Source organism: Phocoena phocoena, chromosome 2 (genome assembly GCF_963924675.1).
Source record: "Phocoena phocoena chromosome 2, mPhoPho1.1, whole genome shotgun sequence".
Taxonomy (NCBI): domain Eukaryota; kingdom Metazoa; phylum Chordata; class Mammalia; order Artiodactyla; family Phocoenidae; genus Phocoena; species Phocoena phocoena.
The window spans coordinates 1,284,749-1,428,927 of NC_089220.1; the positions used below are offsets into that span (position 1 = coordinate 1,284,749).

General features: G+C 46.1%; 2 protein-coding genes and 1 pseudogene across 2 annotated transcripts; 1 reads left to right on the forward strand and 2 right to left on the reverse strand.

Moving 5' to 3' along the window:
• Nucleotides 1–8,602: 8,602 nt before the first annotated feature.
• TDRD9 (tudor domain containing 9) lies at nucleotides 8,603–115,769 on the reverse strand. Its single transcript, XM_065871485.1, is given in 37 exon segments — nucleotides 8,603–8,704; nucleotides 9,973–10,045; nucleotides 17,078–17,196; nucleotides 23,086–23,224; nucleotides 24,425–24,521; nucleotides 25,074–25,183; nucleotides 26,924–26,994; nucleotides 28,465–28,620; nucleotides 29,764–30,024; nucleotides 30,524–30,613; nucleotides 30,896–31,108; nucleotides 32,194–32,305; nucleotides 33,733–33,906; nucleotides 37,583–37,683; nucleotides 39,639–39,746; nucleotides 41,283–41,399; nucleotides 43,629–43,682; nucleotides 44,363–44,407; nucleotides 44,816–44,879; nucleotides 45,193–45,256; nucleotides 45,345–45,510; nucleotides 46,463–46,594; nucleotides 47,378–47,475; nucleotides 52,511–52,615; nucleotides 55,722–55,779; nucleotides 57,146–57,230; nucleotides 57,381–57,435; nucleotides 59,188–59,252; nucleotides 75,777–75,880; nucleotides 82,973–83,137; nucleotides 86,241–86,321; nucleotides 90,226–90,348; nucleotides 91,045–91,266; nucleotides 92,530–92,627; nucleotides 99,800–99,906; nucleotides 101,491–101,507; nucleotides 115,584–115,769. Coding segments are annotated over 37 exon segments (4,137 nt in total).
• LOC136118882 (large ribosomal subunit protein eL6 pseudogene) lies at nucleotides 19,844–20,716 on the reverse strand (annotated as a pseudogene).
• Nucleotides 106,104–107,070, forward strand: RD3L (RD3 like). Its single transcript, XM_065871486.1, has 2 exons — nucleotides 106,104–106,402; nucleotides 106,773–107,070. The coding sequence occupies exons 1-2, from the start codon at nucleotides 106,104–106,106 to the stop codon at nucleotides 107,068–107,070; spliced, it is 597 nt and encodes a 198-aa protein (XP_065727558.1).
• Nucleotides 115,770–144,179: the final 28,410 nt, after the last annotated feature.

The window sequence follows — 144,179 nt, forward strand, 5'->3', positions numbered from 1 at the left end:
AAAGTTAGACGGTGAAAAGAGGGAAGCGCTGTTCAAACCACTGTTTTTTCACTTTAATTCTCAGTGTTTCCAATCTTTTAAATTACAGTGTACGATATGCACTAGATTGGCTATTCTTTTCATTATTCTCTGTATTTGAAGCGGACAGTGTTCTACTGTTCTGACCAAGCATCTCACAGGACAGCTTCGCAGACTGTCTGCATTTTCGCCGCCCCGCCTGCTGTGCAAGCAAGAACTGCCTGCAACTCTCTACTGTGTCTGCTTTACTTCATTTTTTTCTTTTGACTTAGCAATTGATGCTAAATTTCATGAAATGCCTTTTCAGCATCCATTGAAGAGAACCACACACTTTTCCTCCTGCATTTATGTGGGACTTGACTGATGGCTCTTGACATGAAACTGCTCTTACGTTCCTGGAATAGGCCCTGCTTTGTCAGTTTTTTTTCTTTTTTTTAACATCACTGGATTCGGTTTGGTGATAATTTAGTTTTTTCTGCCTGTATTCCTAAGTGGGCTCTGTGTAGTGACATGAAAGTCACGCGCCAGCTTCTTCTGATGAACTGAAGGTGGCTTGAGAGAGATTAGTCAGCATTTGGGTCATCTGTTCTCTGCAGGCTGCGAGCCAAGCTGATGCCAGACCCTTTTTTAGTGGAATTTTACTCCATTTAGCCTGTTTTGCTCCCGTTCTTATTTTTTCTCTTAGTCAGACTTGTGACCGGCTTATCTATTTTTATGAAACCAGCTTTTGGACTTATTTATCCTGATTAATTTCTATTTCCTGATTTTATATCTTTATTTCTCTTCCGAGCAATTAAAAAAAATTTTTTTTAATATTTTATTTATTTTGGCTGCAACGGGTCTTCATTGTGGCATGCAGGATCTTTAGTTGTGGCATGCGAACTCTTAGGTGCAGCATGTGGGATCTAGTTCCCCGATCAGGGATCAAACCCAGGCCCCCTGCACTGGGAGCACAGAGTCTTACCCACTGGACCACCGGGGAAGTCCCAGCAATTGCTTTTCTTTGTCTAATTTCTTAAGAATACTTAGTTCCTTTTTCTTTTAGCCTGAGAATCGTACACATTTCAGCACAGAGCATCTTTTCATTGCATTCTTGGCAGTTTGTGATTTTTCTTTTAATTTCTTCTTTTGATCCGAGTTATATATGTGCATCTTCTTTTTCTAATTTCCAAGCAGTTAAAATTCGGAAAGGAGGGGGACACCTTTTTATTATTTATGTCCAACTTTAATGGATTATAACCAAAAAAATGTGGCCTTTAAATTCTCTGATTTAAAAAAAGTGTTTCTTTGTCGTCACGTACATGATCTATTTTTGTAAACATTTCACAAACCTAAGGGAAAGGATACTTGAAATGTGAGGGATGCTGGATTCTACATACATATTATATCAGCTTTATTGACTGTATGATTTAACTTCTGTATCCTAATTGGTCAATTAGAATGCTCAGGAGTGAACCCAGGTGTTCCGAGATCACCCATTAGCATGTATTTGCGTGAAATTCTCCCAGCATTTCCAGGAACTTTCTGTTCAGGCTCTCCATCACTGTGCTGCTTGGTGCACACGTGTTCCTGACACACCATTAACTGTGCCTTTGACATTACATAACATTCCTCTTAATTCAACACACTTGACCTTAAACATCACCTCGTCAGATGTTAACTGTACATTCTGCTTTTTGTTCTCATTTATCTGGTATCTTTGCCCTCGTCTTTATTTTCAACTTTCACCACTTTAAGTGTGTTCTCTTAAAACACTTGAAGCTGTGTTAGCTGTGTAGTGTAGAGCTGGGTTTTGTTTATTTCTCAGCTCTATTTAGGTACCTGTCCTTTGGTGGGAAAATTCAGTCCACGTAATAACTAACACTTGATTCTGTTCCCTTCACCTTCATGTTTATTACTCATCATGAAGGGACTGCCTCTGACCACTCCCTCCCCAGTTTCCTGGTCTGCCCAGGTTGCAGCCACTGCATCTCTCCCCTTGCTTGTTTGTAAGTCCCCATTCAGGGCTCCCCGCCTTCCACGGCCCTTGTGACCATGGCCATCACGTGAAGACTAGTGTCCAAGTACTTCCCACGCCAAGATGTTTTCTTCCCCCATCTCCCCAACACACTAACCATGGCCCAGGAGGCCTGTGGAACACTGAATTTTATGATCGGATCCCTACTTCTAAAAGGAAGAATGGGCAGAAGCGGAGGAAAACAGAAGCCACGGAGAGACTGGGTCAGGAAGTTACTGGATCAGAGATGCTGGTGGCCACCAAGATGGTGACACATGATGGAACTGCAGACGTGTTTTGGAAATTAAATTCTAAGAGAAAAAATAAAATAGTTCAGTGACCACCTGTAAATTGCTCCATCCAAGACCCTTCCCTCCACCCAGATGCCTCTCCTGACCTCCAGACACCTCACGGCTTCTTATACATCTTTGTTCAACTACCCATGGGTGATTCAAGCTCAAATCCATAATCTTCCCCATTCCACCAAAACTGTTATTTTCCTGGCAAAAGATGTCACCATTGACCCAATTATCTAAATTAAACCCTAAAGGCCACCCCAGAAGACTGTTCATCACTCAGTTATACATCAAGCCTACCTCCTTCAGGGGTCTGAAAATCCATTCTTCTCTCTCTCCCCAGCTCCTGCCTGCCTCGGCCCTGGAAGGTCCCCTCCTCCTGCCCGAGCAGCTGTTCTCCCAGTCGTTGGTCTCATCATTTTCTGCTGCTATTCATCCCATCTATTCATCACCCTGAAGCCGGAATTATCTGTAGTTCAGACGTTATCACGTCACTGCTCTGCTCAACACCCCTCGCTGGCAGGCACTGCCTCCATCGTAAAACCCCACACTCCATTGTCTGCTGGCATTCTCTCAGACAAAACCCCAACCTGAACCAGCCTACCTGTCAAGCAGAGTTTATTATTAGACTTCTGGACGGTGTCACGGACCCCAGGGGCGGGACTGAGGCCAGAACAAAGGACTCAAATGTCCTTCAAGCTCCCCTGCCCCTCCCATCCTTGCTTCTCTGGACATGATGGCTTCAGCCATCACTCAGGCAGCAGGCTGGCCTTCTCCCCACGGAAGAGAACTCCAGAGCTTCAGGCCTTCTTGTTTCAGCCACTCGAGAGTGGCCTGACGCCCTGATCTCCAATTTAAAAACCTGACGGGCACAGTGGTCCAGTGAAGGCAGGTGCCCACTTCTGGATCAATATGGGGCCCACCACACAGATGGCCTGGGAGGAGAAGCAATACTCAGAAGGGGGTGTCCAGTGTCCAGAGTTCTCAGGACAGGGTCGGGGAGGTACTGCAGGGCAGACAGAAAAACAGCTGCTCCCCACCCCTTCAGTCTCCCCTCGGGCTGGTTTCCCTGTCTTCGATCCTACACCTGAGCCTTCCGGAACCTTCCAGAACCGCTCAGTCTCCCAACCGTGCAGGCATTCCAGCGTCTTCACACAGCTGCCCCTCCGGGCCCCAACCAGTTTCCTCATCAGACTCTCCACCTGCCCTCAAAGCTCAGCAGAAACGCCAAGTTCGGGGAGACTCCCCCCACGCCCACCTGCACCAGGCTAAGGCCCGCCCTCGACAAGAGCCCCCTGCGGCCCCGGCTGCCCCGTGACAACACAGACCGCGCTCCTCCTGAACACTGTCTCCTCACTGAACCATAAGCTCTTGCGGGCGGGAAGCCTCCTTCACTTCTACCTCCAGCGCCCTGTGCCTGGTGCCAGCAGGTATTCACCTGTCCAGAAAGCTGCCTCTTCCTGAAACTACTTATGTTGATAATCTCCTTCTGCACTTCTAAGTCAGAACTGCTGGGATTCACTAATCCACTTCACATTTAGCAAGTCGCTCTTAACATCTGAACACAGCACTTTGACATCTCCATGGCAATAAGCCCTGTGACAGGAGGTGGCTTTGCCAGCTGCCTCGAGGCACATGCACTGGCCAGTGCCATCGGGTTTCCCTGCCGGAGAAGCCTGGACAGGCAGGAGCACCGTCTGGGTGTATGCCCGTGGCTTTCACCCCGCCCGCGGCCCTCCTGCTCCTCTCAACACAGGGCCACCCCTCAGCCCCTCCCCTCCTGACACTATGCCGATGCCTCCCTCCCTCCCCAGGCTGTGGTGGGTTCTATTCAAACCGTATTTGAATACCAAGTAGGTGTCAGGTATTTCAGATTCAGAAATTAATACAGATTCTACCCTTAAGAGACATATAATGTGAAACCCCTCTCTTAGCATTTACTAAGGGGCGGGGTCATTTAACCCTAACCTCTCAAAAGGCAATCCAAAAATGCTTGTGGAATAAACGAACCACTTAATTCTGGGAGCATAAGCAGATGCTTGGACCACCCAGGAAACGGGATACTTAATTCTGTCCAGAGACTTATGGACAGCTTTGCAGTACAAGGGGCATCGCTGGGGGTGTACAGAGGCAGAGGAGGAATTCACCAGGGGCAAGCAGGGGCAGAAGTCAGTCCAAGCGGAAGGAACACTGTGTGCACGGACAGAATACCCAAGTACATGCAATGCTCAGGAAATGATGAGAAATAGCCCCGTGGCACTGGGACCCAGGCTGCAAGGTTGTGTGGTGACACGACAGCCAAAGGCGTGTCCAGGCTGGACTAGAGGCATCTGAGCACTGAGGTGACGTGCATGCCACAGGGCGGAGGACGGGAGAAGGGGCAGCAACTAGACATCAGGCAGGAAGTTTCAGCTACAAGGCATTCGCCTGCCATTCTGACACCATTCTGACAAAGTGTTTGTGAATCTAAAACACATTAATTAGCATTATATCAACAATGAAAATTTTCACTGAAAAAAGTATTTTCTGGAATGAATTTCACTAAATCTGTATAATTCCCTGCTCAATTTTCTAAACAGAGAATGTTTGGGGAGGTGTGTCCTATCTAGAGTTGCATTAGTCAGAGCTTCTGTCACTGTGGGATTTCTTTGGAGCCATTTCTTCCCGTGTTAGATCTTAGAAAGATGACAGTTGTGTCCATTTTTTAGCTTTCTGTGACTGCTGTAACACACTGGGGGCTTGACACGACAGAAGTGGATTCTCTACAGCTCTGGAGGCCAGGAGTCTGAGAGCAAGGGGCCAGCAGGGCTCCACTCTTCCCACAGCTCTAGGGGAGGTTCCCCCTGCCTCTTCCAGCCTCTGGTGGCTCCGGGTGGTCCCTGCCTCAGGACCACATTGCTCCAATCTCTGCCTCCATCTTCACATGGCCTCTTCCCTCTGGGTCTCTATGTGTCTGTTATAAGGATGCTGATTAGCGGCTTTAGGGCCTACCCTAAATCCAGGATGATCTTCTCATCTCAGCATCCTTAACTTACCTAATCAGATCCTTTCTCCAAGTAAGATCACATTTACAGAGAGTCCCAGGGGTTAAGATGTGGACACAGCTTTGAGGGGAAGTTCAGCCCACTACACTGGTGTCCCGAGAACGCTCTTCCTCTCTGATTTTTCAAGACCCTCTGGAACACACCCCAGTCCGGCCACCTGCTCTCAGCACCAGTGTCTCTCCCTGGGCCCCATGCAGCAGCCAGGATGGTCTTTCTCAGAAAATCAGTTGAGGCACGATACTACTGCTCAAGCCCCTCTGTGAGCCTGCCACCTCACTCAGAATAAAAGCTGGACTCTGCCCCACGGTCCCAGACCTGGCTTCTGTCTAATGTCCCCTCCTAACCATCCTTGCCCCCAGCCTCCTGGCTGGCTCTCCAAATACACCAAGCATGTGCTCCCTCCTCAGGGCCTGGGCACATTTTCCTCTGCCCAGAACACCTTTTTCCCAGATATCCCCAGATGGCATCTCTACTTGCTGTCCCCCCATCACGAAGGCTTTCCCTGACTGCCGTCTACAGGACAGTGTCACTGCCCTGCACCTGCCCCTGCCCTCTACTGCAGGGTCAGCAAACCAACAACCATGGTCTGACACTTGTTTTTATAAATAAAGTTTTTCTGGAATGCAGCCCACTCATTTAAGTATCACCTACGACAACTTCTGAGCTACAACTGCAGAGCTGACGAGCAGCACAGACACCACGTGGCCCACAGAGCCTAGGACATTTACCACTGGGCCCTTTATAGACAGCAGGCACCTCCTGCCCCATCCCTTCAGTCCCTTCAACTGACTTCACAGCTCTTACCACTGCCTGCCTGGTTGCCCGTCCTTTGCCTATACACACTCTGAGGTCAGCTCAGGGTGTCAGTGTCCGTAAGCACCTGCCCCAGTGCCTGGGGCACAGTATGTGCTTAATAAACACCCGCTGAAGGACTGTGCAAATGAAGAGACCACAGCCGCCTCAGAGGAGAGCTCAGCGCTGGTGGGATGGGAAGACAGACTTTTCCTACCTGCCCTTTAAAACCTTTTCATTTCACATCACAGGTATGTATTACTAACTTTTTTTTTTTTTTTTTGGCGGTACACGGGCCTCTCACTGCCACGGCCTCTCCCACTGTGGAGCACAGGCTCCGGACGTGCAGGACCAGCGGCCATGGCCCACGGGCCCAGCCGCTCCGCGGCACGTGGGACCCTCCCAGACCGGGGCATGAACCCGTGCCCCCTGCATCAGCAGGTGGACTCTAAACCACTGTACCACCAGGGAAGCCCCTAAGTAACTTTTTAAATAAAGTTACTTACTTAGCAAGTAATACATAACTTTTTAAAAATAAACAACTGTTTAAAAGTATGTGACTAGAGAATTATGCACATGAAAAGCAAGGCAATTACCTTCTAAATTAAAGTGATGTGGAAGGAGATGCCATCAAATACACTACCTGGTTTTGCAGAAAATAATATTTACAAAGTTAATGTTATAAACACTGATGACTGATTTAACCAGCAATATTGACATGACTGTATGAGGGATGGGGAAAATAAGGTACAGAAAGATGGAAAGAGCTCAATCTTCAACTATTATAGCAGCAATTAATGACTAAAGCAGAAATCATGAAAAAGCATAATTTACTTAATAAAGTACTTATCAAGATGGAGGCAATTCCAAAAAACAAACCAGGTAAGAGTTAGAATGGTTTTCTTTGAGGGTGAGAACCAGAGAAATCAAAAAACTGTATTTTTTTTCTTTTTGTAAACAAGCCTTTTGGTACTATTTAATTTTTTAACCATTCACAGAACTTTTATTCAAAAGCTAACAAGCAGAACGGGTGCTCATCGGCTCAGGTCTGTCCTCCTGCACTGCTAACCCCACAATGTGCTCACTCTGCAGACATGGGCTAACTACTTCCACCTGGCAAAGCAAAAAGCAAACAGCAGGGTCAAAATATCCTGCTTCTTTTCACAAGGCAGGTGAAATCTTCACCTTAAAGTTGAACAAAGGATGGTGTGTTGCTAGCTTGGTAGCACCACCTCCTGCATAAAGGTGGGAAGCGCATTCCCCAGAAACCCCCCACTGGAATGCTTCTGCTCTGGGCTGCCTCAGAAGCAGCTGAGCAAGACTGGGGCACAGGTGAAGTGGGGGCCATGTGCTCAGACGGTCGTGTCGGGCGCAGCCGCTGCTGCCGGCACCCTCAGCAACCAGCGTGCTTCCCGGCTGCCGGCCCAGCACAGCCCTTGGCCAGGCCCCCAGTTTACAGAAGCTCCCCTAGACGGGGTGGTTTTCGAGTTCTCTACATGAGCTCCTGGTCATGACCCCACGTTGCTGACCAAATATGTGCGCTCTCACAAGCCTCAAACTGTCCGCCTGTAAGCAGCCGGCTCAGGTGGACCATTTCTCCGATCCGCCCACTGGCCCTTCCAGACCTTCACTCCAGCTCCTGTCACGCTCGTGTAAGAGCTAACTCAGATCTCATTTACTGCTGCATTTACAGTGGCTCTGCTTTTCTGGTGAAACCCTGACAAAAGTTGACTTTTAAAAAGAAGTCTATATTCCTTTATAAGTTTTAGAAATTTGGATTTTTTTCAGAATGAAATACCTTTTAATCTCCTCTAATAACCGTCAGAAACAAACTTAGTCTTTTATTAGCTTTTATTGTTTTAACATAGATATACTAGTGACCAGGTAATCTCTCTAATTTCCAAAATGTGGACTAAGAATTTAACTTAAGTAGAAACCTAAAATATACAAAACTGAAGTAGTTTTACCAAAATTAGGTATTTTCCTTCATGGAAAAAAAATCTGAAAATGGCACATGGTTTTGAAAAAAACACACAGCTTTCCCCCTGTGGTACACTGGGAGCCCTGGTTTCTCCTGTGCCCCAGGTTTAAATCCGTGTAACAGAATAGGACATACAAGCATGTTCTAGAACCTTACATGAAAAATTAGCCACTTATATTTACCTTAGTAAATTGAAAGCAAAATACAGCTCTTTTTCCAAATGAAGTCTTCTTTCAGAATAACTTTTCCCAAAGTGTTTATTAATACAGTGATCTTCTGTTTCTAGAAAAGACTAGACTTTTCCCAATCTTTCACTTGAACAGAAATACCACTTTCCAGCCACCATCCGAAGAGGAAAGGAACTGGGACCGAGAAGGCCTTTCAGACAGAGTGGACAGAGGGAGGCAGCCTGCGGGTGGAGCCTTTAACAGGCCTCCGTGGCCCCCAGGAGGGCTGGGTACAGCCTGCATCCCGTCTAGGAACTGAGGACGATCAGTTTGTGCAGCTGGTACAGAAAGGTGTTCTTCCCTCTGCTGCTCTCCCGGTCCGCCTGCTCCATCACCAGCTTCAGATCAACCTATCGGGGCAAAAGGACCAGTCAGGCTCTGCAATGGGACTTTTCTAGACATAAAGTAAAACAAATAAAATTATACACACACATATACATAGACACATAAGATGGCAGAAACTACTCTTTTAATTTTCCAAAAATATTTACAGAATGCTTCTCTATTCTCACAACAATAAATACTATATATCTGCTATTTCATCTTTAATTCATCCTAATAATATGGCAATGTTTACCCAGAAATCTGCCATACATTCCTTCCTATGTAATTGTGAACAGTAAACGTGAACAGAGGCATTAAAGCATGTAAGTTTTCTAAACCACATCAACCTCAGAATGAAATTCTGCTTTCAAATTAAGCCCTGCTATTAGCTTCAAACACCCCCGTGGAGGCTGCAGGAGAGGTGGCTGGGGCACAGCTCTGTGCACATGATGGAGCTGGCTCCAGGGACTGGTCCTCAGGGCTCTAACAGGGGAAACCAGTCAGGGAGCACATGGAGAGAAGGAACATTCTGCAGCAGAAGTAACTTCCAGACTCAGAGTGGGACAACACCATCTCCAGGGGTGGTAGCCTACTTCCACTGCCAAAGGGATGAGGAACTAGTGCCCCAGCTGGTTTATTTATAAAGACATCCTTGGCTCTAGGATTAAAGCTTCAAATTCCTCCCTGAGTTCCTTTCCTGAAGTTACATTTTACTCTAAATCTTACAGACAGGAAATGTCAAGGTGCCCCATGTGGGCCGTGCCCTACTTCACAACTGCTATGGACTGAATTGTGTCTTCCAAATCCCCAACGTGATGGTATTTGGAGATGAGGCCTTTGCGAGGTTATTCAGGTTAGATGAGGTCATGACGGTGGGGCTCCCATGATGGGATTAGGATGGGATTAATGCCCTTATAAGAAGAGACACCAGAGAGACACCACTCTCTCTGCCATATGAGGGCACAGTGAGAAGGTGGATGTCTCCAAGCCACTCCAACAACAACCAATGTACCCTATCCAAACACTCATACCTGTTTTATCCAAAATTAAAGGATAATTAGCCTGAGGTCTAATTTTTCACCAAGACATTACACAAAGTATACTATCCAGAAACAGCCTGTGTGGCCTGTGACCCTGCCCCATTAACCAAAGAACCACGCACTTTGCCGCCAGGCTCCCTCTGCTCCCCGGGCACCCTCCACCAACCCTGTTGGAGCCCCTGAATCCATCAAGAGTTCTGTTCCCATCAATCCTGATGGTAGGCTGCTCACATGGCCACCTATTTCTCACTCACCTGATTCCATTCATATGGCTTTTCATGCCACTTAGGAACAATCTTCTCTCTTGGTTTCAATGGACAGAACAAACTAAAATTTAAAAAAAGAGAGTTTAAGTCACCTTAATTATACGTTAGCAATTGAAAACACTACCGTGATTTTTAAAATGAAATTTAAATTCTATGTACTTTGTACTTAAATCCTATGTACTTTCCCTCAGAATTGTAACTCCAATAAGTTTCTGAAAGGTCAAAATTTATGTAATTATGATCAGAGAATATTTTAACCCCCTATACATTCAAAAACAAAAAAAAATGGAGCAACGTGGGTCCATAAGACTGACCCTTGTTTTCTGTGTTCCCCTAGTAACCAGTGGAGCTGCTCCGTTACCACACGTCGCCAGGGTTACCGAGTCAAGTTCTAGGAAATGTAAGAGGATCTTTTATACCATTTATTCTTAAGCAGCCATGACAAGTTGGAAATGTCATCAGCTTAAAAAGGCAGAGATAGAGAATTCTAGCAATAAGAATGTAAAGAAGTCTGCAAATCTTGCACCACCCCCCCAAACAACTATAAAACTAGACAAAATCGTCCAAAAAACATGCCTGAAGACTCTGGATATTAACCAAAAGCAAATTCAGAAGCATTCATTCACGAAAAACTGCTGAACTCCAGGTAACAACAGCGGAGTCTGTGGAATTCATGCCTGGGGCTACTCCCACCCACCACTCACATCCACCCCACCAGCTCCACCTGGCACCCTAGTGCTCCCAGGGTGAAAACAGGCATCTTCACTGCCAGACTGAATTTACTTGATTTGGAGCAGAGGGTAAAAACCCTCATGCCTGGCAGCACTGTCAGTAAAAATGGCAACCTCAGTAGGAAATAAATGGAGAAAGCCCACAGCTCTGGGAGCCTTCTGCCCTGGTCCTGCTTGGGGCCAGCAGCAGACCAGCTGACAATCCAGAAACGCAAGAGGGAGATCCTGGAAACGAGTGCCGCAGAGGCTAGTCGGGCTCACCACACACTCCCTAGCTGACGGAGAAGCTGCGCACACCAGTGCGGCAGAGACCTACGAAGGCCCCTGGCCTGCCACACAGCCCTGGCCGACTAGAAGGTGGCATACCCGCACAGGAAAGCCCTGGCAAGAAATAAAAGCCAGATTTCAAAACTGCCTGAACTTTGGATGTACTACCTGACCCACACAGAGACCCACCGGCAGCAGGCAGAAGCCTTAGTGACTTCGGTATTTGAGCACAACTTCTCACTAATCATTGGCTGAGCACTAGGTAATGCAGACACAAGGATGACCCCTAACAAGCCAGGCTGAAAAATAAAAAGGAGAATTAAAAAAACAGGCATTAGTGGCCTTACAACATGGTGGGGAAACTGATTCTGCAGAATTCTGCAGGGAGTAATCAAAACCCTACATTAATACACTACATGATCTAAAATGCCCAATTTTCAGCAAAAATCATGAGATATTTTGTGAAGAAACAGGAATGTGTGACCCATACTCAGGAATAAAAAAAAGGACAGCCAACAGAAGCTGACTGAGTGGACTCAGATGTGGTTTTAGCAGGTAAGACTTTAAAGCAAACTGTGTTTAAAGAAATAAAGGAAAATATGATGGCAATGACTCAAAGGTAATCTCAATAAAAATTTAAAACTATACACAGAACCAAAGAGAAATTTTAGAGTTGAAAGGTACAATAACTAAAATGGAAAATTCCTTATGTAGGAGACCAAAATCTGCAGGTGTGAGATGGACAAATAAAGAATCAGTAAACTTAAGGATAGATCAACAGAAGCCAACTAATCTGAACAACAGAGAGAAAAAGGACTGAAGAAAAATGACCAGAGCCTCAGAGATCAGTGGGACAACATCAATTGTACACAAACACATGTAAAATGGGAGTCCCAAAGGAGAGGAGAGCAGGAATAAGGCAGAAAAATCATTTACAAAAATTCAAAGATGCAAATAGGTTATAAGTAAAAGGATAGGAAAAGATATGCCATGCAAACAGTAACAAAACCAAGCCAGAGTAGCTATATTAATATCAGACAAAATAGACTTTAAAACAAGAAATATTACTAGAATAAAAAGATTTCATAATGACAAAAGGGCTAATACATCAGAAAGATACAAAAATTATAAACATAAACGTGTCTAACAGAGCCCCAAAGGACATAAAAGAAAAGCTGACAGACTTGAAAAAAGAAATAACTCAATAATTTGTTAGAAATTTTAATATCCCAGTTTCAACATTACGGAACTAGAGAGAAAACCAGCAAACACAGTGAGTCCTAGAACACCAACTCAATCCACCCAACATCTACAAAACACCCCACCCAACAACAGACGTGCATTCTTCTCAAGTGAACATGGACCATTTTCCAGGAAAGACTGTATGTCAGGCCATAAAACAAGTCTCAATAAATTTTAAAAGAAATTCTGAAAGACTGAAATCATTCCAAGTATGTATAATACCTACACAGAAATAAATTATATATCAACATTTTAAAAAGTTGAAAAATCCCAAAATACTTGAAAATTAAACAATATACTTCTAAATAACCCATCAAAGAAGAAATCACAAGGGAAACTAGAGAATATTTTACAAAGAATAAAAATCAAAATACAACAAATCAAGAAGTATGGGATGCAGCAAAAACAGTAACGGAGAGAAATGTATAGCTTTAAACGTCTGTAACAGAAAAGAAGGTCTCAAAACAATAATTAAGCTTGTAAGTTATGAAACTAGAAAAAGAGCATGCTAAACCCAAAGCAATCAGAAGTAAGGGGATAATCATTATGAGAGTGAACATCAATGAAACAGAAAAAAGTTAAACACTAGGGGGAAAAAAAATCAACAAAACCCAAAGTTAGTTCTTTAAAGGGGTCAACAGAATTAATAAACTTTAGCTAAGCTAAACTGACTTAAGAAGAAAGAAAATCTGAACAGACCTAAAACACAAGAAATTAGTAATTTAAAATCCCCCCACAAAGAGAAGTCCAAGCTCAAATGATTTCATTAGTAATTTCTATCAAATATTTAAAGAAATATCAATCTTATATAAACTCTTTCAGAAAATAGCAGGAAACACCTCCTAACTCATTCTATGAAGCCAGTGCTACTCTGATACCAAATCAGACAAAGATATCACAAGAAAACTTGTGGTATCTTGTGAAACCAATAACCCTCATGAACACGGATGAAAAATCTTTAGCAAAAACCTATTAAAAACCTTTAACTTGCTTGCTATAAAACAAGTTTATAGGGACTTCCCTCATGGCGCAGTGGTTAAGAATCCGCCTGCCAACGCAGGGGACACGGGTTTGAGCCCTGGTCCGGGAAGATCCCATATGCTGCAGAGCAACTAGGCTCGTGTGCCACAACTACTGAGCCTGCGAGCCACAGCTACTGAGCCTGCACGCCTAGAGCTCCGCAACAAGAGAAGCCACCGCAGTGAGAAGCCCGCGCACTGCAACAAAGAGTAGCCCCCACTTGCTGCAACCAGAGAAAGTCCGCATGCAACAACGAAGACTCAACACAGCCAAAAATAAAAATAAATTTTAAAAATAAATAAAAATAAAACAAGTTTATAAAAAGAATTACACAATATGTGGAATTCATCCCGGGAATGCAGGCTAGTTTTAACAACCAAAAAGCAATTAATGTAATATACCATACAAATCAAAGAAAAAAAACCATGATTATCTCACAGACACAGAAAAGGCATTTGGCAAAATGTGACATTCTTTCCTTATGAAAGCTCTCAGCAAACTAGGAATAGAAAGTAACTCCTTCAACCTGATAAAGAGCCTCTACAAAAACCCTGCAGCTAACCTGCAGCTAACATACTTAGTAGTGAAAAACGATGCTTTCTCCCCAAAGCTGGGAACAAGGCAAAGATGTATGTTCTCACCACTTCTATTCAGCTCAATACAGAGGGTTCTAGCCAGTATAATATAACAGGAAAAAGAAATTAAGAGCACACAGATTGGAAAGGAAGCAGTAAAACTGTCTTTATTCATAGATATGATCCTGTATGTAGGAAATCCTAAAGAACCTACAAAAACTACTGGCACTAACAGGTTTAACAAGGTCACAGGATAAAAGATCAATATATAAAAATCGAGCTTCCCTGGTGGCGCAGTGGTTGAGAGTCACCTGCCGATGCAGGGGACACGGGTTTGTGCCCTGATCCGGGAAGATCCCACATGCCGCGGAGCGGCTAGGCCCGTGAGCCATGGCCGCTGAGCCTGCACGTCCGGAGCCTGTGCTCCGCAATGGGAGAGGCCACAACATTTCTAGCAATGAACAATGCAAAAATAAAGAAAACAATTTAAATTCACAATAGCATCAAAAAGACTAAAATAGAAATAATTTAACAAAATACTGCACACTTGAAAACCATAAAAAGTGTTAAGAGAAATTAAAGGATATCTAACAGACATTCCAGCTCAGTGCATTGTACAACTCAATACTGTTAAGATGGCAGTTCTCCTCAAACTGATCTACAGATTCAATACAATCCCCATCACAACCCCTGCAAGGTTTGTTGTAGAAATGAACAAGACGATCTTAAATTTTATATGGAAAGTAAAAGGATCTAAAAGAGTAAAAAAAACAACTTTGAAAAAGAAGAACAAAATATGAGGACTAACACTACCCAATTTCTATTAAAGACAGACATGAATCAACAGAACAAAATAGGAAAGTTCAAAAATAAACCTTTACATTTATGGCCAATTGATTTTTGACAGGTGCCAAGGCAATTCAGAGGGGGAAAAGACAGTTCTTCAGCAAATGATGTTATAGCAACCGGATGTTCATATGTGAAAAAATGAACTTAAGACTCTTACACGTCACACCATATACAAATATCATCTCAAAATGGATCAAAGACCTCAGTACCATAAGTAAATATAAGAATTAGAGGAAAACAGAGGAGAAAGAAAACTCTTCTGTGAAGGTGGGTTTAGCAAAGATTTTTCAGATATAACACCAAAAGCATAAACCATAAAATTTTTTTTTAAAAAGCTAAAGTGGACACCATCAAAATTAATAACGTGTTCTTTAGGATACGCCATTAAGAAAATGAAAAGACAAGCTATGTGATGGGGAAAATATCTGCAAATGGCATATTCGGAAGAGACTTTTAGCTAGCATTTATAAAGAATTTCTACAACTCAATAAGACGACAATCAAACCAATTAAAAATCAGGGAAAAGATCTGAAGATACTTCACCAGAAAAGGTGTATGATTGGTTAATAAGGATATAAAAAGATCTTTTATATCATTAGTTATTAAGGAAATGCAAATTAAAACCATAATAAGATACTACCATAACTCCACTAGATTAAGTACAACAAAAAATACACTGACAATGCCAGGTGCAGGCAAGGATGTGAAGAGACTGGAACTGTCATATGTTGCTGGTGGGAATGTAATACGCAAGTCACTTTGGAAAACAGTTTGTCCATTTCTTAAAAAATTAACATAAACTTACTATACAACGTACCAATTCTACTCCTAGATATCTACCCGAGAGAGAAGAAAATATATGTTCCCTCAAAGACTTTACATGACTTTCCAGAGTAGCATTATTCATAACAGCCAAATACTGGAAACAATCCAACCATTTCATCACCTGGTGAATGGATGGATAAAGGAAATGTGGCAGACACAAACAGTGGAGTATTATTCCGTTGTTAAAAAGAACAAACATGTTACAACACGGATGAACCTCAAACATATTATGCTCAATGAAAGAAGCCAGATTTTTTTTTTAAAAAAACATTATGCCATTTATATAAAATTTTCAGAGAAGGCAAATCTATGGAGACCAAGAGCAGCTCAGTGGTTGCCCAGAGTGGGGGTAGGAATAGGAGTTGCTGACAAACGTAAGAACTTGTGTTTCTAAAAACAGCTTTATTGAGGTACGTACCATGAACTAATTAATTTAAGTACACAATTTAATAATTTTAGTAAATCTATAGATTTGTGTGACCACCACCACAGCTGTTCTAAGGTATTTATAAGCGGACCTTTGGGGGTGACAGAACTGTTGTAAAGCTGAGTTGTGGTGATGGTTAGCACAAGTCCGCAAACTTACTAAAACCACTGAACTGCTACCCTAACCCCCACCTACCCAGAGCACAGCAAGTCAGGAAACGGCCACCCTCGTCGGGGGTGGAGAGAGAGGGGATAAGGAGAGGCAAAGGAGCACCAGGTGACTTCCTTCCTGGCGAGAAGGCGTCCTGTGCTGTCGGGAGCAGAGCTGTGTAAGAACAGGGAGCATCTGCCAATTTGGTGACCTGCCGCTCCTTCCCATATGCATTTTGGGTGATTTCTTTTAGCTTTATGAGCACTTCGTATGTTTTATAACACGGTTTCCCTCAGCTGCTGGTCACGTGGCACATTCACTGCGTGCAAACACACTGAGCTGACCTGTGCGCTGTATGTATGTTAAACTTCAACACAAAGTTCACGTAAAAATATTTTCAGCCTTTATCACACTGGCTAAGGCAGCTCTGTTTATCTAACGCCTTTCTGAAAGGTGTCCACTGCTCCCTGTTCTCACGCAGGACTGGATGTGTCGGGAGCCTTCTGTTTGCTCCTCCCCCATGTCTGTCCTCCCTTCTCGGCCTCCTCTGAGCTGTCCAGGCTGACCTGGGCTCACGGGCTGCACCAACGAGAGCCCCTGTCCTAGGGATTCGGATTGGGTTTGGCCAACGGAGAGCCCAGCAAGCGTCGGAGGGGGAGGGGGAAGTGCGACAGCGGGGCCCACTCCTGTAAGTTGGTCCTCTCCACACAGCCTCTCAGCCTCCACAGCCCAGGCCCCTTCCCTCCCTTTGCCCCTGAGGTGCCCACTGTGGTTTCCCTCCGACCTGCCTGTGCCATTTGAAAGGGTCTCTTTATCACATTCTCAAGCCGCCCCTACTTGCTGCCTGGCTCCTGGCTGACGATCAGGACACAGGTGGCTGGTGCCTCCGTCTGGCACCTCTAGCTGCCGCCCCGCGTCAGAGGATCAGTCTATCACGTCTCATAAACAATTCAAGGCATTCACAATCTAGACAGCTAAGAAAGAAAACTTGTCATCACACAACTCACCCTAAAAGTTTCTGCCGAGCACTATCCTGCAACTGTGTGATCCTTTCTGGCCCAAGACACATCGATCCATTTGGTCCATCACACACTAGCTTGTTAATAGCAGCTCTGAGAATATTAATCTGTAAATAAAATGGCAACGTACTCATATGGTTCTTCTATAATTGAATTCCACTCCACATTTAAATAATTCATAAGCATTCAGATTTCATATTTTCATGATTACCATCAGTATCGTTTCTGGAAGAAATTATCAAAACGACACAAATAACACCAATAACCACTATCGATAATTTAAGAAGCAATAACAGAAAAAAAAACAGCAAGGAAGGTTCAGACTTTTCAGTGTAAGCACACTTTTTAAACTTCTACTAAAATTTAATGGTTTAACCCATGGGGTTACACTGTTCAAAATCTACTTGTATCACATACCCAGTAAGCCCTCTGTATCTGTGGATTCAACCAACCTTGGATCAAAAACATTCAGAAAACAAAAATTCCATGAAGTTCCAAAGATCAAAACCTGAATTTGCCATACACTGGCAACTATTTACACAGGGTTCACATTGTATTAGGTATTATAAGTAATCCAGAGATCATCTAAAGTGTATGGGTGGTGTGTACAGGTTATATGCAAATACTACACCATTTTATATAAGGGACTTGAGCTTCTGCAGATTTTGGTATCTGATGGGGGTCTTGGAACCAATCTCCCACAGATACCGAGGGAGGACCATACGTTCCTCTCACTTTGTGTGTGCTTTTCTTCCTTTATTTTTTTTAATATTTATCTATTTGGCAGCATCAGGTCTTAGTTGAGGCACGTGGGGCCTTTCGCTGCAGCACGAGCTTCTCTCTAGTTGTGGCACACGGGTTCCAGAGCATGTGGGCTTAGTAGTTGTGGCACGCAGGCTCTAGAGCACATGGGCTTAGTTGCCCCGCGGCATGTGGGATCTTAGTTCACCGACCAGGGATTGAACCCACGTCCCCTGCATTGGAAGGAGGATTCTTAACCACTGGACCACCAGGGAAGTCCCTTGTGTGTGTTTTTTCAATTGAGGTACAATTGGTACATGACAGTATGTTAGTTGCAGGGGTACAAAAGAATAATTCGGTGCTTGTATACACTGCACAGTTAAGTCCAGTTACCACCGGTCACCATGTACCTGACCCCTTCACCCTTTCCGCCCCTCTCGGCCCCTACTGTCGCCCTGTTTGCAACGTTCCCACAGAAGCCTGAGGAGTGCCCCCAGAGCAACAACGTGCCATATTTTGTTCCAGTCTGTGTCATAGTGTTTAATGAACTTTCTGCTTTGAGTAATCTGAAATTTAGGAAGAGCAGCGAAGACAGAACAGACGTTCCGTGCACCCCTCCCTGACGCGAACGCCTTCCACCCGCAGTCCATCTGTCACTACTCAGAGGCTGACCTGGGCACGTCACTATTAACTGGAGTCCAGGCTCCATGTGGATTTGACCACCTTTTCCACTCACGTCCTCTTTCTATCCCCGGACCCAATCCAGGGCACCACACTGCACCTGTTGTCACGTCTCCCCAGTCTCCTTTGGTCCAGGGCAGTTTCTTAGCCTTTTCCTGTTTTTTGAGACCTTGACAGTTCTGATTTCTGGTCAGGTATTTTGTGAGATGCCCCCTAGTCTGGGCTTATGTGACGCCTTTCTCATGATTAGGTTGGGGTGGTGAGTTCTGGGGAGAACCCCACAGAGGTGGGGGCCCTTCTCATCCCATCCCGTCAGGACATGTGCGCCATCGCCAGGACGGATCACTGGTGATGCTGGCCTTGGCCACTTAGCCGAGGCAGCGTCTGCCAGGCTCCGTGGAAGCCAGTCACTAAGTCTAGTCCACTCTCAAAGCGGGGAGGAGGGAACAGGGGAGGTGGAAGCTCCACCTCCTGGGCACTGCTGGGAATTCTCCTGAGTGGAAGATTTGTCTCCTCGTCCCCATTTGTTTATTCAAGCACTTGTTTACACCCTTTGGACACTGTGAGTTATAACCCAATACCCCATGATTTATTTTGTTGCTCTGTCCCAACCCTGGCCACTGGCCTCCCATGTCCCTGTGACAGGCTGCATACTTTTGTTTCTTGAGTGCTTCTTTACTTCCTGGCTCTACAAGAAGCTCCAGGCTCATCCTGTGTTTCCTCTGCCCATTTCTCCAAGGAGCCCTGGTTCCTTTTATTGGAAAATCCTATCAGAAACCGCAATCTGGGCCCTGGGTTTGTTCGTGGCTACTGGGGTGTCATCGTTTCTTGCGCTCAGAGAGCTAGGTTATTGGTGCGTGCGTACGAAATCATGTATACACACGTAACTTACCTGCATGAAGTTAAACGTGAATTCCTATTGAACCATGTCTCTCCGTCACCCTGTCCCACAGGGTGTGTTCTAGCCTTCCTTTCTAAGTCCACCTCTAGGTTTAGTAATAAGAAACCTGGCTCCTGCGTCCGTTTACTCGTGCTCAAGCCCAGTAGCACACAGTTTCAGAAACAACTTGCACTCCATGAGAAACAACTTTACCAAGTAGAAGACAGGAGCCTTACCATTTCCAGTTAAAAGTGGTTTCCAAAGCTCCTTTTCCCCTCACCCCCTTCAATGCAATTATCCCCCAAATCCTAGTCGGTGTTGGGTGTGTGTGTGTGTGTGTGTGTGTGTGGATTGCATATATCAGAGTTCCACTCTTTCATGGGGCACGGACTATATATATATATTTTTTTAATATTTATTTTTTTACTTATTTTTTTTTTGGACCCAATTATTTAATTAGGTTCTTTGTAAGAAGTTTGGAACACTACTTTGTGAGGATAAACTCTGTTTGTAAGAGCGAACACAGAGCGGAGGTAGCCCTGGAGCTGAGGAACAGCTTTGATTCTCTGCAGAATTTGAGTCCACAGCTTTCTGATCAACTTCCGCTGCTCTGTAATCTCGTATTTCTCCCTCTCTGTGTCGAAGATCTCACCTTCCTGGTGCCTGGGCTTATGCAGTTTCTTCTTCTTGAAGTAAGCATCAGTGAGATGTTCTGGGATTTTCACACCACTGATATCAATTTTGGTGGAAGTGGCAATGACAAATTTCTGGTGTGTTCTCCGCAGAGGAACTCGATTGAGGGACAGAGGCCCGGTCACAAGTAGCAAGCCGCTGCTCAGCTGCTTCAGGAAAATGACCCTCTTGCCTCCGTGGCGCCCAGTGAGGATAACCAGGATGGTCCCAGGGGTGATGCTGGCGCAGTTTTCTCGCATGCTTACTGAAGGGTTTTTTGCCGTGACTCAACAGCTTTCGAGGCACATCTTCAGTAGGATGATACCTAGGCACTTTGCGAAGTTTAACCACCCGGGTACCACCATTCTTGTCACCACCAACTGGTTTTGTGACAGTAGCAAGAAGCTTCACCTTCTTTTTCTTTTCAACCTTGGATTTAGCTGCTGAATACTTCCTCTCGTACGAGGCCTTTCTGGAATACATAGCCGATCGGGAATATCTGCCAATTCCTCTGACCAGGACAGGGTTTCGGCTGCAGTGGGGCTTCCCCTTCTTAACCTGCTTCACCTTTTTAACCTTGCCACCAGCATCAGCCTTCTTGGCTTCAGGTTTTTCTCCTTAGTATCTGGCTTCTCAGCCTTTTCACCCGCCATCTTGCAAGATGGGAAAAACTATTTTTTTACTTACTTATTTGGTTGCACCAGGTCTTAGCTGCAGCAGGTGGACTCCTTAGTTGCAGCACGTGGGCTCCTTAGTTGTGGCAGGCTAACTCTTAGCTGTGGCATGCATGTGGGATCTAATTCCCTGACCAAGGATCGAACCTGGGCCCCCTGCACTGGGAGCGTGGAGTCTTAACCACTACACCAACAGGGAAGCCCCAGACTATGGGATTTTTTGTTTTTTTGTTGTTGTTTTTTTTAACATCTTCATTGGAGTACAATTGCTTTACAATGTTGTGTTAGTTTCTGCTGTATAACAAAGTGATTCAGCTATATACATACATACAACCCTATATCCCCCCCTCTTGCGTCTCCCTCCCACCCTCCCTATCCTACCCCTCTAGGTGGTCACAAGTCACCGAGCTGATCTCCCTATGCTATGCGGCTGCTTCCCACTAGCCATCTATTTTACATTTGGTAGTCAGACTACGGGTTTTGACAAGCACACAGAGCCATGCATCTACCCCCCCGCAGCACACACAGGGCAGCTCCTTCACTCTCCAGTCCCTGTGGTATCCTTTGTGGTCCATCACTCCTCTGCCCCTAGGAACCACGGCCCGATAGTCTGGCCTTTTCCAGAATGTCATATGAATAGAATCATACCATCTGCAGCCCCCCACCCGAGTCCTGGCTTCTCTCACTTAATAACATGCGTTTAAAATTCGCTCACGTTGTTGCAGGAATCAACTGCTCACTCCCTTTATTACTGAGGAGTACTCCACTGTATACGGCTGTGCCACAGCTCGTCCATCCCCTGCTGAAGGACATCTTGACTGCTTCCAGTTGTTAGCTATTATGAATGCTGCAATCCATATTCACAAACAGGTCTTATGTGGATGTAAGTTTTCAAATCTCTTTGATAAATACTTAAAAGTAGGACTCCTGGGTCTTACGGTCGGTGTATGTTTAACTTTGAAGAACCTTATCCTCCACAAACACTAGCCCCGCTCTGCACTTCCACCAGCAGTAACAGTGTTCCTGTTGCTCCACATCCTTGCCAGCACTGGGTATTTTCAGTTTTTTGGATTTTAGCCATTCTAATAGGTCTGCAGAGGTACGTCACTGAGATCTTAACTTGCATTTTCCTAATGACATATGATGTTGAACACCTTTTCATTGGTTTATTGCCATCCATATTTAATTTAGTTGCTTATTTTATTGAGTTTTAAGAGTTCATTACACATTATGAACAAAAGTCCTTCCTTAGATACATATTTGCAAATATTTCCTCCCCGTGTGTAGCTTGTCTTTTCATCCTCTTAACAGGGTCTTCTGCAGAGCAGGTTTTAATTTGATAAAGTCCAAATTATCAATTTTTTCTTTCAGATTATGCTTCATTGCATCTACAAACTCACTGCCAAACCCAAGGTCATATCGATTTTCTCCTGTATTTACTTCTAGGAGTTTTACAGCTTCACATTTCATGACTAGGCCTATGATCTAAGGAGTACTTTTAAGCCCCGAAGCCCCTTTACATGAAAGGGCAGTCAAGTTCAATCAACAAAGCCACATGCCCCCTGGAGAAAGGACCAGACCGCAGGCCTCACCCGGCGCCCCTCCCCCACCCCACCCCCTCCTGCACAGCTATGCCAACCTCAGCGACTCCATGGAACTTCTAGCACTCTGGAGGACTGCTTCCAAACTAGCTGTCCTGAAAGACCAGCTTTGTTTCTCATTTTGTAAAATGCAACAGAACTGAGTTACTACAACAGTGAAATACAAAAACAAAAGCATACAAAACATAAGCCCAAATTTTTCATTATTAAATTCAAAAGCTATAAAATTACTTTGTCACCCAAGTCTCTAAACGGTCAGCCTTAACTTGTGCACCGATCTGGTCCCAGACCAGCATAGGTACTTCCGCCGCAGAGTCGAGTTTGCACCCAAGGGTCAGCCCAGCGAGCCCCCCACCGTGTGTGCGTGGAAAGGACCGAGTGGGGCAGGACTCTCCTCAGTCCCCAACAGGAACTAGCAAGGATGCCCAGCTGGTCCTGACGTGGGGTGAGGCCTGGGCAGACATGCACGGCAGTCTTGCTGCCTGCTGCTCAGTCCTACTGCCCAGGAAGGCTTACTGTGCCAGGAGGCACCTAATGAGAAATCCAGAGAGCACCACCTGTCGGGAAGCTACTTTGCACAGAAAAGCAAAACAGGCAGGTCAAGGGAGAGCGAGCACCTCCAGGACCGGAGGTGTGCGCCTGCATTTTAAGCACGGCCTCAGACACAGCTCCTGTTGCTGAACGGCTGTACCAGCAACACGAGCGCGAGCAGCAGCTCCCCCTCTATGGTGACCTCAGCAGCCTTACCTCTATGGCATCCTCCACGCTGAACCGCACGTCAAATGCGAGCTCCATGTCATGCCCCGGCAGGAGAGGGGCCCCTGTAGTCGGATTCCACCCCAAACCACAGAGGACTCCAGTATAGCATTTGCCATCTCGATCAACTCTAAATGAAAAGTTTTGAGAAAAGTTAATATTTCAAAATTGTTAAGCCACGGGGTTTTTTCTTTTTGTTTTTTTGAATGGGCAGCCTGAGTTTATTTTATATATACAGATAGTATATATATATTTATTTACTTATTGAAGTATAGTTGATTTACAATATTGTGTTAGTTTCAGGTATACAGCACAGCAATTTGGATATATATATGTATGTATGTGTATATATCCCTCTTCAGACTCTTTTCCCTTATAGGTTATTAGAAAATATTGAGGGGCTTCCCTGGTGGCACATTGGTTAAGAATCCGGCTGCCAATGCAGGGGACACAGGTTCGAGCCCTGGTCCGGGAAGATCCCACATGCTGTGGAGCAACTAAGCCCGTGTGTCACAACTACTGAGCTGGCACTCTAGAGCCCACAAGCCACAACAACTGAGCCCGTGTGTCACAACTACTGAAGCCAGCGCTCTAGAGCCCGTGAGCCACAACTACTGAGCCTACATGCCACAACTACTGAAGCCCACACGCCTAGAGCCCATGTTCCACAACGAGAAGCCACCGCGATGAGCAGCCCACGCACTGGAACGAAGAGTAGCCCCCGCTCGCCACAACTAGAGAAAGCCCGCACGCAGCAATGAAGACCCAATGCAGCCAAAAATAAATAAATTAATTAATTTAAAAAAAAAAAGCAAGCCCTGCTCACTGACACACTTCTCTCTACTAAAGCCTCTAGGAGTTCCTGTCTGATCCTGGCACGAGAAAGAGCCACCGCTGCAGTCTTACCTCGTGGCACCATCGCGAGTGGGACGGGCATGCTTTCCCACTGACAACCGGTGCCAGGAGACTTGGTGTCACAACCACAGCCCACTAACAACAGGACGTCCATCAGCGCGGTGCTGATGCTGGGCCTCAACCCCACCTCCACTCTGACCCCTTGCCCCACTTCAGGTCACGCTCCTGTGTGAGGCTGCAGGTCCTTGTCAGCTCTCTGAGCTTCCTTCTGAAGTGAGTCTCAGCGTAGCTCCGCAAATAACCCTAACCCTCCCTCAATCACACTGAAGCTGGGGGAGGTGCGGCCGGCCTCCAGACCTGCCAAGGACACTTTTCCATCAGCGCTTTCTCTCCAAAAGGAGGGAGGGGCCCCGTTTCTCCCACTGGGTTCGCATCTTACCAAAGCCTGGGGACAAGACAAGGGAGCACCCCATACCTGAGCTCCATGACTGGTGCAAAGAGCATGCTGAGAAGCGCAGGAAGGCCGGGGATGTGCGGCATCAGCGAGGTCTCCCTCAGCAGCATGGTGGACCCTGTGGACAGTCACGGCCAAGGGCAGCGCTGGGCGCATCGTAATGAGTGTGCCATCTTCCCTCCCCACAACTCCTCCTTGTCCTCAGGCCTCCCTCCCTGTGTTGAGTCTGTCCCCACAGATATGCCCCAGCAGAGAAATGCTCCCTGGTGTCGGTCCCCACAGCACCCCAAGAGGAACCCCTTATCCTAAGGCTCAAGCTTTGACCCCGTTTGGGGACCCGTCCTGTCTGGTTACTCTCGCCTTTCCTTTCTCCTCCTTAGGCTATCGGGTTTGTCCCTGGGCCAGGCTCTTGGATTTGCTCTCCTTCGTGGCCAAGCACAGTGGAATGAATGGATGATTAAGGAATCAATCCACGCACCCCTGCACAGCGGGAAAGGTGATGATGCTCCAGTTCTTAAACTCCCACCAGCCAACGTACTTAGGAAACAGTCTAAAACATGGCACACAGGCGTGAGGCTGTTCACTGATTATAAGACAAACTGTTCCGGGAACTGGAGTCAAGGGGAAGAAGCGAAGAGCAACACCACAGGGACAGCAGGCCTTCACTCACCGGTGGCGTCAACCGAAAGGGAAGCTGCAACCAGCATCCGCTGGTGGACGTCCTCGGGGCTGTCGCTGACGATGACAGAGTTGATGCTCTCCTTCTCAATCCGAACACGCCTGAAAGGAGAGCTGTCGGGAGACGGCTGCTCCTCCACCCGCGAGGCAGTGAGTGATGCCAAACCCACGAGGAACACATTTCAAAGACAGTCCAACATGCAAACACAGGCCCAACAAGCGCAATACACCACGGCCCAGTCTGCACTGAGCCTCCTCACGCTGGAGCCCTGGGGCTGGTCCTCCACCCCTTCCGCTCTTCCACCCCTCGTGTGATCCCAGCCATCCCTGGAGCCACGTGCTGACGCTGCCCGAACCTCTACCTGCACCCCAGACCTCTGTGCCGTGGCCACCCGCCCCCTTCCCCCTCTCAGCGGAGCCCAGCAGGGCGCCCTCCACTCCCACTCCTCCCCCCAGCACCAACTCTAATCAGGCACCGGCCTGCTGGGTCCACACCGAAAGCTCTCACAAAGCTGCCCACTTCTGCACCTCCTGTCGTGGACTCGGCACCGTCCACGGCGGTCCTGCTCTGGAGCACAGTGTGAGCAGCCTCAGAGGTCTGCGCCTACCCGAGCGTCCTTCATGCTGGAGCTCTGCACACTTTAAAGTGTTCACAGAGCACTTGAACACCTTGTGAAAATGCAGGTTCGAAAGGTCTGGGTGGGGCTGAGCCCTGCATCCCTAACAAGCTCTTGGGGACACATCTGCTGCTGGTCCTGGAGGAGACTTCGAGAAGCCAGGATCTACCCTGTAGCCGAAGTGACCATTTAAAGTGCACACAGGGCTTCCCTGGTGGCGCAGTGGTTGAGAGGCTGCCTGCCAATGCAGGGGACATGGGTTCGAGCCCTGGTCTGGGAAGATCCCACATGCTGCGGAACAACTAAGCCCATGCACCACAACTACTGAGCCTGCGCTCTAGAGCCCGCGAGCCACAACTACTGAGCCTGCGCGTCCGGAGCCTGTGCTCCGCAACAAGAGAGGCCGTGACAGTGAGAGGCCCGCGCACCGCGATGAAGAGTGGCCCCCACTCGCTGCAACTAGAGAAAGCCCTTACACAGAAACGAAGACCCAACACACCCAAAAATAAATAAATAAATTTATAAAAAATTAAAAAAATAAAGTACACACAGTGAGGCTTCCCACGTGGCTTGTGAGGCTCTGCAGCCCCCGCACTTTCCCTCCCCTTCCTCAGAGGTGACCCAAGGCCCATATGCCTGCTGCTGGGACCCTCCCCACCCAGCCCTCACCCTGCCTGCCCTGACAGCTGGACTTCTCCTGGTCTAACTCCTCTGCAAGCTTCAGGTTTCAGATTTCCCTGGAAAATCTCGACGGCCTTCCGACTGTGGACAGGGGCCCCTCTTAGATGCCTTTGTAATGTTCCATGGCCCCTAACAAGACCCTCATCAACCTATCTTGAAATAAGTGGCTTTCTCTGTCCTACCCTCTGCCCACTGGACCCATAATCTGGGGGAGGACACCAACTGTGTTTGTTCACTACTGTTCTCCCCAACTGTTCCCAGGACACAGGGGGCACTCACAGACCTGCTGAATGTATAACAATTACAGTAAGAACAGAAAAAATGAAGGCTTTGATGAAAGATACTCCAACATGTCTTATACAGAATGGCTTTCACATAAGAGAGAATGGGAACTGCAGATTTGGAGCTAGTGGAGAAGCTGGAAGGAGTCAGAAAAAGTAACACATTCCTACAGGTCAGGTATAAAAAAAAGATAGTTTCTGATGAGCTCTGTAAAAAGAGGACCAGAGAAAATAACTTCATTGGAAACTTAAGTTAATCATACCTGAACTTGGATATTCTGGTCAGACTATGACACCTCAGTTCATAAGGGTTAAAAGGCCCATGAAGTATTGCCTGTACACATAAAATATACAAGATGTTACCAGTAAGTAAAATGTCACTTCACATACATTTAAAAAATCCAAAAGCCAGCTCATAGTTTAAAAAAAGGAAAAAGCTACACCTTCGTCAGTCATAACATCTTTGAGATTTAATGGGAGAAAAATGCGTTAAAGGAGGTATTTTTCTGGCATGCAGCTGATTCCTTCCATGGTTTCGCTAACCTTCCTCTCTCTCTAAATATAAATACATACACATACTTTGGTCAAAAAAAGGAAACACTGCCAAATACTTCAGTGAAAGTATTCTTTTCATGGCAGCAGACTATTCCAGTTAAATAAGCAGGTCTATGACCACACAGCCAAAGGCTGGGGCAGTGTAAGAGTGAGTCCCTGTCAGCCCTCCTCCAAACGGGCCAAGTGACTAGAGCACCTCCACGGGATGAAGCTAAGCCTTGACGCTGGTTCTCAAAAGCCCACACACTGTGCTTCCCCTTGTTCTGATAGACAAGCACTGGTCGCTGTGACTGAAAAATGCTGCCTGCTGTCCGACTGCCTGGTTTTTGTTGCAAAATTCCTATACATCCTGGCTTCTCCTTCACCTCTTCGGAGCAGTCCCTCAGAACTACCTGAGAGACTGCCTCCCAGGCTTCAAGTCCTCAGAAAGTCTGCCAAATAAAATATAATCCTCAACTTTCAGGCTGTGTATTTTTTTCACTCAACATCGCCTTTGGAAAGGTTAGTTTTTAAAAAGAACTAGTCATGGGACTTCCCTGGTGGTCCACTGGCTAAGACTCTGCGCTCCCAATGCAGGGGGCCCAGGTTCGAGCCTGGTCAGGGAACTAGATCCCACATGCTGCAACTAAGACCCGGAATAGCTAGCTAGCTAATTAATTAATAAAGAAATAAAAAAATTTTTTTTGGAAGAAAAGAAGAACTAGTCAAAGCATTGCTCTATACTAAACCCTGGGTTTTGGTCTTATTAATATAGGCTCTATTGTGAGAAAAGTAACAGTTAAAAACCAGTAAAGAGGGACTTCCTGGTGGCACAGTGGTTAAGACTCCACCTGCCAATGCAGGGGACACAGGTTCGAGCCCTGGTCCGGGAAGACCCCACATGCCGCGGAACAACTAAGCTCGTACACCTCAACTACTGAGCCTGTGCTCTAGAGCCCATGAGCCACAACTACTGAAGCCCACGTGCCACAACTACTGAAGCCCACGTACCTAGAGCCCGTGCTCCACAACAAGAGAAGCCACAGCAATGAGAAGCCCGTGCACCGCAACGAAGAGCAGCCCCCGCTCACCACAACTAGAAAAAGCCCACGTGCAGCAACGAAAACCCAACACAGCCAAAAATAAATTAATTTAAAAAAAAAACAGTAAAGAAAAAACCACCATGACTACTAGCTACAATTCAGCTTATAAATGTAGAATGATTTTTTTTTAATTTTAACTGTATTTTAAAATAACTCCTATAAATTACCTTGCAGTTTGGGTTACCCAGTTTATTGGAAGAAAAGCTCTCTAACAAAATCCGGATCAGATACTTTTTGTCGTCTCTCAAGGCGGATGGCACGGACATGTCTGTCACATATTCTGCTGATTTGGAAAAGAGACCCTTGAGAACTTCATGGCTTTGCTGAACAAAATAAGAAAAGTTCGTTTTGCTAAAAGGAAAACCAGTACTAAAAGCACTTTATTCCAAGCTAATCAAAGTATTTCACAGGCATGACCTTATTCTTAGGTGATCTTTAGATTATTAAGGTATCAAAAGATAACCTTCTCAAGTACATTTTAAAATTCAAACAAAAGAAATAAAGCAGAATGCATTAAAGGTTCAATTCATTAGCCTTTACTACCTTCAGCCATCAAATAACTGAAAAGAGTGAGAAAAAGAATTTTTTGTATACAAAATGTCAGTTTCGGGCTTCCCCGGTGGCGCAGTGGTTGAGAGTCCGCCTGCCGATGCAGGGGACGCGGGTTCGTGTCCCGTTCCGGGAGGATCCCACGTGCCACGGAGCGGCTGGGCCTGTGAGCCATGGCCGCTGAGCCTGCGCATCCGGAGCCTGTGCTCCACAATGGGAGAGGCCACAACAGTGAGAGGCCCGCGTACCGCAAAAAAAAAAAAAAAAAAAAAAAAAAAAAAAAGTCAGTTTCATATTGGGAATATTACCAGGATCCCCGGAAGTGTTTTCCCACATGGAAACACAACCCAGCCAGCTCTAGAGTGACATTTTCCTGCTTGTTTGTCCCTTGCCCAACTCAGCACCTCATCCCCAGAAGAAATTACAGAAGGAAAAACAAACCACCTTCAACGTGAGCCTCAATGTGGCACCTCAAACCTTCAGATCAAGAAAAATAGCTTCAGAACTGATTTTGAAAGAAACAGCTGAAAGACATTTTGAAATGTTCAAAATACTTGAAACTAATATTTTATATGATTACTTTCCTTAGGGAGCTAAATCTTGGAATCCATTTTTTAAAAAATCCCCAAACAGAGAACATTTTCACATATAATCTTCATTCCAAGAAAAAAAAAACAGCTCCATAATCAGAAACCAACAAGAACAGCACTTGACCACCATTATTTGGTCTCAAAGAAACTAGAAGACATTTACGAGGGCACCACAGACCTCAACACACTGAACACTGTCCAGCTCTTCACCCCCCAATATCCTGAGAGAGGAAAAGGGCCCCCCTTCTCTCTCACTCCCCCGCCCTCTGCACACACACACTCAGACACACACACACACGCTCCTAAAAGGAGGACGGAAGCGCACACCTTGGACTCATAGGGCTCCTCGGCCAGCTCGGCATAGCCCTCCTTGACGAGGACGTCTCGCACGTTGACGGCGTCCTGCAGCGCCGAGGAGAGGTAGGCGTCCACATGTAGGACGCCATGCACCACGGAGAAGACCTTCACGAGGAGGGCGTGGCCACTGACCAGCGAGGAGAAGCGCCGGCTGGCCCTGCCGCTCCAGTGCTCGCCGCACACCAGACACCTCGCGGATGGGCGCATCTTGCAAATCTTAAACTCCAAAGCCTACGGGACAGAAGTGCACAGCTGAGCCAGTTTATAAATGTGCGAGACACTCACCCCAAATACCACTGAAAAGTGACCCTGGTGCTGGGATCCTCACCAGTGATCTCCTACAAATCCTACTGAAAACAGTTTCAGGGTAAGTGAGGATTTCATAGGTAAAAAAACCCTTGTTTTTCCTTTTCGAAAACCAAAAAAGTTTAGAATAACTTTTAGAAAGTTTATGTGGGAAAGCATTAGAAATTACTGCTGAATTAAAACTACCTTTTTTGCTAAGTGTGAAACACTCCATATATTTTAACTTGCTCCAAAAGCAGTACTAGCAAAAATATCTACAGCAATATATTTTTGGGAAAAAGCAGAAACCAAATTCGGAGAGCACGACAAAACGAATGCCAGCCCTCTGGGCCTTGGCCCTGTCCATAAGCTGAGGGGCAACCACATAGCCTCCAGAACCCTTCTAGCTTTACGCTCTCAGACCACAGGAGCGTCTCGACCTTACCTGAAAGGGAAGTTCAAGAAACTGACAGGGAATCTCCATTAAGACGTCCAGAGCTACATGCGCTCTGTTTCCGTAGTCTACAAAGAACACCTAGAGGATGAGGAAAGTGCCTCCGTTAGTACAGGCCCAGGCAAACGCTGTGCCACGCGCCACGGCCACGCGGCCGTCCATCCCAGCTCTGTCATCACAGGATTCCCAGGGACTGGGGCTTAAATCCTCACGTCACTGAGGGAAGTAACTTTGCTACTAGACCACTTTTCTAACTGTAATTAGTTTATATTTAATTTCCACTTGAGGTTAGAAAAGACTTTCTATCAACTGCTATAAGTCTGTTTCATTTCCCTTTCAGTGATTTGTTACAGAAAAACATACCTCAGCAGAATTTCCAGAAACATAAAGGATTTGTGCTCTAAAGTAGCTTTCTTTATCAAAATCAGCAAAAGGAGCCAGACAGACCAAGTCTGGATGTGGGTGAACGGGCAAGGGCACCAACTTCAGATGGCTGATTTCAGCAGTAAGCTTTTTCAGAATCTCTGAGCTTTTTTCATCAATCCTGTATCCCCAAAAGTGCCCCACTTCAACCACCTAAAAAGGAGGAGGAAGAGCAGAGATGAACTCTAGAGAGGATTTCCGTCAAGAGGCACAGACTCTCAAACTGCAGCCCTGGCATACCACCCTACTACATGCCACAAGCCAGATTCCCCGGTCCCTAAGTATTCTACGGGGGAGGGGGTGCCCGGGTTGAGCGAGGTGAGGAACGCTGTCTGGAGGCACAAGACTTGCGGGCACACAAGCACTGTAGGCTCTGGGGGGCACGTGAGAACAGGGATGTTCCATCCCTGACCAGACCCCAGGGGCCCCAGGGGCCCTCTGGGTGGCGAGGGCTGGGTGCCGGGTGAACGCACAGCCCCCTGGAAGAGCAGTGAGGGGACGGGAGAGTGGATGTCCTCGCCTGCTGCCGCTGCAAGATGGCCAGGGCCGCACTGCTGGAGCTCTCCAGTCTCCTGGCATCCAGGTTTCTATGGGAAGTCTCCCAGTGAAGGGTAACTACGGATTTACCAGGAAGCCCGATGCATTTTAACTGAAATTTTATTTTGAAGAAGTAAAAACTATACCCCAATGAATAATGGTGCCAATGCTAGTTTTGTGGATGTAAATTGAATTACACAAGCAAATAGCATGATGCCAATTAACATTTTTACATGTATCTTGTCGCCAAAACTGATTTTAAAATGTACTAACATTTTAAAAATTAAACTTTGACTCTAGAATGAATATTTGTGTTTACACATTTGTGTTACAGCCACATTTCAATTCAGCAAGTGAGAGTAATTCAAGCTCACCTAGATTTGCTACAGGTAACCCTTAAACAAGGCAGGTTTGCTCTGCGAGGGTCTGCTTACCCGGATACTTTTCAACAGTAAAGACTACAGGACTGCATGGTCCGTGGCTGGTCGAATCTGAGGATGCGGTGGGACCACGGATACGGAGGGCCGACAGTGAGTTACCCATGGATTAGCCCCACACTGTTTAAGGGTCCAGTGTAGATGACTAAGGTACACAGGCTGTGGGCGAGTGTCTCTATACATCCACTATCTCATGTATACAACATGACAGCTCTAGATTAAGAAGACAGAAAAGCTCTGATGATTGGACCACACCATTCTTACCTCTGTAACATCAATTGTTAAGAAGAGATCTGTAATCATCTGGGATCTGTCTAACGTGTTACATGAGACTTGCACAGGATCAACTGTCTGCTTCTGGAAGTCCACATTCACCCTATTTGACACAATTTATTTTAAAAGGCAATAAAAGTATTACAAAGAAAACATGTTTACATATATGAAGTTACTGCTTGAACTATTCCACTGTTTCTATAAGAAAAGAACATTTTAATAAAATACCTAAAGCCGAGATGACAAACGAAGTCGATCTTATCTGAAATGTGAGTTTCTGATGGCTTCCTGAGCTGCCCTGGGGGAGGGTGTGTACCCCAGTAGTTACATACTACCCTTCAGGAATATATTCTAAAGGTCAAGACTGTTACAGAATATCTACTTTTAAGGATATAAATTCTAAATCTAGGACCTGCAATGTTTCCTAACTTGTGGTTTCAGAGGTGACTGACTCTGACTTTTAGAAAACTACAAGAATCCAAGCCTATTTAATGCTCTTAGGAAACACATACATGATTTTCTAATAAACTGAAGAATTATCATTCATCCCTTGAAGCAATAATGTAATAGATGCTAAAATTCCAGGAGATGAAACATAAATTGATAAGAAGTTTCCTTTCCTAATAATTTTATTCTTAAATGAAGAGGAAGAATTATAAGAGATCTGATCCACCTCTCTTCCCAATTTTCCAACCCACTTATTAAACAAGAGTGACTCAGGCTAAGCTACCCAGCAAGACAGGCCTACTCCACGTTATTACAGACTGAACCCACTCAACTCCCAAACTCGCAGAATCAAACCATCCCACACTGGATGAAACTCGATGGAACATACTTCCCTACCTCAGCAATTCCTCAAATCCCTGTCAAATTCCTCATGGGGTTAAAAAGATTACAAGCAAGAAAAGATGCGGGAGAATTCCTACATACAGCACTGTGTGAATATGACTGAAAGGCAAAGTAACCTGTCAGAAACACTGAAGGGCGATTTAATTTGGTCCAAGAGAAGCCAGCCTACGAACTGCACAGCAGCTGCCTGGGGGCCAAGCAGACCCCTGCCGGCAGTCCGGCCCCCCAACCCTGCTCAACAGGGACGGGTGGCCTGTGCTGGCAAGTGGTGGGCTGCTCCCAACTGCGCCTGCGTCTTGTCCCACTGCTGGCTCTGCTAAGGGCAAGGGAGACTCTCCTCTGCTTAGGAAGAGAAAGGCAGTAACTGTAAGGAGGAAGAAAGGAAACTAACATTAGGGTCAATCCCTTCGATTTAAACTGAAAATGACACAAATGGTTCTACCCAATCCTCCAAACAGCCTTGTACAATCGGTATCATAGCTATTAAACAGATGAAAACACTGAGGTTCAGAGAGGTCAAGTAATGTGCCCAAGCACACACAGCTAGGAGATGATGAAACCAGGCTACCACGCCAGTGCTTTTAGTGTGAACTTAAGCAAGGTTAAACAGTTGTTTAAAAATAATATTGAGAATGTGAAAGCAGGTGGACAGAGTTGTGCCCGCCTCCCTTCTGAAAATACCTTGTATTCCTGAGCTTGGAAACAGCCCCTCCTTGCACCTTCCCTTCAATCTCCTCTGCAGAATGAACACTGAGTTCAAGGGAAACTTTCAGCTGAGACATCTTAATGGCCATATACACTGCAGGAAGAGTTTTAAACCTCTCTGTTGGATTGCGTGAAAACTCCACAAAGGCTCTGTTCCACAAATGTAAATAAAAAAAATAAGTTTATGAGGCATGTTAATTTCTCTCAAGTTTAGACAGAGATTTTCAGTAACACCTCTCTTCAAAATACCAGCAACTCTTCCTTCAATAATTAATCAAGAAGACGTATCTAAGGGAAAATTATTCACTTAAGAGAAATAAAAGTTACAATGACATACCATTAAATTAAAACCAAGTATCATCCTCATGTATTACTCAGTATAATGCAGAATAAAGATTAAGTTCAAAAGGAATTTTCGGCTAAGAAATCTTAATTCTCATCATTAGAACAAAGTGACAGATTCGGGTTTTTGTTTTCTTCTATTTTATTGTAAAATAAAAATCAGACAGAGAAAAGCACACAACTGAGTAGTTCAGTGATCTTTCTGATCTCCATCCAAAAAACCATCCAGTTTATCACCCAGTAATGTTGAGGCATGCCCCACCTTACGACCCAACCACATCGCAGCGCCCTATTATCACATTCCTCCCTCTGGGGGAATAAGAATCAAACATGCAGTAAGGGGACTTTCCTGGTGGCTCAGTGGTTAAGAATCTGCCTGCCAATGCAGGGGACACGGGTTTCAGCCCTGGTTCGGGAAGATTCCACATGCCGCGGAGCAACTAAGCCCGTGCACCACAACTACTGAGCCTGCGCTCTAGAGCCCGTGACCCACAACTACCGAGCCCGTGTGCCACAACTACTGAAACCCGCACACCTAGAGCCCGTGCTCTGCAACAGGAGAGGCCACGGCAATGGGAAGCCCACGCACCGCAATGAAGAGTAGCCCGCGCTCGCTGCAACTAGAGAAAGTCCGCGCACAGCAACGAAGACCCAACGCAGCCAAAAAATAAATTAATTAAAAAAAAGAAAAACATGCAGTAAGGGTGCCTGCCAGACACTTCCTTGCAAAAAGGGAAAAATCTTCAAGTTTACATTTGTTTGTATATGCATGTCAAAATCTCCCGGAGCAAAACATCATACTCAGAAAAATAGACTTACGACTGCTTCAACTACTGTCATGGAAACGTGTGATTTTGGGTGACCTGGAAGGACCCTGAGCTGATGAAGAGCAGCCTGTCGCGTCCCATCCCGCCCCGTCCTCTGGCCTCTCTGCAGCCTCCTGTCTGCACCGCACTGTCCCCCTGCCCTCGGCTCCCTTTCAAGCCTCCTCCACCGACCCTGGGTGAGCTTACAAGTGAGCACGTGCAGTCTCCTCCTGTCCTCAGCTCCCTTTATTCACTTCCGTTTCTGCCATCTTTCTCTAGAAGGAGCCTAAGTCTCTCCTTAGAAATAATTTCTTTCAAATACTCTAGAGCACATTTCCAAGACTCTCGTCTTCCCTGAGTTGTTTCAACTCAACACGTGGCGAGAGCCAAACCCGTGACATTCCCCGCGCCCCCCTCAGCCCCCAGCCCTGCCCTCCTGTCCACTCCCCCCGGCTGAAGTCCTGGCCCTCGCTGGCTCCTATCTCATCTTGGTCCTCCACGGGCCATCAACAGCCGAATCCAAGAGCTCTTCCCTCCCATCCGCTGCCCCCTTTTCATGTCAAAAGTCACCTGGGCTTGGACGACTGCCAAGTTTATGCTGGCCGGCTTCGTCTCCTCTTCATCACTCCCCAATTAAGTTCTACAAAACACAGTTCTAGTCAGAACACCCAGGGCTCTCTAAATACCCACTACTGGCGTTCATACTCGTCAGCTGGCTACAAATACCATCCGAAAGACAGCGCCTGACGCCCACTCTTCAGACTCAATCTGACACAAAACCAGCTCCCGGCAAGAGGGCTCTGGCTGCGCCTGGCACACACCCTACGCTTTCCCAAACCACAGCTCTGCTCACACTGGGCTCCTGCCCCACCTGCCAGGGCTGCCTCCCCTCCAGGCCCCTCCAACTCCTCCAGAGGAAGGCCCAGGTGAATGTCACTGCTCCTACTCCGAGCCTCAGATACGATATCTTCTTCCAACCCCCCAGGCCTCTCCCAGGACATTTCACGATGGGCAAACATCTGTGGAACTGATTTTACTCTCCACGCCGACCACTAATTTGAAAATGTCTCACAGGAGGAAACGTGTGCCCACGTACGGCCTGTGCTCCAGTGCCCTTGGTCCTGCACACAGCAGGCCCTGCTGGATCCCAAGGGGGAGGACAGTCTTGACTCAGCAACTATTTTATGTCATTCTCTGCCTTTAATATTTGATGCACAGGACTGGTATCACCAGAAGAACACTGTTACATCCCCAAGTAATTGGTATGACATTGGTATTATGACTAAACACCAGAAATCTATGAGGAATCGAGTAAAATATAATTAGAATACCTATATAGATAACCCTGACAGAAAGAAGAAGAAATGAACACCAAATGCAATCCAGCAGTAAGGATTAAGGAAAGAGGCCGCTGCAAGCTTAGCGAGAGCCCAGACTGCACCATCCAAATCAGTACGAAGAGCACCCACACACACGGAACTGGAGGCTCAGCAAGGCAAATGGACTTTCCATATTCAAGAAAGATGGTGTAGCTACGAGGATCCAATTTTTAAGTAAGTAATTTTGGATATGTGATTAAGAATTTGATTGCTAATTTATATAAGAATATTTAAGAAAACTTGAGACACTGTAAGTTTAATTAAATCTGTAACAGTTGTTAGAAGCACCTAGAAAGACTTTACTTATTAGGGTTATATAGTTGCCATGTGAGGCATTTACATGCTTACAAAGAAAATCAATATATTAGTCACAGGAACGGAACTTGAAATGTGTGAGGCAATTAATCCAAAAGTTAAGCAGAGTGAATATGCTCAACCTGAGTTACTGGACGTTAAGCAAAGAAAAACTAAAAGTATTTACTAGATTTACAAAACTTTGTAAATTAATAAAATGTGTAGGACACGAGAAAATTTTTTCCAATTTTTTTTTTTTTTGCGGTACGCGGGCCTCTCACTGCTGTGGCCTCTCCCGTTGCGGAGCACAGGCTCCAGACGCGCAGGCTCAGTGGCCGTGGCTCACGGGCCCAGCCGCTCCGCGGCATGTGGGATCTTCCCGGAGCGGGGCACGAACCCGCGTCCCCTGCATTGGCAGGCGGACTCATAACCACTGCACCACCAGGGAAGCCCCCAATTTTAAAAATTAAAAATCAATTAAAAAACCCTAATAGCTTTTTCTGTGCATAAGCATTCTCTCTTGGAAATGAAAACTCAAAGTGATACTCCAAAACACACCACTTACTCCTTATCTGCAATTAAAATAGGCCAAATGTAACTGAGTTTTGCAATATTTGTCTTCCAAAAATATTCAGAACAGCAGATAAACTCTCCTGCAGGCATCTCTGGCGGCTGGCAACTCACTGTGAAATCTCAGATGGACACGCCCAAGTGCAGGGCACTTCCAGAGCGCCAACCCTGAACCTCATCACGCCAGCCCTGAACCTCATCACCCTACTGAACCTTCTCGGCACCAGACGTCCTTTAGGAGGAACGTGGTTCAAAGAGAAGATAAACTGCTCCTGACGACAAGATAAACCACAGCTGTGCTTTAAGAGCTGTCCTCAGCAGCCCATCTGATGACCCATTTCCACACGCCCCCAAGTTGAAAGAATCAGCCCCTGTAAACATAAAATCTCGTGGTTCTTTCGTAATTGCGGTGGATTACAAAAATACACTACTTACTTTGCACCATCAAACACGATGGATCTGACTTGGCCGCACTGTCTGAAGAGAGACTGCAGTTGTTTATAGTAGAGAAATCCATAGGGAGGAACGTGCTTCAGCTGTAAAACACCACACTGCATTAACAGGAGCAAACACAGAGCTCACAGTCATAACGTCCACAAAAACAGAGCACGCTGTCTTTAAGCACAAGACGTAGACCCGACAGCAGGGTATTTAAGGACTAATGACTTCTAAATTATAATAAGTTTTAATAATACATGTTAAACAAAGGCTAATTCTTCCCCTGTTAAAAGAGTCCAAAAGTCTGATACAGAAAAGTTAAGACTTATTTTTCATTTTTACCTTCAAATAACCAAGCTGACTAAATACATCTTTTTAAAACATAGTATTTCTATATAGGCAACAGCAGGAACTTAAATGTTAAAGGGAAATGCACCACTTGGTGGAGGAGGGGGTGCATCCTCGCCCCGTAGGCTGCTCTAACAGGAAAGAAGCTGCAGCAACCCCTCCCTGTCCGAGTGCTTTCTCCCTCCCACCAGGGCAATCTGTGTTCCGAGCTCCAGCTGGAAACTGGGAGTCCCCTGCCCCGTGACCTGCTTATCTCAGAGCCCAGCACAGCTCCATGAGAGGCAGTGGGTGGCTGAAAAGCAAGGGCTGGGGACTCAGGTCTGAGCTCAAGTCCTGGCTTGTCAGGGTTCTGCAGGCAGAAAGTTATGGAGCCACCCTAGGAGCCAACAGCCACATCACTAATTAAGGGGGACAATAAGTCCTCGACTCAGAGAGCCAATGTGAAGCTCAGAGAAGAATGAGTAAAAAGCACTGGACAAAGGCCCTCACAGATGATAAGCGCTACGTAAACACTAGCCACACTTAGTTTTTATAACGCACACAGCAGGCAACCTTTTGGCCCCTGGCTGGCAAGGTGAACAGGCTGAAGGAGGCAAGCACAGCCCACGTCTGAGGAAATGTGCTGTGGGGTCCCTCCCCTGGTGCACAGGTCAGGAGGGAGCACCACCAAGGCGTGAGAGGAAGCCAACCAGAAGGGCTTGGTCCACCATGACGGTCAGTACAAGCAGAGGCCCAGCCACACCTCCTCGAGAGCAAAAAGGATCTAATGACGGCCCCTTCAGGTAAAACCCGCCCCCGGGTACAAACTGCATCTCAGCTGCCTCTCGTCCCCAGTGTGAGCACCAGCTCCTCTCCAGTGCTCTGCAGAGACCCTCTCCCTTGTGAACTCTTACTTCTTCAGTAACAGTGTGATGGAAACAACAAGAGGAGTAAGAGCTGGCAATGATGGCATGTTTACTTTAGGCCAGCAACTCTGCCACGTGCTCTATACCCCCTTTTTATTAGATATAGGCCGGTAATGGAACCCAGGGTCCGCTAAAAGCCCGATTGCCAAATGCTTTATTCCAGTTGCCTACCCTGAAGTGATCCTGTACTCAGGTTTAAACAAAGGGTCCACAAATGTTGATCTGATAGTCAGTGCCTGGGACTGACCATCAGATTTGCCCAAAGCTCATGTTAAAACACTGATTTCCAGGCCACACTTTCTAGTTCAGATTCTGTGCCATGGGGCCTCAAATCTGAATTTCAAAATAAACACTCTCTAGGTGATTCTATTAAGCATGAATGGGGATCAGAGTTTAAATCACAGTACAAAGGTGCCAACCATATAACTCTTTACTTTGTGTAAAATGAAGTTGTCAATTAACTAAATGTTCTTAAATTTATGGAGAAGTATCTTAAATCCTTCAAAATGGGACATGAGCAGTCAAGGTTAGCCATGAATACCTAACTCTGCAAGGCTTCCTTTTTTAAGGCTAGGTCTGCAAAACAGGAAGCGAGACTGAGAAACTAGTGGATGCATGTGAAAAGGTCAGACAAGCCATGAAATTCACTTTAGGGGAAAAAAATCCACTTAGTACTTATGAAAATATAGAGGCAAGTGGGGAAATAAAATGTTCCGTGTTCGCCACATTGGAATGAAGCTCATCTGAAAACTGAGCACCTGGCCTCCACCCCAGAGAAGGCTGCCTATCTCTCCACCTACCACAATGGTTGTCTTTGGGTCTTTGCCCGCCAGCTCCCTCACTGCCATCTCCTCGTCGGGGTGCCCAAAAGTAAAGTAATTTGGATAAAAAGCACCTGCCAATACAACCTGGAAGAGAAACTTATTTTCATGAAGTAACAGCATTATTTTATCACTTTATCTCACCAATATACTAACCTCATCCCAGAGTATCATCTACAATATAAAAGATGAGCTTAATGTTAAAAAACAAAAAAAACCACTGGACCTTTAAACCAATCAAGCAGAAAGTCACAACTCTGGTTACTTCCCCATAACCGAAACACTTTCTGCATGGTCTTTCCTCCAAGGAGCCTAAGTACTTTTCAGAATGAGGTTTAGAAAGCAGTGGTGAGTTGAGCAAGGATACAAATGATTGTACACAGAGAGCCGCGGGGGTTAGCCAACTTCTTCTACATTTTCCCTGACATACTTATTTCTATGGGTCAGGCCCTTTCCCAAATGTTTAGATAAAATTACAATTAAGACACTTAGATTTAGAGCAGCAGGCTTGCATCGAATATTCACTTCTAAAAGCATGCTGCGAGGAGTCCCTTCTTCAATAAAAATATACTATATGAAACATACACCCATGGAAGAGTCTCTCCTAAACCTCAAGTAACTTTACATCCAGAGAAACACTCCATTTCCCAGCATCCCCCAGTTTACAGGATCCACCTAGAACCCAATTCTGTATGCGTCAGCCAACACACTGACACATACAAGAGGTACTCCTCCTCTGAGCCCCTACATCAGAAGTACTGGCCACCTTTCTAGGACACACTTCCCTCTACACAATGCCTAGATGGTTCCATCCAACAAGCTAATTTGATCATGGCCTCCAAAGTTAAAATAATTTTTCAGTGCAAGGGAAGAACGACATAATAATGTTAACAGCATTTATACTTTCTTAAAAGCCAAAACAAAAGGATCTCTCCAGAAGCAGTAATAACATTTAGCAGTCTTTAGAAACACTACTCCAGAGATTAGAAATGGGTCTGGATCATCAACTCAGTGACATGGAAAACCTAAACTAGGTATAAGACCAGAGTTTTTCTTGGTGCCCAAACACAGTATTAGCACTATGGACCTAAAATCTCCTGTGAGGCATGATTTGTATCAGAAAGGGGAACTAGGGCTTCCCTGCTGGGGCGGTGGTTGAGAATCCACATGCCAATGCAGGGGACACCGGTTCGAGCCCTGGTCCGGGAAGATCACACATGCCGTGGAGCACAACTAAGCCCGTGCGCCACAACTACTGAGGCTGCACTCTAGAGCCCGCAAGCCACAAATACTGAGCCCATGAGCCACAACTACTGAAGCCCGTGCGCCTAGAGCCCGTGCCCCGCAACAAGAGGAGCCACTGCGATGAGAAGCCCGCGCACCGCAATGAAGTGTAGCCCCCCGCTCACCACAACTAGAGAAAGCCAGCGTGCAGCAACGAAGACCCAACGCAGCCAAAAATTAATTAAAAATTTTAAAAAGCCGTCAGATTTCTAATTAATAACTGTAAGCTTTCCAAATCATTAAAAAAAAAAAAAGGAGGAGGAAATAAGCACCGTCAAAACCACAAGACCTAATAAGCAGAAAGAACCAGGAAGAGACATCCAGGAAACTCCAGAGTACCTGCAGGATGAATCGCTGCTTGTATGTATACTCTTGGTCCATGACAGGCCGCCGGGAATCAACATACATGTTGAACTGTGAGATTCTAGTCTTCAATTCTTCATATAATTCAGCCACCTAAGAAAAACACACTGGGAGATGATGTCTCCAAGTGATTATATTATTCAGAATAGCAAATGCACTTAGAAAAGTAGTACATAATGGGGAAAGCATGAGTATGTCTATGGGATGAAACACTGCAGCTATGAAGAACCATATTATTAGGACTTCCCTGGTGGCACAGTGGTTAAGAATCCACCTGCCAGTGCAGGGGACACGGGTTCGAGCCCTGGTCTGGGAAGATCCCACATGCTGTGGAGCAACTAAGCCCGTGTGCCACAACTACTGAGCCTGCAAGCAGCAACTACTGAGCCCACGCACCACATCTACAGAAGCCCGCATGCTCTAGAGCCTGTGCTCCGCAACAAGAGAAGCCACCGCAATGAGAAGCCCTTGCACTGCAACGAAGACCCAATGCAGCCAAAAAAATAAATGAAAAAATCTAAAAACTCATTTAAAGAACCATCTTATTAAAGATTAATTAATAAAGAATGGAAAGGATGCTCAATACAATATTAACAGAAAATACCAGGATACAAAGCTGTATATGCTTCATGATCCCAGTTTATAAGCACACACAGGAAACCACTGCAAATGCACAAACACAGTCATCTACAGGTGTCAGAGGAACAGGAGACTATGATCACAGCCTTTGCTTCAAGTCCTTTAAATACTTCCAAAACCTCTGCCATAAACGTATACTTCTTTTGTGATTAAACACAAGCTAAGAGGGGACTTCCCTGGTGGTGCAGTGATTAAGAAGCTCCCTGCCATCACAGGAGACGCGGGTTCGAGCCCTGGTCTGGGAAGATTCCACGTGCCACGGAGCAACTAAGCCCGTGCGCCACATCTACTGAACCTGCGCTCTAGAGCCCGTGTGCCACAACTACTGAGCCCGCGCACCTAGAGCCCGAGCTCTGCAACAAGAGAAGTCACCTCAAAGAAGGGTAGCCCCAGCTCACCGCAACTAGAGAAAGCCTGCGTGCAGCAACAAAGACCCAATGCAGACAAAAATAAATAAATAAAAAATAATTTTATTAAAAAAAATCTTCTGTAAGGCTGTAGTATTGATACATACAACTTCTCTAATTAAGAATCAACTAAAAATTATGCAAGTCACTTTCTCTGATCAAAATGCAATAAAAACAAAAATATTAACAAAAAAACAAGATACCTAAAAGTATTTCTTTCTACCTGTAAACTCAAATATTCTTCTAAAAACTCTGAATCAAGGAGGAAACCAACACTAAAATAAGTTACAGACAAGGAAAACAATGAGATCCCTACATGTCACAAATCAATGAGATGTGCCCCAAACTGTGCTCATAAGAAAATTCACAGCTTTAAATACCTTTAATTAGAAAGACTGAAAGTATTAAGAAATTAAATTCTCATCCCGGTAAGACTAAAAACATAAACCAAGAGACACAGAAAAACTAAATTAATGGAAAAAATTAAAAATCAATCCTTTGAAATCCTCCACCTTTCCCCTTCCCTCAAAACACCTGCACAGTAAAACTGACAAATCAAACCAAGAGTAAGTTCTCTGAAAATAAAAATAAAACAGATTCACAAAAAAACAAACAAAAACAAACCAACAAAAAAGACAGATTGTCTTGCAAACTGTGCAGTAAAGGATTAAGTCGGTAGGCCCGGTTGTCCACACCCTGGACATTCCAAAGAGAGGCCTGGCTCCTGGCAGGTCACCTCCAGGCCCTTGGAATATCCTGCCTTGTAAGAGTGACTTTGTTTACCTGAGGCCTTGGACACAATAAACAGTTCATGGTAGAAATGTGACTTCTATATGGTGAGGACATACAGTATCAGTAACCTCTGGAGGGGCTGAAAACTAAGGAAGTTAAGGTCAGCCATGTGGGCACTCCACACTTATGTAACCAACCCTCAATAAAACCTCGGACGCCAAGGCTCGGGACAGCCTCCCTGGCTTGCAGTACTTCACGTGGTTGTCACACATCGTGCTGCCCAGAAGACTCCACCGGGAGAGGACGGCTGCAAGCTGGCACCTGGTCTCTCCTGGCTCCTCCCCACCCGCCTCTTACCTTTGCTGACCTTAATCTGTGTCCTTCAGCTGTAGTCAATGTAACCGTGAATGGAACACATAAATTCTACCAAAGCTGGAAACGAGGATGTACTTCTTGGAATACTCTCTGCTACCCTGGTACTGCTGGTACTTGATAAACATTTGATAAGTCATCTTTACTTGCATTCAAAGAATTTATAACTTACCTCTCTAATTCTCTTGATCTGAATGTAATTTAACCGTCCCCAGTCAAGTTCATCCTTTAAATACATAAAAGGATAATATTCAATATTAACGTAACAAATTAGAGCTAATTTGGCTACTGTAATCCATATATCTCAGCTAAAAGTATACACCAAAAAGAATATACACCAACAAGAAAAATAATATGGCTGACTCTGTAAAAGGTGACTTTCACGAGTAACTCACGTAGTTATTTTAAGGATACATCTAGGCATGGCAAATTTAAACACACAGACCTATCAACAATCTTTTGAACCTAGTCAGTTTAGAAGAAGAACAACACGCAACCACGCCCACCCCCAAAAATGAAGGCTAACAGGTTGGTTTTTTCAAGCCCATTATCTAAAACTTTGCTGAAAACAGCAGAACGAAAAGCTTCGGGTTTCCTAGTTTTGAGCCAACACGCCGAGGCACATCCCACAGGTATTCAGTACTGGCAGCTAAGAGGCTCCTGACACAGGAAGGGTCACTACTACCCAGGGGTGGGCGACAGGCAGCACGGCTGCTTCTGGGAAGTGACTACAGCTGAAGGTGAGCCCAGGAGCTGCCCTGGACTGCGGGCCCTAAGAACCATCCACAGTGACCTCCGCTCAGGCTGAACACTGCCGGTTCACACACAGCACTGAGGCTGAGCTAGAGAAGGCTCGGAAAGCTTCCACGACACAGGCAGCCATCCACAAAGAAACAGCTCACCGACCTTCGGATGCCGCAGCTCTCCTCTTTGCCTGCAAGTCTGCCAAGCCTAAAAACAAATGATCCAGAGTTTCAAAATAAAAAAATTCGGTTAGCGAATAAAGTAAGTCCAATTTCAACACATTCTGACCACAGAAAATTTACAAATTTAATTTTTCCAATCTACTTCATAGAATTGGACTCCCACCCTCATCTACTTCTCCTAACACAATTTTTTTTTTTTTTTGTCTGTGCCGCAAGGCTTACAGGATCTCAGCTCCCTGACCAGGGATGGCACCTGCGCCCCCTGCAGTGGAAGCATGCAGTCCTAACCACTGGACCGCCAGGGAAGTCCCCATCTCCCAACACACTTTGCTCACTAATGGACATCGGCAACCCTCACAGTGCTTCTGGTAGAGATGGCACGTGCTGTCAAGCGGTGGCAGCCGCCTTCACAGCTCACGCTGGGAAAACTTACCCTGAACGCTTCAACAAGCGCAGCACAGTCACTCTTACTGTTGCCACAGAAATCCACTTTGTTCCTATAAACAGACAATGAACAGTGTCACTTGACACCACTAAAACACAGTGACTTTTAAGAATATGAATGTTGGGGCTCCCCTGGTGGCGCAGTGGTTGAGAGTCCGCCTGCCAATGCAGGGGACACGGGTTCATGCCCCGGTCCAGGAAGATCCCACATGCCGCGGAGGAGCTGGGCCCGTGAGCCATGGCTGCTAGGCCTGCGCGTCCGGAGCCTGTGCTCCGCAATGGGAGAGGCCACAACAGTGAGAGGCCCGCGTACCGCAAAAAAAAAAAACACAACAACAACAAAAAACAAATATGAATGTTAAATACCTGTATCCATCAAGATGCTGCCTAAAAGGCATCACAAAAAAATTCTTCAAAGAAAGAGATGCCGCTAACAAGAGAAAAAACAAAGAGAAGATAAGACTGTTGGAGTAGCCTTACATTACCCCCCATTTCCGCTTCTCGGCTCCCACACTCACCTATAATAAGACACTCGTCTAGACATCCAAACACATGTCCGAGGACTATGAGTTTACCAAGTTGCTGATTAACAGGAAGTTGGGCTAAAACTCTTCCTAAGAACGTCAATTCACCATCATAGGGGTTCTCATCTCCTCTCTGCCCACTCACCGCAAGTGCTCCAACCTTTATAAAATAAATTAGTGCGATTAGCAAGCACTGATTTATTCACACTCTTTTCTTCCTTAAGGCAGGGAGTTTAAAACAGGAAACGACCAAATTTTGGTGAATAAGGCTCTAAAAGATACCTAAGTCAACTTATGAAAGACTGACACTAAAGTTTTTTAATACGTGTTTTGATACTCAGAACACATTTTATTATTTTTTAATGCTGGGAGGTGATGCTCAAGCTACCCCCACAAAAGTCTACTTAAGTCCCAGATTTAACGAACATGGCACGCACAGCACTAAACCAAACCTCCAACCACCACGTCGTGTGGTCACTCACAGCCAAAACGTACAGACTGTGCAGAGAACGACATCCTCAACTTGACTAAGTGTATTTTACGGACGCCCAGGCAGGTACCCAAGGTACTAGAGGCAGCCCCAGCTTTGAGGGTCTGAGGCAGGATGTGCACAGCCCAACAGGTGGAGGCGCCCAGGCCGGGGCACCGGGCACTGCACGCAGCAAAAGCAGAGCGTGGGTCAGAGGAGAGTCAGAGCATGCACAGGACCAGAGCAGGGCTTCCAGCAACAGGAAGAGGAGAGGCTAGCATGAGGGTGAAGAGCAGAACTAGAGGGGACGTGGGGAGGAGGCTCACAGAGCCAGGGCAGGAGAGCAGAGCTCTACGGCTGCCATCTCCTATCCAGCGCTTCCCAGCCCCGCCAACAAACAGCAATCCCCCACGGGGGCGGGGTGAGAGAGTAGGAGCTTCACCTTCAGACAACTAACAAAGCTGGTCTGAACAACATATATAAAATCTGGAATCAAAAATTAGTCATGACATGCTTTTCCAAGGAAATGCTGATTATTTACAACTGTCAGAATACCTTAAAGATATCCACAGTATGAAACTTCTAAAATTCACCCCAAAAATCTTAGCTTTTCCTAAGACGAACAAGTATCAGGTGGCCCCACCTCCTTTAGCAGAAGGATGGTGCGTTCCATGTCGCTCAGGCTAGGTGGAGAGAGGGCTGCTGCCAGCAGGGCCCTCGGCTCGCCCATATCAAGTAATTTCGCTTTCAGTATTGTGCTTCCTGATGGACAACGCTGAAAAGAACAAAACCTAAACTCAGAAACAGTAAAACTAAGTAAATCAATTAACCTATTCACATGACTAGTACTTTAGAGAGAGAAGGAGACAAAAAGAAGAAAGGAAAACAGAGAAAGAGGAGTGGGAGAAGGAGAGAGAGAAATGGGAGATGAAGAGATGGGGGAAGAGGAGAGAGAGAGATAAAGAAGGGAAGATGGAAAAGGGAAAGGGTGAGAAAGAAAGGAGAGGAAGCGGGGAGAGAGGGAGAGAAAGGAGAGAGAGGCAGGAGAGGAAAGACAGAAGCCAGTTCCACAGCATGAACTATAAAAGCACACAGCAGGGCTTCCCTGGTGGCGCAGTGGTTGAGAGTCCGCCTGCCGATGCAGGGGACACGGGTTCGTGTCCCAGTCCGGGAAGATCCCACATGCAGCGGAGCGGCTGGGCCCGTGAGCCATGGCCACTGAGCGTGCGCGTCTGGAGCCTGTGCTCCGCAACAGGAGAGGCCACAGCAGTGAGAGGCCCGTACCGCAAAATAAATAAACAAACAAATAAATAAATAAATAAACACACAGCAGCAGCGTCTGTGGACAGTCCTCCTATAGGGCCAGAAACGTGACATGGGTGTGAAGTCCCTCACTGGTGCTTAGTGACTAGAAGCCAGTTCTGTGATTAAAGACGAGTTTGATCAGAAGTGATTTTTCTGGGATCAAAATCATACGACACTCAAAATTATATTAAACTATTCAGCAAAACTGTCTACAAAAACAAACTATGTCATAAAGATGACCAAAGTTTATTACCAACATCTCAGGAATGACATGGTTGGGGATGGAGCTGTCCCAGAAATCCTTGTGTATGAGTCTGTAACAGTATCCTTTAGACACTCGTCCAGCACGGCCTGCAAAGGAGAAACATTCAAACTCTGACGTTAATTACTTTAACACTAGCATAAAGATATACTTAAGAATAACCATTAAATATTAAGAAAAACTTCCGTTATCTTCTACCAAACCAGGTCAGTTTGGTAAAAACTTCAGAATAAGTGTTAGAAGTGATCTTCTATATACAGATTAAGTGCTGACTCCTACTCAGGGATATATAGTGGAAAATCCAATGCATATTTCTAAAGAGAACCACCTTGGCCCCAAAATACAATGGCAATCTAAACATTTTAAATACCACACATCTCCTGCAAATGCATAGTTCATACTGGTAAAAATACAGAGGTCACCAAACAAAAGTAATCAAGCTGGCGAGAGAAGCCCCAGTGAAACGGCTGGTTGTTACCCATCCCAACACCTCTGCAAAGGCGTCCTTCAAGACAATGGCTTCATATGAAATGAGTGATCACACGCAAACAGCTCAAAACCAGGCCTGGACCACGGAGACCATCCTATAAACGACTGTTCTCTTGTGATGGTATTGCTTGTGCAATGGAAACTCCTTTATCCCCAAACACAATAAAATCTGAGAGACAGGAGACAGGTGGGGAGGGGGGATCCTTCACAAATACTCAGCTTTTAAAAAACAGGGCAGCCCAGGGAGGAGCTTTCCTTTCCCACCTGTGGAGCCTGGACCCCCATCCCCTTCTGCCCCCACCCACCTGTCCTGCCACAGGAGACTGAGTGCAGAGTCCAGAATGCTGCCTCTGCCACCATCTATCCACCGTATCTTCAAATGACAGGACTGTCTAAATGGAAAATTCCAAGGTAATGACAAAACCAAAATCAACTCCTAGAACTAATCGGTGATATCAGCAAGTCACAGGGCACAATACCAACACACAAAAATCAATCACATTTCTATACACTAGAAACGAACATGTGAAAACCGGAATTAAAAACGCCATCACAATTGTTATAATCCCTCCAAATTACTTAGGTGTAAATCTAGCAAAACATATACAGGGATCTGTATGCTGAAAATAACAAAATGCTGATTAAACAAATCAAAGACGACCTAAATAAAGGGAGACACACTATGTTCAGGGATACGCAGCTTCATCAGAGCAAATATATCAATTCTCCACAAACTGATGTACAGGTTAACACAATTCCTAGCAAAATCACAGGAGGCTTTTTTGTGTGTGAATATAGACAAGATTATTCTAAAGTCTATATGGAAAGGCAAAGTAGAATAGCTAAAACAATTCTGAAAATGAAGAATAAAGTGGGAGGAATCCATCTGTTTCGTGATAAGTCTTACTATACAGTGATCAAGACAATGTGGTATTGGTAGAGAGAAAAACACACAGATAATAGAACGTAATGAAGAATCAGAAATACACCCAGGAAAGTACACCCAAGCGATGTTTCACAAAGGCACAGAAGCCTTCAATGGGAGGAGAACAGTGGTGCAGGAACAGCTGGGCATCCATAAGCAAACCTCACACCATCTACAAAAGTTAATTCAAATGGATCACAGATACAAATGCAAAACATATCTACGAAATGTCTAGAAGAAAACACAGGAGAAAAATCTTTGCAACCTAGGGCTAGGTGAAGAGTTTTTCACATGACACCAGAGGCATGATCCATAAAATGAGAAACTGATAAATTAGACCACACCAAAATTTTAAACTTTTTCTCTATGAAATACCCTGTTAAGAGGATTAAAAGACAAAATACAGACTGGGTGAAATATTTGGAAACCACCTATCTAATAAAGGACTATATCTAGTATATATAATATAAAGAACTCCCAAAACTCAACAATAAAAATACAAACAATCCAGTTAGAAAATGGGCCAAAGACTTGAACAGACATTTCACTGAAGAGATACAGAAGACAAATAAGCATAAGAAAAGACATTTAACCTCATTAGCATTAAGGAAATGCAAATTAGAATTGCAATGAGATATTATTATGTACCTTTTAGAATGGCTAAAATAAAAAATAGTGGTATACCAAATGCTGGCAAGGATGTGAAAAAAACAGATCTCACACATTGCTGGTACAACTGTAAAATGGTACAGCCACCATGGAGAAAGTTTGGGGCAGTTTCTTATAAAAGTAAACATATACTTACCATACCACCCAGTTATTGCACTCCTGGGCTTTTATCCCAGAGAAATGCAATTTTATGTCCACACAAAAACTTGTACATCAATATTCACAGTAGCTTTATTTGTAATCGCCAAGAACTACAAACAGCTCAAATGCCCCTCAACAGGTGAATGGTACTGTTGACCTTAAAAATAAAATAGTAATTGGGACTTCCCTGGTGGTCCAGTGGTTAAGACTCCACGCTCCCAATGCAGGGGGCCTGGGTTCGATCCCTGGTCAGGGAACTAGATCCTGCGTGCCACAACAAAAGATCCCAAGTGCCGCAACTAAAAGATGCCGAGTTCCGCAACTAAGACCTGGTGCAGCCAAATAAATAAATATTCAAAATAAATAAATAAAAACAGTAATTTTACCAGCAAAATGGGTTTATTCAGAAATAGCAGAGAATTGCAATTTGGGACAAGCAAGCTATGGCCAAAACCATAGGCAAGTCCCATATAAAGAAGAGGAACATTATTTTATAGAGAAAAAGGAGGAAGCTGGGAGGCGTTATTTTGAACACAAGTCCACTGGAGAAAAGTGAGAGTTCAGGGTGGGGACGGTTTCTCACTGGCCGAGTTGCTGGGGCAGATGACTTCTTGTGGGAGATGCAAGGCACAGTTTTTCCTGTTGGAGCCTATAACTGATGCTTCTTTCCTGTTGCTGGTTCTTGTTGGCATCTGAAGCTGACAATTCTTCCTATAATTGAGCTCCAGTGGTACTTCAGGTGGTACTGCACAAGAGCGCCCCCTTCTGACCTCCCCCTCCATTTTAGAGGTTTCCCTTTACTAATTTTCAAAATACAATGGAATATTATTCAGTAATAAAAAGGAAACTTTTGACACATGCAGCAACTTGGATGGAGCTTAAGGACACTACACTTCACTACAAGTGAAGAAAGCCAATCTTAAAAGGTTATATGCAGTATGATTCCACCTAAATAATGTCCTTGAAAGGCCACAGCTATGGCTATGAAGAAGGGGTTCGAGGTCAGCAGAGAGTGGCAGGGGACAGCGTGGCTAGAGATGCAGCACCAGGCAGCGCCTTCAAGGCAGCTGGAACAGTTCTGTGTCCTGACCGTGGCGGTGGCTACACATGGGATCAACTGGAGAGAGGCCTGCACAGTGTGAACCTGGGCAACTGACTAGGGTCCGCGGTCCAGCCCTGTGCTGACATCAGCTGCCTGGGCTGACGCTGCACTGAGGTAGGAGGTGTCACCACTAACAAGCTGAGATGCTGGGGCTAGGGTTCAAGGGACTCTATGTACTATTTTTTGCAACTTCCTGTATGGGAAAATTTTTCTAATCATAGAAATTTTGCACATACAAAAAGACAAAGGATACAATTCCTATAATCTCAAGACTGACCCAAAAATAATCACTTTAAACATTTTTGTATATCTATTGGGTTGGCTTTTTTCCATTACACCCTATGGCAAAAACCAAACGAACTTTTTGGCCAACAATATTTCTAATCACTTCTTCTAAGCATAGTTTTATGTTCTGGGTTTTTTTTGGCGGGGGTGGGGGTTGAGATGATTATAACAATACATAAGCTTTTCCCAAGGTGATGAGAAGCTCTCTATGACCATATTTCAGTGACTCCTTAATCATTCTCTTTTTTTAAAATTAATTAATTAATTTTTTTGGCTGTGTTGGGTCTTCATTGCTGCACGTGGGCTCTAGTTGCGGCGAGCGCGGGCTACTCTTCGTTGCGGTGCGTGGGTTTCTCATTGCGGTGTCTTCTCTTGTTGCGAAGCATGGGCTCTAGGCGTGTGGGCTTCAGTAGTTGTGGCACGCGGGCTCAGCAGTTGTGGCTCACGGGCTCTAGAGCGCAGGCTCAGTAGTTGTGGCGCGTGAGTTTAGTTGCTCCGTGGCCTGTGGGGTCAGGGCTCAAACCCATGTCCCTTGCACTGGCAGGCGGATTCTTAACCACTGCGCCACCAGGGAAGTCCCTTAATCATTCTCTTAATCCCTCTCCAGGCAAGTCATTTCAAGAGAGGTAACACGACAACATGGTTAAAGTTGTGGGCTGTAGCCGTACGTCCGGGTCCTAGTCTCGGTCCCAGCACTTCCCAGGGTAACCCGAGCAGGCTACTCCTTCTGTGTGTCGGCTGCATCACTGAGAAGTCGGGGTGTTAACAGCGCGCTATCTCACTGGGGGAATGAGGGGTAAATGCGTAAGTACACGGAAAACACTTAGACTCGTGCCTGGCCTGTGGCGAGCATTCAGTAAATGTGGCCTCTATTCTGTTTTTTGATGTGGTAGCTTTATGACCCAACCCAACAGGTATTCTTGGAGCAGTCCTTCAGCTGTCCTCCCTGAAGGCTCTCTCATAAAGCACAAGCTACGTCTCAGTCCATGGCGAGAAGGCTGTGCCCTGGGGCCACTCCCCGCAGGCAACTGCACGGCCACTGTGGCCAAAGCCCCCCCCACCCCCCGACATCCTGGCCCCGACAAACGACTCCACATCCTCGTCTCCCCAGCAATACACCGTGTGCACTCGCAGAAAAGTATGCCCCTCCGTGGAGCCGGCTCAGCTCAGGAAAGATCATCCCGGAAGGAGGACAACCTGGAGAGAAGTCACAGGAAGGACTAGCAGCAATTAGCAAGGGACCCACACGGCTTCCGTAACTAGTCACTGTGAAAGATGACAGGACTCTCATCCAGTATGTGCAAAGGCTCTTACCTACTTCAATGGACACGAGGAGGATCGTGGATTTGACCAGAGAGCCTGACAGTATGAAATGCTGTTGCTTAGAACTTAAAACCAGTTCCAATAAAGGAAATCTCTGAGTATGACTAAAGGTACAAAAAGCAAAAAATTCAAGAAGACACTCGAATGCGCCACCAACTCCTATTATTGTGCTGGAACACAAATGCCTTACCTTTTCTCTGATCACAACTGGTTTTAGAGGCCCAACTCAATCGCAGGCTCTGGTAATTCGTATCTTCATCACAAACCAGAGTTCTAGTCAAACAAAAATCTATAACTGTCATTTAAAAAAGAGAATGTAAATACCAGGCTAGCAAAAAATAATTGTGTAACAATCACAATGCGTAGCGATAAGACAATTTATGAAACACACAGCCTTTACAATTAGTGTACACACAGAAGCCTCTGGAAATGCACCGGCCATTCCCGACTGCCTAGGACGGGGAGGCCGGGGTCCCATTCTTTCTTCTACGTCCTGGGAGTCTGGGCAGAAAGAACACATGCCCTGTAAGAGCCCACACGTCATAATACGAGCCTACGCGGGCGGCGCAGGAGCACAGGTAAAGTGGGGGACTGCCAGGTCCCAATCCCGTGTGCGCGCTGGCGGGGCGGGGGGGTGGGTGGACAGCCGCTCTCAGCATCTCTGTGCTGCAGTGTCGCGCTCCCAGCCCCTGGAAGGAGAGCAGGCAGCTGGCGGGGCGGTGCTGGCTCCTGTCCCGGCCCGCCTCGGCCTCGGCCTGCTCCTCAGCGCCGCTTCCCTCCTCAGCAACCTCCTGCTCACTGACTGCGCTACCACCACCAGCCCTCCTTGCTGGCTCCCCAGGGCTCTTGAACACTCCTCCCGCCATAGCGTTTGGGGATCTCCATTCCCATAAAAACGGTGCTGGCAGCGCCGAGGCCCTCGGTTTCGAGACCCCATCTCCCACCTGTCTCAGCATCTCCTTCCCACCACCCTACCTGACCCCCCCGCAATCTCAATCGCAAGCATCTTTCCCTGGCACCAGACCGCTTTCCTCCCCTCCCACCCCCCCACCCCCGTCCTGTAACCCTACCCTTAATCCCTACAAACGGACCTGCCATCTGTGCACATCAGGGCCTGCTGCTAACTGTCCCCCCCTCCGCCTAATGACCTTCCTTCCCTCCTGACCAAGCCACGGGCTCCCAGCCCCCACTGTGACCACTCCACACATCTGCCTTGACCCCTGGCCTCCTGTCACCCTGCTCTGCTCAGCTGACTCGACCCCAGGCCTCCTGATCACAGCTCTCCACCTACACCGCGCAGCCCAAGTAGCGGGAGAGGGGAGAAACAAAACGGGCTGTAGGCTGACGGTGCCCTTTAAGCTCCCGGTCGCCAGCGGCCCTCGGGACTCAGGCTGCCCCGTCCATCCAGCCTCCTCACACCTCCGGCACTTCCTGTCCCGCTGGCTTTCAGCTGAGGCCTGGCCTCTGGCTCACGGGGAACGCAGAGGCCATCAGAGGACCCTGCACCCCCTCGGCAGCACCCCTCCGCCCACATCGGCCTCCTCCCCAGGATGGGAGCCAAGCCGCCCACCAGGTGCCTCGCCCCGCCCCCACAGCCGGCTCCCACGCGTCCTCTGCACCTCTGGGCCCCGCGCCGCCTGGCACACACGTTCTCCCGGCCCGCCAGCGCTCCGGCCGCTGCCCCGGCTCTCCGCCCGCCCGTCACAGACACCACCTCAGGAGCGCCGTCTGGCTTCACGACCCCCAGTGCCTCGGCGCCGACCCTCCGTGACCCCTCCAAGCCGGCCGCGCCTCCACAGGCTCCCCCCTTGAACCGCCCGCTCATGCTCCCTGGGCGGCGCGGAGCCCTCGCCCTAACCTCCTCAAGGCCGCCACCAGGACATCCGCCGCCGTCTCAACAGCCCGGGCCAGTCTCCGCTGACTCCCGGGGATGGGGCGCATGGCGGGGAGTCACCACGAGCCATGAAACCGCTGCACCCGACCCCTCAGCAAGTCAAATCCCTGCAGGCTCCACCCAGGAATGGCCGCCTCCGCCTCTGCCCCCCGGGCTCCCCTCCTAAGGCACCCGACGCCCACCGGCCCTCTCCTCGGCCTCATCTCCGTCTCCCCCACCATGTCCCCCACAGGCTGTTGAGCGGACCTGACGTGCCGTCGTTCCTCCCTCACAAGTCGCTGACGTCCCCGGCTCCCTCGGGAAAAGCTGGAGTCTCCGATGCCCTGGTGGCCTCCGCGCCTGGTGCCCTGGTGCCCGTGACCCCCCTGACCTCGCCCCGTCCAGCTCGCCCGGCCTCCCGGCTGTCCTGCGCTCCTTCAGGGACTTGGCGCCTCCTGTCCCTTCTACAGAAACGCCCTTCCCACAGATGCCCCCACTGGCCGCTGCCCCCGCAGCTCCGGCTGCCCCTCCCTGACCCCTGCCCCGCTCCTCCACCTCTTCCTCTGGACATGCGGCAGTCTACCTGGCGGCACGTGGCTGTTTGTCTAACTGATTGCCTGCGTGTCAACACCCGCCCCCCATGTGTCAGGAGAACAGAGCCTCGCCTGTTTGTGCACGGTCCCCGCAGCACCTGGACGGCCGCTGGCCCAGACGGAGGGCTGCCGTGGCGCCGGCTGACCTGTCCTAGCCACACTGGCCACCTTGCTGCTCCTCGCAGCTGCTCCCCACGCTGTCCCGCCTCTTTCCACGCTCACTCCTCACCCAAGTCACGCCTTCCTCAGCTATCACGTCCTCACAGAGGTGTTCCCACATCACCCCATCTAAAAGGTCATTTACCCAATTAACTGTAACCGCTTTCTCTGATTTATTTCCCTACATAACATCTACCTCGACCTGAAATTGCACCTATTTCTTCCCCTGCTAACTGCCTGGCTCTCCCACCGGAAGACAACACGCCTCACTCGCCCCCTCACTCGCCCCGTCCGCCTGCCCACAACCGAGAACAGCGCCCGGCAAGCGTCAGGTTCCCGAACACGAATTAACGCAACCTCACAGCGTCATCAAGGACACACACGTGGGAGGCCAGACTATGAGTGGCCTCACCCCGCGCTGACATGGTGTCTTTCTTAACGACCTGCAGCAACGGGGCGGGCTCGGGCCCCTCCCTCCAGTCACTATGTCCAGCAGGGGCAGCCCCAAAGCTCTCCTACTGCCCACAGTGCCCCGGGGACGCCCCCGATCGCTTCCTGTGTGTGTTAGTAGCTGCGCCGCAGAGGTTGCCCGGCTGAACAGACACGTGAGCTCAGAGGAGGGTCGGGGAGAGAGACGTACAGGAGGAACTTCGGAACCCACTTTCCTACATTCTCTCCTCCAGAACAGGGGAAGAGACGGGGAAGCACAATTCCTGAGGGGGACACAGGCTACAAATACTACGGTTTACTTTGTGAGGAGAACAGCAGGATCTCACCATATTTGACGTCTGGAACCGTGACAGAACTCTCCGCAATGTTGGTAGACAGAATGACCTATCAAACATCAAAAAGGATCTGACACGCTCACTGTATACAGGAAAGCATTAGGTACTGGGCTCAAATTTTGAAATTAGCCATTTTTTCTATTTCATACAGAAGTCACAGTTAGTCAAGGGTCCTGGGGGCGGGGCACGAGGAGGAGTCAGTGCAGCACGGACTCAGCAGCCAAACCTGCTCTGAATCCCAGCTCTGCTCGACCCCAGCGCTGGACCCTGGACTACGTAACCTCAGTTTTCTCATCTATAGAATGGAGATAACAATAATATCTTCCCTATTACTTGAGTTAATAGACGTGAAATGCTTAGAACTGCTCCAGGCGTGAACCAAGTGCTCAATAAACATTAGCTATTACCTGTAGCGCCAGCATCCAATCACTGGACACCTACTTCGTGTCAGGCACTGCAGCATTACCACAATTTAAGGTCGGACATATATTATTTTAATTAACCTTCCTAACAGCTCTGCAAGGTAAGTGTTATCGACTCTACTTTCCAACAGTAAAATTAAGTCTGAGAAGCGATGTGCTCAGAGGCACACACCTACAGGGGACAGAGACCCATGTCATCTGTCCAACTCCCCACGCATACTCTTAACCCCTACACCTCAATGTTAAGGTACAGCCTTTTCCTGGTGGACTCATTCCAGGGGTCCAGTGGAAGCCCCTGATGTACAGAAAACCAGGCCCAGGCAACACAGAAGGTTCATAAAAGCAGCAGGCAAGAAACAGGGCAAAGACAGCTCTCCCTGACCTCAGATATGATAGCTTCAGGGGGTCTTGGAATTACCCAGGGGCACAGAGCACAACCAGGCTAAAGTTCCCAGGAAGGTCTGTAGTACATAAGAGCCCTGAGTTGCCATGCAAGGTCTAGGCTGCCCCGAGAGATGCAGAACCTTCTCACTGGAATCAAGGGGACTGGGCTGCATGTCTGGAGTCCCTGATGATCTCAAGCAGCACTAGAAGGGTTGTGATAAGACAATCCCATCATTCACACATAAAAAAGAAAATTAAAGAAATACTCTTAAACCAGGACTAAGAATGTGGGTTCTAACCAAAACCTCCAGCGCAGTGCCAGGGACAAGAGAACAGTCCCACAGTTTGAGAACTGCTGGGGGTAAGAGGCACTGAAATCCACTAGAAACAAGGTCCTGAGACTGAGGAACTAAAAAACCTTAGCAAACTGACTTATAAAATACAGACAAAATGAAATAACATACTCATCAGGCAAGTGCTTGTTTAGGTGACTAAGCACCAGCTACAGAACATATCGTACAAACAGCTGGAATGTCAGCACTTCTCGTGAGCAGAGTCTCTAAGGAAAATGTACCTAAGTGCTCAGAACCGGTCTCCCAGCTGTCCTACCTTTCTGTACCCAGGCACTGGACTTAAAAACACATTGTTCTGTTCTTCCAAAGTCACACTTGAATGGAGTGGATAGACCTGCAACCTAAGAAAGAAGTAAATGAAATAAAATATCCATAAAGACTAGATATATATGAAAATGAATAACTACTCATTGAGATCATTAAAATTATTTAAGCTAGAAACAATACAATGCTTTACAAGTAAAAATACAACAGTATCATTTTAAACACACCTTTTATGAACCATGTTTGTGAGAAGTTCATGCATATAGTTTATTTCACCCAGACCTAGGGAAGAAAAAAAGTGGAGGGGGAAAAAAAGATTTGTATTTATTTCTAGAAAACAACCTTTAAATTAAGATGACATCTTTTAGAAATATGGCTCTACCAATTCATTTTATCTGACTTTTTTATCCTCTTCACCTAAATATATCAAAATTACAAGTGAAAAATGCATAATGACACTGACTACCACTAACTCAAAAATATGAGAAAAACCATATTTTTTCTATGTTTTCCTTTCCACAGCAATGGCCTGTGAGTGCTGGCCATAGGAGATGAGTAATTTTACATTCCTCTCTTCCCGCCACTGGTTTTCCAAATGTCCTACTTTGATTATGCAAAATTTTACAACCAAAAATTAATATTTAAAAAGTCTTTGTCACAGAGATGTTTTAAATTTTTTTCATAAGGTTCATATTTGTAAGTAAAGCATGATTGCAGATATAATTAGTTAAGATGAGGTCACAGTGGAGAAAAATAGGCCTTTATTCCAATAGGACTGGTGTCCTCATAAGAAGACACCTGCACAGAAAACGCCACGTAACGATCAAGGCAGAGATAGAAGTATTGCAGCCACAAGCCAAGGAGGGCCAAAGACTGACGGCCAAGAGAAGCTGGGAAGAGTCAAGGAAGGATACTACCCAGAGCCTCAGAGGGAGCAGGGCCCTGCTGACACCTTGATTTTGAACTTCTAGTCTCCAGCAGAGTGAAAGAATAAACTTCTCTTGTTCTAAGCTTTCTGGTTTATAGCACTTTGTTACAGTAGCCCTAAAAATACTAACACAGAACCACTCCCCAAAGATCAATTAATGAAATAAATGTACTGTCAAATGAACTCACATAAACACATAAAAGAAAAACAACAAACTAAACTGTAAAGTATCATTTATACATGTTTTATTCAGGCAATGTTTAGCAGTTAGAAAGCATTTCTTTCACATCAGGTGTTCTTAAGATAGTACTGCCCTGACTCTACTTTGGTCATTTCTTCCTTGATACAATATTATGCACACAGCAATCACTGACAAATATTTATTGGGACAAATGCAACTCCATACCACTGTCAGCTAATGCTTGTTTCCTGGATATAAAGCTAATCCGTATCAACCTAAGCAAAACATGATCAAAGTTCTAAACTCCCACGCTGCATTCCAAAGTAAAATGTTACTTTATTCATGCTTTTTGTTCTCCACCACAAGTAGCACAAATACTCATGTTCTACATATTACCTTGCAACAGCAAAGAATACACGAATTACTGTCATAAGGTTTCCTCAGCTATACCACTTGATTAAAAAATCAAAATCATCATTTTGAAAAAGTACAATTTAACAAAAATTAATCTTTAAGTATCTTAAGAGATTATTTTGTCAAATACTGAAGAAAAAGGAACTCAAGGGCTACCCTGATGATTTTCATGGTATTACAATAATGGTATTGTTATTAAATAAGCTTTAAATACAGATAGATGACAATTACTTCACATTTACAACCATATGTATGAAACAGCAAATTTAACATAGCCAATTTTTTCTGAAGGGGGTCAGACTGCCCTCAAAAAGTTCACCTGTTCATTATCAACGTTTTTAGCAACACAAAGGTTATAGTAAGAAGTCAAACCGAAAATCACATTTATTCACATTCCCAGAGTCTAAAAAGAATAAACCCACACTACAAATACCATTTTTCACAATATGTGCGAGACACAAACTAGTCTCCATCCAGCGCAGATTCTAGATCACGGAAGAATGACACTCACCTGGCAAAAACACCAACACACTGCTCCGCTCTGACACAAATGGGGTGCCCAACCAGGTCTTGGTCCTGTTAAAATGTGAGGTGCACAAGTATTAATCAAGGCTAAGTAGCCACTGTTCTTCCAGAATCCTCATATTATGGCTTCTGACCCTGAAAGGTTCTTACATCTAGGTCATCGAGTATAATTTTCCTTCTTTTACATAAGAAAACACAGAGGCCCCAGGACGTGAGACACTGTCCAAAGCCCCAGGATCACCCAAGGGACCCCAAGCCTCTTGACTACTTTCTCCCATAAAAACTGACTATCTGAAAAAGTCTTCTTTGAAATTCAGTTACTGTAATCCAGAACCTCAAAATACAAAACATTTAGAAAAACTACTACAAACAAAACTTCAACTCCAAGGAATCCAAACTATTATTAGAAAGCATGTTTATAGACCAAGATCTCAAACTGTCCTCTCGCCTCCCTGCTGTTAGCAACATATTTAAGTTGTGCGAAGTCAGAACTTTCATTCCTCCACAAACCCTTGAGCCCCTCCCCTGTGCCAGGCCCTCCTCCAGCAGGCAGGCACAGCAGAAAGACAGACAAGGGCCCCACTCTTTGGAGCTTACATTCTAGCTAGAGAGACAGACAAGAAGCAAGGGAATCAGCCCCTTCAGTTCAGCAGTAAGACCGTGACAAGAACAAAGAGGGGACAAAGAGCCACAGAGCTGCAGTTACTAGTTTACCCCTCTCACCCCCTCCTCTTTCTTTGCAGTTACTGTTCCCAGGCACAGCATGGATTGTTGTTTCTTGACTGTTCCAAGAAAAAAATAAAGATTAGAGTGGAAATCAATGAAATAGAAAAAGAAAAACAACAGAATAACAAAAACCTAGCTCTTTGAAAAGATCAACAAATTGACAAATCTACCTAGTCTGACCAAAAGAAAAAAAGCGAGTCCATATACTACAATGAGAAATGAAAGAGAAGACATTACTACTAGTCCTAAAAAGACACAAACTACTGAAACTGACCCAAGAAAAAACAGACAATCTGAATAGATCTATAACAAACAACAAGATTGAATTAGTAATTTTAAAACTACCCATAAAGAAAGCCCAGACCCCAATGGCTTCACAGCTGAATTCCAAAAAAACATTCAAAGAAGTAATACCAATTCTTCACAAACTCTTCCAAAAAAACAGAACATTTCCCAACTCATTTTATGAGGCCAGTATTACCCTGATACCAAAACCAGACAGACATAGGAAAACTACAGACCAATACCTTAAGAATATGAATGTAAAAATCCTCAACAAAATACTAAGTAAACCAAATCCAGCAACGTATAAAAAGAAGCATACACCATGACCAAGTGGGATTTATCCGAGGGATGCAAAGTTGATTTAACATCTAAAAAATCAACAAAGACAAAAATCACATGATTATCTCAATAGACAAAAATCATCTAATAAAATCTAACACACTTTCATTTAAAAAACACTCAGCAGGACTTCCCTGGTGGCACAGTGGTTAAGAATCCGCCTGTCAATGCAGGGGACACGGGTTTGAGCCCTGGTCCAGGAAGACCCCACATGCTGCAGAGGAACTAAGCCCGTGTGCCACAACTACTGAGCCTGCACTCTAGAGCCCATGAGCCACAACTACTGAAGCCTGCGCACCCAGAGCCCACGCTCCACAACAAGAAAAGCTACCACAATGAGAAGCCCGCGCACTGCAACAAAGAATAGCCCCCGCTCACTGCAACTAGAGAGAGCCCATGCACAGTAACAAAGACCCAACGCAGCCAAAAATAAATAAATAAAGTAATTAATTAATTAAAAAAAAAGAACACTCAACAAACTAGAAATAGAAGTGAACTTTCTCAACCTGATGAAGGTCATCTACAAAAAGCCCTCAGCAAACATGATAACCTAACAGAGAAAGATGGATGTTTTCCCCCTATGATCAGTAACAAGACAAGGGCATCCACACTTGACACTTCTTTTCAACAATGTACTGGAGGTTCTAGCCAGGGCAGTTAGGCAAGAAAAAGAAATACAAGGCATCCAGATTGGAAAAGAAGAAATAAAACTATCTTTATTCAATAGATGACATGATCTTATATACAGAAACCCTAAGGAATCCTCCTAGAACTAATAAATGAGTTCAACAAAGTTGCAGAATATAAGATCAATAAACAAAAATCAATTGTTGGGGACCTTCAAGATGGCAGAGGAGTAAGACATGCAGATCACCTTCCTTCCACATCAAAAATACATCTACATGTGGAACAACTCTTACAGAATACCTACTGAACCCTGGCAGAAGACCTCAGACGTCCCAAAAGGCAAGAAAATCCCCATGTACCTGGGTAGGGCAAAAGAAAAAAGAAAAAACAGAGACAGAAGAAACAATAGGGACGGGACCTGCACCTCTAGGAGGGAGCTGTGAAGAAGGAAATGTTTCCACACGCTAGGAAGACGCCTCACTGGCGGAGACGGGGAGTGGCGGGGGAAGCTTCGGAGCCACGGAGAAGAGCGCAGCAACAGGGTGCAGAGGGCAAAGCACAGAGATCCCTGCACAGAGCATCCGTGCCGACCAGCACTCAGCAGCCCGAGAGGCTTGTCTGCTCACCGGCTCAGGGGCAGATGGGGGCTGGGAGATGAGGCTCGAGCTTCGGAGGTCAGATCCCAGGGAGAGGACTGGGGTTGGCTGCGTGAACACAGCCTGAGAGGGCTAGTGTATCACAGCTAGCCAGGAGGGAGTCTGCGAAAAAGTCTGGACCTGCCTAAGAGGCAAGAGACCACTGTTTCGGGGTGTGCAAGAGAGGGGATTCCTTCCCTGCCTACCCACAGAAGGCAGAGCACCGCCTAAGCAAGCTCCAGAGATGGGCATGAGCCGCGGCTATCAGCTTGGACCCCAGAAACAGGCATGAAACGCTAACGCTGCTGCTGCTGCCACCAAAAAACCAGCGTGAAAAGCGCAGGTCACTATCCACCCCCCAACCCCCTGCCCCGGGAGTCTATGCAGCCCGTCACTGCCAGGGTCCCGTGATCCAGGGACAACTTCCCCGGGAGAACACACGGCATGCCCCAGGCTGTTGCCACATCACAGCTGCCTCTGCCGCTGCAGGCTCGCCCTGCGTTATAATTATGACTACCTTACCCCTCACTTCCCCCTGGCCTGAGTGAGCAATAGTCCCCTAATGAGCCACTGCTTTAACCCCCTCCTGTCTGGGCGGGAACAGATGCCTGAGGGCAACCTACATGCAGAGGAGGGGCCAAAACCAAAGCTGAACCCCAGGAGCTGTTCAAACGAAGAAGAGAAAGGGAAATCTCTCCCAGCAGCCTCAGGAGCAGTGGATTCAATCCCCACAATCAACTTGATGTACCTGCATCTGTGGAATACCTGAATAGACAACGAATCGTCCCAAAACTGAGGCAGTGGACTTGGGAGAAACTGTAGACTTGGGGTTTGTTCTCTGCGACTGATTTGTTTGATTTTCATGTTGATCTTAGTTTAGTTTTTAGCACTTGTTATCATTGGTGGGTTTGTTTACTGGTTTGGTTGCTCTCTTTTTTTTCTTTTATTATTTTTTTATTCTAATAATTTTTAAACTTTTTTTTCTTTCCTTTTTTCTCCCTTTTCGTCTGAACCATGTGGCTGACAGGGTCTTGGTACTCTGGCCTGATGTCAGGCCCGAGCCTCTGAGGTGGAAGAGCCGAGCTCAGGACACTGGACCACCAGAGACCTCCCAGCCCCAGGTAATGTCAATTGGCGAGGGCTCTCCCAGAGATCTCCATCTCAACGCTAAGACCCAGCTCCACCCAACGGCCAGCAAGCTCCAGTGCTGGACACCCCATGCCAAACAACTAGCAAGACAGGAACACAACCCCACCCATTAGCAGAGAGGCTGCCAAAAATCATACTAAGTTCACATACCCCCCCCCAAAACACCACCGGATGCAGCCCTGCCCACGAGGAAGACAAGATCCAGCCTCATCCACCAGAACACAGGCGCTAGTCCCCTCCACCAGGAAGCCTACACAACCCACTGAACCAACCTCACCCACTGGGGGTAGTCACCAAAAACAATGGGAACTACGAACCTGCAGCCTGCAAAAAGGAGACCCCAAACACAGTAAGGTAAGCAAAATGAGAAGACAGAAAAACACACAGCAGATGAATGAGCAAGAAAAAAACCCACCTGACCAAACAAATGAAGAGGAAATACGCACTCTACCTGAAAAAGAATTCAGAGTAGTGACAGTAAAGATGATCCAAAATCTTGAAAACAGGATGGAGAAAATACAAGAAACGTTTAGCAAGGATACAGAAGAATTAAAGAGCAAACAATGATGAACAACAAAATAAGTGAAATTAAAAATTCTCTAGAAGGAAACAATAGCAGAATAACTGAGGTAGAAGAACGGGTAAGTGACTTGGAAGATGAAACAGTGGAAATAACTACCGCAGAGCAGAATAAAGAAAAGAGAAGGAAAAGAATTGAGGACAGTCTGAGAGACCTCTGGGACAACATTAAACACAACAACGTTCGAATTACAGGGGTCCCAGAAGAAGAAGACAAAAAGAAAGGGTCTATGAAAATATTTGAAAAGATTATAGCTGAAAACTTCCCTAACATAGGAAAGGGAACAGTCAATCAAGTCCAGGAAGCACAGAATCCCATACAGAATAAATCCAAGGAGAAACACAACAAGACACATATTAATCAAACTATCAAAAATTAAATACAAAGAAAAAATATTAAAAGCAGCAAGGGAAAAGCAACAAATAACATACAAGGGAATCCCCATAGGGTTAAGAGCTGATCTTTCAGCAGAAACTCTGCAAGCCAGAAGGGAGTAGCAGGATATATTTAAAGTGATGAAAGAGAAAAACCTACAACCAAGATTACTCTACCCAGCAAGGATCTCATTCAGATTCGATGGAGAAATTAAAACCTTTACAGACAAGCAAAAGTTAAGAGAATTCAGCACCACCAAACCAGCTTTACAACAAATGCTAAAGGAACTTCTCTAGGCAGGAAACACAAGAGAAGGAAAAGACCTAAAACAACAAACCCAAAACAATTAAGAAAATGGTAATAGGAACATACATATCGATAATTACCTTAAATGTAAATAGATTAAATGCTCCAACCAAAAGACACAGACTGGCTGAATGCATACAAAAATAAGACCTGTACATATGCTGCCTACAAGAGACCCACATCAGACCTAGGGACACATACAGACTGCAAGTGAGGGGATGGAAAAAGATATTCCATGCAAATGGAAATCAAAAGAAAGCTGGAGTAGCAACACTCATATCAGATGAAATAGACTTTAAAATAAAGAATGTTACAAGAGACAAGGAAGGACACTACATAATGATCAAGGGATCAATCCAAGAAGAAGATATAACAATTATAAATATATATGCACCCAACATAGGAGCATCTCAATACATAAGGCAATTGCTAACACCTATAAAAGAGGAAACTGACAGTAACACAATAATAGTGGGGGACTTTAACACCTCACTTACACCAATGGACAGATCATCCAAACGGAAAATTAATAAGGACACACAAGCTTTAAATGACACAAAAGACCAGAGAGATTTAATTGATATTTATAGGACATTCCATCCAAAAACAGCAGATTACACTTTCTTCTCAAGTGCACACAGAACATTCTCCAGGACAGATCACATCTTGGGTCACAAAATCAAGCCTCAGTAACTTTAAGAAAATTGAAATCATATCAAGCATCTTTTCTGACCACCACACTATGAGATTAAGAAATCAATTACAGGGGGAAAAAAACATAAAAAACACAAACACATGGAGGCTAAACAGTACGTTACTAAATTACCAAGAGATCACTGAAGAAATCAAAGAGGAAATCAAAAATTACCTAGAGACAAATGGTAATTAAAACATGACGGTCCAAAACCTATGGGATGCAGCAAAAGCAGTTCAAAGAGGGAAGTTTATAGCTATACAAGCCTACCTCAAGAAGCAAGAAAAATCTCAAATAAACAACCTAACCTTACACCTAAACAAACTAGAGAAAGAAGAACAAACAAAACCCAAAGTTAGCAGAAGAAAGAAATCATAAAGATCAGAGCAGAAATAAATGAAATAGAAACAAAGAAAACAACAGCAAAGGTCAATAAAACTAAAAGCTGGTTCTTTGAGAAGATCAACAAAGTTGATAAACCATTAGCCAGACTCATCAAGAAAAAGACAGGGTTTCCCTGGTGGTGCAGTGGTTGAGAATCTGCCTGCCAATGCAGGGGACAGGGGTTCAAGCCCTGGTCTGGGAAGATCCCACATGCCGCGGAGCAACTTGGCCCGTGAGCCACAACTACGGAGCCTGTGCTCCACAACAAGAGAGGCCACGATAGTGAGAGGCCCGCGCATGGCGATGAAGAGTGGCCCTCGCTTGCCGCAACTCAAGAAAGCCCTCGCACAGAAATGAAGACCCAACACAGCCAAAAATAAATAATAAATAAAATTTTTAAAAAAGAAAAAGACAGAGAGGACTCAAATCAATAAAATTAGAAATGAAAAAGGAGAAGTTACAACAGACACTGCAGAAATACAAAGCATCCTAAGAGACTACTACAAGTAACTCTATGCCAATAAAATGGACAATCTGGAAGAAATGGACAAATTCTTACAAAGGTATAACCTCCAAGACTGAATCAGGAAGAAACAGAAAATATGAACAGACCAATCACAAGCAATGAAATTGAAACTGAAGATTTAATTGAAGATTAAAAATCTTCCAACAAGGGCTTCCCTGGTGGCGCAGTGGTTGAGAGTCCACCTGCCGGGCTTCCCTGGTGGCGCAGTGGTTGAGAGTCCACCTGCCGATGCAGGGGACACGGGTTTGTGCCTCGGTGTGGGAAGATCCCACGTGCCGCAGAGCGGCTGGGCCCGTGAGCCACGGCCGCTGAGCCTGCACGTCTGGAGCCTGTGCTCCGCAACGGGAGAGACCACAACAGTGAGAGGCCCGCGTACCACAAAAAAAAAAAAAAAAAAATCTTCCAACAAACAAAAGCCCAGGACCAGATGGCTTCACAGGTGAATTCTATCAAACATTTAAAGAAGCGCTAACACCCATCCTTCTCAAACTCTTCCAAAAAATTGCAGAGGAAGGAACACTCCCAAACTCATTCTATGAGGCCCCTTTCAGCCTGATACCAAAACCAGAGAAAGATACTACAAAAAAAGAAAATTACAGACCAATATCACTGATGAATTTAGATGCAAAAATCCTCAACAGAATACTAGCAAACAGAATCCAACAACAATTAAAAGGATCATACACCATGATCAAGTGGGATTTATCCCAGGGATGCAAGGATTCTTCAATATACGCATATCAATCAATGTGATACACCATATTCACAAACTGAAGGAGAAAAACCATATGATCATCTCAACAGATGCAGAAAAAGCTTTTGACAAAATTCAACACCCATTTATGATAAAAACTCTCCAGAAAGTGGGCATAGAGGGAACCTACCTCAACATAATAAAGGCCATATATGTCAAACCCACAGCGAACATCATTCTCAATGGTGAAAAACTGAAAGCATTTCCTCTAAGATCAGGAACAAGACAAGGATGCCCACTCTCATCACTATTATTCAACAGTTTTGGAAGTCCTAGCCACAGCAATCAGAGAAGAAAAAGATATAAAAGGAATACAAATTGGAAAAGAAGTAAAACTGGCACTGTCTGCACATGACATGATACTATATGCAGAGAATCCTAAAGATGCCACCAGAAAACTACTAGAGCTAATCAGTGAATTTGGTAAAGTTGCAGGATACAAAATTAAGGCACAGAAATCTCTTGCATTCCTATACACTAACAATGAAAGATCAGAAAGAAATTAAGGAAACACTCTCATTTACCACTGCAACAAAGAGTAAAATACCTAGGAATAAACCAACCTAGGGAGACAAAAGACCTGTATGCAGAAAACTATAAGACTCTGTTGAAAGAAATTAAAGATGATACCAACGGATGGAGAGATATACCATGTTCTTGGATTGGAAGAATCAATATTGTGAAAATGACTATACTACCCAAAGCAATCTACAGATTCAATGCAATCCCTATCAAATTACCATTGGCAATTTTTTACAGAACTAGAACAAAAAATCTTAAAATTTGTATGGAGACACAAAAGACCCCGAATAGTCAAAGCAGTCTTGAGGGAAAAAAAACAGAGCTGGAGGAATCAGAATCCCTGACTTGAGACTATACTACAAAGCTACATTAATCAAGACAATATGGTACTGGCACAAAAGCAGAAATATAGATCAATGGAACAGGATAGAAAGCACAGAGATAAACCCACGCACCTACGGTCAACTAATCTATGACAAAGAAGGCAAGGATATACAATGGAGAAAAGACAGTAAGTGGTGCTGGGAAAACTGGACAGCTACATATAAAAGAATGAAATTAGAACACTCCCTAACACCATACACAAAAATAAACTCAAAATGGATTAGAGACCTAAATGTAAGACTGGACACTATAAAACTCTTAGAGGAAAACATAGGAAGAACACTCTTTGACATAAATCACAGCAAGATCTTTTTTGATCCACCTCCTAGAGTAATGGAAATAACAAAAATAAACAAATGGGGGCTTCCCTGGTGGTGCAGTGGTTGAGAGTCCGCCTGCCGATGCAGGGGACATGGGTTCGTGCCCCAGTCTGGGAAGATCCCACATGCCGCGAAGCGGCTGGGCCTGTGAGCCATGGCCGCTGATCCTGCGCGTCTGGAGCCTGTGCTCCGCAACGAGAGAGGCCACAGCAGTGAGAGGCCCGCATACCGCAAAAAATAATAATAATAAATAAATTAAATTAAATAAACAAATGGGATCTAATGAAACTCCAAAGCTTTTGCAAAGCATAGGAAACTACAAACAAGACGAAAAGACAACCCTCAGAATGGGAAAAAATATTTGCAAACAAATCAAGGGATTAATCTCCAAAATATACAAACAGCTCATGCAGCTCAATATTAAAAAAAAACAAACAACCCAATCAAAAAATGGGCAGAAGACCTAAATAGACATTTCTCCAAAGAGGACATACAGATGGCCAAGGAACACATGAAAAGCTGTTTAAAATCAGTAATTATTAGAGAAATGCAAATCAAAACTACAATCAGGTATCACCTCACACCAGTTAGAATGGGCATCATCAGAAAATCTACAAACAACGAATGCTGGAGAGGGTGTGGAGAAAAGGGAATTCTCTTGCACTGTTGGTGGGAATGTAAATTGATACAGCCACTACAGAGAACAGTATGGTTGTTCCTTCAAAAACTAAAAACAGAATTACCATATGACCCAGCAATCCCACTACTGGGCATATACCCAGAGAAAACCACAATTCAAAAAGACACATGCACCCCAATGTTCACTGCAGCACTATTTACAATAGTCAGGTCACGGAAGCAACCTAAATGCCCATTGACAGACGAGTGGATAAAGATGTGGTACATATATACAATGGAATATTACTCAGCCATAAAAAGGAATGAAATTGGGTCCTTTGTAGAGATGTGGATGAATCTAGAGACTGTCATACAGAGTGAAGTCAGAAAGAGAAAAACAAATATGGCATATTAACACATATATGTGGAACCTAGAAAAATGGTACCAATGAACTGGTCTGCAGGGCAGAAAGAGAGATACAGATGTAGAGAACAAACATATGGACACCAATGGGGGAAAGCAGTGGGGCGGGGGTGGGGGCGTGTGCTGAACTTGGAGATTGGGATGGACATGTGTACACTGATGTGTATGAAATGGATGACTAATAAGAACCTGCTATATAAAAAAATAAATAAAATTCAAAAAAATAGATAACTAACAAGGACTTACTGTATAGCACAAGGAACTATACTCAATATTTTGTAATAACCTATAAGGGAAAATAACCTGAAAAAGTATATATATACATACACACACACACACACACACACATATATAAAACTGAATCAATATGCTGTATACCTAAAACACAATATTGTAAATCAACTATATGTCAGTTTAAAAAAATTGGAAAAAAAAACCAAATATAAGAAGCCTATGTGACATATGGGCCTTATATAAAGGTATTAAAGGTAAACACAAAAACAAAAGTATAAACATCCCTAACTACCAAGAAAAAATTCAAAACATAAAAAGAAAAGGAAGGACCGTGCAATAAATATGACATATCTGAGGCTGAACACATGAGTCATACATCAGTAAGCCTGGATGGCTGAAGCCAATGAGCAAAAGAAAAAGATTCTCAAGTAGCTCACAAAGCAAAACCAACTCTCTGCTATACGCAAAACTCACACTTAGACACTGAGCAATTCAGAAAATGAAAACAAATGGATGGCAACGATTTTAGAGGTAAAGACCAAAGAAAGCAAGAGTTGCAATCTTGATACATGACAAAGTAGAATTCAGACTCCACAGTATTAAGCAAGGCAAAGAAGGGCACAGTATAATGCAGAAGGCCATAGTTCACGACACTGTGACAGTTATGAGTATCTAGCAGCAAAAGACTGGAGCAGCCCTCTTCACAAAGCAGAAACCACACATGATGAAGGGAGAAACAGAAATACACTAGTAAGAGGAGATTTCACACACCAGTCTCATTCCACAACCATCCCAAGGGTCAAAAAATAAATTTAGGGACCTCCCTGGCGGTCCAGTGGTTAAGACTTCGCCTTCCAACGCAGGGGGTGCTGGTTTGATCCCTGGTCGGGGAGCTGAGATCCCACATGCCTTGGGGCCAAAAACCCAAAACATAAAGCAGAAGCGGTATTGTAACAAATTCAATAAAGACTTTAAAACATGGTCCACATCAAAAAAAAACTCTAAAAAAATAAATAAATTTAAAAAGCTAACAACATAATGGACAGTGTGCAACTTATGACCATATGTCAAACTTTTCACTCTGATAATAAAAACTGTCATTTCAAGGGCATGCAGAATATTCATGACAACTGACCATGTGCTGGATCACAGAAAGAAAACACTTCAGTTCCATGAAGCAAAAATAATACAAATAATATTTTATGATACAATTCCATCGAACCTGACATTATTAGTAAAAAGTGCTTAAAGGCCCTTTTATCAAAAAAATTTTAATTTCTCTTGGGTCAAAGGGGAAATATAAGCCAAAATTGAGACTGCCTCAAACATAACAAAAACACTACATATCAGAACATACGGGATACAATCACAGAAGTCACCAAATAAAAATTCATGGATTAAATACTTCTATCGATAAAATAAAAGGATGAACTAAAATAACAATCAATTTAATAGTTAAAAAACAGTAACAAAGTAAACCAAAAAAGTGGAAGGAAGGAAATTATGGCAAATAATCAATTAAAATAGGGTTCTTTAAAATGTTTTAAATAGGCAACTAATAAACAAATGAACCTAGGTGTAAAATAAACTGATTACCAAACAAAGAGAATTATTATTTAAAGTAATATTTGAAAATAGCTCTCTCTGACTGTATATCCAGCGAGATATATTCTAGGAACAAAAGGAACAGCAAAGCAGTTTTATACTTCACTCACAGGTTCAGTTTTAGAAGGACTATCACTATTTACTTGTTAAACTATTTTTTTATTATATTATGGGGGAAAACAAATAATAATGTTTTAGCAACCAAAAGTTTTGGTGTTTAAGAAAAGCACTAAAAATGTAATCAAGCAGGACCCTATGGGGCCTTCCCAGGACAGAAACCACCCCCCACACACACCATGTCCTCCACCTTCCTCTTATTTGTAGAAAAACTTTAGCCTCCTAGGCCTTCTGAGAGTTCCAAAGAGCAAATTTAATCAGAGAAGTGAAAAAATGCAGAAACAAAGGAAAACAGTCAAGCAAGACAAAATAATAATAGTTTAGCCATTAAACAAAGTCAAGGACCTTTAGTTCCTCCTCAAGGGCAATAGGTACTATTCTGAGCCACATCCTTTGAGCTGTTTTGCAGATACTGAAACCCCCACCAGGTAGAAGAAGTTAACTGCATGGTGACCACAAGCCTGTAAACCCCAGACCAGTTGGAACCAGAAGGCTGAGGATGTTGACTCCCGATTACCTCATCAACAACCAATCAGACGAGCGTCCACGAGCTGATCACGCACCCCACAACTCTCCCTCACCCTGTCTTTAAAAACCTGTCTTTAAAAGCCTTTAAAGGCTTTCAAGGAGTTCGGGCTTTTTGAGCATTAGCTGCCTGGACTCCTTGCTTGGCGCCTGCAATAAACCCTGCACTTTTCTTCACCACAACCAGTGTCAGTAGACTGGCTTTACTGCACCTGGGTGAGCAGACCTGAGTTTGGTTCAGTAACGAACATATAAAAGAAAAGCTAAGAAAAGAACAATATCAAATTTGAGTTTAAATATCATTTCATGTATGACAGTTAAAATAAATTAACAACAACAAAAAACAAACAAAAAATGGGCAGAAATAGACATTTCCAAATAGACATTTTTGCAAAGAAGACATACAGATGGGCAACAGGCACATGAAAAAATGTTCAACATTGCTAATTATTAGAGAAATGCAAGTCAAAACTACAATGAGGTACCACCTCACGCCAGTCAGAATGGCCATCATTAAAAAGTCTACAAATAACAAATGCTGGAGAGGGTGTGGAGAAAAGGGAACCCTCCTACGCTGTTAATGGGAATGTAAGTTGATGCAGCCACTATGGAGAAGAGTAGGGAGGTTCCTTCAATAACTAAAAATAGAATTACCATATGATAGAGCAATCCCACTCCTGGGCATATATCCAGACAAAACTATAACTCAAAAAGATACATGCACCCCTATGTTCACAGCAGACTATTCAAATAGCCAAGACATGGAAACAACCTAAATGTCCACTGACAGATGAACAGATAAAGAAGATGTGGTACATATATACAATGAAATATTACTCCAGTGGAATATAACCTTTAATTGAGAAGAATCTGAAAAAGAATATATATACATATATATATATATATACATACACACACACACACACACACACACACACACAAATCCCTTTGCTGTACACCTGGAACTAACACAACATTGTAAATCAACTATACTTCAATAAAATAAATAAATAATACATTTCCAGCTACAGCCACTGAAAAGACTTAGAAGCAATGACAGACACCCCAGTAGCAATGAGCACACTTAGAATCCAAATCCTGTTTTCTAAAAACATTCCTCACTACAAGGATCAGTTCCTTGGAGAAATGATTCTTGGTCTAGTGCAGGGAAAGAACAAGATGAATGGCTTGGAACACCTTGTGCCAGAAAGCAAATAAATGCCCCAAAACTAAGGAAGTCACGTCAAATAATACAGGAGCCAACTTACCAAAGGCTCCCGCTGGCCAAATTTTGGACAACTGACTGTTAAAAAAATAAAACTGATTAACTTTGACACTTTAAATAAATAAAATCCATGAGTCTCAAGAGAATGAGAAGACAAACCACAGACCAAGAGGAAACATTTGCAAAACACATATATGATAAAAAGACCTGTTATCCTAAATATATATATAATGCTCTTAGATCTCAACAATAAGAATATGAACAATCCAAGTAAAAAATGGGCAAAAGCCCTGAAAAGACACATCACCAAATAAGACACACAGATGTCAAATAACCTATGAAAAAATACTCCACAACATATGTCATCAGGGAAATGCAAATTAAAACAAGATACCACTGCATACCTATTATAACTGTCAGAACACTGACAGCACCAAACGCTGGAGAGGATGTGGAGCAACAGGAACTCTTGTTCATTGCTGGTGGGAATGCAAAATGGTGCAGCCACCTTGGAGCACAATTTCGCAGTTTCTTACAAGACTAAACATACTCTTACCATATGATCTAACAAATGCACTCGTTGGTATTTACTCAAATGAAATGAAAACTTACATCCACACAAAAACCTGCACTTGGATATTTATAGTGGCTTTATTCACAATTGCCAAAACTTGAAAGCAACCAAGATGTCCTTCAGTAGGTGAACAGGTAAACAGACTGTGGTGCATCCAGATGATGAAATATGATTCAGCACTAAAAAGCCCTGAAAACACATGGAGGAATTTTAACTGCTTATTTCCAAGTGAAAGAAGCCAATCTAAAAGCTGCAATATGTACGATTCCAACTCTATGACATTCTGAAAAAGGCAAAACCATGGAGACAGTAAAATGTCAGTGATTGCCAGAGGTTATGGAGGAGGAAGGGATGAACAGGTCAAGCACAGAGGATTTCTAGGAATCTTTAGGGTTAACAGTGAACCCTAAACTATAGTCTCTAAGTGATAATGACGTGTCAATTGTAACAAATGTGCTACTCTGGTAGGAGACTCGATAGGAGGGGAGGCTGTGCATCTGTAGGAAAGGGGGTACACAGGAACTATCTGTACTTTCTGCTCAATTTTGCCTTGAACCTAAAACTGCTCTAAAAAATAAAATCTATTTAAAACGGGAAAAAAAAATCCACGAGTCCACTGTGACATGAAAAGAGAGAGAGATAAGGAGAAAAGAGGCAGGGTAATAAAAGGAAAATTCCTCTTTATAGAACAATCTCAGAGAATAATAAGAACAAGTGATAAAATCAGAACCTCACTAATGTACCAACAACTCAGGAGAGAGCATCAGTGGATACTACTGGATGAAAGGTTGCTGGGCAACACCCAAGCCACCACCATTCAGACTCCCTGAGTCCACTGAGCCTCAAGCAAGATCAATGAAAAGACTGCCACACCTATTCACAGCAGTCAAACCACAGGACAAAGACAAGGAAGGAGGCTGAAAGTTAACCAGGCAAAGGCAGATTTACCTACAAGGAACAGCTGAACCAAAAGGTAACCTCTCACCATAATAAGAGAAGCCAGAATATTATGGGAAAATATCGTAAAATATTGAAAGACAATAAAAAAGGGTATATTTAATATATGTAAATTATACCTCAATAAAGTTACTTAAGAAATTAGAAAAAGTAAAAAAAGGAAAGTCTAAGATGAAACAATGATGAATAAAATGATATGTATCTGAGTAAAGCTAAACACACTGATATTAAAAACAACAAAAAAAGTGTGGGAGCTTAAAAACAGAGCTGCATGTAACTTGGATTTTCCAACTCACGTGTCAAGCACTACTCAAGGCCCCAGACACACGGAGATCCTGGCACATCCCTGACCCCGGCACTGGAGAAACGGGGGAGTCAGAATCCGAACACACAAAAGTGAAATGTCTGGCAGGAAATCTATTCTGAAGGCACAGAATACAGCCACCTCACTGCAAGGTACTGTTCACCAGGAATGTAAGACAATGAATACCTTGAGGAGGAACTAAAGACAGTGAATACCTTGACACTTTCTGTATGTTTACGTTACACAACTAACATCTAAAAGAAGAGAAATACCATGTCTGTGTGTGTCCAGGGCCTATAAGAGAACAGCTTTCCCAGCAACCGAGTGCTGGTTACTACGAGCAGGTGGAATCTATATTCTGTTTGTTGTCCCAATATATAAATAGTATTTATGAGCTGTAGCAAAATGAGCACAGTAAAAGGTCTTAATATGGTATAATATTTTGAAAATTAAGACTCTAACTACCACTTGGAACCTAAAATTGTCCTTAAGGGAAAATAAATATGTTCTAGGTTTCAAAGAGCCAGCTAAATGAAAAAACGTCTGGATTACAATGGGAGACTGCTTAGAATCGGGAATATATCTTCACAGTAAATGGAAACAAAGGCAAAGAAAGGCTTTCAACAGTTTCTCCTAATGTGGTCCTTTGAGTTTTACCTTAGGACTGTGAGTGACTTGACTGACATGACTTCCTTTTTTTTTTTTCTTTTTAAAGATTTTTATTAGCTTTTGGTTTTATCTTTCTACTTTTTAATTAATTAATTAATTAATTTTTGCCTGTGTTGGGTCTTCGTTGCTGCGCGTGGGCTTTCTCTAGTTGCGGTGAGCGGGGGCTACTCTTCGTTGTGGTGCACGGGCTTCTCATTGCGGTGGCTTCTCTTGCTGCGGAGCAGGGGCTCTAGGCACCCGGGCTTCAGTAGTTGTGGCACATGGGCTCAGTAGTTGTGGCTTGCAAGCTTTAGAGCGCAGGCTCAGTAGTTGTGGCACACAGACTTAGTTGCTCCGCGCCATGTGAGATCTTCCTGGACCAGGGCTCGAACCCATGTCCCCTGCATTGGCAGGCAGATTCCCGACCACCGCGCCACCAGGGAAGCCCTGACATGACTTGTGTGTGTCTGGAAAAACTATTCTATCTTCAGGCTGCAGTTTCTAGCTTTAAACACAGTCAGTCCTAAACCGTTCTTAGCATGATTTTAACTACTTTAAAATAGAAGTTTCCAGTAAAAAAATTTGCAAGATACTGACGTTATTTTAAAATATACACAGTGACTACTGAAACAGTATCTACAGTTACTATTATAAAAACAGTAAAAAGCTTCAGAACGAATAAAGATTTCTTAATTCTCAGATACATTCAAGTACACTGCCACGTGGAGCACCTCTTACCCGCTCTCCTTCATGTCCAAGTCATCAAACATCTGAATGAGGGAGACAGCGACTTCATAGATGTCCTTGGTTATCACTGGCTCCTCCAAGAGGTGAGGAGAAAGCTAGAAAGAGGAAGAGGAAAAGCCAAAACAGGATCACCAAGGAAACTCGGGTTGGATGGGTGACCCGCGAGTTTACCACCATAACAAATACCCCGAATAAACATGGCATCGTTTGCAGCCAGTATCTGGTGAATGCTAAGCGTCAAGCCCTTCTCAAGGCCCCGACACTCACGGCACACACGTCGCGGGAGCAACGGAGGAGTCAGGGTCCACACGTACAGAAGTGAGACCTCTGGTGGGAAATCTATTACGAAAACAAAGGAAAAGTTGCTCCCAATGCCGGTGGAGCCAGGAAGAGCTTCTGGTCAGAGGCAGTGCTCATGCCCTCGACCTCAGAGCGCCTGAGGACTGCAACAGCATCATGTGGAAAGTAGCCCTAAAAATCACAAGTACCGGGAGAAGGCAATAGCCCATCTGTATCTGCCAATTTACAGTAATAATATAACCATGTCATATTATAGCTACCAAGCTTTTTGAGGGGGTCCCTAGACTACTTTTAATTGTGTATTAAAACAAAGCCACATGGAGGCCAGTTCCTTTAAACTTGCCCTTCAGGTGCTTCTCTGGAACACTGGGGTTCAACCACATCCACAGACTCCCTGGTGAGGTTAGAATTACCAGTCTGAGCTGAGAGTGTTCATAGGACCAAGGCCATCACTGCATATCTCTCCAGAATATCCAGCATTAGGTTATGTCATTGTTGCCATAAAATCTATTTTATAGCCATACTGAGTTTTTTCACCAAGAATATTTTTGTTTATTTTGTTTATTTAATAATTTTACTTATCAAGTACTGTATGAAAGACACAACATTTGATTTTGTGAAAAACAGATCAGAAGACTTCAGGAGAAACTCCTTTTCCAATTTTTACTTAGAGTAAATTAAGTCAGCTAGAATTCAAATAATCCGTGTTTCATTAAAATTACAATTCTACTAATATAAATATGACAAATTGACTCTTATTTAATCAATAATTTTGAATAAGCATTCTTGACGTTCAACCTTTAAATAATTTGCTACTTTACCCAAACAATAACCAGTATTTACCATAACACAACCAGACAAAAAAGAAATAGAAGAAAAGGTATACTTTTCACAAACTCCAACAGCAGATCCAAATCCATCTAGAATTGTTTTCCTACAAACAAGTTGTGGGAAAAGCATGACATCAGTTCACAAGTGATTTCACTGAGTTCTAGAATCCAAGCCTAGAGAATATTTTTTGAACACACTGCTAAGATACCAAACATAGCCCTGCTTTCTCCAAGCCAGCCTTGACACAGGTGACAAAGGACATACACTAGTCACAGCCCACCCATCGACCTGCTGAACCCATCCCCTTCTGTTTGCAGAGAGGAAACCAGGAGGAGGCACGACAGACAAGCCTCCGCATTCCCGGAGAGCACAGTGTGGGCAGGCAGTGGAGTGAAGTGCACTGCAGAGGGCATGCTCAGTCAGGAGTGGGACTGTGGAGGGAAGCGCTGCTATTCACAGAGGCGGGGCCAGGGTGGCTCCAGTCAGCCCACCCACTGGTGCCCAGTGTTCAGCGACCATGATTTTTCTGTTCCAAGCTGAGGCCCTGGAGCCCTGCCTGTCTGCCTCCATCCCAGTCGGCCTTGCCCAGGCCAACCAGCCTGTCCGGGAAGCAACCCGTCCCACACCATCCTCCCAATTCCCCTTCAAATGGATTACAGCAAAACCAAGCAGAATTATAGAACAGTGATGCTCTAGGGTGGTGGAGTGTGCTCCAAAAAGAACCCACGGGGAGGCCTGGGGAGTGGGCCATGCTCTGCTGCTGGACCAGGCTGCAGATCACGGGTGGCCACAATTTATCCCAGTTCGTGATTACATTTTATGTCCTTTCCTATGGGCAGGTTTTGTGAGGGTTTTTTGGCAATTAAAAAAAAAGTTGAAAATGAAGCATGAAAAGGGCTCTTCAAAGGACACTGAAAGTAACAGCCAGAGTTGGTAACAGAAAGACCAGGAGGGCATCATGGGACCCAAGGGAATGGTGAGTTTCAAGAAAATCAAAGTGGCCAACAGTGTCAAATATTAGAGAGAGCTCAGGGGGTGTAGGGCTGAGTGCTCTGGACTTCACGAGGTGGTTACTAGTGACACTGGGGGGTGCAGTCTTGGCTGAGAGGTGGCAGTGAGTCGGGGGAGGGTGGAGAAGTGGGCACTGGGAGTTCAAAGTCTGGCAAAAGCTATTAGAAACAGCGCACCTAACGTGGGTGTCTTTTAAGATGAAAGAGACTCAGTGCCGTTTAAATGTGGACAAGATGCTAGGAAAGACACGGAGAGGAGGGCAGTGAATCAGACGAGGCCCCTAAGGAGGTGGGAAGGGATGAGACAACCACAGGGTGAAGAGGCCGCTGCTCTGGAGGAGGAGGACCTTCTCCCTCGCAACATGAGACGGCGTGCTGAGTAATCACATGACAGCACGACTAATCACGGTAATAAAACTGTGATTTTAACGAAGGCCCTCTGACTCCACAAATTATAACAGAATCTACATAAAGCACCTTTTCTGTAAGGCTTAAAATTAATACAGAGTTAAATCTTGAGTATCGGTTCATTGAAACCCTAAGTGACACCGATCAGGACATACGGTAAACAGCGCTGGGACCAGATGTCCTCTAGCAGGTGAACACGATGCACCCATCTGCTGCCAGGGCCTACACGGGCTCAGGGCACGTGCCCAGGCCAGACCCCGCTCCTCAGCACATCCACAGGAATCAAACACAAAATACACATCAACAGAAGTCAATCAGACATTGGCCAGGTGAAAAGACTAGTAAAGCATTATTACTCATATTCCAAAATGGGTCAGACAAGGCACAATGCTTAAATGTTATAAATATGGGCCCTCTCCCCTCCACCTTGAATACGGGCTGCACTTAGAGAGACTTGTTTCCAACCATGGAGTCCAGTAAGAAAAGGAAAGAATGTGTCTCCTTACCCTGTTCATAACCTTGGGCGGGGGGGGCAGTGACAGACAATAAAACTAACCTAACATATATATATATATATACACACACACACACACACACACACACACACAGGTATATACACACACACACACACACGTATATATATATACACACACACACGTATATATATATACACACACACACGTATATATATATACACACGTATATACACACACACATACGTATATATATACACACACACGTATATATATACACACACATACGTATATATATATATACACACACGTATCTATATATACACACACACGCATATATACACACACACGTATATATACACACGTGTATATATATACACACACACGTATATATATACACACACACGTGTATATACACACATACGTATATATATACACACACACACATACGTATATATACACACACACGTATACACACACACGTATATATACACACACACGTATATATATACACACACACGTATACACACACACGTATATATACACACACACGTATATATATACACACACACATACGTATATATACACACACACGTGTATATATACACACACGTGTATATATACACACACACATACGTATATATATACACACACACACGTATATATATACACACACATACGTATATATATACACACACATATATATACATACACACATACGTATATATATACACACACACGTATATATATACACACACATACGTGTATATATATACACACACACGTATATATATATACACACACGTATATATATACACACACACGTATATATATACACACACATACGTATATATATACACACACATACGTGTATATATACACACACGTATATATATATACACACACACATACGTATATATATACACACACGTATATATATACACACACATACGTATATATATACACACACACATACGTATATATATACACACATACGTATATATACACGTATATATACACACATACGTATATACATATACACACACATATATATACACATACGTATATATATACACACACACATACGTATATATATACACACACACACGTATATATATACACAAACACATATATATATATATATATATATATATATATATATGCACACATACGTATATATGGAAAAAGAAAAGGAGGGCAGAGTAACGTTACAAGGGAGAAACCTGGTAAACACCACCGGGGCCAGGAGATCAAGGTCATGTCACCAGCAATGAGCCGTGCTGCTGGTCATTAGGTGATGGAACAACACTTCACCCCGGTGGTCTTCCTCCCCCAAACTCATAGCCCCGGTCTAATCATGAGAAAAACACCAGAAAAATTCCAGTAATGGGGCATCCTACAAAATACCTGGCCAGTTCTCCTAAAAATCATCAAGGTCATCAAAAATAAGAGAAGTCTGAGAAACTGTCACAGCCCAGGGGAACCTAAGGAGACATGACAGCTAAACACAATGTGGGATCCTAGAGCAGAAAAAGAACATTAGGGAAAACCAGTGAAATCCAAACAAACTCAAGTTCAGCTAATAGTAATGTTCCAGTGTTAGTTTCTTAGTTCTGACAGGTTTGGGGTTTTTTTGAAGTGCTACAAAGTAAATGTTAACTGTAGACTCTAGGTGATGGACACACGGGTGTTCACTACAAAATTTCTTTCAACTTTTCTGTTTTGAAATACTGTCATTTTAAAAGCTGGGAGAGGACCTCCCTGGTGGCGCAGTGGTTAAGAACCCGCCTGCCAATGCAGGGGACACAGGTTTTGAGCCCTGGTCTGGGAATATCCCACATGCCACGGGGCAACTAAGCCCGTGCACCACAACTACTGAACCTGCGCTCTAGAGCCCGCGAGCCACAACTACTGAGCCCGTGTGCCACAACTACCAAAGCCCACGCGCCTAGAGCCCGTGCTCCGCAACAAGAGGAGCCACTGCAGTGAGAAGCCCGTGCACTGCAACGGAGAGTAGCCCCGCTCGCCGCAGCTAAAGCCCACGCGCAGCAACAAAGACCCAATGCAGCCAAAAATAAATAATTAATTGATTTTTTTAAAAAAATTAAAAGCTGGGAGAAAAAAAAAGAAGTGCTACATTCTAATGGCCATCACTGGCCTCCCTCTGACATAATTAGATTTGACAAAACACATCTTCTAATGAGGTGAACCCTAGTCAGTCAACTCATTGTAGTAGAGACTGTTTAACATTACAGATTTTTTTTTTTTTTTTGGCCGAGCTGCGCGGCATGCGGGATCTTAGTTCCCCAACCAGCGATCAAACCCATGTCCCCTACATTGGGAGTCCAGAGTCTTACCCACTGGACCGCCAGGGAAGTCCCTACAGATGTTTTTAATAAAAGTCAAACTCTTACATAGAGCAATTTGGCAACGTGCATCAAAATTCTAAATGCACACATCCTCTGACCCACTTCCAGGAAGGCACAACCTCCACAGGGGTCCTCGAAAGGGGTGTTTTACTCCCATCCCAGGGATGTCCAGAAACATTTTTGGTTGTCACAGGGGGGTGGGGATGGGAAGGAGCCCTACTTGCATCTGGTGGGTCAAGGCCAGCAGAGCTATTAAATATCAAGCATCCTCCAATGCACAGGACAGCCCCCGCCATACAGAATTACCTGGCCCAAAATATCAACTGTGCTGAGGCTAAGAAACCCTGGCCTACAAGATATACCTTCACATACACAAAGATGTTCTCTTTAGCACTGTTTTTAATAAGAAAAGAAAAGAAACACTGGAGATTAGTTAAATAAAGAATAATCTTTACTACATGCACCCCAACGTTCATAGCAGCACTATTCACAATAGCCAAGGCATAGAAGCAACCTAAATGTCCATCGACAGATGAATGGGTAAAGAAGATGTGGTACATATATACAATGGGATACTACTCAGCCATAGAAAAGAATGAAATAATGCCATTTGCAGCAACATGGATGGACCTAGAGATTATCATACTAAGTGAAGTAAGTCAGACAGAGAAAGACAAATACCATATGATATCTCTTACATGTGGACTCTAAAATATGATACAAATGAACTTATTTGCAAAAAGACTCAGAGACACAGAAAACAAACTTCTGGTTACGAAAGGGGAAAAGGGGTGGGGGAGAGATAAATTAGGAGTTTGGGATTAGCAGATACCAACTACTACATATAAAATACATAAACAGTTAAGGTCCTACTGTATAGCACAGGGAACTATATTCAAGACCCTGTGATAAACCATAATGGAAAAGAATATGAAAAAGAATATATATACACACACAATATATATATAACCGAATCACTTTGTACACCAGAAACTAACACATTGTAAATCAACCATACTTCTATTTATAAAAAAGAATAATCTTTATATTTATATTCACATAAAAGAATGTTATGTAGCTCTAAAAAGGAAATGAAGAAACTATATGACATGTAAAAAATGTGAAAAGGTTAAGTGAAAAAAAAAAAAACAAGATGCACACAGAACGCTATCATTCTGTAAAAAAGAGAAACAATACATCCATATTTGTCTGTAAATATGGAAAGATCCAGAGAAATTAATGACAATAATTTAGTGGGGGAACTGGGCAGACAATGGACAGGAGTAGGAAGGAGATATTTTATACCTGCATATACTCTTCGATCTTCAAATCCTATAAATGTATTACCCACGTGAAAACAACTGTAAATCAACTGCAACTTTTCATAAGAATATGTTATCACACACTGTTCCCACAATGCAATCCTTCTTCAGTTTAGAGCAATACAACTTACATTAGAAAATTTAATTTAACAGAAATAAAATTACCTCCTACCCTCAGCTGAATCTGCAGTTTTGTAGCTGACCAAAAGCTGACATTTCTTCTTCAACATCAATAAAGTACAAAAGCAGTTTGAAGAACTTTCACCGGGACACACAGAGTGCTTATCATGCTCACGTTTATGACAACAAAGCCCGGAGCTTCCTTCCTCTTATTCTTCTCCAGCCCCATCCCACACCATCTCTCTGCTCCAATTTTAAGCTCCAAAAGAGCCTTGCAGTTGTAGCTAATAAATGCAGGTGTGATCAAATACAAAAGTACATTCACTGTGAAAGAAACAACGCATTCCAACATACCCTGCTGTGATGAACGTGCTCCAAATCATCAAGATAATACTCCTCAACTGCATAGGGCTTTCCTTCCACTTCAAAAATATAAGCAGGGTTCACCTTGTTCTGAACGGGAACAGCAAAGTAATCTGCAAACTCTTTACAGCTGATGGTGGCTGACATCAGGACTACCTACAGAGTAAGAAACCCCGTTAGACAAAATGATGATGATAATAATAACTGAAATGAAATACTTTTACAATTCTAGGCTTGTCTTCTGTTTTAATAATTTTCAAAACTTTAACTGAATACTTCAATTTGATCTCCAGTGTAATTCAAATTATTACAGCTTAAAGAATGCTCAGAGATGTCAACTTTTAAATTTCTCTTCAATTGCTTTATCAAGTGAGAAATTACATTTCTCCAATTATGCTAAATTACAACCATTAACCTAAAAGGACACTTTGCATCAGAAAGCTAACTTAAGGGCTTCCCTGATGGTGCAGTGGTTAAGAATCCGCCTGCCAATGCAGGGGACACAGGTTCGAGCCCTGGTCCGGGAAGATCACACATGCCGTGGAGCAACTACACCCGTGTGCCACAACTACTGAGCCTGCGCTCTAGAGCCTGCAAGCCACAACTACTGAGCCCACGAGCCACAACTACTGAGCCCACGAGCCACAACTACTGAGCCCATGTGCCACGACTACTGAAGCCCACACGCCTAGAGCCTGTGCTCCGCAACAACAGAAGCCACTGCAATGAGAAGACGGCACACCGCAACAACTAGAAAAAGCCCACGCGCAGCAACAAAGACCCAACGCAGACAAAAATAAATAAATAAAATAAATAAATTTATTAAAAATATACAAAAGCTCTTTAAAAAAAAAAGGCACGAAAGAGGAAGAAGAAAAGGGGCCCATAAAACCTTGACTCTAAGCCGAGAAACTGGAGAAGCCCCAGGACGGCCACTGCGCAGCAGCCCAGGGGAACCAGTCCAGACCAAGCGGGACAGCAGAGGCTCGGGGACCCACCGCAGGTTTCAGTTTTGCCAAAAAGCAAATATGGGATGACATCCTTAAGAAACTCAGCCATGAATACCAGAGGCAGCATCCACAGCCCATCAGCTGTGCCCTGGAGAAGGTGGCAGCGTTACACAGGGTCTGCGCCACCCACCAGTCTCCAAAACGCTAAGCAGGAGGTAAACACAGCGATCTGCTGACCGCGGACTACCTACTACGTTTCTGAAGCGTAAATCTTAGCAGAAAAGTAAAAACTTTACACAGGTATTATTAATACACTTACTGGGTAAACAGAATGTCTGCATTTTCCCAGCTAATGTTAGATACAAGAGGTCAAAGTCCTGCTGACCAGAACTCACTGAGACAAGATGCTTGTGGTTAGAAGGCAGGCTCTGAGAAACCACTTGGGGTGTAAGAGTGGCCCCCAAGGGGCACACCCATTGCAGCAGATGTTCTCTAAACCACCTTCCAAGGAACAGTGAGGCGAAGGAACTGCAAGGCTTTTGTCCTACTGAGGCAGCAGGCGACGAGAAGGTCAAATCTGGACTGCTCAAAGCTATGAGGTTCCGTGCTGCCACCAACTTCCCTGTCGTGCGCCCTCCCCCAAGCAGCTCTCGGCCTCTCCTCCAGACAGACCATTCAACAGCCTGCCCAAGACACCTGCTTGTCCAGGGTGGCCTGGGCTGAGTCTGGTCAGCCAGCGGTGACAGCAGGGTCAGCAGGCTGGGGGATGGCACAAAGCCAGGAACCTCTAAAGGTTTGGGTGGGGAGCGGAAGGGGGGACTGGAAGGCCCATCTGCCCGTGCTCCTGCATCTAAGTCTCTGACAGCCACTCTCTTTCTAAAAAGTAAGAAAAAAGGAATTTTGGGGCTTCCCTCGTGGCGCAGTGGTTAAGAATCCGCCTGCCAATGCAGGGGACACGGGTTTGAGCCCTGGTCCGGGAAGATCCCACATGCCGTGAAGCAACTAAACCCATGCGCCACAACTACTGAGCCTGCGCTCTAGAGCCTGCAAGTCACAACTACTGAGCCCATGAGCCACAACTACTGAAGCCCATGCACCTAGAGCCCGTGCTCCACAACAAGAGAAGCCACTGCAATGAGAAGCCCGCGCACCACAACGAAGAATAGCCCCTGCTCACCACAACTAGAGAAAGCCCACCTGCAGCAACAAAGACCCAACACAGCCAAAAATAAATAAATGTATTTTAAAAAAAAAGAAAGGTCCAGATTCTGGGGACTTCCTTGGCAGTCCAGTGGTTAAGACTCCACGTTTCCTATGCAGGGGGCATGGGTTCAATCCCTGGTCAGGGAACTGAGATCCCACATGCCCCACGGCACGGCCAAAAAACAAAGAAAAAGAAAGGTCCAGACTTGTTGAACAACCTTCAATGTCATCTTTAAGATTCAGAAAAAGGAATGAAATAGCCAAATTCTCTCATTCATTTTATAGTCATCTCAAGCAATAAGACAACTTATTGCAAATTTCGGGTTCCACTTAGTCAGCACCCACCAGGTGAGACTGTGAGCCTCCTAAGGTTGATGTCCCCACCTTGGGGCAGGGTGGGAATGTCTCCCTGAACGGACAGAGAGATGAAACACTTGAAGACAAAATATGTTATGATTTAGAGGGCATCTGCTTTCCAATAACAGCAAATCCTTCCACAGTTCCTTTATATAATGAATGACATGCACCCAATCACTGCTGCTTCTGAAAGACTCCTACTTAGCATGGCTGGGTTGACCTATGTCTGAACTGCGTAATTATAAACCTTTTGCTATTTTGGCCTAGTTCATTTCTTTGTCCTTTTTGCTCAAACAGAATGTAAGCCATGTTTACCATTTTTGCCACGGACTTCCAGTTAGCTCCTAACTCAAGTCTCCTATAATAACAGTGCATATAACTATTCTCAAACTTCAATGTGACTCAGTGCTACTTTTAAAACAGAGATTACAGATATAGTCACATACCTACAGATTATGGTACCTATTCAACCAAAAGCAGTGCTCTAATACCTAGCATTTCATTAGCGTCAACTATCATCCGATCATTTCCTGCAGCCTGGAGAATATTTCACAATTTAATGCAACATAATAACCAAAAAGTACTCCACAGTCTGATCATACAAGAGCGCCCTTTAGCCAGCTTCCTAGCAAGATCTGGAGGACTACACAAGACAATGAACAACTAGCTTCTATTAAAATAAAGAGAAACAAAACTAAATAATAAATCTTAACCCTAAATGTTTCAGTTACTCATGAAATCAACTTTACCTTCACAAAACGTGAATTTGTTCTTAGAAGTTTGCGGACGACCAACAACAGGAAATCCATTTCTTCAGTTCGCTCGTGTACCTGCAAAATAGAAAGAGGGCACCCCCAACGTGGGAAGGCACATGTCACCGCTGAGTGACCGGAGGGCAAGGGGTTCAACGGTGCGCCTAGGGGCTTGGGGACTAAGTCTCTGCGCTAAACGCCGTTCCTCAGGAAACTATCACTCCTGGTTAAGAGGAAGCAAAGAACGGCGGCCCACAAACCAGAGAGCACACGAGGGGCGTGGGCGTCACTGTCGCCCCCAGCCCCCGTGCTTCTCTGTAGGGCCCTGCTGGCATCTGGACAGAGGAATGTTTAGCGCTCTCGGCCCTGCCCACTGTGACAACACAAAGCATGCCACCACCGAGAAGCAGCAGACCAGCCTCCCTGTGCCGCTCCCGGCCCACAGCACCCCTCTGCATGGGCATGTTTACGCTACTACTTCAGCAAGGGAGTGCAGGGCGGTGGCTATGCCCAGGCAGCAGTGCCCCCTGCCTGGCAGGCTGGAACTCACAGGGTGGGCTCCGGAAGAGCTGGCTCAGTCAGAACAGGTAGCGCAGGGCTGGGTGAAGAGCTGAGGGCAACTGGAAGCCCCGCAGTAGCACCCGGGGAAATGGGGCTGCGGGGTCCCCCGGGGGGCCTGCTGCTCAGACAGCGCCCTCCAGGCCGAGTCCCCGAGGGCCTGTCCCGAACCAGCCAACACCCAGGGCTAAGTCACGTGTGGCCGTTTCTCTACACTTAGTCGGGCTCCCCAAGGCACAAGGGGACAGCAGATTCTACTCTGGGACATTCCTCTGCCCAAGTGGAGAGATTAGCTGAGTCTGAAAGAGGGTGCTCCCTTCTCCTCCAGGCGAAAGGCTCCGCTGTTTGTTCTCTAGCCGGCTCCTTCCCGGCCGCACTTCCCACTGAAGCAGGTATGGACAAAAGTAGTACAGAGAAAAGAAAAAAACAGCAGCTGAAAAGTATTTAACGTTCTGGCCTAACGGCTGGAAACCCTAACAGACGCCTTATTAATCTAACTCTCATTTCATTCTCTCACCAAACCCCAGAGCACTTCCTCAACACAAACATCCTGCCTCGCGTACTTAACAAAGAAAAATAAAGGCTGTGCTCAGGCAAGAGCCCCAAAGTGACCTCTCCTTAGTGCTGAGACTCCCCTGGCCTCCACGCCACCACTACAGCCTCCAGAGCTCTGACTTCACACAACCCGGCTTCTCCCAGTTGCTGGAGGCCGGGCTGCCTCCCCCTCCTGCCCTGAGGACCCCACTCACCCCTATATCCCAGGATGCCCACAGTCCTCTCCCTGCCCCAGGCCCTTCTCCGTTGCCCATAATTACACATATCTCAGTAGATATGTGTCTCTCCAGCAGAGTGGCTAAGAGCAGACACTACAACTCCCGCATCTTTATAACCTCAGCCCCTAATGAGGCAGGCACTCAAAAAATGTTCACTAAACGAATGATTCACCTGCGGCTAGTTTATTCTTTTTCGAGAGCTAAGAACTGGAGGACGTGGTCATTCCGTTCTCAGCTGCCTGGCCACCTTCAACTTCTTAGATTCTTTCGGAATTCAAATCATCCTGCACGATAGGAACAGTATTCTTTGTAAAACGGAAACTTCAGGTCTATCCAGCCCATTAATTCTTTAAGCAAATAGTTCTTAGAACACCTACGAGGCGCTGGGGACGCGGTGGCAGAGCAGGAAGCTGCTCGTGCAACCAAGTGGCGAGGCACTCCCCTGCAGGACAAGCTCCTGCACTACCAGCACACAGCTTCGGGAGAGAATGCACCCAGTAACGCAGTGTGCATGGGCATGTCCACGCCACTCAGGCGTGTGCGTGCAAAGACACCTCCTAACACAGTCAGAAAGTTGCTGGACCTACAGAAATAAATGGAGGCATGAGAAGTAGAGCTCTGGAGTGAACTACCCCACAACACCATGCTATCTGGAGGCCTCAGTAAAAGGCTCAACAACAAATGGTAATAACTACTGTGGACTGTGTAATACCACCTTTGGGCATACTGCCTAAGTTTGAATTTCATCACTACCTAAAGACACTCAAAACTGCCAAAAGTCATGAAGAAAAATTAGGAACCATACTGCACATCACACTGCATTGCAAAGAATAACAATATATTTTCCACCTTTTACTCTCCCAAACAACAGTAATTTAAAAACCAAGTAAATGTACACAAGCTAGTAAATGCACCCATTCAGCTTTACCTGCAGTGTCGATGGAAGAAATTTTCACATATTGAGGTATGGGGAAGTCATTCTGGCCCATACATGACATGCCTGGACTTTATGCTAATTAGAAGAGCCTTGTTTTGCGGCTTGTCACACAGGCATCGCGCACCTGCTTTAACCATTAACGACGAGGATGCGCTTAAACATAAGGATGGAGTAACTATGGTTCAGGCACCCAAAACGGAGCCGGGTGGCCCTCGTGGATGTGGTTTCAGACACGTTCCTCCATCACTTGGAACCTGGATTTTCTGAACTGTATCAGACTCAAGGACACCTCCAGCCATTCTCAAAACAGTATCTGCCAGCAGCTGCCGACTGCAACCTTATTATGGTCTCAAGGTCTCCGCTTATGACTATGCAACCATTCCAGACCCCAACCAATCCCTGCTTAACTAGCACCCTTATTTCTCTCCAGCTCCAATCCTAATTCTCAACCAACAACTCGTATTTTTCAGTTTTTGCCTTTATAAGCCCCCCATTTTGTAGTCCAGCAGAACACAATTCAAGTGCTTCTTTCGTCTGTGTGTCCCAGGCTGTAGTCCTCAGTTTGGCTCAGGTAACACTCTTTCCATTCCCATCACCGTTTACTGATTGTCTCCATCGGCAGTATATGTCTTGGCATTATACTGATCACACATGTCCAGAGAATGGAGAGACCTTTCCCTAAAGGGCTGCTCAGGAGGTTTCATTCCAGCCTCTCTCAGGTACTCCAGCCCCACCTCACAGTCTCCCACAAATCCTATTTATTTGCTGATGTTTCTAACGCCACAAGAAATAAGTAAAGCTTCTCAAGGCATAATTACTGATGAGGTTTAAAACTCAAGAGTTTGGGGTAGAGGCATTTCCAAAGCTCCTGGGAAAACTGTTTGAACACAGCATCTCCCCACCTCAAAAAACTCTATATAAACAAAATTGGGAATTCCCTGGTGGTCCAGTGGTTAGGACTCGGCGCTCTCACTGCAGAGGGCGCAGGTTCAATCCCTGGTCAGGGAACTAAGATCCCACAAGCCGCGTGGCACGGCCTAAACAGAACAGAATAGGATCAAATCAAAATCAATTAAATATTCCATCCTTACTGAGAAAAGTCGAGAAAGCTAAGACTGGCACAAAGACAGTGTTCACAATACTTTATTAGAGATTTTTTTAGAAAAGTGAATAGATCAATATCATCTATTTACTTTATTCATTTTCTTAAAAGATATTATTGTCCTTGTTTTACTAGATGGAAAGTATCTGTAAGGCACTAAAAATACCTACAGACAATTAAAGTTCTAATTGTCTGATGTGGCTAACACTCTAAACCAGGGTCAGCAGCCTTTCCCTGTAAAAGGCCAGAGGGCAAATACTTCCAGCTTCACGGAACATACGGTCCTGTCCCAACTATTCATCTCTTCTGTAGAACACCGGCAATCATAAACAAAGAGCAAAACTGTGTGCCGATAAAACTTTACTTACAAAAACAGGGGCCAGCTTTGGCCTGAGGGCTGTAGTCTGCCAACCCCTGCTCTAAACAAGGATTCACAGTCCTCAACCTCCCCACCCGCATTTTGGAAGTAAGAGCAAAGGATAAAAACAGAAAATCAACCTTCTAAGTAGAATAAGCAGATGTAGACCCAAATTACTTTTTGACACTTTACAAGTAACTTGCACTGTGTTCTCTCACCAAACAGGAGTATGAACAGAAGAGCAGAGCACCTACTTCATCGATGAAGACATGTGTGAATTCCATCAAACTCCTGGCGCTGACTATTTTCTGAAGCAGCACCCCGCTTGTCATATAAATTAACCTGGTGTCTTCCGTCGCTATTTTCTCCAGCCCTACCTAAAATTGGGGAAGGGAAAAAGAAAGGAGAAAATTTTCAGTTTAAATGGTTCACATTTAATTACCAAAAAATGCTATGCTCATTTCATAATGAAGGTAAGAAAGGGGAAAAAAATTACTGTATATCACAAAAAATATAGGGTCTAAATTAAAACTGAAATTCTCAAGTTGATTTTTCTTCTTCTTCTTCTTCTTTGGTGATGGGTGGAGAGATTGGCCTATCTAGTCGTACTTCCCGTATCATTTTTATGTTAAAATGATTGTGTAATGAAGACATCTTCAACATAAAGATATAACTGAAAGATAAAATTATATAAAAGCCATTCTCAAGTCTGAGCATTCTCACTTCTTTTCTATTCAACTGAGAAAGAAACTAAAGTTATCAATATTTTCAAGAACTTCAGAGATTCACTGTTTTTAAAATTATGCCATAATTCTGCTCTATAAGCAACTGATTTCATTTTCTTTTCCAGCAGAAAATAATCACACCTTATCATCAACTTATATAAAATTAAAAATTAACAAAGAGGGACTTCCCTGGCGGTCCAGTGGTTAAGACTCTGCGCTTGCAACACAGGGGGCATGGGTTCAATCCCTGGTCAAGGAACTAAGATCCCACATGCCATGTGGCATGGCCAAAAAGTAAATTAAAAACAAAAATTAACAGAGAGAGATGGCTCCCTCTCTCAGTCTCACCTGATAGCCCACCAAACCACCCAAAGTCCAGGCGCGCTCTTAACTGATCCACCTGGCGATGCTGCTGGCCCCGATCTTCCGTGGCTGGGTGACCACAATGTTGCAGTAGGTAGAGCGTTGGATGTAATGATCCAAGATATACTGCGGGAGCTGAGTACTTTTACCACTACCAGTGGCACCATGTATAATTACCACAGAATTACTTTCTATCAAAGAAATGACCTAGAATTAAAACAAAAAACAAACCTTCAAAATTGCCACAAATTTAACAATGATGTAATAAAGTATTACCTATGAACCAAAAGCTTTATCTCAAAAAGACTTTCAGAATTTATTTTCTTTTCATCCTTAAAAGTTAAATTATTACCTAACCACCTAAACATCACAAATGAGAGAAAGAAGGTTACTAATGGCTGCTGAATTTGAAACCAATTTGAACACTGTGAACAATAACTAACGGCCACAGAAATTCAGGCCAAGTTCACTGATCCCTATGTCTCAATTTCTTCGTCTATAAATATGAAAACACCAAAATGAATTTCTATAGCTCTTGCTAAGTCTAAATTTCTATTATTTTGTAATGAACCTCCGTGTAATTCTACTGAGAAACATGAAAACACAGCTGTTATTACACTCAAGCGGCTTTAAATTCTCATTTGAAACTCTTCAGACACACTTTAAAACAATGAACTTCTCGTGCGCCACGTACAGACTGCATGGAGCGGCCCGAGAACGCCAGCCCGATCTCTCCCCACCGCTCCCCGCCTCCACCCTAGATATGTGTAAGCTCTTATCACTCTAGCAATTGCCATGGTCAGGGAATACAAATTAATTTGAATACTGGCCTCTTAAAAATTAATGAAGTATATCTACTCTACAAAAGCTGCATGATTCGATCTAAAGCAAAATAAAAATTAAATTTAGAACATTTACAGTTTGTTCCTATCTATAACCACTTCTTCCGCTAGTACAGTTAAGGTTTCAATATGCTTACTTTTACCCATGTTTAATAACATGTAACTCATTAGAAGTGTAATCATCCTGCTGCTATATTGCCCAACACTGTTCTTAAAATTACGTATCAATGACTGATCAACCACCAGGCAAACAAATGAGGCAGAGTGTAAAGAAAACCCAGGGGAATGCTAGAGAAGACTGCAGCTGAGGGCATTATTTGCTTTCTAAAAAGTCTGGGCAGCCGGTATTGCGAGAAGCAGCTCTCCTGGGGCCCAGCAGGTGTTTACTCACACTTATTTCAGAGCAGGGAAGACTAGGTGAATAATTAAATATGAGGAGATGAGCTCAGGGGAAGGCTGAACAAGTGAAGCACAGCCGAAAGGAAGGCCATCAACACGCTTATTACACAAAACCACCTCCCCAGGGTGCCTGCCCAAGCACCTCATCACTTTCAGACCAGAAACCAAGGGCTGGGTCACCGGTATTTAGTCAAACAACAGAATTACATTATGAGGAAAATAATTTTACCTCTTCCTTACATCGATTTATAGGCAAATCAGGATATTTATAAGTTGTCTCTGGGATGCACATCACACTGCTTGATTTAGCTAAAGGTGGCCTTGGACCTGGATTCAGACAAAACAAATACGATGCTATTTCTTATATGAAAAAAGACAAGGTGAACAACCTACTGTTTTATCTATATACACAGCAAGCTGTACACACACACAAATACATTTTCTACAGGCTAACGCTGTGAGCAGGGTAATTAGGAAATTCCCTTAGCACCCACTGCGAGTAACTTATACAAGCTGAGCACCGTCTTACCCTCCATCACAGCAATCAGTGTTGTAGGCTCAGCACTACCTTCCAAGATAAAAGATCTGCAGAGCTCAGTACTCATCACTTGAAAACGGCACAAAAATGATTAGCTTAAAGAACAAACTTTTATTTGAAATTTCACACCAATTTGTTAAGTGTTCATTCCTTGCTACTAAATCCGTAGTAGACAACCAAACACCATAAGGATACCTTAGGAATAAGCACCCTGGAAGGGACAACTTTACTCTGACAAAGACACACCCTGGGGCGCTTCCCTGGTGGTGCAGTAGTTGACAGTCCGCCTGCCAATACAGGGGACACGGGTTTGATCTCTGGTCCAGGAAGATCCCACATGCCGTGGAGCAACTAAGCCCATGCGCCACAACTACTGAGCCTGCGCTCTAGAGCCCGTGAGACACGACTACTGAGCCCACGTGCCACAACTACTGAAGCCCGCGTGCCTACAGCCCGTGCTCCACAATGAGAAAAGCCACCGCAATGAGAAGCCCGTGCACTGCAATGAAGAGTAGCCCCCGCTCGCCGCAACTAGAGAAAGCCCGCGCGCAGCAACGAAGACCCAGCGCAGCCAAAAATAAATAAATAAAGTAAAATAAATTTATTATTTAAAAAAAAAAGACAGACACACCCTGGGGAGGTCTGCCCAGCTCTGCTATTGAACGTCCTCCTGTAAATACACGCACTATACTCCAGGGATGCCACAAATTCTTGATAAATCATCAAAATTCACAGGATAGGGAAGTAAGTTTCACTTCCAAAGTAAATAAACTTTGAAAGCTTCCCTGTCCCCCCCAAACTCAGCACTGAGCTGGCTCCCTCCCCAGGTGTCCCCTCAACACCCCCCTCCCTGTTCCTCCCCGCCCTTCGCTTCTCTGCCCCAGCCTCTCCCTCTGTTCTGCCGTCACCCTGCCCACTTGACACACGTGTCCATGCTTTGTTTTTGCTCTCCTACATTTTCTCCTACACATACTCTCAGTTTCAAAATCGGTCTAACTATATAATGAAAATGGCTATTTTCCTATAGTTGAATCAAGATGTGCAGTACTTGTTCTGAATTTTAAGAACAGAGGAGCCAGTTCTGTTCTCTCTCAAAGCAAAAACAGCTTCTTTGTGGAAACAGAGTTCCTTCTATGGCATCGCGGCACTGACTTCAGGGGAAAGTTCTCTAAGTCCTGCCCTCAACAGCTTTCTAACCTTCTAGTCACCTCACTACTGACCGCCAAACTCCACAAAGTATGCACTTCTGTCCACTCTCACATCTCACTCTCCTTCCGTTGCTCCGCTTAGCTTTTAAGAAACACAATCACTGACGCTGTCCTGTGTTCCCACTGGTATACTTGCGCTCAATCTCACCCCTTCCAGAAGCACTCTCAGCTAAAAAGCCCTTTAATTTAACCACACTACCTTCAAAACATGTAGCAAAACTCAATGTGTAAACAGTTCCTAACTTACAAATGGTTCCAAGATTTTATTAAATTATGTCGAATTCTAAATGATGGCTGGGTACCCAGGCCAGTCTACAAATGCAAGAACTGAGATGATATATGCATAAATAGGGAAAAAATAGAGACCTTCCCATTCTTGGTGTTGGTAGGCTTATCAATCAATAATAGGCCTTCTTAACACAAAGGGAAGGGATGAGACTCCACGCGGCCCAACGAACGAGGAGAGACAGAGGGAGGAGCTCCTGAGCTGCTACACCGCTGGGAGATGCAGTGACAGGGAGTGGGACACAGGGTGAGAGGGACAAGGCCTGCATGGGGAAGAGAGGTGACACAGACTCTTTAGAAAGACAGAAAGGTAGCAGCTGTATTTTTTGCTCAGAACCTGCAGCCGTGGCTCACGGTGCTGCTGAACGAGCCATCACTTTGACAACACTGATGTGACTTACATTCCTCGATTACATGCATTTTGAAGGTTGCTGCTTAAAGACAGAAATGCTACAAGAAAAAAACTGCAGAAGTCCTAGCTGTATTGTCTAAACCACAGCCCTCTCTCTATTTAACAAGAAACACAGGCTGACACTTTTAGGTCACTGGCTGCAGCCGACCCGAGCGCAAATCAAGTCCAGCCTCCACATCCACCGCCAGAGGGAAGACCAGAAGCAAAAGACATGCTCACGGCTGTGCAGCTTTCACCTGTGCAGCAGCAACCAAATCAAAGGAGGGGGCCAGGAAAATATTACAGGTAAGTTCTCAGAGAAAACGGGTGACAACGCAATCAACAAACCACGTACAGCAAAGTGTAATCCAAAAGTGATATGAGAAATACCTCAACCTCAAATTTTATTTTCCTGTTATCTCTTTATCTGAGGTTATTAACATTAAAATATCTCACATGAACTGGAAAAAACTGGAAACCATGAAAATTGCTAGTTTCTCAAATACAAAAATTCTAACCAAAAACGTTCAGCAGTCAGGGTTCCAAACAGTATATAATGGATTTTAACTGGAGAACATAATAATGTTTCTTATCATAAAATCTAGACACTGTACACTACAGAAAATAAGTTTAATTACTACATTGCTGATTTAAGTATAAAATTAAATCTTCAAAATAATTACATATCACTTTTTCCAAGTATGGGTTGGTATTCCAAACACAAAATTAAACTTAATTTGAATATTTCCCTTTTCAGTTATTAAAAACTCCAGACAGGCCATTCTCTTAAACTCAAAAGAAAAGCTATCAAAGGGATGGAAACCACCACCAAAAATATCACCAAATTAAAAGGGAGGTAGCACTGTGGCCTTTAATCACAACTAAGGACACCATGCCAGGACAAATTCAAAACTGCTATATGAAAACAACAGAAACCCCGCAGGAGTCCAGAGCCTGGAACCAAGGTCAAGCTGTTCAGAAATGCTATTAAATCTCAATTTTTAAAAATGATTTACTTTAAACTATATACAATGATTCTAATGTAATTCACTGAATGTGTGTTCTTGGATTTCTACTCAGAAATGATTTTTTAAAACAGTTATATAGATGAAATAACACCTGTATCACGCCAAAAGCAAACGTATTTTTTAATTATTATTACTTTTTAATTTATTATTTATTTATTTATTTTTATTTATTTTGGCTGCATTGGGTCTTTGTTGCAGTACATGGGCTTCTCACTGTGGTGGCTTCTCTTGTTGCAGAGCACAGGCTCTAGGCACACGGGCTTCAGTAGTTGTGGCATGCGGGCTCAGTAGTTGTGACTTGCGGGCTCCAGAGCGCAGGCTCAGTAGTTGCGGCTCACGGTCTTAGTTGCTACATGGCATGTGGGATCTTCCCAGACCAGGGCTCAAATCCATGTCCCCTGCTGGCAGGTGGATTCTTAACCACTGCACCACCAGGGAAGTCCCAGCAAAGGTATTTTGAATCAAAGTATTTTAAACTGGATATAACAAAATTTTCACGTTGAAACCTTGGGGCTGGACTGGAATTAGAGGTACCAGTGCAATCTCACAGTTTTAATGTAAACAGACAGAACAGGGATAGAAATAGCTGTGCATACACACACACACACACACACACACACACACACACGAGAACCTCATCTCCTTCCCATAGGCACTGCCGCACTTCAAAGCATGGAGCAGCACCTCCTGCTCCCTGCGGCCCCTCTCCTCCCTCACATCCCCATCCATGCATCACCTGGTCCTGTCCGGCCATCCCACAACCGGCTCCCCACTCCATGCCATCACCCCAGTCATCAGTCACCATCCAGTCTCACCTGGACTTCTCCTCATGTCCATGCTGGTCCCCACCAGTCCAGTCTCTCCAATATGACCAGAGTGGTCTTCTCAAAACACTGATCTCATCCCTCAACGTTCCCCCACCCACACACACTCATGCCAAGGTAAACCTAGAACTTTCAACAGCTTCCCCTTGCTCTGAGTATTAAGACTAAAATTCTTGGGCTTCCCTGGTGGCGCAGTGGTTGAGAGTCTGCCTGCCAATGCAGGAGACACGGGTTCGTGCCCCAGTCCGGGAAGATCCCACATGCCGCGGAGCGGCTGGGCCCATGAGCCATGGGTGCCGAGCCGCGTCCGGAGCCTGTGCTCCGCAACGGGAAAGGCCACAACAGTGAGAGGCCCGCGTACCGCAAAAACAAAAAAACAAACAAACAAACAAAAAAAAACTAAAATTCTTAAAACCTAAAATCTTAGTCATGGCCCCAGGCCCTGTCACCAGTTGTGCCTATATCTCATCCAGCCTCATCCGACACAACCACATTTGTCTTCTACTGCTCCTGTGACACGTGATCCCAACCTTAGTAGCTTAAAACAACACACATTTACAGTATTCTCTTACAGCTCTGAACGTCAGAAGTCCAAAAGCAGTCTGGGCTAAGATCCAGAGGTCTGCACAGCTGGTTCCTTCTGGAGGCTCTGTGGGGAAGAACCCATTCCCCACCTCTTCAGCTTCAAGAAGCCGCCTGCACTCCCTGGCTCACCGCCCCCTCCTTGTATCACTCCGGCTTCTGTCCTCACATCTACGACTGACTCTGCTTACAGCCCTGCGATTACACCAGACCCACCCCCAGTCCCTCCACCTCAAGCTCCTCAACTTAATCTGTAAAGTTCCTTTTACCATGTGATATAGCACAGTCACCACATGTTCTGAAGAGGAGGGTGAGGATCTCTGTGGAGGGCTATTATTCAGTCTCCAACTGACCCTGCCCACCCACACCCCAGGCTTTCTCCTATTACAGGCCCTCTGCATACATTTTCCCGTCCCCCTGATCCCCAAACTGTCTAGGTAACTTCTATAACTTCTATTAATTCTTCAGCTCCAAGCTCAATTGTTACCTTCCTGATACCCCAGCTAAAGGCAGAAACCCTTGTCCTAAGTCCCCAGAGAGTTTATCTTTCAGAGGATTTACCTCCAAAAGCATTTATTTGTGTAACTACATGATTAAATGATAATCTCTGTAAGAAGAGGGACCAGGTCTTTTTAACTTATATTCTCATTGCTTCACACAGTCCCTGGCACACACCTTGATAAACATTGGTCGTTGAGTCAATCCTCCAAGTGCAGTCAAAGCTATATGACTGCCTAGTGAAAAGCTCCAAATATATTAAGATGCCATGGACAGAGAAAGCAAATAGCAGTTTCAAATATGAATCCAAATCAAAAGTTACAAGAGCAGACACTTGCACTTGCAGGCACTCATTTGTCATCTAGCCACCTCCACACAGCGGCAATCCCTATGGCAGGCTGCAGGACCCACAGTGGTGTGCTCGGGGTTTGTATATGTGAGTGCAACAAGAAGAATCACATCATCAAGAGTCTTCTGAAAACTAACACACTTCCCCAAAAGGAAATATTAAATGACAGATGTCTTTCCACAATAACACACAGCTATTTCAGGCTTCTATCAAAGTCCACACACTCTCCTACACAGATAAAAATCACCAGGCCTCTGTTCACTGACATTTAAGAGACTTCTAAGGCTTCCCATAAATAAGCAACAATGCAATAAATGTTCTTACACATACTACGTTGTACTTTTCTTAGAATAAGTAAATATTGAATCAAAGGACACACTATCACTTTGAACTATCACTTCTGGTAATAATGTATTGGGTTGTTCACACAAATATTCCTCCTGAGGACAACTAAAGAGGCTAGACGAAATATACAAACATCATGTTTAAAAAACCGAAAGCTTGGCAAGAGAGAGAGGAAACACCAGGCCAAAGTCTATAATAAGGCAAGGACACAGAGAGGAAGACAAAGAACTCAAAGCTGCTTCTGCCTTAGGAGAAAGATGAACAATGAGAAATTAATCTGCATATAGTAGAGTGACCAAAAAAATGAAAAATACAAAACTGCATGAGAGAGTGGAGCATAGATAATGGCTCAGAATTTTCCAGAACTGATGAAAGATACCAATATTTTGTATTGTCAAGAAACCCAAATAAAGACCAAGAAGAATAAGGATTAGTATACTTTTATGTATGGACTATATTTCATAATTTTCAAAAAGGCTGGAAAATATTACTCTAACCCCAACTTCTGTCCCTAAGTCCGAGCATAAGTACACAGAGTAGAAAGAAAGGAGGCAGAACTTCCTGACTGAACTGGTAGGAAGTTTGTGACGGATAACCTTTTATAAAGCAAAAAAATCAAAAACTTACTTCTGTCATATGAATACAGTCTAACACTAATAAGACAATCAGCTCACTAAAAGAAAGTGCATACTCACAGAAAGTAACTAGCTTAACCTAAACTCTGAACAGCTATATCCTTGTATCTCCTCCTTAGGAGGAGGAGAGGTTAAGAAGGACCTTTACCTTTTATTGTATACATTTATGTACTATTTAAAAATTTGTTTTAATATGATTATTATTTTAAAAACTATAATAACTTTAATAACAATGAAATAATTTTATAATAATATAATATATTATTGTATTGTTATTATTAAAATTATAAAAACAATTTTAAGTAATTCTAATTAATAGTAAGGTCAGGGACCGTTATTAGTCTTCCAAAGGACAGACTATTTAGACACTGTACTTACGAGAGGAAAACATGAGCAGCTCACAACACATCATCACACACTCACAATTTATAATCTGTCATATACTGCTCCCCCCAAAATCCTGAATTAACAAGCAATATGGAGTCTTTATTGATCAAAATACACTTCTTAAAGACTTTTAAGAAGTTAATGTTTTAGGGCTTCCCTGGAGGCGCAGTGGTTGAGAGTCTGCCTGCTGATGCAGGGGACGTGGGTTCGTGCCCCGGTCTGGGAAGATCCCACATGCCACAGAGCGGCTGGGCCCGTGGGCCATGGCCGCGGAGCCTGCGCGTCCGGAGCCTGTGCTCCACAACGGGAGAGGCCACAACAGTGAGAGGCCCGCGTATCACAAAAAAAAAAAAAAAAAAAGAAGTTAATGTTTTAACATGTGAACAACTCACATATCATATTTTATGATATTTAAAGATACTCGTTTACCTGGCCCACTGGTTGAATGATCACTGCCATACATATCAAACTCTTGTGCTTCAAGTTTTCTGTATTTGTTAACATACTCCGTCTCTGAGCTCTTTTGGCTCAGTGGCCTGCAAAGAATATTAAAAGTTAGTACACCGTTTACAGAAAGCCAAGAAATTCCCACATGCTAGGAGAATTCTTGAAGTTACTTTTACATTAAGTCCTATAAAAAAAACCTGCAAATCGTCAATAAACAAATGAAAATACACTCAAATTCACAGTCAGTCACCAAATAGATGCAAATTAAAACAATGAGAAACCTTTTCCACCCTTTGAATTGGCAAGAAGTACAACTATGCTTGGGTTACGAGGAGAGGGAGGCAGATGGGTACAAGCGGTTACTCCGCAGAGCACTGTGACCTGTCCTATTAACCTCAGAACACATCTCCTGCCAGCTGACACTTCTTTCCTCGGTATCTTCCCCAAGGGCAGTATTCGCAGCACCTGTAGACAAGGAAGCACATGCAAAGACATGTATGGGAGCCGTAGGGGTTCAGAATGAGCCTCCCTAAAATGCGTCACTTTTGCATGAGGATTATTTTGAACTAAAGGCAGTCAAGACGCTACAGGTTCAGGAGAGCACAGAAGCAAAACATCCTCTGACATAAATCATAGCAATGTGTTTTCTTAGGTCAGTCTCCCAAGGCAATAGAAATAAAACCAAAAATAAACCAAGGGACCTAATCAAACTTACAACCTTTTGCACAGCAAAGGAAACCATAAAAAAAAAAAAAAAGACAACCTACAGAATGGGAGAAAATATTTGCAAATGATGCGACAGACAAGGGCTTAATTTCCAAACTATACAAATGGCTCACACAGCTCAGCATCAAAAAAAAACAACCCAATCAAAAAATGGGCAGAAGACCTGAGTAGACATTTCTCCACAGAAGACATCCAGGTGGCCAAGAGGCACATGAAAAGATGCTCAACATTGCTAATTATTAGAGAAATGCAAATCAAAAGTGCAATGAGGTATCACCTCACACTAGTCAGAATGGCCATCATCAAAAAATCTACAAATAATAAAATGCTGGAGAGGGTGTGGAGAAGAGAACCTTCCTACACTGTTGGTGGGAACGTAAAGTGGCTGTTTTCCAAAACGCAGCCACTATGGAGAACAGTATGGAGGCTCTTTAAAAAACTAAAAATAGAGCTACCATATGGTCCAGCAGGAAAGGGGACTCCAAATACTCAAAACGGGGGCAGTGCACACCTTACATTTTTCTTTTCTCCATTCTCTCACAAGCCAGGTGTGGCGGGAGCATCAAACTCCGAGGGAGGGAAACTCCCTCTACAAGAGGGTGCGGCCAACTCTCACTGCCTTTTTCCTTTCTCTGCCCTCCCACTGCTTGGCCTGGGAGACAGACATCACTGCAGGAAGTGCCTGGCAGAGCAGGGCAACAAAGCCCCTGTCTTCTGGCCAGAGGACCAGAAAAGGGAGGCCCTGGGCTGGGAAAGCACCAGGGAGATTGCAGACACCTGAGAACCTTTAGGAACTGCTGGGTGCACCCCTCGGCTGGCAGGCGTGCCCTGACCCCAAACAGCCCATCACAGACTTTGAGAACTGAGCTACAGGATGGCCACTAGATGGCACAGTGCAAGACAGATCCAGACAACCCTGCAAAGGCTCTGAAAACCAGAGGGACCACTGCCCAAAGGAAGCTGGCTGGAACTTGCAGCCTGAACACAGGTGGTCAGCTGCATTCCCCACAGGATTTAAGCAAGACCCAGAGTCCCATAATATAGTATAATATTCAAAATACCCAGGATACGCCACACAGTTACTGGGCGTACAAGGAATCAGGAAAATCTCCTGGGTGGAACAATGACTACTTACTTTGAATAATGATTATCCAATTTGGGGACCCCTACACCTCAAACCAATCTCAAATCAATTTCAAACCAACTCAACACCCAGGAGTACTTATTTTTTTAAGCCTAAAAAGCTGATCTTCTGTATGTTGTAACTTTGAAGTAAACAAGGGCTTAAACAAGAACACAAAAAAGGTAAAGACAAAAAAGGAAAAGTCAAAAAAGGAAAATATCAACAAACTGAACTAAACTATAACGTAAAACTTATGAACAACGTCTATAAAGGTTACAGAGCCAGAACAATGGTCTCTCTCGAGTGAACATTTGCGGCACAGAACGCAGACGCACGCTAAGAATTCTCTTATGTTAGTGAGACGCGGACGGCCCCACGGAGTAGCATTTCTAACATGGAAAAGTACATCTTAGTGTGTTTTAATTAGAGTACTTTAAAGAGGGAATACTACTGGGAAAAGGAATTTAACATCACAGCTTCTCAAATATTAACTGCATCTTTAATAGCCAAAAAGAACCAACCAATAATTCAGAACTCTGAATTCAGTAGCAAAGGAATTAAAAACAGAAAGATATCAGTCCTCTCACAATGAAAACTCTTCCTTTAATTGCAATCAAATGCTGCTGAGAACTGTATAAGGCCCCCTGACCATAAACATATACAAGTTGTATCTAAACAACCTGGCTCCTTAGCCTGCCCTTCGAGATTCCAAAATTTTGTCTTTTTAGCCTTAAGTACTTCCTTACACATCTTAAACTTCTACACACACACACACACACACACACACACACACACACACACAATGAATGATATGATCCTATCTCACTTCAAGTCATAAAATTTTTTGCTGTTCAGCTAAGAAGATAAAGCCTAGAAAACCATGACAAAGACCAAAAAGAAATTAACCTAACTGCGTCATAGTTTAAGCTTTATGTCTTCCACACAAAATAGCCTAATGAGGTTGCAATTCATTAGAAATAATTCATTTATTCAACTTACTAAAATGTGTGACGAATAAAATCCAACAATTAATCTGGTTATACTCCCAACAAACAGGAAGGATTAATGCAAAGGTACTTCCTTACCTTGATCTACAAATATTTCTGTTCTCTATCTACATGGTAGTAGGGGACTACTGTAATCAGAGAATGCCATTTGGGCATAACAATCTCCGGAGATAGGACAGAAAAAATAAAATGTATAATAATGCAAGTAGCACACACTAAGTACTAGGAAAACTGGCTTACCCAAGGAAGATCAAAGGAAAACGCACTGAATGTGAGCCGAGGCGTAAGGAAAGCTCCGTGAAGGCCAGACTTGAATCTCAAGAGCCAGCTAGGCGCTAACAGGCCAAGCTGAGGGGGCAGCTGGCCGCATGAGGCGCGTTGTGTGGCTTCCTCGCTGGTCTTTAAACCTCTGCTCAAAGGACAGCCCCTACCCAGAAAGGCCTTCCCTGACCTCCACAGTGAACTGGGGAGACCTCGAGTGTATCATGACCACTGCACTGGGTGATTTGGGTCCTCGGGTTCATCTTTCCACTAGAACACGGGCTCCATGAGGACAGAGAATAGGTCTGTCTGGTCCACTGGTGCATCCCCAGTCCCTAACCTGCATCTAGGACATGGCACAGTCAAAACTATCTGCTGAGCTAATGAGAGCTGCAAATAAGTGGAAGACAGACAGAACCTAGTTGTAAAGGACTATTAGTTTAACAGTAAAGAGAAATAAAACCGGAATTCAAAGGAACAGGGCGTGGGGGCCAAGGAAAAAATGTTTTTCCCTCAGACAGAAGAAAAAATTAGTTGGTATCGAAACTGAGCCCTGAAAAAAAGAGTTACAGTATAGGGACCTCCCTGGGGGAACAGTAGTTAAAAATCTGCCTGCCAGTGCAGGGGACACGGGTTCGATCCTTGGTCCGGGAAGATCTCACATGCGGCGGAGCAACTAAGCCCGTGCGCCACAACTAGTGAGCCCGTGCACCACAACTACTGACCCTGCACTCTAGAGCTTGTGAGCCACAACTACTGAGCCCGTGCACCACAACTACTGAGGCTGCGCACCACAACTACTGAACCCACGCACCACAACTACGGAGCCCGCACGCCACAACTGCTGAAGCCCACGCGCCCTAGAGCCTGCGTGCCGCGACTACTGAAGCCCGCAAGCCTAGAGCCCATGCTCCACAACAAGAGAAGCCACCGCAATGAGAAGCCCGCACACCACAATGAAGAGTAGCCCCCGCTCACCGCGACTAGAGAAATCTCTCGCGCAGCAACGAAGACCCAACGCAGGCAAAAATAAATAAATAAGAGAATTACAGTATAGGTACATGGAAAAGAAAAACGAGCAACTCAGAAAAGAGAGTCAGTGTGACCAAAGCTGAAGTGCCGGAGGGAGCACGGCCTGTGTGGGGCAGTCACGCTTGGCTGACACGACAGACAGACTCAGGTAGAGCAAGAGAGCAAGCCGGAGAAGAAGGGACAGGCAAGACTAAAGAGGGCCTAGAACAGAAAGTCGGTTTATGCTCCACATCCAATACATTTTTGATATTTTTGTTACCATTTCAGAGGCAAAAAATTTAAAAATTAAAGCAATGACAACGAGTCTATTCAAAGGGAGAAGCAGCCTGACTCATCGTAACTATAGTAGAAAATCAGATAGGACAGTTCTGTCATGATAAACTTTACTCCCTTCCCTTTCACAGTACTATACGCAATGTAATATGAAAACCTTCTAGTTACAGATAATGAATCCTGACATCTGGGTTTTTCTAACATATAAGTAACAGGAGCTGGAGGATGACCACACACATCACTCTTTATCATGCATGACATGCAGGTCTGATGTAAACGAGGTCTATTCTTCACAGTTCATTTGAAGGAAAAAGCAACAGAAGAAACAAATATTATAAAAGGAAAAGCCACTACACAGTCATTTAACACAGAACTACAGAGTAACGAACCTGTCCATGCTTAAACCAAAGACACAAACCTCTCTGGAATAGAAAACTAGCACAATAAAGACCAATTACACATCAGTACTCGCCCAAACTGTGAGTATAAGTTTCACTTTCAGCTCCAAAAGAAAACACGAAAACGATTTTCTATAATGAACTATAAGATTTTGTTGTGAACTTGATATGTTGTCATGTCTCAATTTTTTTCCTGACCTTAATCTATTATTGTCTTATCACCATGTTTTTAGAGATTATAAAGTATATTTTAAAGTTATCTACTTATGTGTATATAATGTCCTCGAGCATTACAACTTGTTTAAATATACAAATTTAAATACTATTTAGAAAAACAAAATGTGTACAGAATATAACATTTACTAAATATTTCACACGACTGATATCAGCATTCTTTGCCTACTTTGCTCAATTGTAACGAGGTTTCTCAGAATGTATATTGTGCAAATAGTCAAGTCTGATCTATTTTTCCTGCTTTCATTAGAGGGGACAGTGACCTGGCTTCTAAACCGCCTGAAAGTTAAGCTGAAGAATAAAAGCAACATGGTTATTTTTAGAGCTCTACAGGCATAAAAATACAGCACTAAACTGTGACCCGCAGCTATGCACAGCAAAGCATCACATCGTGCGACAGTCTTCACTTGAGCTGGCAGCGCATCTGTGGTGCTTCAGACGACCTTTCTTCGCTTCTTTATCAAAGATACGTCTAAATGCATTTAGGACCAGAATCTGTAGCTACCGGCATCTCTTTCAAATACACTGAGCTACATTCAAAAGGCAAACCATTATATAATTTGTAAAGATTAAATAGTAAGTTATTTTTGTCATTTCTTTTAGCTTACTTACAAGGTGAACTAATGAGCATTCTCTCCAAATGAAGACATCACAACCTCATTCCTAACACAGAAGGTTAGTTATTTCAAATACAGTTTCAGTGGGTAAAGGAGGAGAACCGTTCTTTCAACAGGGGACACATCCAGGAGAAGGAGATATGTCTGAGTGAAGCACAGCTTCATCAGCAATTCAAGTAAGCTCTTCGGCAACATCACCACATCGGATCCGTCAACTTCACAGGTAATCTTTAAACCTTTTCTGTACAAAACATAAGTCAAAAGTATGTCTGCAGATAGCACTTTCCTATATGTTGATATTTTAAAGCCTCCTAAGAACTTTTAATAGCAAGTGTTAGTGGTATTTTCAGAAAATTGTTCAGTCTGTAGATTATCTGACTGCATTTCATTTCTCCTTGGCTACATAAAAGTATTTTCAAAGCCTGGTTTTTGGCACTGACCTAGTTAGAAATTAAGACTTTAATCCATTCTAATCTTATTCTGAGCCGTATATCTAACCAGTGAAAAATTCATGCACTTTTCTGGCAAAGTTACTGTAAAGAAACAAATATTTGCTCATCAGAACCATAATATTTTATGCAAATAAACAAGTGAGAATATTTCCATAGGCTAAAAATGCCACTTTTTGGCTGGATGAAATGGCCAAAACTCAATTCCTACAAATCCACACGCTACCCTGACTCAGAAGTAGTGACAAAGACTCTGCTTCGGGAATTAAAATGGCATCTAAAGGAACGAGAGAGATTAATACAAGAGATCGAAAATGAGCAAAAAGTGAAAAGAACAGGTGTGGATTACAATTGTCTGAGAAACTATCAGAATCCCCACGCAACCATCCCAGCTACTGAACAAAGACAACTTGAAGTTCTTTGCTCACAGGTTCAACCTTGTCAAACTGGAGCTATTCTCAGCAGGTAAAAATACTACGTTCCCTTCTTGTGATATTTGCCGTCAAGTCTAAGCTCCTCATATCTTTAGATTGGAAATCGTATTATATCATATAAATTTTTTAATCATGTGTATCAACTACCCAGCAACCAAAATCCCTAAGGATGGGCCGGAAAAAAAAAAAAAAAAAACACTGTTGATATTTCACTGGCTAGGAAATGTTTTAAAGTCTCTTGAAATTTCTTTACTAGAAGTATAATTTTAAAGCAATGTACAGTTTACTCAAAAGGTGGGCGACTGCTATATGGTTACATTATCTAAGCTGAATTTCGGAGACAAAGGGGTACGACAAAAGAGATTTTCTGAATTGAATACTGATAACTGCTTTGCCTCTAGATTTCGAGAAGTTCTGGCAGAAAATGATGTACTGCCGTGGGAAATTGTCTACATCTTCAAGCAAGTTCTGAAGGACTTCTTAAGTAGTACTGACAAAGGCAGTCAGCAAGAAGGCGTGGAGGAGTCACAGAGCGCAGCCTGTCCTGTTCGCTCCGTGATCCCAGGAGAAAGCTCCAAGAGTCCAGACAAGGATGAAATACCCACTATTTCAAGTTACGTAGACAAAAACACAAAGAACAGGTTCCCAACATTCTCACATACGATATGGAACCTACCATATTATTACCCATCAAGTTAAATTACTTGTAAACAGAGGAGTTTTTGACAGTCTTAGTATCAGAACCCTTAATATTAAGAAAAAGAGAAAGTGATGTGACTTAATGCTACTCTTCGTCGCAAGATCATAAGTTAAAATTCCTGTCGATGTAGCCTATGTTTTAAATAGTGTTCCTTTTTTAACCACTCTAAAAATGCAATGTTTTCATTGAACAGTATGCTTTTAACTAAAATGTTTCCTAAATATTTTCAAAAAATGTTTGAAGTATTTTCTTATACCTCAAACACATCCCAACAGGAACTAAGGCATTTTATTTTGAAATCTGAAATATGAAATTTGTATGAAAGTACCAAGCATGAAATTCGATAAATTAACTTTGACATTAACCTTGCTTTTATTCTAAAAAGAACTATGTATAGAATAAAATAAATGATTGATGTGAATCTTATCTTTACAATACAACAATGAATCAGTCATTCTCTGCGGGGGAGGGGGAAGACGGCAGTGAGGGAAAAAATAATGTGCAGTTTGAAAACAAAGCAGTACCTCATCCCAACACTGAGATTCGTTTTTAATCTCAACCAGCATTAAGGAAAAGTATTTAAAAGAACAGCTCTATATTACATGAGCAAAAAAGAAATGGACTAGTTTAACACTAGTAACAGCTACTCAAAGAAAAACAGTCAATGCCAATCTATAATCTAAACCAATATTATGTTCATTTAAAATAGCAGAATATTTAACATACAAAATTCAACCTCTCAGAATTTCATTAAAGTAGGGAACTATTCATTAGATTTATTTCTATGATTAAGTGCTAGAATCTATACCATTCTTAAAAGAAAATCCAAGGAACCTAATGTCCATAACTTGATATTTGGAGATTTATTCGAGTGAGTTTTTTTCCATTAAAAAGAAAAAAAAGGGGCTTCCCTAGTGGTGCAGTGGTTGAGAGTCCACCTGCCGATGCAGGGGACACAGGTTCGTGCACCTACTTGAAAGTAGGTGATGTTATTCCCATCTGACAGATGAGCAAACAGCCTCACACCTGTTCGATGCCTTTGCCCAATATCACAAGAGATACTGAATGGCAGGGCTAGGATTCACATCAGCCTGGCAGGCCCCTACACCACCTCCAGCCCCAACTTACGTCTGAGCTCCAAATGCATACAGGCAATTGCCTACATGACACCTCCTCTGGGAGACCTACAGGCAACTTAAATCAACATGCTCAAAACCAAATCATAGAGGTTTGTTTCCTAAAAGGATAAACAAAATTCAAGAAAGGAACAGAGGAATCAAAACAACACACTTTACACAAACTAAAAGCATAACTCTTCGAACACCTCAACTAGTGTTTTCCAGTCATTTCTCAGGAAATGACAACCCTACCTATCCATCCAATTCTACAAGCCAGAAATCTCAGAATCATTCTGGCCCCCCCACAATGGTGGAGGACCCCAAAACACATCACCAACAGCAAGACTTGGGGCAAGTGATAAGTGCTTTAGAGGAGGAGAAAAAGTTCACAAAGACTAGAGAGACTGACAAAGAAGGTGGGGGAGGACTTCTGTAGCTATGGAGGTCACAGGAGACTTCTTGAAGGAGCAGAGCCCCGAATGATGAAAGGAGCCTGTCATGGGAAGAAACAGGGCAGGAATGGAAGAGGGCAGGCACTCCAGGCACAAGACAGACAGGTGTGGAAGCCCCAGTGTGGAAAGGAGTGTGGTGTCTTCAAGACATAGAAAAATGCCAATGTGTCCAGAATGCAGTGAAAGACAGCAGGAGGTGAGTCAGGTGCCAGATGGAGGAACACTCGGTAAGCCACGATCAGAGTCTACATCTTGTTCTAATAGCCATCTACCCCACAGAAAGTCGCACATGTGCTCCTCAAACCTTACGTGTGAATGTTTACTCAAGGATTCCTTCATTCAGGGATTCCCTCAGGGTGGTGCAGTGGTTGAGAGTCCGCCTGCCGATGCAGTGGACGCAGGTTCATGCCCCAGTCCGGGAGGATCCCACATGCCGCGGAGCGGCTGGGCCCGTGAGCCATGGCCGCTGAGCCTGCGCGTCCGGAGCCTGTGCTCCGCAATGGGAGAGGCCACAACAGTGAGAGGCCCGCGTACCGCAAAAAAACAAACAAACAAGGATTCCTTCATTCAAGAAATATCAATGGGCATCCACCTCACGCCAGGTATTCTTCTAGGTGCTAAAATAAATTATTGGGGGCAAAGACAGGAAGCCAGGAGACCAAAAATAGAAGGCTTTTGTAATAATCCAGGCAAGAGATGATGGTGGTTTATTTAGACCAGGGTGGTGATCGTATACACAGTGAGACACTCTTATTCTAGAAATACTTTACGGGACAGTTGCCAGGATATGCTAATTTTTATTGGACTGATTGTATACATACACACACACACACACACACTCTCACTCACGCACACCCCTACCCTCCAGCTCTGGTCAGAGGAATAACTCAGATTTCAGGATTCACTCAAGGTAGGAGCAAATGAGGAAGCAACTCTCATCATTTCTAGAATAAGGACCAAGCACATTGTAAGCAATCAATAACTGGGACCTACGAAGGCAGTTCCTTCATCCAAACAGACATCTGAGTTCCTACTATATGCCAGGTACTGTGCTAAGAGGTGGAGATTCAGTGAAAATCTGCACCCTCAAGAAGTTCTTATGTGGGGAAAACAACGCATAAAATAATTCCTTGGGGCTTCCCTGGTGGCACAGCAGTTAAGAATCTGCCTGCCAGTGCAGGGGACACAGGTTCAAGCCCTGGTCCAGGAAGATCCCACATGCTGCGGAGCAACTAAGCCTGTGTGCCACAACTACTGAGCCCGTGCACCACAACTACTGAAGCCTGCACACCTAGAGCCTGTGCTCCACAACAAGAAGCCACCGCAATGAGAAGCCCGCACACCGCAATGAAGAGCAGCCCCCGCTCGCCGCAACTAGAGGAAGCCCACGTGCAGCAACGAAGACCCAACGCAGCCAAAAAATAAAAAGTAAAAATAAATAAATTAAATAGATAAATAAATAATTCCTTCAAAGTACTAAGAGATGCACATACAGGGCACTAAGCAAGCAGTTGTTTAAAACAGGCTCGCTCGCTTGGTTTTCCTCGGACCCTGCTAGTGGTTCCTTCTCGGTCTCCTTTGCACATTTTTTCTCACCAGCCTCTAAACATTCAGGTGCTCCAGGCCTGGGTCCTTAGACCTCCCCTCCCTCTGCACTCACCCACCAGGCCCCATCACCCAGAGCCTGGGTGGTCTCGTCTCACTGGCCTCAAAGCCTTAAACTCCACACATCTAGCTCCACAACCAGACTTCTTTCCTCGATTCATGCACTTATTGTTATCTAACAGGATTTTCAGAGTTACCATGTTCAAAATCAAACACCTCGTATTCCCCCAGAACCAGCTCTTCCTGCGGTCTGGCCTTTCTCAGTGGATGGCAACACCTTCCAAATGCTCAGCCAGAAACCTTGGTGTCACCCGTGACTGCTTCCCCATTCCTATTCTATACCTGATCCAGCTACAAAGTTCCCGCCTCTTAGTAATATACCCTGAATTCCACCATCACTTACCACCTCCACTGCTACTGTCCTGGTCTAAACCACCGCCCCCTCTCTTGCTTGGATGATGTATTAGTAAGGGTTCTCCAAAGAAACAGAACCAACAGGACATCTGTATATACAGAGATTAGTTTTAAGGTATTAGCTTACACAATTGTAGAGGTGCAAGTCCAAAATGTGCTGGAGACCCAGGTCAGTTGCAGTCTGGGTCTAAAGGGAGTTTGTTGGCAGAATTCCTTCTTGCTCAGGGGAGATCAGTCTTTGTTCTATTCAGGCCATAAACTGATTGCATGAGGCTCACCCACATTATGGAGGTTAACCTGCTTTACTCAAAATCCGCCTATTTAAATGTTAATTCTATCCAAAAAATATCTTCACTGAAAGACCCAGAGCAATGTTTGACCAAATATCTGGGCACCATGGTGCAACCAAGTTTACACATAAAGTTGACACCTGACCTCCCTGTTTCTGCCCTAGGCCCCCTTCATTCATTCAACTGGCAGTGACCCTGTCAGAGCGGAGACCACACGTGGCAGCTATGCCCAAAATCTCCAAGCGCCCTCCAGTGGGCTCCCCGATGCCAAAGATGAAGCAGGAGACTGAACAAGGAACTCTTGACCTGGCACCCTGCTGCCTCTCTGACTTCATGTCCTCCCTCCCTCTCAATCCCTCTACTCCAGCTGCACGTGGTAGATACAGAATAGACACTCAAATAGTTTTTCAATTGACGGGAAAATTACCTAATAGACTAAATCTGTTAAACAGACAAAGGTTTTTAAAAAACATGGACTTTTGTGGGTGAACAGAAAACAGAACTCCTTGGAGGGTAACACAAGCAAATACTACCATCTAGGGAAGGCCTAAATACTGAAAGACAAGGCAAAAAGGAAAAAGTCACATGCTTTGGAGTCAAATACACCCATTGTACAACATAACAGATCCATGGGCTGGGATAAGTTTCTCAACTTACCTGATCCTTGACTTCCTCAGCTATAAGATGGACCTTGCCTCGTCTGTCAGGAGGAGTGAGATCGCTTGTACTGCCTGCGTCACCTGACACAGTGCCCAACGCAGTAGGCATTCAGCTTACAGAAAGGCATTTCAAGAAGGAAACGTGAAATTAACAAAAAAGGAAACTGGGTAACAGCATCACCAGATGCTTCTGAAAAGCGATTTGAAAGCTTTCTGTAGTGGAGTTTCTCTGTGACAAAGTACATTTTAAGGTACTGGAGAGTCAAAGAGGTCAAAGCGAGAATTAAGCAAGACGGTCATGAGCCCAGGAGTTCGCATGAGTTAGGAAGACAGAGGGAAGTCCACACACAAAGAAAGCAACACTGGGCAGAAGGGCAACGGGATTGCAGCGAGGCTGCCAGCCGCAATCTGAGGACCATGCCCTGCATTCCAAAGGAAAGCTGGCACAGACAACCCTGGAGGAAAACACAATGGCCTAACACAGCCACTAAGTTTCTTTTTCATATGCCAAGGTGAAGAAACAGGAATGTAAAAATAAAAGAAAGCATACTCCAGGACTTCCCTGGTGGTGCAGTGATTAAGAATCTGCCTTCCAACGCAGGGCACACGGGTTCAATCCCTGGTCGGGAAACTAAGATCCCACATGCTGCAGGGCAATGAAACCCACGCACCACAACTAGAGAGAAGCCTGCAACGAAGACCCAGCACAGCCAAAAGAAAAAGAAAAAAGGGAAAGCATACCCCACAATCAGCACAAAGGAGCAAAAATACAATAACATGTGGAAAACAAGACAGGAAGAAATTCATAGGATCACTGAATATATCATTTGCAAACCATTCAACTACCCCTACTCACTTTACCACCCATCCCAACTCCTGGTCCCGGTTCACTTCTCACCACAGGAACTCAAGCAGGGCTTTCTTTCAGAAAGAAACTCACATTGTGACTCTGTACTCACCACACAGACACAGGTCCATCTCACAGAGCAATTCTTATTTGAACTACCATGATACAGTCTGGTATTTTCTATTGCTCATTAAGCTGATTTAACAGCACCCACAGACTGGACTCCGGGGACTCAATGCAAGCTAATCGTCCCACCTGAGTGACTGTTCCTCTCAAATACCTTTTCATTATGCGATACCCTATACCTATAAAGCCTGCCTTCCCCTACATCGAATGTTTTCTCACCAACATCAAAACTCTCCTTCAGGGCTTCCCTGGTGGCACAGTAGTTAAGAATCCGCCCGCCAATGCAGGGGATACAGGTTCGAGCCCTGGGCCAGGAAGATCCCACATGCCGCAGAGCAACTAAGCCCGCTGCGCCACAACTCCTGAGCCTGCGCTCTAGAGCCCGCGAGCCACAACTACTGAGCCCACGTGCCACAACTACTGAAGCCCGCGCACCTAGAGCCCATGCTCCGCAACAAGAGAAGCCACCACGATGAGAAGCCCGCACACCGCGATGAAGAGCAGCCCCCACTCGTTGCAACTAGAGCAGCCCACATGTAGCAATGAGGACCCAACGCAGCCAAAAATAAATAAATTAAATAAATAAATTTATTTTTTAAAAAACTCTCCTTCACTGGGAAGACATCATTCAACAAGCCTCTGAGCAGCCGTTGTCTGCCAGGCACTGTAGCTGCAACAGCTTCATGGTCAGCTCATCTAAGTCTGAATCCCAGCTCTACCACTGTATTAGTTTCCTGCTGCTGCCGCAAGTCACCACAAGTTCAGCAGATTAAAACAACACAAATTCATTATCTCTCAGTTTCTGTAAATCACAAGTCCAGGTGGACCCAACTGGGTCCTCTGTCTAGGGTCCCACAAGGCCAAAATCAAGGTGTTGGCAGGGCTGCATTCCCTAAGCTGGAGGCTCATTCAGGTCGTTGGCCAAATTCAGTTCCTTGAAGTTGTAGAACCGAGGTCCCCATTTCCTTGCTGGCTGTCAGCCAGGATCCAGTCTTTGCTCTTAGCTGCCCACATTCCTTCTCAAGCTTTCCATGTGGCCCCTCTAACAATGACCAGTCAAGTCCCTTTCAAGTTTCAAATCCCTGACTCTACCCAGAAAAGGTCTCTGCTTTTAAGAGCTCATTTGATTAGATAATCCAGGTAATCTCCCTATTTCAGGATCTGTAACCTTAATTACCTCTGCAAAATCCCTTTTGCCACGTTATATAAAATGCTCACAGGTTCCAGTGGATATCTTTTAGGGGTGGGGGAGGAAGTCATTCTACCTACCTTGACCATTTATTCCTGGAAACCAGGCAAGTCACTTTACCACCCAAGTGTGTTTCCTAATCTATAAAATCAAGGTAATGCCAGTAACCTCAAGGGGTTGTTTTGAGGATTAAATAATATAGCTATATTTAACTGAGTGCCTACAATTTGCTAGAGACTCTGGCATTAGATGAGCATTAAGGGTCCAGGAAGTTAAAAGGACATTTAAATCCATGCTTGTCGTTTCTGACAAGGTCAATAATAGCTTACTTCAGTACCACAGTGAGTCATTTAAAAGCAATACTGTTCTGCCCATTAAGTACGGAGCAAGCAGGGGAGTGGGGGCAGGGGGCGGATCTAAGGGATCATTCGCCAGAGTAATTAAAGGAAACAAATTGTGTGAAAACGTAAACAAAACAGCCACTCTAAAGCTGTACCAGAGTCTCTCTGTCCCCTCCCTGCCTCCAAGAAACAAATTTACCTACGATCCCAAGTTGCACTTGACTTTACAAAGGCTCGAAACAACCCATGAGACCTTGGCTCAGACTCTTGAGTCCATCCACTAGACCAAATGGGGGTGAAGGCTGGGGGCAATGCACAATGGTAACTTAAAAAAAATTAAAATCAAAACCACCCTCTCAATGGTAAAGGGTGTTGAACTCGGGGGGAAGAGGCCAAGCAGTGATGCAGATACCCCAAGCAGGGGATACTTCCACACTGACCTTCTTTAAAGAGGGAGCAGGTGTTTCTACTCACCAGGTCTAGGTCTCCTACAAATATAGGCATCCTCTTGCCTTATTTCCACTAAAATGATGTGAACAGATTAACTGACAGCACCCAAGTCAAGGAATAATGGGAGGAGAAGCACTAATAAAACTGAACAAAGATCCAGCATTAGTGCTCCTTGGTATTTACCCAAATGCACTGAAACTTCTGAGCCCACAAAAACCTGCACAAGAATGTTTACAGCAGCTTTATTTATAACTGCCAAAACTTGGAAGCCACCGAGATATTCTTCAGTGGTGATCGGGCCGTGGTGCATCCAGACAATGGAATATTATTCAGCACTAAAAAGAAACGAGCTACCAAGCCCAAAAAGACATGGAGGAGGGCTTCCCTGGTGGCGCATTGGTTGAGAGTCCGCCTGCCGATGCAGGGGACACGGGTTCGTGTCCCGGTTCGGGAGGGTCCCACGTGCCGCGGAGCGGCTGGGCCCGTGAGCCATGGCCACTGGGCCCGCGCGTCCGGAGCCTGTGCTCCGCGGCAGGAGGGGCCGCAGCAGTGAGAGGCCCGCGTACAACAACAACAACAAAAAAAAGAATGAACCCTCGTCTTATCGACTGATTTAGTTAATAATAATAAACATACCACAGTAAAGCTAGATGCTGACAATGAGAGAAACTGTTCGGGGAGCAGGAGGTACATGGGGCTCTACTTTCTGTTCAATTTCTCCATAAACTTAAATTGCTCTAAAAAGTAAATAAATAAAGCCTACCGATAAAAAGTTTTTAAACTGAACCAAACTCTGGAGCGGCTCCACTTCTGGGAGGGAGAAGTTAACCTGGCCCAAGCCACGGGGTGGGGCTTGCTTGGCGGCCAGCTCACTCTGGGACGGCCAAACATCTCACCAGAGCGGCCGAGGCCAGCGACAGGCTCATGCGGGGTCGGGGAGGCCTAGGTCCTCGTTGCCCAGGCCCGCACCTGCGCCCGCCCCCGTCTCTCCCCCCCAGCCTCCTTACCTCCCGGGCGGCACCAGCCTGGCCTGGGCCTGGGCCTGGGCCGGAGCCGGGGCCTCATGGCCCACTTCCCTGCGCTGCGCCTCATCCCGGGCCACCTCGGCCGGGAGGGCGGGCGGCGAGCCCAGCAGCTCCACATTAGTCACCATCTTGCCGATGGTGAACCAGTCATTGATCTGGTCGAGGGTGAGCTTGCGCAACATGCTCACAGGCCGGCGTCCGCGCCTCTTCAACCTCGGGTCAGAGAAGCGGGAACACGTCGCACGACCATGCAGCGCCCGCACGACGCAGCGCCCGCACGACGCAGCGTCGGCAGGCCCGCGGCCCCGCCCCGCCGCAAGCCCTCCAATCAGAGCGCCCCACACGCGCCCCGCGCCCCACGCGCCACCCTGACCTTGTGCCACCGGCCCCGCCCCGCCCCGCTGCGCCGTGTGAAGCCTGCCGGGAGCGCTTGCCCGTCAGCGACGCCGAAGTCCGGCCGTTGGGGGTCGGCCGCCAGGTACCGAAGTTGGCAAAACGAGTCCCTCAGGGCCCCTCGGCCGTCTGGGGGCGCGGCCCAGCATCAGCGAACCCGGGATGTGCAAGAACAAGGCCTCCAGTCTCTCTCCAATCTCCCGCTTTGAGGGCTACTCCAGCTGAGGCTTGGTGGGCGCTCTGGGCCAACACGGGACAGACGTTTATTGAGCACCAGCTGTGCGCCTGGCCCAGTGCAGGGTCGTGGTAATAGACCTCAGCATGGAGAAGATGGAAGGCAAACCAGAGCCTGCTAACCTGGGACACCTTGCACCTAATTTGGGGAAGGGAGCAAGGAAATCGGGGAAGGCTTCTTGGAGAAAATGACACCTAAGTGGAAACCTGCAGAAGAACCAGGAACAAGCTCGGCGAAAGAGGACTCGGAGGGGGAGGTAGTCCGCTGATGAAGGCCTAAAGGCAGGTGGCCCTGCTGGCTGAATTGAGGATCTGGAAGAAGTTCAGTGGGGCGAGATCTTGACTAAACTGAGTTCATCTTCCTTCCTTCCTTCCTTCCTAAATCCACGTCTCAGGGGTGGTGTCCTCCCCACAGCTAGACAGAAACAGGTGGTGAGAGGTTCGCATTTGGAGGTCATCAGCAAACGGATGGTGGTTAAAACCACCCTGGGAGCAGCTGACATGGTCCAGGGCAGAGCGAGTGAAGGTAGACAGAAATTAGGAAGCAGCCTGAAAGAAGGGTCAGAGAGGAAAAATCCAGTAAAGATATACAAAGGAAGAAAGGCAACAGGGAGAATCAGAAGAGTGACGTTACTGCCTGCCCACCTTCACACCGTCAGTGCCCAGTGCAGTGTCTGGCACAGTGCGGGCTCAGAGGAAAGAGCCCTGTGAAGAAATAGGTGGGAGGCATCCAGAGCATGGCACTGGTCAACAGCGTGAGGGCCAATCAGTTAAACACTGGAAAATGCCCAAAGAGTGGCAGATAGGAGGTCAGCCTGACAACAGTGCAGAGAGAAGTCAGACTAGGCCGGGTTGAGCTACTGGTTTCTTACAAAAAACAAACCCAGTATGGTACTGAGCTAGAAGTCCCAGGCCCTGTCTTGGCCACACCACTGATGTATTACGAGTCCTGGGCCTCGTATTTTGACTGTTCCAAATAGTGCAGGCTTCAAAAGTCCCCCTCACATGCACATTTTTTGGCAAGGAAAAAAGAACATATTTTTCAATAAGTAAAAAAATGTGATCATAAAGTCATTTAGACTCTCAGTATGTCATTCAGCATTGGTTGGAAAATACTGCAACTTCATCCATTTTGTGAAGGCTAGCACATGTTCTGAATTTCACAAGATAGGCCAAAGCCACTTCAAACGTCTCTGCAAGTCCCACTGTGTTTCCTAGCGCGTTACTGTTCCCACACGACCTTCCTCTGTTGATGTTACAGTGAGTGCTTCTAAGTGGAAGTGGCTCTTTTTCTGAAGAAAGTGCCTTTCACGCAGATGTTTTCTGAAGGGCTTTTTCTGTTCTTTGATCCTTTTGGCTTACTACCTCCTTCGGTCCTCCTGAGGTTTGAGTTTTTAACTGCAGTTGAAGGACACCGTCTTGATGCTTCTTCAGTTTCGAAATGCGTTGTCATTTAACTGCCACTTTCCAGACGAAACACTGGTTGACGTTCGGTGTCGTGACAGAGTAAATGGCTTCGAGCCCCTTCATTTCATGAGTGGTTCTTGGTGCTCTTTAGTCATCTGGCCCAGCTCATCTGGCATTCCTGCCCAAAGTCCACAGTTAAAAAGAGGCAGCTTCATAGTTCCGTATAGGCATGTAGACATCTAGGCTAGAGCAAAGGGGAAGGCCACGGAGCGGGCCTTGGTGGAGGTTTCACATATTTGCATCCCCAGGGCAGTTGGAGCTGCAGGCCCAAAGGGAAAACAGCTGAGAGCAATTCCAAGTGATGTTGATGCTCTGAAGTGGGAGGAGCTTTGCCCAAAATACCTTCATATCTTCAGTGACCTTCCCAGCCACAAAATACAGCATTTTGCATTTTGAATTAATCTGCTGGGATGACCCTTTCTTTAAACATTATTTTCTTTGAACATTTGTTTTTCATGGGCTACGCTGGATTAACAACTGAGGATGTTAAAATTCTGCTGCTCTCAAGTCGAGTTTGAAGTTTAAAAGGTTTGTCTTGAAATAGCTTTACAGTGCTGATGCTCTTCCTTAGGTTCTTCCTAAGTGCTTATTGTCCTCTGTGGTTTTCTAGCTCATTATAAGTCTAAAACATTCTTTTTCTAAGACAGTGTTTCTCAAACCTTGTCCTTGTCTCAGGACCCACTTACATGCTTAAAAATTGTTGAAGAGGGCTTCCCTGGTGGCGCAGTGGTTGAGAGTCCGCCTGCCGATGCAGGGGACGTGGGTTCGTGCCCCGGTCCGGGAAGATCCCACATGCCATGGAGCGGCTGGGCCCGTGAGCCATGGCTGCTGAGCCTGCGTGTCCGGAGCCTGTGCTCCACAACGGGAGAGTGCCACAACAGTGAGAGGCCCGCGTACCGCAAAAAAAAAAAAAAAAATTGTTGAAGAAAAAAATTGTTGAAGATCCTACAGAGCTTTTGTTTACGTGGGTTCTATCTGCTTTATTTAGGGATTACAACTGAGAAATGTTTTATTTACTTCTTAAATTCATTTTAAAATGATGATAATAAAACCAGTTGATGTTAAAGGGAATCATTATGAAAAGTCACTATATTTACCCCCAAATTTTTGTGTTTGAGAAGAGTAAAAGACGCTTACATTTTCACAGACCTCTTAATGTCTGCCATAATGGAAGATAGCTGGATTCTCCTGTTTTTGTACTTATTCTGTTGTGGCATCACAAGCCACACAGCCTCTGGAAAACTCCACCATACACTTGTGAGAGAATTCTAGTGAAAAAGACAAGTAACATCTTACCATTATTACAAACAATAGTTTCGGCCCTCGGGGGCCTTGGGTACCCCGAGACCACACTTTGAGCATCACTACCCTAAGTTTTCCAAGTGTTGCATGCAGCTTCATTTGATCCTAAGCTCCCTTCACTTCGAAGCAGGACCAAGTCTGTTGCTCTTCCTTTCACCCTCCCCATCCTTCCTTCTGAGCTCACTTTCCTTCTGCCTGAATAATGAACATTGAATTTTTTTTTTAATCTGCAGACCTACTGGTGATCATTCCCTCAGTCTTAGTTGGCCCAAAATGTCATTTCGCCTTCTGTTCTGAATGCTAATTTCCTCACGCATGGAATTCTAGATTGGCAGTTATACTAAGACACCAGTTACACCTATGATAGACTTTCTTGCTGTTCCTTTCTCTTTTGTCTGTGTTCCTGAATGGTTTCTTCTAACCCAGCCTCCAATTCAGTAATTCTTCAACTGTCTAATCTGTTGCTAAGTCAATCCAACTTCTATTGGGCTCTTTTTCAAGTCAGCTAAGTGGCTTTCTTTTGTTTAACTTTTTACAGTTTACAGTTTTCTGCTGAGATTTTCAGTCTTGTTTTTTAATTTCTTGCACATATTAAGCATGGTTATTTTTATTTATTTTTTAATATTTATTTATTTTGGCTGCACGGGTCTTAGTTGGGGGATCTTCGTTGTGGCATGGTTAGTTGCGGCATGCAGGATCTTTTAGTTGTGGCAATGCGAACCCTTAGTTGTGGCATGTGGACTCTTAGTTGTGGTATGCACGTGGGATCTAGTTCCAGGACCAGGGATCGAACCTCGGTCCCCTGCATTGGGAGCACAGAGTCTTACCCACTGAACCACCAGGAGGTCCCAAGCATGGTTATTTTTAAAGCCTGCGTCTTTTAGGTCCAGTGTCTTGCACCCCTGTGGAAGTCTTTAGATTGTCTGTTGAGTAGAATTACGATGCACAGAATTGATGCATAAAAATATGCAGAGCAAAAAATGTTAACACAGAAATGGCAAGAAAATCAGAGACGGGAGATGCAACTTTTCTGCGTTTAACACAGGTAAAGATTCCCTTTTTCAGGTAGACCAACTCGTCGGCTTTGTCCAAGACCTTCTCAGTTTCAGCACTGAAAGTCCCACTCCCAGGCAAATACGAATGGTTAAGTCACGTGATTGTCGCGCGCGCGCGCGCGCGCACGCACACACACACACACACACCCCACGTCCCCTCCCCCAACCCTCCAGGCGGCCGAACCCCGGCGGCCGCTGGGGGCGCTGTGGTGCGCAGGCGCGGCCGGGGGAGGCGCGCTGGTCTAGGGCGACGCCGCTCCTTCCGCCTTCCCGGCAGGCCCCGCGTGGCGCCTGCGCGTTCACTGACCTTTCCGAGTCATCAGCTTTGAGTCGGGGCTGGCTGAGGCGGTAGTCTTTCGCCGAGGTGAGTGCGGGGCTGGGGTCGGCGCTCGGCGCGGGGTAGCCGGTACGGTGAGGGGCCGGATCGCGGGCGGCGACGACCTGGGGCCCGGAGTGGCCTCCGCAGCGGGTGGGAGCCTCCCCGGTCCCACCGCGGCCACACCTCCATCCCCGCTGACCTTGAGGTCCAACTCTTCTCCCTGCCCACGCGCACCTTTTACTTGGGTCCCCCAAACTGTAAAGGGAGGTCGTCCTGGGGTTAGCTGTTATTAGTCGAGGCCGCGCTACGCCTTTTCCTTTGGCCGTGAGAGGTTCAACCACCTAACCGAGCTTACAGGGCAGGTTAGTGATGGAGTCAGGATCCAAGCCGAGAGCTCTTTCCCCACGTTCACTCTCTTCTCTCCTTTACACCTCAAGTTTCCTTGCAAGCGCACTGTTCTCGGAGCTACACTGTACGTGACAGGGCTTTGGGAGAGGGGGAAACGGGGACCAAAACGGGATCGGAGGTTATTGCAATTGTACGGACCTCAGCCTGTGAAGCCCGGTCTGAGGCTCAACGGGTCAGACGTTTCCTGTTTCCAGTGTAAGGTCAGGTGATAGTTTGCTGTTAATGTAACATACCAACCACTTTGCAGACTTAAACGGACACAGCCGACACCCACTTGGCCTTTGAATAGGATGGGTCTTTGAAGGAATGGGCGCTAATAAAACTCACACAGCTGGGAAACGATGCTAGATAGTGAACTCAGGCAGAAAAAGTATGGGGCCTCATTTTGTAAACATTGGGAACATGTCGCTTGTCCAGCCAGATATGTCAGCCTTGGGCCAAAGGCGGGGTGAGAGGTAAGCATTTGCCGTGTACCTACCCTGAAGCACTCTTGGGTAATTCTAGGTGAGAAGACAACACCAGGGGCCTGGGCCCCGAGCAAAATATGGAGATAACAGAAGTTTCTTTGGCTCCTTCTTACCTCCTTTACACCTTCCTAGTTTGCTTTGCTCTTTTCCTTCTAGATCCTCTTCTGGCCTTGCTCTAAGGCCCCTACCTGACCTGGGCCTTGCTCTCAGCTTCTTAAGTCCTTCCTCGTAGAATCTCAGGAGCTTAGTACTGTTGTAGTCAGCTGGGCATTTGCAGACATTCTTTCTGCTCTTGCTGCGATCATTTACTGAGTTTTTATTTCACACCAGGCAGTAGGTTGGGGTCCTTTACTTTGAGAGCCCAGTGGGGCAGGTGGAGCTACCCCTGTTTCACAGAAAGGGAAACCTCTGAAATGACAGCTTCAAGACATTGCCAGGATCAAGGGCAAAACAGGCTGAACTGGTGTAGGAACCTAGGATTCGCAGGCTTCCGACCCCATTGGTCTTCCTTCCCAGTCAGTGCTGGGCACAGGGAGGAGAGGAATTTGCTCAGTGCCTCTGATTTCTTCCTGTCCAGGGCTTCCAGAGGCTTCCTCCACATCCTGTTTGGATCCTCTCATCTGCCTTTTCAGGACAGGGCTGTTGGTTTCTTGGAACGGTATCCTCTGGCAGAGCATCCCGGTACTGCCTGAAGACAGGAAATGTGAGGGCAGACACGTCTGCAAGGGGTTCCAGGAGGGGGACACAGCCACGTCTTCCTGGGTCACTCAGGGGGCTGGCTAGCCTTCAGGCCTGGGTCTCAGCCTGGGTATGTTTTCTCTTTGCAAGAGCTGGAAGCCAGGCCTCAGAGCAGATTCTCAGTAATGAGGAGCAGATCCAGCTGGGTGACTTACAGATTCAGCTGTGTGATCTCAGGCAACTGTGTCCAGCCAGATATGTCCAAGTAGTGCAGGAGATAAGCGAGTAAAGCACTTCATGAATGCTGTTAAATTTGCATGACATTCTGAGAATAAAAGCTGCGCTCTTTGCTGTGGCCGCCAAGGCCCTGCATGACCTGGCCATCTTCTGTCCACTAGCCCAGCCATGACACTTCATGTAACGAGCACTTGCCGTAGGACAGCAGATACTGCAGTTGACACAGAGCAACTCCTCCATCTTCATAACAGCCCTCTGAGGCGGCTGCTGTTTTAGAGATGAGGAAACCGAGGCAGTTTAAGTTAGCTGGAAAGTGACAGAGCCAGGATTTGAATCTGAGTGACCGCAGTGGCCTTCTCGCTGTTCCTCCCACTCCAAGCGTGTTCTGACCTTGGGTCTTGGCCCGTGAGCTGCCTCTACCGAGGACACTGTTCTCCCAGATGCTCTGGCTCTTTAGAGAAGTGAAAGTTCTCTCCAAAAAAAAAAAAGTGAGGTGATGGATGTGTTAATCGCCTAGACGCACTGTGCACAGGTATCAGGTCACCACCGTGGTGTACACCATAAATGACTCACAGTTTAGACGTCAGTTATGCCTCAGTACAGCTGAGATTCAAACAAAACAAAAGAAGGACTGAGACACAGCTGACCAACGTGAGCCCGAGCCTGGGTGTTAGTGTCACAGGGAAGTCACCATGCCTTGACCATGTTCTTTCCCAGCTTTGAACGCCAACAGTTCTTAACGTGGTGATGCAGGTATGCTAGTTTCTTCAAAAGTGTGTCATCCTTGGCCTAATTTGGGGGCATTCGTGGACGATAGCCTTCGGAGAGGGGGACCATTGATGACAGTGTGGGACAGCCCGGGCTGGGAGAGCTCTGGGGCCGGAGGAATGTGAAGTGAGGAGTGCCCGGATGGCCAAGGTCAGGGGATGGTGAGAGGTGAGTGGAGCTTGGAAAGCTGTTGAGAGCGGGAGTCCCCATGTGGATGTTGGAATGGCTTTGGGTAGCAGGTCTGGCATAGGGGCTGCACCCTGTTGAATAGTTTGGGAAATAGGGTCAAACTTGATAAATGGAAACTTCTTACCATTAGGTTTAAAACAATAGTCATGGTAATATTTATCACTGTGTTCCTTTTCAGATGCTTCAAAGCCTTATTAAGAATGTTTGGATCCCCATGAAGCCCTACTATACCCAAGCTTACCAGGAGATTTGGGTAGGAATGGGGCTGATGGCTTTTATCGTTTATAAAATCAGGAGTGCTGGTAAGTTTCTTTGTGTTTGATTCGTTGGAGGTCAAGAAGAAAATTACTTTCAAGAGGAATCACAATTCATATTGTAAAGAAGCTGTGGTTCTTAACTAGGAGTGAACATCCGAACCCCTGGTGGTCCTTTGTTAAAATGTGGGGAGTGTAAGAGCTATGTCAGCGATAAGAAATTTGAACAAGACCTTGATATCGGAATTGTTAATTTTCTTAGGTGTGGCAATGGTATTTAGAATGCATAGGAGGTGTCCTTAGTTTTAAGAGATGCAGGTTAAAATATTTAGGGATGAAGTGTCATGGTATGTAGTGTTTTACCATACCTTTTCCACCGATCTGAACGTTTAAATATTTCCTTAATAAAAATTGGGGCGGAGTAACCATTTGGTTCTCAGTGAAGCAGAGATGAGGCCCAACTGTGTATGAATGAGCGATTGGTTAGAAAGAGGAAAGAAAGGAGAAACTTTAAACTGCAAGACTGGAGGTTAGGATCTGGTAGAGAGTGAAGAGTCCTGCAGATTCTGAAGGGCTATTTAACTGTTGAGAGAACATCTGTGGTAGAATTTTTACCACTTCTTGGCTTTGAGACACTATAGGAATTCCGATTTTCTGAAAGCTTCATTTAATAGCTTTGCCTAAGCTATGAACTTTTCAGCCAAATGATGATTTCGACAGTGAGTCGACTAAAGGCATTTTTGTAAAGCATTGACATGCCAATTTTTCTTTCCATTTATTTTAGATAAAAGAAGTAAAGCCTTGAAAGGTAAGATTTCTGCTTCTTAAAGTGGGTGGGGAATGAAAAAACCCCGTCGTACCTTCTTGGGACAAGGTATATCCCTGTTGTGAATTGAAGCTGCTGCGTGGTTCACTACGCACGCAGAGGCAGTAGGAGCACTTCAGAACGTGGAGAGCGCTGGCCTGCTGGAAGCGGACTCTGAAGTTTTGCCCCCTACAGTCTGTGTGTTAAAAACCGTTGCTCGCCCCTTGGGCCAAGTACAGCTTCCAGGAGTGAAATGAATTGATCGGAGCTAGCTGGTGCCACCAGTAGGCAAGCAGGAGTTAGCTGTGCCAGTGGGCTGCCCTGTAAAACGTGTTTTGAAAGCAAGAACCACACAGACTTGTGCCCTAGTGCTGGGCGTTTCTTCACTTCGCTTCCAAACGACAGTGAAACTCTAGTCATCTGATTCCCGTGCAAACTTAGGACTGGCCCTTGACCTTGGGGAGGAGACATTTCCGTGCTGCTTGCTCTTGGCGCCTGCACGTGAGCTGCATGCCCATGTTGATTCCACAGACCCTCCACGTGCATCCGTATAGAAATAACCCTCCATGTGCTCCATCATGTTGAAAGTTGTCCTTTGCATCTTCCGGCTTGTCAGTACATACCTATATAATGAACCGCAGTCTGCTTGTTCCTTTCCTGCTAAATTGTATCTGTGTCGTGCTTCTCTTTGAAAAGCTTCCAGTCCTGAGCCTGCTCGTGGTCATCATTAACAAGGTCTCCTCGGATGGGACGTCGGTCTGGCTGTGTTGTGGGAACGTGGGACATCGGGTTGACTTGCAGCAGTCCCGCTGCCCTTGGGCATGAATAAACGTACCTGTGAGACCCATGCTGCCTGCACCCGTGTCCCTCCCTTCGACCCACCCCTGCCACACTCCGAGTAGGTCTACGCGCGCCAGGTGCTGCCGGAGTCTCGCCGAGCTGCCCTGTCCTTAGGAAATCCAAGGGGCCGATGAGTGAGCACCTCGGTTAGCACAGGGGTGGAGGGCAGATCTAGACTCCACACTCTGGAGGTCAGTAAATGGTAAGCAGATGACTCTGCTACTTAACTCCTATGACCTCCCTGAGCCTCTGTTTTCTCATCTGGAAAATGGAGATAATGTACAAGTTCTAACTTAGAGTTACTGTGGAGTGCAGTAAGAGAAAGTATGCAAGAGCATTATTTAAACTGTACAATGCCTTTTTTTTTTTTTTTTTTTTTGGCGGTACGCGGGCCTCTCACTGCTGTGGTCTCTCCAGACGCACAGGCTCAGCGGCCATGGCTCACGGGCCCAGCCGCTCCGCGGCATGTGGGATCTTCCCGGACCGGGGCACGAACCCATGTCCCCTGCATCAGCAGGCAGACTCTCAATCACTGCGCCACCAGGGAAGCCCTGTACAATGCCTTTTTAAAAAAAATTTTATTGGAGTATACTTGATTTACAATGTTATGTTAGTTTAAGTGTACAGCAAAGTTATGTAAAATGCTTTAGAAATAGGCAATATTAGATCACATGGTGGATGGAATTATAAGCTCTAGAAAATTTTATCCAGAAATCACTTCTAAGGCCAGGTACATACATTTTTTTTTTTAAATCAATTGATACTTCTTCTAGTTTGGCTAATGTCAAGTGAATGCTGCATAATGGTTTTCTCCATTTAAGGCGATTACCAAAACCCCTAAAATTGCATTTAAAAAATAGACTCTAAAGCAGTAAGCGTAGGGGTGGAATTGAGTCCAGTTTGAAATCTGGTGCTTTGCAGGTGACGGGGGTCTGCCTGTGGAATAGAAATGGTGGCCCAGGTCTTGGTCCTGGTCTCTCGCCGTGGTTGGTGCCTGACAAATGGCTGCCACTTTTGGATGGAGTCTCTGAGCCTTGGTTTCTTCTGTTGTAAAATGGGGATAAAACCCACTTATCAGGCTCACTGACTTGCCTCACGGTTGTTGGCTCAACGGGGAACTGGGGTGAAAGCGTCGTACAGCCCCAGTGAGAGCTGGCATTGGAGCTGGGAGCAGGGTTCCATTCTAAAGCAGGGATCACATTTTCTCCGATAAGCTTTTATTCTCTTCTCCCTCCAGAGGATGAGTCAGCACTGTGGATCAGAAAGTCCTAATCTTAAAAATTACTCACATGGGCCATCTGTTCTGAGACAGGCATCACCTGGAGGGCGGTCAGCAAGGACTAGTGGGGCCTGAGAACTTGTATCTCTCACAGGTTCCCAGGACGTGCTGATGCCCAGGGACCACACTTTGAGAACTACTGAGCCGTACAAAGAACGTCCCGTCCCCTCCCACCCCGAGCCCTTACATCCACTACATCAGTGTCCACCCATGTTCCCCCTGGTGCTGTGCCTCTTAGCACACTGAGTCCTAAGAACCGAATGAGGTAGAGCTGCAGTCCCATTTTACATAGGAGGAAACTGAGGCTGAGAGAGGGCAGTGAAGTGCCAGAGGTCAGCTAGCCGATGCTGGGACGAGGACTTGTGCTCCGGGAGGCTGAGCTCTTATCCGGAGAAGGAGAAGGTGAGGCCTGGGCAGCCAGCCCCTGGAATCAGCAGAGGAGCTGGTGTGCAAGCCCTGGGAGTGTGTCCCTCTCTACTGCTTATGGGTTCCTTGAGTTATCATCAGTAAATAAAAACCCGTCATGGACCAGTTGCCCGTACTGCACCTTTGCAGAATGGGGTGAGGGGCTCTTGGGATTTATGTTGTGAAGGGAACTTGACTGAGATGGAGTATATCCTATGAAAGGTGGACCCTGTGGCCTGTGAGAGTGGCAGGTTGGAGGATGTTGAGAGACCTGCTCTACCCCTATCCCCACCCCTGGAGACTGTGCCCAGCGTCAGCCATGCCTTAAAGAGTGGAACAAAACTGTCTTCCTGCTGCACCAAGTAGTTTCCCGTCCCTAATTCCTAAGTGAGGACAGCATGTTTTGTTGCAGAAAGAAGCAGAGTTTTGTTGCTGCCCAGAACCCACTTGCCGTTTGCACACAAGCCGGTCATGTCCCGAGGTGTCCTGCAGGTGGAGCCAGTGCATGCCGCCAGCCTGTCGTCACCAGGCTTCCTGTGGGCGCTGAGTACAAATGTGGGACTGTGCGGAGCTGTGCTGGGCACGGGGGGCACCCTGTTCAGAGCAGTGCTCGGGCGGTGCCAGCAAAAGAGAGACGTCTGTCTGCAGAAGCAGAGAGGGCCTCGAACTCACCCGTGGGCAGGAGCAGCCAGTTCCCAGGTGGAGCTCCAAGGAGGCCCTTTATCCGGAGGTCCACACATCCCGCCCATCCATGCTTCGTCAGTGTTCTTCAGAGTGGCCTGTGGAGGACCCTAAAGGCAGAGGGAGGAGAACATGGTCCCAGCATCTGAAGGGGTAACTTTCAACAGTGTGTTTCAGCCACCAGGGAGCCTCTGGAAGAGGCATGTGTTGCTCACTTGTCATTGTATTAATATATCCCAGGGGTGCGTGTGCCCCAGTCGAGCTGTTTGGCACCTGTAAGATGATTGATTTGGGACTTCCCTGGTGGCGCAGTGGTTGAGAGTCCGCCTGCCAATGCAGGGGACATGGGTTCGAGCCCTGGTCCGGGAAGATACCACAAGCCACGGAGCAGCTAAGCCCGTGTGCCACAACTACTGAGCCTGGGCTCTAGAGCCCACAAGCCACAACTACTGAAGCCTTCGCGCCTAGAGCCCGTGCTCTGCAACGAGAGAGGCCACCGCAATGAGAGGCCCACGCACCGCAACTAGAGAAGGCCTGTGTGCGGAAACAAAGACCCAACACAGCCAAAAATAAATAATAAATCAAATTAATTTTAAAAAAAAATTTCAGGGCTTCCCTGGTGACACAGTGGTTGAGAGTCCGCCTGCCGATGCAGGGGACACGGGTTCGTGCCCCGGTCCGGGAAGATCCCACATGCCGCGGAGCGGCTAGGCCCGTGAGCCGTGGCCGCTGAGCCTGCGTGTCCAGAGCCTGTGCTCCGCAACGGGAGAGGCCACAACAGTGAGAGGCCTGCGTACCACAAAAAAAAAAATTTTTTTAATTTCAGAAATAAAAAGCAGAGGACTTTCTAAAAAAGAATAAAATAGCAGATTTATGTAAAGGACACTAATTCATCTCTTTCCACCTGGTATCTCACATAGGACCAGGCATTTGTAGTAGGCACTCAGTGAAAGCAGAAGCTTGTTCTTTGAGAAGATAAATAAAATGGACACACTAGCTAGACTGATGAAGAAAAAATAAAGGAAGAATAAAAAAGTAATATCAGGAATGAGGGAGGTGCCGTTACTACAGATTCTACAGATATTAAAAGGATAAGGGAATATCACAAAGAGCTTGAAACCAGAAAATTCTACAGGGTGTATGAAATGGACAAGTTCCTTGTGAGACACCACTGAAGCTCGCTCAAGAAGAATGGAGAACCCAAATAGCCCTAAATCAAAGAAATTTAATCTGTAGTTGAAAACTTGCTCAGAAAACTCCAGGCTCAGATGGCTTCCCTGATGAGTTACACCAGATATTGAAGAATGAAATGATACCAATTATACACAAATTCTTCCCTAATAGAACAGGGGAAACACTCCCCAACTCATTCTGTGAGACCAGCACCAGCATGATTCAAAAGTAGAACGACATTAAGAGAAAACTATAGACCAATATTCATCTTGAACATAGATGCCAAAGTTTTTAACAAAATTTTAGCAAATTGAATCCAATCAAAAGTAAGAAGTCATGACCAAGGAAGGGTTGGTTTAACATTCAAAAATCAATGAGATGTGGATTTTAATCAATGGCAACATTCAATAGGGAAAATGGAGAGAAATTGAGATGTTTAAGAAACCCTGAATAGGATCAGGTTACGCTGGCAGGTTCCCCAAGAGAAAGGATCTGGCAAACAGCAGAGAACCTACTGATTCTTAAGAACAAAGACTAGATAATGACATAATCCTCAGCTGACTGACTGACAATCTATCTGCAGCATTGTTTTCTCCAGGGAGCAGGGATTACTGGCGTATTTTTTGATACACGTGATGACCTATATTTGTAAATGCACATATTAATGCTGAAACTAAAATAGTAGTGGTGGGGGAGGGATGGAGTGGAAGGTTGGGGTTAGCAGATGTAAGCTTTTATATGTAGAATAGATAAACAACAAGGTCCTACTATGTAGCACAGAGAGCTATATTCAATATCCTGTGGTAAATCATGATGGAAAAAAAATGTTTTAATGTGTATATACATATATATATATATATGTATGTATAATTGAATCACCTTGCTGTACAGCAGTAACTAACACAACACTGAAAATCAGCTGTATTTCAATAAGAAAAAAATAGTAGTAGTTGTTTCTTAGGGCAGTATGCTATTATGTGTAGCAGAAATAAGGTGTTCTTTGCTTAACTAAAAAAAAAAAAATCAATGTAGCTCACCATATTACTACAATAACAAGGAAAAACAATAGCATCTCAATAGATGCCAAAAAAAAACATTAGATAAAATTAAACATCCATTCGTGTAAAGTTTCTCAGCAAAGTAGGGATGGAACGGGACGTCCACAATATAAGTGCATAGAGGACTTCCCTGGTGGCGCAGTGGTTAAGAATCCATCTGCCAGTGCAGGAGACATGGGTTTGAGCCCTGGTCCGGGAAGATCCCACATGCTGCGGAGCAGCTAAGCCCATGCACCACAACTATTGAGCCTGCGCTCTAGAGCCCGTGAGCCACAACTGCTGAGCTCATATGCTGCAACTACTGAAGCCCATGTGCCTAGAGCCCATGTGCTGCAACAAAGAGGAGCCACCACAATAGGAAGCCCATGCACCGCAACGAAGAGTACCCCCCTCACTACAACTAGTGAAAGCCCACGCGCAGCAGCAAAGACGCAATGCAGCCAAAAATGAGTAAATAAATTTATTTAAAATATACATATAGGGCTTCCCTGGTGGTGCAGTGGTTGAGAGTCCGCCTGCCGATGCAGGGGACACAGGTTTGTGTCCCGGTCCGGGAAGATCCCACATGCTGCAGAGCAACTAAGCCCATGCGCCACAACTGCTGAGCCTGCACTCTAGAGCCCGTGAGCCACAGATACTGAGCCCACGCGCCACAACTACTGAAGCCCACGCACCTAGAGCCCATGCTCTGCCACCTCAATGAGAAGCATACCGCAACGAAGAGTAGCTCCTGCCCGCCGCAACTAGAGAAAGCCCACACACAGCAACAAAGACCCAATGCAGCCAAAAATAAATAAAATAAATTTTTTAAAAAATTGTTTACATCTCCTTTCTGATGTTTCATTGTTAGTGTGAAGAAATACAACCAATTTCTGTATGTTAAACTTGTATCCTGCAACCTTGCTGAATTCATTTATCAGTTATAGTAGTGTTTGTATGGAGTCTTCAGGGTTTTCTATATATAGTATTCTGTCATCTGCATATAATGACAATTTTACCTCTTCCCTGCCAATTTGACTACCTTTTTTTTTGCTTGTCTGATTGCTATGGCTAAGATTTCCAATACTGTGTTGAAGAAAAGTGGTGAAAGTGGGCATCCTTTGTCCTATTCCAGATTTTAGGGGGAAGGATTTCAGCATTTCTCCATTGACTATTATGTTGGCTGTGGGTTTGTCATAAATAGCTTTTATTATTTGAGATATATTCCCTCTATTCCACTTTTTAAGGGTTTTTATCGTGAATAGATGTTGAATTTTATCAGATTTTTTTCTGCATCTATTGTGATGACCATGTGGTTTTTGTCTTTTCTTTTGTTGATGTGGTGTATCACATTGATTGATTTGCATATGTTGAACCATCCTTGTGCCCCTGGGATGAATCCAACTTGGTCGTGGTGTATGATCTTTTTTATGTATTGTTGGATTCAGTTTCCTAATTTTTTTTAATATAAATTTATTTATTTTTGGCTGCATTGGGTCTTCATTGCTGCACATGGGCTTCCTCTAGTTGCGTTGAGCGGGGGCTACCCTTCGTTGTGGTGCACAAGCCTCTCATTGCGGTGGCTTCTCCTGCAGAGCACAGGCTCTAGGTGCACAGACTTCAGTAGTTGTGGCACATGGGCTCAGTAGTTGTGGCTCGCAGGCTCTAGAGCGCAGGCTCAGTAGTTGTGTTGCATGGGCTTAGTTGTCCGTGGCATGTGGGATCTTCCCGGACCAGGGCTCAAACCCGTGTCCCCTGCATTGGCAGGCAGGTTCCTAACCATGCGCCACCAGGGAAGTCCAGTTTGCTAATATTTTGTTGAGAATTTTTGCATCTATATTCATCAAAGATATTGGCCAGTAATTTTGGCCGGTGGTGTCTTTGTCTGGGTTTGATACCGGGGGGATAGTGGCTTCATATAATGTCTTTGGGAGTGTTCCCTCTTCAGTCTTTTGGAAGAGTTTGAGAAGAATTGGTATAAATTCATCTTTGTATGTTTGGTAGAATTCGCTTGTGAAGCCATCTGGTCCTGGACTTTTGTTTGTAGGGAGGTTTTTTTTGTTTTGTTTTAATTTATTTATTTTATTTATTTCTTTTTGGCTACATTGGGTCTTCATTGCTGTGCGGGGGCTACTCTTAGTTGTGGTGTGTGGGCTTCTCATTGCGGTGGCTTCTCTTGTTGTGGAGCACGGGCTCTAGAGCGCAGGCTCAGTAGTTGTGTTGCACGGGCTTAGTTGTCCGTGGCTGTGGGATCTTCCCGGACCAGGACTCGAACCCGTGTCCCCTGCGTTGGCAGGCGGATTCTTAACCACTGAGCCACCAGGGAAGCCCCCTGTAAGGAGTTTTTTCATTTCACATCTAGTGATCGGTCTTTTCAAGTTGTCTGTTTCTACTGTATTCAGTTTTGGTGGGCTGTATGTTTCTAGAAAGTTGTACATTTCTTCTAGGTTGTCCAGTTTGTTGGCACGGGATAATTCATAGTGCTCTCTTCCGGTGTTTTGTGCTTCTGCAGTATCAGCTGTGACTTCACCTCTTGCACTCCTTGTTTTGTTTATTTGGGTTTTCTCTTTTCTTCATGGTGAGCCTTTGTCCAGCATTCTCCAGCTCTCCCTGAGCCAAGGGACAGCGCAGGAAGCCCCAAGATGGAATCCACACCTCCTGCTCTCACCATGTTTTGCATACACCCTTCTGGTGTCACTAAGCTCTTTTTTTTTTTTTAATTGAAGTGTAGTTAATTTATAATGTGTTAGTTTCAAGTGTATAGCACAGTGATTCAGTCATATATGCATATATATCTCTCTCTATATATATTCTTTTTCAGATTCTATTCCATTATGGATTATAATCACTAAGCTCTTTTAATCATTACACATCTCCCTTGGTAGGTGAATTTCTTAAAAGAATTACAAGGACGTTTTCCTTCCCATCTTGAAGGGTCTATGGAGGACTCAGGTGGGGTGGCTGCTGTCACTGCTGCCGCAGACCCCTGGGATCTGCTCATGGCCCTGAGTGCCCTCCCGACTTTGCTGGCCTCCCCCATTGCAGCCCCTGCAAAGTTGCTTTTGGGGACTGGCCCAGGGAGGAGCCAGGAGTGCCGCGAGTTCACGTCCCCCAGGGCGGCCCTCCCCTGTGGAACCCCCGGATTGGCTTCTTCCTCTTGCAAAGTGTTACAAAGCCTGCTCCTCCCCGCCCTCGTGATCTCCCCTGGGGCCACTTCCCCAAGAAGCCACCCGCACCCGCGTCCTCTCCCGGGAGTCAGCTTCTGACCGCCCATCCTGAGCCTCCAGACACCTTTCAAATGAACGTGACAGGAATCCCAGGGGTGCCCAGTACACGGCCCTGCATACAGGTACCTCGGCATGGCGGCCATGCCTCTGCGCTCTCCCCTGACCTTCATATCACCTTCCTTCAGGTGACTTGATACCCCAGCCTGTGGCTTGGGAACATCACAGCGGACCTGCCAGTGTCCTGAAGCATCCAGGAGACTGGCGGGGGCCCAGCGCCTCCCCCACCCCACAAAGGGACTCCTGTGGGGAGCACAGGAGCCGCCTGTCCTGGAGGCTGGGGTTCTACCTCCTGCGAACAATGGCCGGACTCAGTGCAGACACTGCCATTGAAGTGCGGGCATTCTGTCTTTTGAAAAGGGCAGAGAGGAGCCTTGTGTTTGCATCTCCTCTCTGGCCTCAAAACCCAGTGGCTTTTCCAGTGAAAGCAGCACTGTGGCCTCCCATGCCCTCACCCGGGGAGCCGGAGCAGCTCCAAAGTCCATCCCGTGTGCTGAGGCGCCGCTGGCCTCAGAGCCTCTGCCAGCCGTCGAAGTGGGGTCCCTGGGTCCCCATCCCTGCCAAGAACCCCTTTCCACAGGTGAGCTGTGCCCTGAGCTCCAGGCACTGCCTAGAGGTCTCCGCACCCCACCTACAGGAAGGAAGCAGGGCTCTGCCCTCACTCCCCAGATCCCTGCCCTCGAGCCCCAGCACCCTGGAGACAGTGGTCCAAGTGCACTGGACAGGGCCGCAGCCCCCTTCCAAAAGGAAGCAGGTGCAGAATGATTGAAAATAAGTCCTCTCTGAAATGGCTTCAGCCACAGCGGTGGCTCTCAAAGTGGGGTCCCGGGGCCACTGCAGCGGCAGCAGCATCTGGGAACCGGTAGGAAATGCAGGTCCTCAGGCCCCACCCAGACCTGCGGCATCACACACTCGGGCAGGCAGCGGGCCTGTGCTTTAAGGAGCCCTCAAGGAGCTTCTGATCACACAAGTTCAAGACCCTTGGAAGAGCCTGCCTCTGAAGGAAGCCTGGAGCAGAGGCTCCAGCAAGGGCATCAGCCACCTGCAGTTCTGCCCAGTCAGTGAGTCAGACGTGAGCACAGCAGGTTTTCCTAACACAGGGCCCAGTGCCCAGGTGTCACCGGGGAAGAGCTGCATATCTGAACACTTGCTTCCCTTCCCTCCCCGCGATCCCTGACCAAGGCTGGGGGCCCCACCACACCAGTGTCTGGGGGCCACAGTTAGTCTTGTGGCCCTAAGCTCAATTTCTGGTGACCTGGAGGGTGGCCTTGGGCCCCGTGTCATCTCCCCTCCAGCCCCCTGGTGCATCCAGTTAGCAGGCTGAGCTGGCCCGCTGCCTCCCAGCCACTGTTTGAGCACAAGGCTGGGCATCAGAGGTCCTGCCTTCCTGCCTGGCTCTGTCCCCTCTCTCCAGGAGACAGACTGTCTTCCAGTCCCCGGTTTGCAGTCAAATACAGGTATAACACAGATGGAGCTAGTGTCACTACTGGCCAGGACCTCCCCTGGGCCCTTCCCACCCACACTGTCCCTCTGTTCACCAGGCCCCTCCCACAGGTGGGCCACCTGCACCCGACACCTACAGCCAGGTGCTAGCATCCCAGCTTGTGAGCCAATGCGAGCTGACCTACATTTACCTGAAGGTGGCCGTTGGACTGTACGGAGCCACCCTCGTGTGCAGGGGACAGCCCGACTCCACTCTTGCCCCTCCTGTAAACCAAGGCAGACCAGAAGGAGACCAGGCTCCAGTGTCCACAGACGTCCATCCCAAGATGCTCTCACTTGGCTTGTCTTCACGTCGGCCTGGACAGGACAGGATCCCTGGGGAACCCAAGGAAAGCATTGGGGCTCCTGGGCCTCCTGGAAGCAGAACTGGATCTGGGAGAAGGAAGGTCTCGGCATCCCCCTGCTAGCATTTCTTCTCCCTGGTGCCTGTTCTGCCCACTCCTCTCCTCCTCCTGGTCTTGGCCCGAGGATGAGGTCATGATGCTGTGTGGGGCCCATGTGACATTTTGCTGCATTACCCTCCTCTCTGGGGCATCTCCCCTCCTCTCTTCCTGGTCCAGGTACCTGAGGGGGACATCTGACTGGCCCAGCCCATCTTTCTGCACCAGGCTACAGGGCATGGCCAGCCTGTGCGTGAGCTGCCTTCAGGTCAGGTGTCCACCTGATCCAATCGGTGTGACAAGCAGAGACTGGCAGCTGGCTTTCCTTCACGACAGCTCTGACCATCACCTCTCACTCCGTTGACTGGGCTTTGAAATTTTTGATTTCAAAATCAAAATCAAAGTTCACCAAGTTCGTGAAGTTATATTTAACCTTTAAAGATTGATGTGTCGAGTATGTCAACCCAATGATCCTGACCTAGAAGTCCAGGTTTGGTGGCAGTGCTGTGGGTGTGTGCTGGGTCCTGGTGCCAGGGGCCTGTCTGGACACCTGCATGCCCCCTTCTCCGGCTAGGAGCCCAAGTCCACTCGTGTTCTCTCCAGGTGGGAACTGAACAGACCAGAGGAAGACACGTGTTTGCAGAGCCTCTGGTTTCACTGCCCAGACAGCGAGGACTCACTGGTCACTGCCACTCTTCTTCAGGGAAGACTGAGGCTGGCCCTCAGGACCAGGGTTCTCAGGGTGAACCTGGGGTCCGGGTGATGGCCACGGCCAGCCTCTCTGACCGCCACGGGGAGTGGTTAACAAACCCCTGGGCTGGCGGAGGGATGCCTTTCTTCCAGGAAATTAGTTCAGGAGAGTTTGGTGGCCTGGATCAGGTCTCCTGTTAAAGAGTAACTTACACCCCATATTACATTTGAGTCCTGGGAGTAAATATCCAGGGGAAGTGTTTATTTTAACGGGTGAACAAAGCATCCTTTGTGGGCCAGCTCTGCCAGCGCCAGGATCTCCTTTGATAGGAACTGGCTGGCACAGCCCCTGGGAACATGCAGCCTTGTGGTTGACCAGTTAACCGCTTTCCAGGTGGGTTTATCCATTCTGGTCTTTGTTTTCCCAAGCACGGGATTGCTGGGGCTGTCAGCACCGCCTGCAGACCCTCCACGTCAGAGTGGGATGCGATCTCTCTCCCTCATTTGGAGTGAAGGTGTCATGCGCCCTCAGAGGGGGCCGTCCAAACCTGAACGTCTAGGTCAGGGTTGTTGGGCTGACACCCCATGTACCACCGCTCTGGGGTCTCGCGGTGTCTCCCAGACCCTCCTGGAAGCAGCTCCACAGATCTGCTGGCTCTAAACCCTCCCCACTGGCTGCACCTCTGTGTCTCCCAGGAAGGAGCTTTGCTAAAATACACTTTTTCTGGGCCCCAGCCTGGAGGGGGGTGAGAGTCTGGCACTCGTACTTAAAAAAAATAGCTAAAAGATAAAAACCTCCTTTGTCTGATTCAAAACAATGTAGGGAGAAGGGGAACTGGGTAGGGTATAAATAAAACAAGATGGCCATGAGTTGATGGTTGATATGGGGTTATGGAAGTTCAGTATAAATCCTGTCTACTTCTGTCAAAAGTTCGATGTAAAATATTAACAATGTTCCACATAATGAAAGTTTTTTAAAGATGCTCCCCAAGAGATTCTGCTCTGCAGCCAAACTGAGCGCTCCAAAAGTGAGCCCCGCGGGATTTAATGGGAGTAAGTCTGCTTGGGCGAGATACAGGCTCAGAAAGCAGAGATGCTACTGACCCCGATGCAGCAGCCTGTGGTCAGCTCGCTCCGTTCCTGCTGAACGCCGGGCTCTGTCTGATCCAGGTAACGGCGTGTGAGATGGAATCTGAGGGTCTCCACTGTAAGTGAGGAAGCCTGAAGGGCCAGAGGTAGCTGGTCCGAGTCATACAGCCAGGAGAGCAGCAGGGCCTGGGGTGCACGGAACCTGCAGACCAAGCCCAGGGACGCTCCTCCCTGGGACTCTTTCGGGAAGGCCCCGACTGACAGCCTGCTGGCAGCGATGCCCCTGAGCTGCTGGGCACAAGTGGCCTTGTGAATAAGCCAGTGGCTTCCAAGGGGACAGGCACAAGGTCAGGTGGGGCACAGCCCTCGGAAACCAGGCCGAGAATGGACACACCCTGGCCGCACCCACCCCGCCCCTCGGGATTGCCTTGGCCTCTTTCAGCCAAATGCCTGGGAAGTGGGTCAGCTGAGGCAGGCGCATGTAGGGAGCGTGGGGCAAGGTCCAGCTCCCGGCAGGCGCTCCTAAGTCTGGGAAGGTTTGGTGACTTCCCGCCACAGGTGGGCCGGCCAGCAGTGAGTCAGGAGGAAGCAGCGCGTTGAGGAGGCCGGAGGCCACTTCCCTGCGTCCTTCCACCTCTTCAGGAAGCCCGCCCCAGTCAGCACCTTGGCCGGCTCGGCCTTCGTGGGAAGCACTGCAGGTCGCACCCTGGGCCCGCCCGGGTGGCCTGGCCTTTCCGGCGCGTGCCTCACCCTGACAACCGTCCCGGGGAATGAGCACCCGGCAGAGTACATCCAGAGCTGCTGTCATGGGGATGCGGAGGACGGACGTGGGCAGTACCTGCCCCTGCCCCTGCCCCTGGGCCCGCCTGGCGTGGCAGTGGGCCCAGGCCATGTGCCCCGGAGGACAGGGCCCACTCAGTCATCGCCCAGCCCTGAGCACCCCGGCCACAGAGTCTCAGGGGAGTCGGGCCCCGGAAGGGAGAGCGATTGTGTGGCCGGGCGGGGCCTGCAGAAATCTTCGGCTTCCAGCGAGGGCCAGCTTCCTGCCTGATCCATCCGGAATCGCTGAGACTCCCAGAGGCCCTGATTGATTTCCTCCCTCGGGCATCTGGACTCCGCCCTTGGGGTCCCCTTCACCGGCCACTCCTTTCTTTGTGCTCCACACTCAGCAGTCCCACCTGCCCCTCTCCCAGTCCCTGCCAGACCCAACCCTCAAACAGCTGGAGGTGACGCTGGGCAAGTCACCCAACCTCTCTGAGCCTCAACTTCCTCATCCATAAATGGGCATGCTGACTCCTGTGGGGGCCATTGCTGTAGCCTCGGGTCCTCCGCAGCAGACGCAGGTCATAAGGAAGATCTATGCACACTGACAGGATCTCCAAGATTTAGTCTGCTCAAGGGAAAAGCAGTTTACAGCATGATACATACAGAGTGACACCCTTTGAGTTTAAACACACACACAGGCACAACACTCAAACTATGTGTTTATATAGGCACGAGCTTGTATATCAGTAAAAACCTGGCAAAGTAGGCGCCGAAACAAAACAGGGAATATACGGGGAGTCGGGGGGCACGATAAAGGGGCTTGATCAAGATGGATTTGGATTTTATTGGTAACACTTTGATTTATATGAGACTGTGTTCAAGAATTAACTGTGTGGGGGACTTTCCTGGTGGCACAGTGGTTAAGAATCCACCTGCCAACGCAGGGGACACGGGTTCGAGCCCTGGTCCGGGAAGGTCCCATATGCTGCAGAGCATCTAAGCCTGTGCGCCACAACTACTGAGCCTGCTCTCTAGAGCCCGGGAGCCACAACTACTGAGCCTGCGTGCCACAACTACTGAAGCCCGTGCACCTAGAGCCCGTGCTCTGCAACAAGAGAAGCCCCCGCAATAATAAGCCTGCGCACCGCGACGAAGAGTAGCCCCCGCTCGCTGCAACTAGAGAAAGCCCGCGCGCAGCAACGAAGGCCCAACGCAGCCAAAAATTAATTAATTAATTACTTTTTTTAAAAAAAGAATTACTGTGTGATTTCAAATAAATAAAAATGTAACTTGCACCCTCCTTGCAAGGGCAAGAAGAATTACACCCTGAGAGCCTAACGCAGCCCTGCCCTCCCGCCTGGCTCCTCTCACCTTCTTGGCGCCTCTGTTCCAGGAACCGCCCCCCAGCCTTCTCTCACCTTCTTGGCGCCTCTGTTCCAGGAACCGCCCCCCAGCCAGGTCGGTTATTCACTCAACAAGCAGGTGGTGCTGCCTCTATGCCGGCCTCGGCCTGGACTCTGGGTCAGAGGCGGTTCCGAGGTGGGCCTGACCTGACCTGGAGAGGCTCCCAGCCCCGAGGGACACTGCAGGCAGACTTGATGCCCAGCTCGGCTTCCACATGTGTCTCCTAAATGTTTGGAGGTGCCAGAAAACCCAACAATAGTATTTTTCAGGTCAAACACACACGAATAAACATTTACTTCCAAAAAGAAAGTTTGTCAGACCGAGATAGATTAGCCAAACAGTAAAACACGCAGCAAAATTAAAGGAGGCCTGATAACCTGCACCCCAACACCAATGAAGTCACAGGAAACGGGTGACTGGGAGGCTTTTTCAAGCCCCTGCAACCCCCCTGCAAGGTGTTCTGAACTTGAGACCCTCCCAGCGGACCCCTTCGGCACCAGCGTTGATTGCAGCGCCCACCAGCATTCTGCACTTGGCCCTCCCCCTTCTCAGCACCCGCCCCTTTCTGATATCCTTTCCCATTCACTACTCTCAGCCCAAACCAGGCCCAGGCGTCTCTAAGCCAAGTGTGCCCATGAGCTACCTGTCCCCGGGGCACAGTTGGCAAACACAGAAGGCCTGCTCTGGGCGATATCCTGGGGACGCAGCATCCAGACACAAGCCCAGCTTCCCAGGTCACCCCAGGGGCTCTGGGAGGTTCCCCAGATCTGGCCACCCTCGCCCCCGAAGTTTCACACCTAAACCTGGGGAAAATGTGTTTTGGGGTCGGTGGAATACAGTCCCCAGGAGGGCACCAAGAAAAACAAGTTCCAAGGTTGGCCTCCCAGGAGGTCACACCCGCTGCCCGGTCACCGCTGGGCTCTGGGAGCCCCTGCTCCCCGAAGATGGGCGGCAGCATCGCGTCCATAGCGTCAGGGCCTGGAGAGCCGAGTGTGGGCGGGGAGCTGGGAGACGGGGGAAGGGCTTGGAATGGTTCTAATCAAATTCAGCCACTTAGTGGCTTTGGACATGTGAACATCGCCCCCCAAGCCTCAGTTTCCTTATCTGTAAAATGGAGTTGTGACGGCCACATCAGCGACTCACGGTGAGACTTCATGAGAATGAGTTAGGTGATCTGTGTTCCTCAGGACATGATGCTGTGGTCTGGGCTAAGGGGCTCGTCACTAAAATCAGGGCCACAGAAATGCACAGCACAGAGCTCCTCTGCAGGACCCCTGTCTTCCGTGCTCCCCAGAGGAGCCTCATGCACGCAGCCCAGCCTAGGTCTTCAGGTGCCTGTGCGTGGCTGAAAGGGGTCACCCCGCGCCCGCCAGCTCTTGGTGGCCTCCCCTAAGCCCGGGAAGCACCAGGGTATCAGAGCAGCCCAGCCCCAGATCCGGCAGCAGGAAGCAGCTGGAGAAGCAAGATGGGCAGTGGCCCTGTGGGCTGTGGCCACCAGCGGCTGGAGGACTGTGCCAGCATCTGCTCTCAGTCCCCACTCCTGCCCTCACCTCCCAGGACTGTGCAGAAAATACCCTCATTTTCGGTCAGCTTTAGGTTGGGAGGCCGGGGTGCAGACCCTGTCTGTCTGCCAGCAGCCTTACCCAGCTGTGTCCCAAAGGACATCCTGCTGCTGATACTGATGAATTGCGACAGTCTGCGTCACCTCCCCATCCATGAACCATGAACCAAGCTAATACCACCACCCACTCAGCGCTCACAGGTCTTTATCGTGAGCTTGGATGGCTTCCATAATCAAAAACTAACAACAGGGCACTTTAAAAACAATAAAGTAATAATCCCCCAGCCCAGCCAGCCAGGGCAGCATCAGTGAGATCACGTGGGGAGGGGCTTCCTGAGCTCCCGGCCATTCGGTGTCCAGACAGCCCACACCAGCAGCCTGACCACCCACGATGGGCACTGGTGTTATTACCACGATCACGGTCACAGCGGCCGCGCCTCGAGGAAGCCGCAGGATGGTTCAGCTCCCACTGCCCCAGCCTTTCATTAGCGGCTGTGCCAGTGCCCTCTGTCCACGTCCGGAGCGTTTCTGCCCCTTTGTCACCAGCTGAGGCTGTGCAGGTGCTGCCTTCTACCAGGAAGGACAGACAGACCCTGCCCCCAGACCTGCTCTTGGTGGGGGCCCTCGGGCAGCCCTCGCGGTCCGTACCCCACCAAGCCAACTCCTGACTCCCAACCCAGACCCAAGGCCTCAGTGTCCCCCATGTACTTAGAAAAGCTTGCAGGGCTGGGACCAGGGTCAAGCGAGTGAAGCGCCCAGGGCCCATCGCTGAAGGGGAGCTCATTCTAAGGGCCCACAACACTGCCCACTCTCAACCACTGTGCCACCACGGAAGCCCTATTTATTTTTTAATTGAAGTATAGTTGATTTACAATGTTGTGTTAGCTTCAGGTGTACAGCAAAGTGAGTCAGTTATACATATGTAGGTATGTGTGTGTGTATATATATATATATATATATATATATATATATATTATTTTGAGATTCTTTTCCCTTGTAGATTATTACAAAATATTGAGTATAGTCCCTTGGGTAAAATTTTTAAATGCCAAACCCAACTTACAAACACTGATACAGTTTAAAGTTTACATTTCCCAGCGTCACCTCTCACTCGCCCTGAACCCCCTGAATTAACCCCACTGGAGCAGGTACCAAAGGCTCACAGCTGAGGCCTCTGTGAGGGTGGCTCCAGGCGGGCACGGCCCCCATCCCCGCTCTGTGCCCGCGCTTCCCAGCAGCCTGGAGGCGGCGCTCAGCCTGTGGTCCTCAGAGCCAGGGCCCAACGCAGCCTGCGGGGACACAGCAGGTGCGGAGGGGGACAGAGGGCCGCTGGAGCTCGGGCGGGTGCCTCGTGCGTGTGAGGTCACCCGGCAGTGACGTCACTCTTGCTCCGTCGGCCTCTCAGGGAGGCAGTCCCGGTACTGACCCACTTCCTCCTCCGGCTCCATGATTCACCGGCACTCGGGCCATCATCGCACCTGACTCACCTTCAGCATCAACTGCGTGTGGCCGGAAGATGACCGACTCCGCGGGGACCCAGGGGCAGGAGGGGAACGTGGGGTGGAGGCGGGGCGGCTGGCAGGAGCTGCAGGTGCTTCTCTGTTGCGGCCTCAGAGAGAAACCCTGCTTCCTGCAGGGGGCAGCAGCCCTGCGCGTCCGCACGGCACTTTACAGTTTACACAGCTCCGACTCCCATTCTCTTAGGGAGGCGGAAGCTGAATTACCTTTTGGCTGATGGGGAAACAGAGGTCGCAGGGGACCTTGACTGCCCAGGGAGGGACACAGCAGAATGGCAGGCCGGCCTCGGGGCCACACGCAGTGCCTTCCCGCTGCATCGGGCAGAAGCTGGAATCGGTGGGTCCTGGGGCAGTGCCGGGAGGATGAGCTGGGAGGGGCTACAGCGCTGGCTGGTCTTTGGAAAGATAGTCAGGAGCCCCACCCCTGCCTCTTCGCAGGCCTTCGATCTAACCTGCCTGGGAAAGGTTAGAGGTCAGAGGCAGCTCCAGAGGGGGCAGCCCCTCTGGGTGGGGGTTGGGCAGAGGTGAGGGAGGCACCACATCTCTAGCACACGCACTGGGTGCTGTGTGTGTGGCTCACCCAGCCCAGCAGCCCCGGAGGGAAGCTGTCGCCAGCGGTGCGCAGAAGCCATGCTGGTGGCCGGCCCCGTGAATCACAGCGCCCGCCCAGAGGACTTGTGGCCCCGTACATGTGCCTCCCGGGGCTGGGGGCCCAGGAGGCATCCGGGAAGCCGGAGAGGAGGGAGGCTCGGCGGGCGTTCCTCCCAGGCTGGGCGCGCCGAGCCCAACCTTCAGAAGAAGGAAGACGTGAGGCCCGCCAACTCCAGTCCTGCCCCGACTGGCTGTAGCGTCTATTTTTACATCCCCACTTCCCGCTTCTTTTCCTGTTCTCAGGAAAAGCTGATGGAGCTCCATGGGGCCTAGGGTTTCTCCCTGGAGCCAGAGGCAGCTGGGCAGCACCTCTGACCTGATCCAGATCCCTGAAGGGACTCTCCTCCTGCAGGTGGCCTTGGGGACACCTTTCCTGGCAAGGGCCTCGCAGGGTGGGGGACCCAGGGATGCTGTAGGAACCGGCCTCGTGCCCAGAGGGGGTGGCACCTGAGAGGCTCTGGAGCAGCCACTGCCCACTTGTCTGGTCTGTCCACCCTCGCCATCCGCTCACCCCGAGTCTCATTCTCCCAGCTCCATCCTGCTGTGACCCCGGCCTAAGTGCAAACAGAGGAAGAACCAGGAAGGAAGGAAAGAGTGGGCAGGAGAAACTGGGAAGGAAGCTGCTCACCTTTCCTTACAAAGAACAAGCTGCACATGACTCCTTGGGGCCTGGCTCTGGACCCACAGCGGGGCCCCGGGCAAGGCGGCTAACTCTCCAGGCCCCAGTGTCCTCACCTGTGAAACGGGTCCGCGGCTGCGGGGGTGATGAGTGACACTTGGGCTCGCTCCGAGGCACAGCCACGGCAGGAAGGCCATGTCAGTTCTCAGGCCACCAGCACTCAGAATCCAGCTCTGGGCAGCTCAGGCCAAAAGGAGACAGACAGGAAGGAGGTGAGGCGTCTCCCAGGTCAAGAAGGAGCGCGACCAGCGAGCCTGCAGCGCTGACCTTGGGGGGCCTTCAGGAGGCACAGCAGGCTCAGTGCCCCCCAAATTGTTTTTATTTCTTCTCAAATCGGAAGAAAAAAATGAGCTTTTGGGTTGAAGAAAATATTTCCACATATAATATGCGTATACTCGTCTTTATGCCAACATGTTTGGAAAGTGTCATTTTTAATATTCTTTTATGGATGAGGAAGGGCCCCTGCCGCCAGGTGTGGCCCTCAGGGCTCCTCTGTGGGCCAATCAGAGCCAGATTTCCAGGAAGGAAATTCTGATTGGTCAGCTTGAGTCAGGGGCCCACACCGAGACCAGCAACTGAGGCCAGTAGGCAGCGTGACCAGGCCCAGACTTGGCCACTGGGCACCCCATGTAAGGGGCTTTCCTGGAGAAGGGAAGTGGCTGGGAGCCCCACGGTATGGGTCTACGCTGATCATTGGGTCCCCTCTAGGGGCTGCTGTTAGATTCTCCTGTTTCAGGGCTGGGCACCATCCTTTGTTCGGCCTCCGTGCACTCAGAGACGGACATCCACCAGGGATGCTGACAGCTGCCTCCGGAGTGCAGGGGACTTCGGGCCACAGGCAGGGCTGGAGGCCTCACCACCAGCTTTGGATCTGCTGCCCTCAGAGCAGCCCAGCAGAGACCACTGTGGCCATGAGCACTTTCAAGGTCAGCATTGCCAGTCCTGACCTTGGCCAGGGGAAGCCTCAGGGACACTCCTGAGTGCCTGTAGTTTGCGGGAGGGGCCACCGGGGTGGGCATCCACCAGGCTCCCCTGATCGGTGGGGTGGAGAGGGACTCTGGGCCAAAGGAATCTGGGA

What these genes read in the sequence shown, in the direction of transcription:
- RD3L (XM_065871486.1), top strand. Translation starts at nt 106,104, where the DNA reads ATGCCACTTTTTGGCTGGATGAAATGGCCAAAACTCAATTCCTACAAA. An exon ending in ACTGGAGCTATTCTCAGCAG is followed by an intron (nt 106,403 to 106,772) that starts GTAAAAATACTA and finishes CTTTGCCTCTAG; the next exon opens with ATTTCGAGAAGTTCTGGCAG.